A 144,179-nucleotide genomic window follows, 5' to 3' on the forward strand; every position below is an offset into this window, starting at 1 on the left:
GAAGGAGCCATCAGAAGATGGGGACACTGTAGTCATAAAGGGATGGACATGGTCAGCAACAATAGTGGTGACCATGGTAGTGGTGTCCTGCCCAGGTGAAATTTCAGCTTCCGGCACTGCGTCGCTTTAACTGACAATTACGCGGTCGTGCAACGTGGCCCCCAAACAAAATTGACGTCCTTTTTTCCCCACAAGTAGAGCTTTCTTTTGGTGGTTTTTGATCACCTCTGCGGTTTTTATTTTTTGCGCTATGAACAAAAAAGCACGACAATTTTGAAAAAAAATACAATATTTTTTACTTATTGCTATAATAAATATCCCATTTTTTTCAGTCTAGGCCGATACGTATTCTTCTACATATTTTTGGTAAAAAAAAAAAAAAAAAAAATCGCAATAAGCGACTGGTTTGCGAAAAATTATAGCGCCTACAAAATAGGGGACAGAATTTTTTTTTATTTTTTTTTACTAGTAATGGCGGCGATCTGCGATTTTTATTGGGACGGCGACATTATGGCGGACACATCGGACACTTCTGACACATTTTTGGCACCATTCACATTTATACTGCGATCAGTGCTATAAATATGCACTAATTACTGTATAAATGTGACTGGCATTGAAGGGGTTAACACTAGGGGGGTGAGGAAGGGGTTAAATGTGTATACTGCTTAGTGTTCTAACTGTGGGGGGAAGGGGGTGACTGGGGGAGGTGACCGATCTGTGTCCCTATGTACAAGAGACACAGATTGGTCTCCTCTCTCCCTGACAGCACCGCTGTCTGTGAGAGCTGGCAATGAGAAATGATCTCATAGGTTTACATATGAGATCATCTCTCATTGGCCGCACAGATCGCCTACCGAACGGCCACTCCGATTGGCCGTTCACGGTGATCTGTGCTTGGCTGTGTCCAAGGGACACGGCCAGCACAGAGTTTCCCCGCTGCGTGCTCGGGAGCGAGCAAAGGGGCGGACGTCAATTGACGTCCACTTGGATTTTCTGGTCCGCGCTGTAGCCGTCATTCGGCTATAGCGCGGACCTCAGGAGGTTAAATGATGCTCAGTTGGTACTAAGGGGCCCAAAGTGTGCCAAGAAATATCTCCCACACCATTACACCACCACCAGCCTGAACCGGTGATACAAGGCAGGATGGATCCATGCTTTCATGATGTTTACACCAAATTCTGACCCTCCACCTTAATGTCACAGCTAAAATCGAGACTCATCAGACCGGGCAACATTTTTCCAATCTTCTATGGTCCAATTTTGGTGATCCTGTGCAAATTGTAGAATCCTTTTCCTGTTCTTACCTGACAGGAGTGGCACCCGGTGTGGTCTTCTGCTGCTGTAGCCGATCTGCTTCAAAGTTACATAGTTACATACTGTAGTTAGTCAGGTTGAAAAAAGACACAAGTCCATCCAGTTCAACCACAAAAAATAAAAAAACAAAATAAAAAACACAGTACAATCCTATACACCCAACTCCATACCCACAGTTGATCCAGAGGAAGGCAAAAAACCCCAGCAGAGCATGATCCAATTTGCTACAGCAGGGGAAAAAATTCCATCCCGATCCCCCGAGAGGCAATCGGATTTACCCTGGATCAACTTTACCTACAAATCTTAGTACTCAGTTATATTATGTACATTTAGGAAAGAATCCAGGCCTTTCTTAAAGCAATCTACTGAGCTGGCCAGAACCACCTCTGGAGGGAGTCTGTTCCACATTTTCACAGCTCTTACTGTGAAAAAACCTTTCCGTATTTGGAGGTGAAATCTCTTTTCCTCTAGACGTAAAGAGTGCCCCCTTCGATGTTCGATGTCTTGTGTGTTCAAAGATGGTATTCTGCATATCTTTGTTGTAGTGAGTCTGCCCATTCTCCTCTGACCTCTGACATCAACAAGGCATTTTCCTCCACACAACTTCCGCTCACTGGATATTTTCTCTTTTCTGACCATTCTCTTTAAACCCGAGAGATGGTTGTGCATGAAAATCCCAGTAGATCAGCAGTTTTTGAAATACTCAGACCAGCCCTTCTGGCACCTACAACCATGCCACGGTCAAAGTCACTTAAAAGTGATACTAGAGTCGGTTCACACTACTAGGGCGACACGACTTCCAGCGCGACTTTCAAAGGCGACTCCGACACGACTTGAACATGAACCACAGGGCGATCTGGGGCGATTTACAACACAACTTGAAGTCGTCTCCAGGACAGGAGACTTTCCAGTGGCCAATAAAACAACAATCAGCTCTAATGGAGTGAGGGAGAGGTTTGCCTGAGAAATGTATGTTATCTTCCTGGAAAGTCGCTTCAGTTAAGACAGTGATCCGACTTGGAGGCGACTTCCATTGAAATCAATGGGTACAAATCGCCTACAAGTCGGATTGAAGTAGTACAGGAACCTTTTCTGAAGTCGGAGCGACTCGAGTCGCTCCCATTCACTTCCATTGTTTTTCTCTACAGCGCGACTTGGGACGACTTGAGGCGACATGAAGTCGGATCGCAAGTCGCCCCAGTGTGAACCGGCTCAAGGTTCACGTTTAAAAAAAAAAAAAAAAATATGTCATACGTACCTCCACTGAGCAGTTCGTTTTGCACAGAGTGGCCCCGATCGTCGTCTTCTGGGGTTCCACGGTGGCTCTCTCGGCTCCTCCGCACAATAGATAACCCCTTCTAAAAAGCTCTTTCACGGGAGGTTACCTTGCGGGCACGCTCCCGCGTCATACACTCGGCAAACATAGCCGCAAGTGTATGACTCGGCCCCGCCCCCCAGCGGCCACGTCATTGGATTTGATTGACAGCAGCAGGAGCCAATGGCTGCGCTGCTATAAATCTATCCGATGACTAGCCGAGAAGCCGTGGAGAGAGCGATGCGGGATCGCGCCCACGGAAGTTCGGAGCTCGGGTAAGTAAACCGGGGGACTCCGGGGGGGCCGGACAGTGCAAGGTGTTTTTTCACCTTAAGGCATAGGATGCATTAAGATAACAAAACACAAGGCTTTACAACCCCCTTAAACCTCTTTCTTCCCCATTCCAATGTTCGGTTTAACCACTTAAGGACCCCTTCATGCCGATATACGTCGGCAGAAGGGCACGGCCGTGGGTCGCGCTCGTGACCTAGTCCTGAGCTCCGTGACCGCACCCACGGGACCCGCGGACCCGATCACCACCGGTGTCCCGCAATGGGGTTACAAGAGCTGAAGAACGGAGAGAGGTGAGTGTAAACACACCTTCCACGTTCTTCTCTGTGGCAGTGTCACTGATTGTCTGTTCCCTGTCATAGGGAACGACGATCAGTGGCGTCACACGTCCAGCCACGCCCCCTACAGTAAGAAACACACAATAGGACACACTTAACCCCTTTAGCGCCCCCTAGTTGCTAACCCCTTTACTGCCAGTGTAATTTTCTCAGTAATCAGTGCAATTTTATAGCACTTTTCGCTGTGAAAATGACAATGGCCCCAAAATGTGTCCGGCATAATGTCGCAGTCACGAAAAAAATCACTGATCGCCGCCATTACTAGTAAAAAAAAATATTAATAAAAATGCCATAAAACAATCTCCTATTTTGTAAACGCTATAACTTTTGCGCAAACCAATCAATAAACGCTTATTGCGATTTTTTTTTTTTACCAAAATTTGGTAGAAGAATACATATCGGCCTAAACTGAGGAAAAAAATGTTTTATATATTTTTGGGGAATATTTATTATAGGAAAAATGAAAAAAAAAAAATATATATATATATATATATATATATATATATATATATATATATATATATATATATTTTAAATTGTCGCTCTATTTTTGTTTATAGTGCAAAAAATAAAAACCGCAGAGGTGATCAAATACCACCAAAAGAAAGCTTTATTTGTGGGGAAAAAAGAACGCCAATTTTATTTGGGAGCCACGTCGCACGGCCGCGCAATTGTAAGTTAAAGCGACGCAGTGACGAATCGCAAAAAGGGGCCGGGGCCTTTACCTGCATAATGGTCCGGGGCTTAAGCGGTTAAACTTCAGCAAGTCGTCTTCACCGCTTCTAGATGCCTAAATGTATTGAGTTGCTGTCATGTGATTGGCTGATTAGCAATTTGTATTACCAAGCAATTGTACAGGTGTACCTAATAAAGTAGCTGGAGACTGTATTTGACATGTGAATCCACTGCTGTTGAATGCAGCAGGAAGATCCTTTGGGTTAGCACTGCAGCCTCTTGTCAGATGACACTGGTTCATACAGCCTCCCTTAGGCCCCTTTCACACTGATGAGTTTTTCAGGTGGTACAGCGCTAAAAATAGCACCTAAATACTGCCTGAAAAATTCCTGCCCATCCTTCTCAATGTGAAAGCCTGAGGGCTTCCATACTGAGGCGATGCGCTGGCAGGAGAGAAACAAATCTCCTGCAAGCAGCATCTTTGAAGCGGCTTCCTATTTAAAACAATGGGATACCGCGGTAATACCGCCGGCAATGCGCCTCTGCAGAGGCGCATTGAGGGCGGTATTAACCCTTTTACGGCCGCTAGGGGCAATTCCGACGGTATTTTTAGCTGCGCTCTACCGCCACCGCGCCTCCCGCCCCAGTGTGAAAGGGGCCTTAGTGAAACCAACAAAATGCAGAGTGGAACAAACACATTCCAATGATGCATATGAGATATGTGTTCTGCCAGCTTTAGTTCTTGCTTGTGTTCTCCTTTAACCACTTAAGGACCCCTTCACGCCGATATACGTTGGCAGAATGGCACGGCTGGGCACATCCACGTACATGTACGTGGCTCTTTAAGCCCAGCCGCGGGGTCGCACGCGACCCGGTCCGAAGCTCCGTGGCCGCGGGACTCGCGGACCCGATCGCCGCTGGAGTCCCGCGATCGGTCCCCGGAGCTGAAGAACGGGGAGAGCTGTGTGTAAACACGGCTTCCCCGTTCTTCACTGTGGCGCTGTCATCGATCGTGTGTTCCCTTTTATAGGAAACCACGACGTCACACCTACAGCCACACCCCCCTACAGTTAGAAACACAAATGAGGTCATACATAACCCCACCAGCGCCCCCTGTGGTTAACTCCCAAACTGCAACTGTCATTTTCACAGTAAACAATGCATTTTAAATGCATTTTTTGCTGTGAAAATGACAATGGTCCCAAAAATGTGTCAAAATTGTCCGAAGTGTCTGCCGTAATGTCGCAGTCACGAAAAAAATCGCTGATCGCCGCCATTAGTAGTAAAACAATTTTTTTTTATAAAAATGCACTAAAACTATCCCCTTTTTTGTAAGCGCTATAAATTTTGCGCAAGCCAATCGATAAACGCTTATTGTGATTTTTTTACCAAAAATAGGTAGAAGAATACGTATCGGCCTAAACTGAGGAAAAAAAATAACGTTTTATATATTTTTGGGGGATATTTATTATAGAAAAAAGTAAAAAATATTGTTTTTTTTTCAAAATTGTCGCTCTATTTTTGTTTATAGCGCTACAAATAAAAACCGCAGAGGTGATCAAATACCACCAAAAGAAAGCTCTATTTGTGGGAAAAAAAGGACATCAATTTTGTTTGGGAGCCACGTCGCACGACCGCGCAATTGTCAGTTAAAGCGATGCAGTGCCGAATCGCAAAAACTGTCCGAGTCCTTTAGCTGCCTAAAGGTCCGGGTCTTAAGTGGTTAAGGAAATTGAGGGCTTTGCTGTGAGGTCTTTGAGTAAAAACAAGGGAAACATTGAAGCTGGAGCTTACAAAACACGAGAAGCACGTGCAGTGAGTTCCTAAAATGCTGGCCGGTTTAACCAGCACCTTCTGCATGTGACTGACCGTATGTGTAAATGTATGGATTACAACACATGTCAGCGCAAGTGACTGATCCCTCTGATGGGCTATTTTTATCCAAGTGTCGTCAAAGAAACTTGCGCTTTCACAACAGGCAGGAAAGTAAGTGTTACGTATACAGTGGCAAGAAAAAGTATGTGAACCCCGTGGAATTAACCACTTCAGCCTCGGAGGATTTGCCTACAAAATCACCAGACAACTTTTTGCGATTTAGCACTGCGTCGCTTTAACTGACAATTGCGTAGTCGTGCGACGTGGCTCCCAAACAAAATGTACATCCTTTTTTTCCCACATATAGAGCTTTATTTTGGTGATATTTGATCAACTCTGCGGTTTTTATTTTTTGTGCTATGAACAAAAATAAAGCGACAAATTTAAAAACAATGGCCCAGATTCAGTAAGCAATTGCGCCTGCGTAACCATAGTTACGCAGCGCAATTGCTGACTTGCGCCGGCGTAACGAGTTCTCCTGATTCAGAGAACTCGTTACGCCGACTGCAGCCTAAAATCTGCGTGGCATAAGGCTCTTATGCCACGCAGATTTTAGGCTGCATTCTTGCGTTGACCGCTAGGGGGCGCTCCCATTGTGGTCAGCGTATAGTATGCAAATTGCATACTTACGCCGATTCACAATGTTGCGCGCCCCCTGCGTACGCAAGTTACGTCGGTTGCGTACGGCGTCTTTAGCGTAAGGCTGCCCATGCTAAAAGCAGGGGCAGCCAATGCTAAAGGATACCCGGCGTTCCCGCGTCGCGACGTTCGAATTTTACGCCGTTTGCGTAAGTGAATCGTGAATGGCGCTGGATCCCATTCACGTTCACTTTGAAGCAAATGACGTCCTTGCGACGTCATTTGCCGAAATGCACGTCGGGAAAGTTTCCCGACGGAGCATGCGCTGTACGCTCGGCGCGGGAGCGCGCCTAATTTAAATGATTCCCTCCCCCGGCGGGATCATTTACATTGCGCGCGCTTACGCCGGGCAATTTTGCCGGCGCGCCCTCGCAATTTACGGAGCTACTGCTCCGTGAATCGAGGGCAGCGCAAATTATTTGCGGGGGCGTAGGGCAAAATCGTTGCCCTGTGCCTCCGCAAATAATGCGCAAGTCGTACCTGAATCCGGGCCACTATTTATATTTGCCGGGCATGACTTACATATGTGTTTTCTTTGGTGAGAGAGCACGTGGGGACGGGAGCACTTTAACCACTTAACCCCCAGGCCATATTGCTGCCCAAAGACCAGAGGACTTTTTGCGATTCGGGACTGCGCCGCTTTAACTGACAATTGCGCGGTCGTGCGACGTGGCTCCCAAACAAAATTGGTGTCCTTTTTTTCCCACAAATAGAGCTTTCTTTTGGTGGTATTTGATCACCTCTGCGGTTTTTATTTTTTGCGCTATAAACAAAAATAGAGCGACAATTTTTAAAAAAATTAATATTTTTTACTTTTTGCTATAATAAATATCCCCCAATAATATATAAAAAAACATTTTTTTTCCTCAGTTTAGGCCGATATGTATTCTTCTACATATTTTTCGTAAAAAAAAAAATCGCAATAAGCGTTTATTGATTGGTTTGCGCAAAAGTTATAGTGTTTACAAAATAGGGGGTATTTTTATGATATTTTTATTAATATATTTTTTACTAGTAATAGCGGCGATCAGCGATTTTTTTCGGTACTGCGACATTATGGCGGACACTTCGGACACTTTTGACACATTTTTGGGACCATTGGCATTTTTATAGCGATCAGTGCTATAAAAATGCATTGGATTACTATAAAAATGCCACTGGCAGTGAAGGGGTTAACACTAGGGGGCGGGGAAGGGGTTAAGTATGCCTGGGTGTGTTCTTACTGTGGGGGGGGGGGTGGCCTCACTAGGGGAAACACTGATCCTCTGTTCATACATTGTATGAACAGAAGATCAGCATTTCCCCTGCTGACAGGACCGAGAGCTGTGTGTTTACACACACAGCTCCCGGTCCCCGCTCTGTAACGAGCGATCGCGTGTGCCCGGCGGCGATCGCGCCCGCCGGGCACACGCACGCAGAGCCGACCTGCCGCCGTATAATGACGGTGCGCGGTCGGCTAGTGGTTAAAAAATATATATATATTATTAAGTAGCACTACCTCCGTAGGAGCTGCTGGTTTAGATTTGGGCCTGGCGCATTACCTCGCTCTTCGTTGTCTAGTTGTCTAAGAAACTTCAATATCCACACAAGTTTTAAATCCCTTTTCTGTTTTAATTTCCACACAAACTTGTATAGGTAGAGGGACAGAGGGTCAGGGGAAGGTTCAGGCACACGATGCACATCACTGGGGAACTTCTATGGTTTCAAAAGTCAACTGACCACTTCCCTCAGAGTGGGTATTGCTCACCCGGATAGGCCTCTTTCACTGGCCTAGCAGCCGGAAAAAAAAAAAAAGAATACAGTCTCTGCCTTTCCTTGCAAGTAGAAATAAAGTGTTCCAGAATCCTCTGCCACAGGATTTAGTACCCGGATCTCTAGCCCTACAGTTTAGAGCCTTTAAGCCGACCCTGTAAGGCATCATAGAATACGGTGCATCCTCCAATAAAGTTACCAGGCCTCTCCCGAGATACCAACCTTCCGCTCGGTCCTTTCCGGGACAGGTCCTCCCCTGCGGCTTCCTCCATTGAGTGGCTTCCTCCCGCAGGACAGACAGCACAGGATCACCTTCAAAGTGCAGGCCCCAGTCAAGACGACTGGGTCTACCTGGCGGAATTGCAGCCTCGGGCCATCGTGGTCCGGGGCTAAAAATAGACCATCACATACCTCGAGTCAGGAGGGCCGTGAGGCAAAAAGGACCCAAGAAAATGGCATCTGCCCCTTAAGTATCCTTCCCCAGCATGCCCAGCGGGGAGACCACTCCCACTGGGCTGTGCCGGGGAAAGACACCCAATACACTCTGGCTTGCCTGTGTTCCAACATTGGCCTGTGGTGGTAACGCCACCTACAGGCAAACAATGGGAAAACCCTCCAAGCACAGCCATAGCCGGAACAGAGGCTGATTCAGCCTTAATCATAAGAGTCTGAGCTAACTACCAGCGCAGACACCCACTAAATTTAAACATAGCACCTGGTCATCAGGAGCAGGGCGCTACAATTATTTTTCCATGTTCCTTTTAAAATAAACATTTTTTGATCACTTTTTTCGCTTTACAAGGAATGTAAACATCCCTTGTGACAGTAATAGGCAGTGACATGTACTCTTTATGGAAGGATCTGTGGTCTAATGCCTCGTTTCCACTGAGCGGATCGTTTCGGTACGTTATTTTGGGTGTTTCCATTATGAAAGTGTGCCATAAAACCGAACTGTACCGCACCATTCTGGGTCCTGCTTCAGATGTGGGGCCATAGAAAATAGAACGGTTCGGTTAGGGTGGAGCTACAATACATTTCACTGATTGGTGGACACACTAGGCATTTTTTCTAAATTCTGTATGGCCCCTGACGGTCCGACTTGCAGTGGAAATGCTCACCAGAATAGAACGGACCATTCTAAGCGTTCCAAACTGTACCGACCCGAACCGTTCCTGCTCAGTGGAAACGAGGCATATAAGACTCCAAATCCCTCCTCTGCATTTCAAAGTATTCAAAACGCCAAAAATGGCGTTTTTAAAATACCTTTGGATTTTTTAGAATTGGCGCCGTTGGCTCCCAAGTAAACCGGAAGTGACATTGTGATGTCGTTTTCGGGTTACTACATCGCAGACCCGTACACAGCCGATTCCTGCTTTGTTCGGGACTCTGCATATGCCGACTGGTCGCTCGGATCTCCCACAGTGGCCAGCGGAGGGGGGGGGGACTGCTTGTGATAACGGCTGAGCAGCTGCAGCTTAGCCACGTTGGTTGTTATTACATGAAAGCCGACCGTCAGCTCTAAAAACGGTACCGGAGTGATGCCTCTGGCTGCAGCCAACGCCCCATTATAACCCCTTCAACAAAATGACGTACAGGTATGTGATTTTGCGTGAAGTGTTTAAAGCGGAGGTTCACCCTAATAACATGTATATCTGACCAACTCCCTTATAGTCGTAACAAGTACTGTCCGCAATTAGTTTTTTTTTTAATGCTTTACGTACCTTGAAATCCATTTTTTCAATCTACATTTCCCCGCGGGAGTAGGCGTTTCTATGCCTAGGGGGATTGTCATCCGGGAGGTCACCAAGATGATTGACGTCTGTTCGCCCCTGCAGATAAGGCCCCGCCCCCCGTATTGCGTAGGCGCGCACGAGTTACGGGGCTTTCCGAAAAAAGCCGAACATGCGGAGATGTGAGTCGGCTCTATACGGCGCCTGCGCCCTGCATGTTCGGCTTTTTTCGGAAGCCCCGTAACCTCTCGGATGACAATCCCCCTAGGCATAGAAACACCTACTCCCGCGGGGAGAAGTAGATTGAAAAAATGGATTACAAGGTACGTAAAGCATAAAAAAAAAAACTAATTTCAAACAGTAGGAGGAAAAATTTATTTTTGAAATGACAATTTTTGGGGTATTCTTACCAAATTTGTTGAGTCCATAATGGCACTATTAGGTACGATCGTGCCATTATGGACTCGAACAACGACGAACGATGTTTCGAGAATTTCCGCATGAAGATCGAATGGAATTATACTGGTGTATGGCCAGCTTTACTTTAAGGCCTCGTACAGACGACCGGATCTATCCGCTGGGATTGATCCGCGGATCAGTTCCAGCAGACAGATCCGGTCATGTGTACGTCCGAGCGGACATTTCCCGGCGGATAAAAATCCAGCCGACGGATTCCCAGCGGATAAAAATTTCTTAGCATGCTACAAAATCTATCCGCTGGAATCCAGTCCCTCGGACTTATCCTGTCGTCTGTACAGACTCACCAATCAGTCCGTCCGCTCCCCTCCCTCGCATGCGTCATAATGATTCGATGCATGCATGGAAGTATTTACCTTCCAGAGTCGCTCACGTCGCCGCGTCATCGTCGCGGCGACGGCGCGACACGTCACCGTGGATGTATTCCGCGCGGATTTAGATCTGATGGTGTGTACAGCCATCAGATCCAAATCCGCCAGAGGATTTATCCGCTGGAAACGGTCCGGCGGACAAGCTCCTCTCTGCTCACTGAGCGGGGAGGGGCTTGTCGGGCACCGCTGTGTCCTATGGAGCGATCCTATGGACAGATCTTACCCGATCCGATCCGCATGGACGGATGGGGATGTGGCCCCCATACGTCTGTTTTTAGCGGATCGGATCGGGTCGGATGTCAGCGGACATGTCTCCGCTGACATCCGACGCTCCATAGCGATGCATGGAGCGGCCGTTCAGGTCCGTGACAGGCGGACCTGAACGGCCCGTCGTGTGAATGAGGCCTAACTGAGCGAATTTTCAGACGGTTCCTCATCTTTTAAAGAACTAGTACATTTTTCGGCTGGAGTTCTGCTTTAACCGCTTCAGCCCCAGGAGATTTTACCCCCTTCCTGACCAGCACTTTTTACAATTTGGCACTGCGTCACTTTAACTGACAATTGCGCTGTCGTGTGACGTTGTACCCAAACAATATTTGCGTCCTTTTTTCCCCACAAATAGAGCTTTCTTTTGGTGGTATTTGAAATCCCAGTCTTAGGGGCAGATCCACATACATACGCTGCGCCCGGTGCAGATGTGAGATACGCTACACCGCTGTTGGCTTTGGTTTGAATCCTCAACGAATTTGCGCCGTAAGTTACGGCGGCGTAGTGTATCTCTCGCGGCGTAAGGGCGCGGAATTCAAATTGGGCGGGTAGGAGGCGTGTTTCATTTAAATGAAGCGCGTCCCCGCGCCGAACGAACTGCGCATGCGCCGTCCCTAAAATTTCCCGCCGTGCATTGCGCTAAATGACGTTGCAAGGACGTCATTGGTTTTGACGTGAACATAAATGGCGTCCAGCCCCATTCACGGACGACTTACGCAAACGACGTAAAATTTTCAAAATTATCCGCGGTAACGACGGCCATGCTTAACATTGAGTACGCCACCATATAGCAGCTTTAACTATACGCCGGAAAAAGCCAAACGGAAACGACGTAAAAAAATGCGACGGCCGCTCGTACGTTCGTGGATCGTCGGAAATAGCTAATTTGCATACTCGACGAGGATTACGACGGGAACGCCACCTAGAGGACGCCGCAAAAATTGCATCTAAGATCCGACGGCGTACGCCTGTCGGATCTAACACAGATGCCGTCGTATCTTGTTTTGGGATACCAAAACAAAGATACGACGCGCAAAATTTTAAATTACGCGGCCTATCAAGTGATACGCCGCGTAATTTCTTTGAGGATCTGCCCCTTAGTCTGTAGGGTTCAATATTGGGTTGGTCCACCCTTTGCAGATATAACGGCTTCAACTCTTCTGGGAAGGCTGTCCACAAGGTTTAGGAGTGTGTCTATGGGAATGTTTGATCATTCTTCCAGAAGTGCATTTGTGAGGTCAGGCACTGATGTTGGATGAGAAGGCCTGGCTCGCAGTCTGCACTCTAATTTATCCCAACGGTGTTCTATCGAGGGAGGTGCAAAGGGTGGGCCAACTCAAAATTGAACCCTACGGACGCATTCACACCTGAGCGTATCGTTTTCGGTAGTTTTTTTCGGCGTTTTGTCACGCGTATGCACGCGTTTGCATACAACGTTGTCCGACGTTTTTGAACTTCGTCGTTTTTTATTTTAGCCAATAGGAAAAATGATCATCTCTTTCATCACTTGTTGCTATGTTTGTAGACTTTTTTTATCTTCTTCCTGGGTGAATGTTCTATTTCACAGAACAGATTAAAGCGACAAAACGCCTGTTTCTATGGGAATACAAACGTTCAAAAACGCCAAAATCAGCCTGATTCGCGCAACAAAAAAGGGTCCAGAACTTGTTTGAGCTTCAGGCGTTCGCTTCAGACGTTTTGGAGTGGAGATGTGAACCATCTCCATAGAGAATAATGTATTTTTTCCCCTCTAGCGTTTTATAGCTTCAGGCTTCAGGCTACAAAACGCTCAGGTGTGAATGCAGCCTTTGACTGGGATGCTATTAAAGTTAATGTGTGTGTGTAAAGGCAGGCGTCCCAAAATTTTTGGTAATGTAGTGTATAACAGTGGGAGAGGGGCCTCCCGCCGCTCTCCCGCTCCCTCTGTCGCTTACCGGAGCCGTCGGTAGCGGCGGAGGCAATCGGGTCCTCTACCTAGCTGGGTATGGATACGAGTGAGGGCAATATGGCCCCTACCCGTCTCCATACCATAGCAGGGCAGAAGCATCAAAATGTCACTTCCCCCCATAGCTCTTAAAGGGACATTTTATAAAAAAAAATCATTTTTTCAATTTTGACCCCAGATGTTTACATTCATTGTAATAGGAATAACTGTGGCCCAATAAGAAAAAAAAAAGAAGAAAGTGTAAAAATGTATAAAATACATCCACACACAGAAGCGAACGCATACGTGAGCAGCGCCCGCATATGAAAATGGTGTTAAAACCACACATGTTAGGTATCGCTGCGATAGAGCGAGAACAATAATTCTAGCCCTAGACCTCCTCAGTAACTCAAAACATGCAACCTGTAGAATTTTTTAAACGTCGCCTATGGAGATTTTTAAGGGTAAAAGTTTGAAGCCATTCTACGAGCGTGCGCAATTTTGAAGCGTGACATGTTGGGTATCAATTTACTCAGTGTAACATTTTCTTTCATAATATAAAAAAAATTGGGCTAACTCTACTGTTGTCTTATTTTTTTTATAAAAAAAAGTGAATTTTTTCCAAAAAAAAGTGCGCTTATAAGACCGCTGCGCAAATACGGTGTGACAAAGTATTGCAATGACCGTCATTTTATTCTCTAGGGTGTTAGAAAAATAAGTAATTTTCTAGCAAAAAAACTTGTTTTTAACTTGTAAACACTGGGCCAGATTCACGTAGAATCGCCCTACGCTGCGGCGGCGTAACGTATTACATTTACGTTACACCGCCGCAAGTTTTCAGCGTAAGTGCTTGATTCACAAAACACTTGCCTGTAAACTTGCGGCGGCGTAGCGTAAATCCGCCCGGCGCAAGCCCGCCTAATTCAAATGGGGCGGGGACCATTTAAATTAGGCGCGTTCCCGCGCCGAATGTACTGCGCATGCTCCGTCCCTAAAATTTCCCGACGTGCATTGCGCTAAATGACGTCGCAAGGACGTCATTGGTTTCGACGTTAACGTAAATGGCGTCCAGCGCCATTCACGGACGACTTACGCAAACGACGTGAAATTTCAAATTTCGAAGCGGGAACGACGGCCATACTTAACATTGGCTAGACCACCTAGAGGGCAGCTTTAGTTTTACGCGGCGTATCTCTACGGAAACTACGTAAATTTACAGTGGCAAAGCGGACGTTCGTGAATCGGCGTAACTAGTCATTTGCATATTCTACGCCGACCGCAATGGAATCGCCACCTAGCGGCTGGCCTAGAATTGCAGCCTAAGATCCGACGGTGTAAGTCACTTACACCTGTCGGATCTTAGGGCTATCTATGCGTAACCTGATTCTATGAATCAGGCGCATAGATACGACAATCGTATCTCAGAGATACAACGGCGTATCAGGAGATACGCCGTCGTATCTCTTTTGTGAATCTGGCCCACTGAGTCTGGTTAATATCACTTTAAGAAATGTCAAAATGCTACATCAGCGCCATCTGCAGGCTATCATTTAAAACTGCAGCCAAGCTTTTCTGTTGTAGAATTCATTAAAACGTTTCTTCAGTCATGTTTAACAAAAATTTAAAGTTAGCACCTACAAATACTGTAGCTGCCGAGTTTTAATTAAAGGACAATTATGTGTCCAGGGATCCAGTGCCATCCTCAGCCGTGTCTTCGGGTCCCTGGTGCCGGCATGTTAAGTGTGGGAAGCCAGCTGTGGCTCCATGTGACCTCACAACTGGCTTCCCACTGCGCATGCATGAGCCGCGCTGCACTGTGTGAATGGTCTTGCAGCCTCCTGGGATCTGTGAGGCGTCCCAGAAAGTTGCATGCAGGAGAGAAACTTTCAGCAGAATCACCTAGACGTAGGGTTGCCACCTTTTCTTCAAGCCAAACCTGAACACTTTAGCGGCGCACAGCAATTTTTTTTGTAGTACATGCTATAGCAGGGGTCTCAAACTCAAATTACCTGAGGGCCACAAGACAAGTTTTCATATGCCATGGGGGGCCGCATGCAAACTTTCAAACTTAAAAAACAACAGTACTGGTGTCAGCGAGCGCATTATTACCACCAGCACTGGTGTAAGTCAGGGTTTGACAAATTCGCTTGGAATCTAGGAGCCAGCTAAAAAAGTTAGGAGCCAGAAAACGCACCCCGTCCCGACGAGCTTGCGCGCAGAAGCAAACACATACGTGAGCAGCGCCCGCATATGTAAACGGTGTTCAAACCACACACGTGAGGTATCGCCGCGATTGGTAGAGTGAGAGCAATAATTCTAGCTCCTCTGTAACTTAAAACATGCAACCTGTAGATTTTTTTAAACGTCGCCTATGAAGATTTTAAAGGGTAAAAAAGTTTGTCGGCATTCCACGAGCGGACGCAATTTTGAAGCGTGACATGTTGGGTATGAATTTACTCGGCGTAACATTATCTTTCATGATATTAAAAAAAATGGGGATAACTTTACTGTTGTCTTATTTTTTAATTAAAAAAAGTGTAATTTTTTCCCAAAAAAGTGCGCTTGTAAGACCGCTGCGCAAATACGGCGTAACAGAAAGTATTGCAACGATCGCTATTTTATTCTCTAGGGTGTTAGGATAAAAAATATATATAATGTTTGGGGGTTCTAATTAGAGGTAAGAATATGGCAATGAAAATATTGTAAAATGACATTAGAATTGCTGTTTAACTTGTAATGCTTAACTTGTAATACCAACGGCCACCACCAGATGGCGCCAGCTCACATCTGGTGGTAATAACTTGTAATACCAACGGCTCACCACCAGATGGCGCCAGCTAAAAAAAAATAAAAAAAAAATATTTTTTTTTTTTTTTTTTTTTTATTCAATTTAATGTTTTATTTTATTGATGAAGAAATAAAGTAATACAATGTACAACATGAAGCTCTCAGTACATTCCATTGCAAAAAGTCAGCGACAAATAAATAATGAAGATACAATCCAAACTTCAATTTTCATTTTAGGTTAATCTAGCACCATAAAGGGAGGGCAATTAAAATATAAACCGATATCCCTGTAGGAGAACCCCTACTCAACTATATGTAGGCTGGGCTGAAGATGGGCGGGGGACCCAATCAACGCTATCCGTACAGAGTCTCATCCGACACCCCGTAAAGGGAGCAAACTGTGTCGGATAAAGGGATAGCACAACTTAATATTGATAAGAGACTTCTGTGACCCCATATGACCTAGGACCCCGCCCAAACTGTGGAACAGAGCGCTAGACAACCCGTCCCTTCCCAAGGGGCGTGTGAAGAGAAAGACCTCCCACTCCCCACCAAACTCTCCCCCTCCCCCAGGGCTCTCCCATGAAAGTATTGCCTATTAACAGACTGGTATAATAACTAAATCAAAAATCTCGAAGAGGAGATTGTACCCAAGTTAGCCTAAAAGAAGGAGAGAAAAAGAAAGAGAGGAAAAAAGAAAGATAGAACAAATGAGAAAAATTGATTGCCAGTAGGCCAGTTAAGTACCCGAAGGGGACGGTGCATGACCCGGCGATAGGGATACGCCAACATGTCTGGCCCAAGGCTCCCATATGGCCTCAAATATATCACTTGTATTAGAGATAGAGCTGGCCATTTTTTCCTGTGTCATGATCCATGAAATCTTCCCCTTAGCTGCCAAGAAAGAGACCCTAGGTTGCTTCCAGGCCGCCGCCAAAGTGGTTTTAGCTCCTATGAGCATGAAAGCTATCAGTTTTTGTATGAGTTTGGAGACCTGAGGAATTTCGGAGCCCAGCAGAGCTATCTGCGGAGACTTCACCACCGGTACCCCCGTGACTTTTCTGATAAGGCAAAAGATTCTGTTCCAAAACCCCCTGATTCTGGGGCACTCCCACCAAACATGAAGCATCGTGCCTTGGGCTTGGCAGTTGCGAAAGCATAACGGGGAAGACGTAGGAAACATCGCAGCCAACCTACTGGGGACCAGGTACCACCGCATCAGAACCTTTGTGTTAGCTTCAGCTAATGAAGTGTTTACTAAACCTTTGAAAGATTTCAAACCTACCTTGTGCCATCTGCTCAGGTCCCAGGTCATCCGCAGGTCTCTCTCCCATGCCTCCATGTATGAAAATTTTGTGGAAACCTCAGACAAAGCTATATATATTATAGATATTCCCCCCTTGTGTTCCATCATTTGTTTACACCAGCTTTCGTAACTAGTAAGAGTTGCGTACCTGAAATTGTCAGTCCAGAAGGATGACACGAAGTTAAAAATTTGGGTGTACCGGGCTCTTTCCGATAGAGGCAAGTCAAGTGTCCTCACACAATGTTCCAGTGAAAGCGGGCCCGTGGCTGTCAAAAAGTCGCCTATTCTATAGATCCCTTTGTCCAGCCACCATTGGAAAGCTGAAATGTCCATCCCTATAGGAAACTGAGGGTTGAGAAAGATCCTTGTCAAAGGCTTAGTCTCCGAGATCAAAGAAGGAAGGTGTCTCAGACCATCCCAGAGTCTGAAAGATTGCGACAATGTGGGGGATAGTATTGAAGGTCTAGATTTTTGGGGAGACCAGAAAAGGCTCTCTATCGAAAGATTAGGGATCGCCGAACCCTCCATGTCTATCCACTCTGGCTTTTCACATTCCGCAAAAATAGTAGAAAATTGTGCTAGTCTGGCAGCTTGGTAGTATTTAAACAGGTTTGGTAGTCCAAGACCTCCTTGTGTTCTGAGCCCGTATAGGACATTTTGTGCCACTCTATAACCCTTGCCCTCCCAAACGAATTTCAGGATTTTACTCTGTAGTGGTCTGAGTTGGTCTTTTTTAACAGCTATTGGTAGAGATCTGAACAAGTAGAGTAACCTAGGTAGGAGGGTCATTTTGACAGCGTTAACTCTACCTGTCCAAGAAAGTTTGTGTCGAGCCCACGTCTGTAGATCTAATTCTAGTTTACGAAATATAGGGGGATAATTAGCCTGGTAGAGATGTTCAATTTTAGATGTGAGGTTTATACCTAAGTAACGAATGGATGATTCGGCCCACTGGAATTCAAAATAGGGTTTCAAGTGATTGATCACTGAGGGGGGGGGGGGTGGAGATGTTTAAGGCTTGGGATTTATTCCAATTAACCCGCAAACCCGAAATCTTCCCGAAAGACTCCAGTAAGTTGCAAAGAATTGGAAGAGAGGTGATCGGGGAGGAGATATACAGAAGAAGGTCGTCTGCAAAGAGGGCGCATTTATGGATTTGGGAGCCACATGATACCCCCCTAATATCCGGATCCGACCTGATCGCAATAGCAAGTGTCTCAATCGCTATTGCGAAAATCAAGGGGGACAAGGGGCAACCTTGTCTAGTACCCCTAGCAATTCTAATGGAGCCCGAAAAAAATCCCTGTAGTTTGACCCGTGCACTGGGTTCAGAGTAGAGAGATTTCAACAATCCCCGAAATTGTTCACCAAAGCCCCAACGCCGCAAAATCTCGAAGAGGTAATACCACGATACAGAGTCGAACGCCTTTCGTAGGTCTAAAGAAAGGAGGAGTCCTTCCTGCCGTGGGTTCCCGTCCCAGCCCGACTGAAGCAGAGAGATAATATCGATTGCTCGCCTCACCTGGTCAGGGCCCTGCCTACCAGGGACGAATCCAACCTGGTCCCTATGGATATAAATTTTTATAAAAGAATTTAACCTGTTGGCTAGTATCTTGGTCAATATTTTTAAATCGTTATTGATTAGGGAGATAGGTCTGTAATTTTCAACGAGCTCTGAATCCTTATCTGGTTTGGGGATGACTGAGATAAACGCCTCATTCAAATTCGGGTGCATGGATCCGCCCTCCCTCCCCCGTTTTGAATTAAAAAATTTAGTGAGGTGAGGGGCCAAGGTTTCACAGAAAGTCTTGTAATATGGGACTGAGAAACCATCCGGTCCAGGGGCCGAACCATCCTTAAGTCCCCTAATTACCTCTATAGTTTCTTCTGTGGAGATCGGTGCCTCCATCAAATCTACATGACTCTCCTGTAGGTTCGGGATCGCTAACCGGTCCAAAAAGGAATTGACCTCGGAGTGTCTGGCCATCCCCGACCCCCGATATAGGTTTCAAATTCTTGCAGTATGCGTTTAGGGTTAAGGGTTGTTGTCCCGTCCCTGGTCTTAATCTTAGGCAGAGCAAACGTTCGGAACCTCGGCGAGAGCTTGGTGGCTAGCATCGTGTTCATCTTGTTCCTGTATAAATAAAATCTAGCGCTGGACCAATTTAACGATCGTTCCGCCCTAACCGTCAAAGCTAAATTTAAAGCTAGTCGAGCGGCATCAAGCTGCGGGGCCTGAACCGTCGTCTGGTCCTTCTTATGTTGTCTGCGCAGGGTTAAGAAATCTTTCTCAAGCCTCATCACCTCCGCAGACTTTTCCTTCTTTCTTTTAGAGGCTATCTGGATGATCCTGCCGCGAATGGTAGCTTTATGAGCTGCCCACAATATCTCGGCCGAGGTCCCTTCAACGCTGTTAAGCCCAAAATATTCCTTGATGGCCCCTTCAATCTCTAAGACCACATTAGGGTCGTGTAGTAAAGTTTAGTTTAATTTCCAGTGTGATTTGTGAGGATCTGAGTTTTGAGTTTGTAGCGAGCAAACCACCATGGAGTGGTCCGATAGGGCTGTGTCCGTTATGTTAGCTTTCGTAATCAGGGGAATATGTCTAGCAGACATAAATATATGGTCAATCCTAGAGTACGATCGATGCGGATGGGAATAGTGGGAGTAGTCCTTTTTGTTTGGATTGAGTTCCCTCCAGATGTCTACCAGGTTATGTTGATATATCAGTTTTGCTATGTGTGAGCTGGCTCTAGATGGGCGTGTCAATGCTGTAGCTATAGGTTTGGATTTGTCCAAGCTTAGGTCGAATGCAATGTTGGAGTCTCCTCCGCACACTATCATTCCCTCCAGGAGAGGTTCTAAGGTATCAAACATAGTTTTAAAAAATTCGGTCTGTCCTCTGTTGGGAGCGTAGTATGAGATAAATGACACTAGAAGTTCATCCAATTCCCCCTTAACCAACAGGAACCTACCATTAGGATCTCTATGAGTCAGGAGCGGGTTAAATTTGCAGGATTTCGCGAAAAGGATAGCCACCCCTCTCGTTTTATCCTCTGCGTTAGCCAGGAAAAATTGTGGGTATTGCGCATGAAGAAAGGAGGGCGTGTAAGTGGCCGGAAAATGTGTCTCTTGTAATAAAACAACTGACATCCTCCGGGAATGGTAAGAATGAAACACCTTCCTTCTCTTGACGGGTGAATTCAAGCCCTGAACATTGTGTGAGGCAACTCTAACCAAGTTCGGCAAAGTCAAGTTATGTGGTGAAGTCATTGGGAGAACAAAGTGGGTGCAATTTGGAACTTACCCCATCAACATGGAGGCATGGGAGACAGCAGAGCGGAGCAGGAACGGAGCCGAGGCCTGGAATACTATAGGCAGGATGACATAAGCACTGACTGGCAATCAAGAAAAAAAGGTTAGTGGGAAGAGAGATAAGAAAGCAGACAAAAGAAGAGATAATACATTTTAAAATATAAAGAATGTCCTCACAACGAACGTGGAAGGGATGGAGATCCGTTCCACCTTCGTCAGTCGAACCAATAACGTAGCCCTTAACTCGGGCTACAGGACCAAACCCCGACAGCGACATAGTCCCTGTCCAGGGATGATCTGAGGCGCAAGGCAACTGCCTCAGCCCCTATCAACCCTTTAGAGTCTACAAGGAGATGATAGCTTATCATATAACACTCTAAATGTATACTATCACGATACATGAAAAAAAATATACGGATCACGGTCAGTGCGGAGAACATAAAACTAGGAAACAAAACAATCTCAGAAAAAACTGTATGGGGATTTCATGGGTCCCCAGCCACGGATAGGGTACCCATAACCATTATACCTAACAGGTATAATATCCTCCGTTAGAAACACCAAGTGGAGGCAAACTCTAGAACAGTGAACAGGACCGCTATGATGATTATTTCAGGTCTTTGCGGTATCTTTGGTGCGTCTGCTTTTGCTCGTGTGCCAGGTAGGGGATAAAGGACTGGCCGGGGTGGGCCGTTTGGATGAACTTGGTGGAAAATTTGACGTGTCCATTGCTGAGTCCAGCGAGATCAGTTTCAAGGCTAGCAAAATTTTTTCTCCTTCAGATAGCGTGGTGAAGGCGTGGGTTTTGCCCTTGAAGGCGAATTTTAAGGCAAACGGAAATCCCCACCAATATTTGATGTCCTTTTGGGACAAAATCAGCAATAAAGGTTTCAGCGATCTGCGTCTTTGTATGGTAGCTGCAGAAATGTCAGCAAAAATTTGAATATCCTGACCCATGAAGGATATGCGGGGTTGCTGACGGGAAGCCCTCATGACCTCTTCCTTCACTGAGAAGTAATGGGGTTTTACTATGATATCCCTGGGAGATCCGTCCTTTCTTAGGGGGCCCAGGGACCTATGGGCCCTGTCCAGCTCCAGCTTGTGGGGTGCAATAGAGGGGATCATGCTTTTGATGAGGTCCTGGATAGCTTTGGGGATATCTGTAACGGATTCAGGGAGACCCCTCACCCTAAAGTTGTCCCTTCTGGAACAATTCTCGAGGTCGTCAATTCTAGTAAGGGCCACGTCTAGTTGCTCCTGAAGTGATTGTATTTGGTCAGTGTTCTGGTTAGTTCTGGATATAGTGATGTCCAATTTATTTTCTATGATCTCCATCCTAGAGCCCAGATTCTGGAAGTCAGCATGTATTTCCTTAGTAATATTAACTGCTGTTTGGGCTAGCCCTCGTTCAAGTAGTTCAGAGAACTTCAAAAAGAGCTCCCCCGCATTCTGAGGTATTTCTGATTCTGAGTGACCAGCAGCCATGGAGACTGGTGAGGCCTGTGCTGCACCTTGTGCCTGGCCAGTGTAGTGGACCAGTGTGGAGTCTGACTGGGGACCTGAGGTGGCTGCTGAAGGTGCCAGGGAGCCTGGAGAGCCTTGGGCCAGCAAAGGAGGGAAGTTTAAAGTAGCAGGGGCGATCACTTGCCTCAAGTCAGCATTTCCTCCTGTGTGAGGTATTTGTAGCTGAGGCGCGGCCGCCATCTTGGAATCGGCCTGAGTTTCTAGCGCCGTGTAACTCGCCCCCAGGCCCCTCCGGACCGCTCCGCTGTACATGGGGGGCTCGACCGAGCGTTCCCCAATCGAATCCGACCCTCCGGGATCTTAGCACCGCCGTGAAACCGGTGCTAGGGCTGACGTGGAGCTGAGGCAGAGCGGAGCTCCTAGCTTACGCGGCCATCTTGGACGCTTCCGCGCATGCGCCTTTTTTTTTTTTTTTGCTCCCCTCACTTCCACCCTGCCTGCGGGCCATTTATAACTGGTCCGCGGGCCGCAAATGGCCCGCGGGCCGGTACTTTGAGACCACTGTGCTATAGGATTGTAAGACACCTTTGAGCTACCCTAGGAAAATAGTAAGTAGGTGCACATAGCGCGCTGCACATCCATATCACCCAAAAGTAAAAGACTAAAGCGCTGCCCCCGTAGGAGCCGCTTAATATTTGTTTGGTTCTGCCGCTCAACCCCAAGAACTGTCTCAACCCCTCTGACACACTGGCTTAACAATGTTAATGTAGAACCCAGCAATAGAAAGTGACACATTAACTGCTTGCCGACCTGCTGCCGTCGTTTTACGGCAGCAGGTCGGCTCCCCTGCGCGAGAGCCCGTAGCTCTACGTCGGCTCTCTCGCAGGCCACTAGGGGCGCGCCCACGACTCCCGCGTGTGTGCCCGGCAGGCACGATCGCCGCCGGGCACACGCGATCGCTCGTTACAGAGCGGGGACCGGGAGCTGTGTGTGTAAACACACAGCTCCCGGTCCTGTCAGGGGGGGAAATGCTGATCCTCTGTTCATACAATGTATGAACAGAAGATCGGTGATTTACCCTAGTGAGGCCACCCCCCCCCCTACAGTTAGAACACACCCAGTGAACATTCTTAACCCCTTCCCCGCCCCCTAGTGTTAACCCCTTCCCTGCCAGTTGCATTTTTATAGTAATCCAATGCATTTTTATAGCACTGATCGCTATAAAAATGCCAATGGTCCCAAAAATGTGTCAAAAGTGTCCGAAGTGTCCGCCATAATGTCGCAGTACCAAAAAAAATCGCTGATCGCCGCCATTACTAGTAAAAAAAAAAATATTAATAAAAATGCCATAAAAATACCCCCTATTTTGTAAACGCTATAACTTTTGCGCAAACCAATCAATAAATGCTTATTGCGATTTTTTTTACGAAAAATATGTAGAAGAATACGTATCGGCCTAAACTGAGGAAAACATTTTTTTTATATATTTTTGGGGGATATTTATTACAGCAAAAAGTAAAAAATATTTTTTTTTTCAAAATTGTCGCTCTATTTTTGTTTATAGCGCAAAAACTAAAAACCGCAGAGGTGATCAAATACCACCAAAAGAAAGCTCTATTTGTGGGGAAAAAAGGACGCCAATTTTGTTTTGGAGCCAAGTCGTATGACCGTGCAATTGTCAGTTAAAGCGACGCAGTGCCGAAATCGCAAAAAGTGCTCTGGTCTTTGACCAGCAATATGGTCCGGGGGTTAAGTGGTTAATGAAAGAGCATATAGTATATTTACAGAGACCCTGGGTTCCGTCACTTCATCAGTTGTGGCAGTGAATAGAGACTCACACAAGATATCAATGAACAACTTGTAAATGTTTACTATGATGAAAAATGGTGAAGAATAACAAAGAAATGGTCTAAATAACAGATGAATGACACAAGTATTGATTGGCAGAGATATTTTTTCAAAACAATAACATCACAACGCTGTATCCAATAGCAACCTGATAAGGCTATATGTGAACAGGTGCACAGTGGAATAGTATTGAAGCACTTTTCCACTGAGGGCTCTGCACGCAGAATAAACAACAGTGAACACAGTAATAAAAGTACAAGTTCCAACTGTATGTTGCTAAATGGCTCCCCCTAGAGTGCAGTTCAGAGTGATACACAATTGTATAGCAGTAAAGCCCTGTGAAAGAATAAAGTATTGAAAGTTCCTCCAGTTCCAGTTTTCTTGTCTTCAGCTAGCTTAGTTGTGAGGTGGTGCATGTATTTGTAATGCAAAATTACAAGGGAAACAGTAACTGTAGAATATGGTGAGATTGATTACTTAGCTGCAAACTATCCCCACTTGTAATTCTTTCTGTGAGTGAACAGTACAGTACTGACCTTGCAGCATGGGGGAAAAGGAAACAGAAAACCCCAGGATCCAGCTATAGAATACTATGCAATAGATCCACAGCTGTGGAACTACAGGCCTCAGTGGCAGTCTGTATAGCAGGCAATCACTTAACAATAGTACAGTCACTGCATGGATAGGCAAATGCCTTCTCACCACTCTGGATCCCAGCTGGCTGTGGACTCTGTCTGTGTAGATGGCACCTCCGCGCCGTGCTGCTCCTCCCGGTGTGCTGGAAGGCAGGTGGCTTCAAAAACTCTGAAGCGCTGGCTGGTTCTCCTGCTCGATCAGCAGGGCTGCTCACAGGGATCCTTCTGGGGCAGGCGATCCGCTTTCTGCTATAGGCTCTCCCAGCCCTAGGCACACACAGGCCTCTTGCTGGTTGTTGAATGGTGTCCAGAGAGAGAGAAAGCAGGCCACACCTGTCCTTTTATCTGCTTACCCAGCAGGCTGTGCTGTGACTTGGCATTGTGGGTTTGTAGTTCCCAGCCTGATTTAACAACATAAGTACTTCCTCATTGTCCTATATATCCCACAATGCATAACTGTTTTTCTTAACCAGAAAGAAATATCCTGATAAATTTTCAATGGCCACTGGAGGGAGACAAACCCTTTTCTAAAGAACAAAAATGTCTTGAATGATAACTTTTTTTTTTTTTAACAATAGATTTTTATTGAAAGTATTAACTTAACAGTACAGATTAAAATTGTCACATTAATCCTAAGTAACCAACCGAGTTACCTTGGTTCATAAGATTGTTCTTATAACAATACATTATTTGGTAGCCTGTACCAGCCTACCCCTATTGGGTTCAATCTGTAGGCATGGCTAGGCTCCCAATTGTGTTAACTATTTGTATATAGAAAATCATAAAGAAACAGCTAATGTATGCACATACATACATACACACACACATACACATATATATATATATATATATATACATACACATATACATACATATATACATATATATATACATACATACACACACACACACATACATACACACATACACACACATACAGAAATTAAATGAACTTAACAAAACTTGCTACACAGATCAATAAAGTAGGTCCAGGATAATACATTACAGCTGGGGCAAGCATATATCTGACTTTGACGTAATTCAAACTTGACAATAGATTAAATATTACACTCTTTTAAGTATTTGGATGCTCTAGGATGGGTGATCCAAGCTAACCATTTCTTTCTGAACGTAGTAATGGAATAGTTTTTATAAGCCAGCATTAATTCGTATTGGGCCTGTATATTGATTCTAGCTATAACTGTCGATAAGTTGTTGAATGATAACTTTGGTAGTAGACCTGTGCTACAACTACAAGTCCCAGCATGAACCCCTGATATCTTAGAATGTGACTCCCCCCAAAGGTGATGGACTACAAGTCTCAGCATGAACCCTGATATCTTAGGATGTGACTCCCCCCCAAAGGTGATGAGCTCAGCATGAACCCCTGAGATCATAGAATGTGATTTCCCCCCCTAAAATTGACCGCTGCATGTACCGGGGGGGGGGGGGGGGTCCCGATCGGACCCCCGAACCACGTCTAGGCAGCGACGTGCGGGCACGTCGTTCTGCCTGTCCGTGCCATTCTGCCGACGTATAAGTACATGCGGCGGTCTTTAAGCGGTTAACACTGCAATTTTGTTTTTTTACTGGGAAGCCTGAGATCTGTTTTTTTTTTCCTATCTCTGACTTTCCAACATAGGAGGAGAGATGTGGGAATTTATAGACCCCGGATCTCTCTGTAAAGGGGACCTGCCATGCCCTATAACAAGGGATGCTTTTAGGAATAAAAGTGATAAAAAAAATGTATATATACAACGTTTGGGGGTTCTGAGTAATTTTCTATCAAAAAAAAAAAAAAAAAAAAGAAGATATTTACATATATGAGAAAAATTTCAGAATTGGCCTGGTATGGATGCGGTTTAATCTACTTACAGGAACAATAACTAGGGATTCGGCGGCCATTTTGTTGTAGTCTAAAGTAAGTGTGGAGGGCGATTGGATCTCAAAGCCGGTGTTTCGTCAGATATGGTGACCCGTCAGAATTGGTAATGGAAGTGACGTTCTGTCGCCTCCATCTTGCCACACCCCGCACTCCTCCATAGTAAGGCTACATTGAGCAGAGGAAAGCGGACATCTTGTTACACCCACCGGAGTTTTGCATATTACACACATTTTTAACAGTAAAGTGAGTTTATATAGTGAAATCCAGTACTTAGAACTCCATCTGACTGGTTTGATGTTGAATTTTAAAAGCAGCGGCAAGCCTGCTCATCTCACAGGTTTGCTAATCTGACAGAACGCTGCTGCTTTTAAAATTCAACATGTAGCCTAGGTTCACACTGCTGCGAATTCAAAATTGCGGTAAAATGCGCGATTTTACCGCGATTTCGCGGCCGCGATTTTGCCGCGATTTCGGCCGCAATTTAATGTAAATCGCGGCCCGAAATCGCAAAAAGTAGTACAGGAACTACTTTTTGAAATCGCAGATGCGGCGTCGCACTGATTAGGACAGTGCCATTGCCGACAATTGCCGCCGATTTGAGATGCGATTTCACATGTCAAATCGCATCTCAAATCGTTCCAAATCGGACCCAGTGTGAACCAGGGCGTAAACATTTATACGGAGTTCTAAGTTTTGTATTTCACTATGATAAACTCACTTTACTGTTAAAAATAAGTGTAAACTGCAAAACTCCGGTGGGTGTAAAAAGATGTCCGCTTTCCCCCTTCTCAGTGTATCTCTACTATGGAGGAGTGTGGGGTGTAGCAAGATGGCAGCAACGGAATGTCACTTCCGTTACACATTCTGATGGATCGCCATATCTGACGAAACAGCGTGCTGATAGCGTGCAGTACCAACTCTGCACAAAAGATATCGCTGCGGTCCCCCTAAAGAATCTCAGGAACCGAATGATAGTGTAACATTGCATCTCTTCAGTCGTCTTTCATGGATAAGCCACGCCCTCCATGCAATGGAATAGATCGGTGGCATGGAGGGGCTTGACTCCGCGCTTCCCTAATCTCACACCGCCCATTACCAAACTCGCTGCAAGTGCTGAAGGACAAGACTCTGCCCATGTACTGGAAACCTACCACAGGGGCAGAGCTTTGGAGGCTGGGTTCAGCTGCTATATACCACCTATATACTAGCTGGATCAGGATTATGAGGGCTCCAAAGCGTTCTCTGTCAAATAGCAGGATTGATCTGCATATGTTCAGATTGAGTGGTGGAAGTTTGCTGTAAGAGTGTATTACTTCCAAGACTGGCAGACTGCCATTAGTAAAGATGGCCGACACATACCCTTTAAATACAGTGGCCCAGATTCAGGTAGAATCGCGCAATATTTGCGTGGGCAAAGAGCAAAAAATTTTCTCTGCGCCCACGCAAATATTGCGCTTTGCCCGCGATTCACGGAGCAATTGCTCCGTAAATTGCGCGGGCGATATGTTAATCAGCCGTGCGTAAGGCTGCCTAATGTAAATGATCCCGCCGGGGGCGGGAATCATTTAAATTAGGCGCGCTCCCAGCGCCGAGCGAACAGCGCATGCTCCGTCTGGAAACTTTCCCGACGTGCATTGCGGCAAATGACGTCGCAAGGACGTCATTTGCTTCTAAGTGAACGTGAATGCCGTCCAGCGCCATTCACGGTTCACTTACGTAAACGACGTAAAATTTGAACGTCGCGAGCGGGAAGCGCAGCTATACTTTAGCATTGGTTGCGCCTGCTATTAGCAGGAGCAGCCTTATGCTAAAGTGGCCGTACGGAAACTCCGTACCTTGCGTGCGCAGGGCCCGCGCAACTTTTGTGAATCGGTGGTAGTATGCAATTTGCATACTATACGCCGATCACAAAGGCCGCGCCCCCTAGCGGCCAACGCAAGAATGCAACCTGGGATGTGAAGGCATAAGGAGGCTTATGTCTGTCACATCCTAGGCTGCAGTCGGTGTAACGAGGTTCCTGAATCAGGAGCACTCGTTACACCGGAGCAAGTAAGCCCTTGCGCCGCGCAACCTATGGTTGCGCGGGCGCAAGTGCTTCTTGAATCTGGGCCAGTGTTTCTAAATCCGACGGACTGTTTACATGTTAAATGTGAAACTCAGAGGTGTTCTGTCACATTAGCAACCATGTAAGGTCAGCAGGTTTGCTGCTGCTTTAAAAATGTAATATGTAAACAGTCCGTCGGATTTAGAAACACTGGCCCGGATTCAGAAACGAGACACGACGGCGTATCTCCAGATACGCCGTCGTATCTCTGAGTGTGGGCCGTCGTATCTATGCGCCTGATTCAGAGAATCAGTTACTCATAGATTTCCCTAAGATCCGACCGGCGTAAGTGTCTTACACCGTCGTATCTTAGGCTGCATATTTACGCTGGCCGCTAGGTGGCGCTTCCGTATAGTTACGCAATGAATATGCTAATTAGGTATTTACGCCGATTCAGAAACGTACGTCCGGCCGGCGCATTTTTTTACGTAGTTTACGTTGGGCTTTTTTTGGCGTAAAGTTACCCCTGCTATATGAGGCGTAGCTAATGTTAAGTATGTCGAGTTTTGAAAATGTTACGTTGTTTGCGTAAGTCGTTCGCGAATAGGGCTGTACGTAAGTTACGCTCACGTCTAAAGCAATGACGACTTGCGGCGTAATTTCGAGCATGCGCACTGGGATTTTTTCACGAACGGCGCAAAATACGTCAAATACGCAGGGTCACCATTCATTTAAATAAAACACGCCCACATGATCCCCATTTGAATTAGGCGGGCTTACGCCGCACAACATACGTTACGCTGCCGTAACTTAGGGCGCAAGTCCTTTCTGAATTCAGAACTTGCGCCCTAAATTACGGCGGCGTTACGCCCGCAGATAGATAGACGAATCTATCTGAATCCGGTGATCTGCCCTGCTGGTTCCAGGTATCCTGGAAGTTCCAGCGCATGCGCAAACTGATGCGCTGAGCTGGTTCCAGCTATCGGGAAAGTTCCTTCAAGCACTGCGCAGGTGCAAACTTGCTGACGGAAATCCCCGAACGGCGGCCGGCATCCAGGGCGACGTGGATTTTGAGGTAAGTGGCCAGTCGGCCTCACGTCCTCGCTGCGCTCGGACGGCTCGCTTCGCTCGCTCGGCCTCCTGGCTCTTTTTTTAACATCCTCCAATCCACGGGGATGTTAAAGAATGAGCCTGGATGCCGGGCGAGGTTCGGAGATTTCCGTCGGGAAGTTTGCGCCTGCGCAGTCAGTGAAGGAACTTCCCCCATAGGGGAACATTGAGGACAAGTCACCGGGCCACTGTATTTACGCATATAAGCTCCGTTTTGTGTTGAAAATAACTGTGAAATCTAAAACTCCGGTGGGTGTAACAAGATGTCCGCTTGCCCCCTTCTCACTCAATCATTACTGTGCAATGGTGTGGGGTGTAGCAAGATGGCGGCGACGAAACGTCACTTCCGGAGCAATCTGTGATGGGGGGGCGGCGAATATGACAAGACAGCGGTAATAAAAGTTTGCGCTCGGTCACAATCAATTCTACTACTGGCAAGCTCCCATCAGTAAAGATGGCTGACGCTAACATGTTTTCTCTGCCCTCAGCTAAACTTTGAGTGAAGTAAATATATAATTACATACTTTTTCGTTTTATGAGGCTAAATTTGCCCGCGCATGCTTTGCTGCATGGAGAAAAAAAAAAATATGATGAGCCGCTGCCTAGTTCTGGGTGACCGGACGGATGTCACCTGTGTGGGCGGGGCGGAGGGATAGGTCACATGTACGGGCGGGGCGGATGGATAGGTCACATGTGTGGGCGGGGCGGAGAGATACAGGGAAGTTTGAAGTTCCCGCTGTAGAGCGCGGCAGGCTCAGGTGTAGCGTGCGGTGGGCGGGGCTTGTGTAACTCCAAGCAACACACTTACACACACACACACACTGGGCAACACACAGCCTGGACTGAGGACTGCGGGCATTGCAATGCTGGACAGGGATATACACATTACAATACACAACTGCTTTATCCACACACACTTGCAGTGCAATGCAAAGGTAGAGTACACTTGCAGCATACACACAATTACTGATATATAGCACAGACCCACAACCTGTACCTGTTACCTACACATTGCTTTCTATATACAGGCAGAACACAACTTCTCCACAGCTACACACACAACCATTGTGTATAGACACACACAGACCCACAATAGTGGTATCTGGGGATATCTGCCTCATACACACTGCTAGAAACTTCTTTACAGCTGCTGCAAACATTAGACCTATTCCCAGGCCAGCGTACAACTAGAATACAGGCTCGCTGTCCTCCATTTAGCTTCCACACTCACATTTGCTGCATACTAGTACAACCTGTGTGTACAAAATCTGCTGTACTGCACATGCTGCCATCTGACACGTCCAGCACACTCTAAGTGTCTTCATTGATCAAGGCAGGTGTGCAACTGCTGCATACACAGTGCGGTGAGGACACACAGCTGTGTACTAGCTTGCAGCATTGCTATAGTCCTGTACAGCTCTATCGCACATCGCAGTATAGATATAGACCTGGTACTGTCACCCAATACACACCACGGGATGCAGCTATAACGCCGGGCACAGCAGGGTATCGGTTGCGCACACTCGGAGGTCATTGATACCAATATTTTTATATTTTCAAACACTCTTGCATAGTGGGAGAAGCTGAGTTTGTTTAGATTCCACTTCTGATTACCTTGGAGAAATCGTATCCACCGGGTACAGTGCGCCATCATGCAGGCAACAGATTTGGGCAGCAGAGAGACGGGCAAGATCTGGCACAGGAAGCCCACGCCGACCTCCAGTGATGGGTAAGGAGAAATACTTTTTTGATATATTGAAATCATTGTTTTTTTTATTTTTAACTGGAATGGAAAAGAAGTTAGAGCGGACCTTTACATCAGAGGTCATCAAACTTTCTAGACGATGGGCAAGTTTACTATCGTTTAGCCTTTAGGGGGGCCAGACTATGGCCAGTGGGAGTGGAAAATGCTTTGGCGTCAGTTGGAGGAATAGAGCCCCATCGTTGGTTTTAATGGGCGGAATAGTGCCCCATGATTAGTGTCGGTGGATGGGCTGATGCCCCATGATTGGTGTCAGCGGATGGGCTGATGCCCCCGTCATTGGTGTCAGCGGATGGGCTGATGCCCCCGTCATTGGTGTCAGCGGATGGGCTGATGCCCCCGTCATTGGTGTCAGCGGATGGGCTGATGCCCCCGTCATTGGTGTCAGCGGATGGGCTGATGCCCCTGTCAGCGGATGGGCTGATGTCCTCGTCATTGGTGTCAGCGGATGGGCTGATGCCCCGTCATTGGTGTCAGCGGATGGGCTGATGCCCCCGTCATTGGTGTCAGCGGATGGGCTGATGCCCCCGTCATTGGTGTCAGCGGATGGGCTGATGCCCCCGTCATTGGTGTCAGCGGATGGGCTGATGCTCCCGTCATTGGTGTCAGCGGGTGGGCTGATGCCCCCGTCATTGGTGTCAGCGGATGGGCTGATGCCCCCGTCAGCGGATGGGCTGATGCCCCCGTCAGCGGATGGGCTGATGCCCCCGTCAGCGGATGGGCTGATGCCCCCGTCAGCGGATGGGCTGATGCCCCCGTCATTGGTGTCAGCGGATGGGCTGATGCCCCTGTCAGCGGATGGGCGGATGTCCTCGTCATTGGTGTAAGCGGATGGGCTGATGCCCCCGTCATTGGTGTCAGCGGATGGGCTGATGCCCCCGTCATTGGTGTCAGCGGATGGGCTGATGCCCCCGTCATTGGTGTCAGCGGATGGGCTGATGCCCCTGTCAGCGGATGGGCTGATGCCCCCCGTCATTGGTGTCGGCGGGTGGGCTAGTGCCCCAAGGGTCTGATATAGGCAAGCAAAGGGCCTCAGCTTGGAGTCCACTGCTCTTATGCTCCATTCATTCTTGTGCGGCTTGTCATGCAATTTTGATACATCAAAGTTGCATGACAAGTCGTTTTCCAATGATCATAACCATTCATATATGTGCAACTTAAAGTTGCAGCAACTTCAAAGTAGTTCATGCATTACTTTGGTCCGCCTTTCATGCAACTTGAGGGCCCTAGACTTCAATGTTAACTCTCAAAGTTGTATGAAAGTCGTATCTGAATGTTATACAAATGCAACAGTTGTCAGTTATCACTGGTCAAAGTCAGCGCAACATTGAAGTCGTAGTGTGAATAGAGCCTTAGTCTTGAATGGCACATACATAATTTACATAATTTTGTTCTTCTCCTCGGTTATTTCTTTTTTCCATTTTTTTTTTTTGTAATACTTTTTTTTTTGTAGGACTCTGCCCCTCACTTCCTGCTTTCTTACCTAGGTGAGAAGAATGACAGACAGCTGCCCGCAGCCTCCAGGGATACTATAGTGCACAGGCACTGGGCAGAATTCATTACACATTGTATGCACCATATTGTGCCTTAGGCTACTTTGACACCGAAGGCCTTTTTCAGGCTTTTTAATGCTAGAAATAGCACCTGTAAAACGCCTGAAAACTGCCTCTCGTGTCTCCCCAGTATGAAAGCCTGAGTGCTTTCACACTGGGGGGTGCACTTGCGGGATGGGGAAAAAAAAGTCCTGCAAGCAGCATCTTTGGAGCAGGTTGGGAGCGCTATATACACCACTCCTAAACCTCCCCTGTCCATTGGAATGAATGGGCAGTGCTTCCAAAGTGCCGCAACACGGGTGCTTTTAACCCCCGCTAGCGGCCGAAGAAAGGGGTTAAAAGCACCCCTCTAGTGGCTGCAAAGTGCTGCTAAAGCGAGTGACGCTTTACCGCCGCCGCGGCTCAGTGTGAAAGTAGCCTTTATCGGGCAAGCTACACCTAGTCAGGCGAGCTATACCTCATTGTGCTTTCCCATGGCAAGCCACACCATAGTGCGCAGATGTTGGGCAATCTACACCACATTGTGCCTACATCAGACAAACTTCACCACCTTGGGGTTGATTTACTAAAACTGGAGAGTGCAAAATCTGGTGCAACTGCATATTAACCAATCGGCTTCCAGTTTTTTTTTTTTTTAAGTCAAAGCTTAACGAGCTGAAGTTAGAAGCTGATTGGCTACCATGCACAACTGCACCAGATTTTGCACTCTCCAGTTCTCGTAAATCAACCCCACTGTGTCTACGTTACGCAAGCTACACATCTCTGGGCATACGCTGGGCAATCTACCCCACATTGCGCAGTTGCCGGGCATTCTACACTATTGGGATACATTCACACCAGCCATTTAGGGCGGTGCGAATTGTAGCGGCAGGGATCTTCTGATTCCTGCTGCGGCTAGGTGCGGCCACCAGCCCTGTTCTGACAGGTCGCCAGCAGCTGCAGCTATTCGTGGCTCTCTGCACAGCCAGCAATCATCTGTAGTGATCGCCGCTGGGTGCACACAAACTGCGTCCAGCAGCAATCAATGCAGATAATTGCTGGTTGTGTGGAGAACTGCGAATAGCTGTGGCTGCCAGTGACCTTGCATTGTGAACGGAGCTGGAGGCTGCACCTAGCTGCTCACAGCCACAGGGATCTGAAGATCCCTGCCGCTACAATTCGCACCGGCCTAAATCGTGGGTGTTAATGTAGTCTAATGTAGGGTACAGGGTTCGATAAACCCTGGGCACCAGGTCGCATTTGCGACTCGAATTAGCGACCTCGGGCCGCACAGCTGGGGTATCCTGTCTCCGTCGTGCGCACAACCCTCCCCCTCTAGGTGATCGCATTGGGCTGCGCCGGCCAGTAATTGGGGCTGCGGCCTTTTGCAGTCCTATGCTTCCTCCTGGAATCTGGCGCCCTCTTGTGGTGACTGTTGGTATGACAAGACAACCAGCAATGCTAATAGAGCTTTCCCTGCCTGTTTTCACTGCCCGCCCATCTCCTTCCCTTTACTTGGAACCCCCAAACATTATATATATATATATATATATATATATATATATATATATATATATATATATATATATATATATACATATATACATACATACATACATACATACATACATACATACATACATACATACATACATACATACATACATACATACATACATACATACATACATATATATATATATATATATATATATATATATATATATATATATATATATATATATATATATATATATATACATATATATATATACATATATATTTATTCTAACACTCTAGAGCAGGGGTCTCCAAACTGCGGCCCGAGGGCTAGATGCGGCCCTTTGCTGGCCTTTATCCGGCCCTCAGGACTTTATTCCTCCCACTGATATGAGGCACTATTCTTCCCACTGACTTCAACAAGGGGGCACTTTTTCTTCCACTGATACCAATGATGAGATACAATTACTCCTACTAATAGGGGCATTACTCCTTATCCTACTGATCGCAAAATATGAGGCCATATTTATTCTCACCAATGCTGGGCCCGGGGCTTTTTCTGCACCCGCTGGCCACAATCCGGCCCTCCTAAAGGCTGAAGAACAATAAACTGGCCCTTTGTTTGAAAAGTTTGGAGACCCCTGCTCTAGAGAATAAAATCTTGGTCGTTGCAATACATTCTGTCACACCGTATTTGTGCAGCGGGCTTACAAGCGCACTTTTTGGGGGGGAAAACACACTTTTTTTAATAAAAAAAAATAAGACAACGGTAAAGTTAGCCCAATTTTTTTTTATATTGTGAAAGATAATGTTACGCCGAGTAAATTGATACCCAACATGTCACGCTTCAAAATTGCGTCCGCTCGTGGAATGGCAACAAACTTTTACCCTTTAATCTCCATAGGCGACTTTTAAAAAAAATCTACAGGTTGCATGTTTTGAGTTGCAGAGGAGGTCTAGGGCTAGAATTATTGCTCTCGCTCTACCAATACCTCACATGTGTGGTTTGAACACCGCTTTCATATGCAGGTGCTGCTCACGTATGCGTTCACTTCTGCACGCAAGCTTGGCGGGACAGGGCGCGTTCCTGGCTCCTAACTTTTGTAGCTGGCTTCTAGATTCCAAGCAAATTTGTCAATCCCTGGTGGGGTACACACTATAAGAAAATCGGGTGAACGTTCATTCAGTTTTTCTCGCTGTTTCACAACAAATCGGAACATTGTACGATTTTTCTTTTTTTTTCCGAATATTCTCTTATGGCAAAGGCTTTTTTGTTTGTGATCATGTGCAGTTTTTCTTTTCTGATTTTTTTTTTTTTTTTTTTTTTTTTTGTGCAAAATTGTACGAAAACGGTACAAATTAAACGAAAATCGTTTGTTCTGTTCCCGTACGAGAAACATTTCGGAGTTTGTCTCTTTGGGAATTTCCGTACGAAAATTCGTAATCGGCTGTGGCAAGTTGTGTACACACTGTACGAAAATCCTTTGGTCAAAAATGTTTGCCCGATATTCTTATAGTGTGTACAAGCCTTTAGGGGGCCAGCTGCAAGAACTAGGAGGAGACAGCCGGCCCCTGATGAAGTAAGGGCGTGGGGCCCAGCCAGCAGTGATAGTTTACACCAGACAATGTTGGATTCACTGGGCACGTGGATATGTTTTGATGACAACCCAGTGGATAAGAAAAACGTTCCAGGAATAAGAGAAATTCCTCTTCCAGGAGAGCTAGATGATGATCACTGCCGTGCTTTTTACCTCTGTGCCCCCTTCCAAGTCTATACATTCTATACTCTCTACTTTGTATTAGAGCTGCACGATTAATCGCGGAGAGAATCGCAATTCTCGATTCTCCCCGCGGGATGACCCGCGATTATTAACCAGACTGGAACGCAAATGGCGCCGATATCGGATGCGACGTCAGCAGCCTGCGCCGCTGGATGGATGCCTGGGCTTCTCTTGCAGATCTGTACAACTGTAGTGTGTATCCATGCGCCACCCAGTGGTTGCCGGCGGTACTGCTTCTGATGTATTAATCTTTCTCACAGTTCTGTACAACTGTGTGTATCCATGCGCCACCCAATGGTTGCTGGTGGTACTGCTTCTGATGTATAAAAAACAGACCAGTGATATGTCTATAATGTTAAAGACCATATAACTCCTATGAAAAAAGCAGAATCAAAGTTTAATTCTGCTTTTTTCATAGGAGTTATATGGTCTTTAACATTATAGACATATCACTGGTCTGTTTTTTATATATTCATATTTTCAGATAAATTACAGGTTTATTTATTTGGGGGGGGTTTCTGGCATTCAGTTTTTGACAATCGTGATCTTTAGTCTAAGCAAAAGAATCGTGATTCTCATTTTGACCAGAATCGTGCAGCTCTACTTTGTATCCAACTAATTGTTGGGTAAACTCTCCACAGACTTCTATGGGATTGATCACTAGTTCTAGATGTCTGTAGAGCAGAGTGGGGTGCATGTATGGTGGTATCACCCTTTCAGTACAAAGATTGGGGGTGGCTGGAGGTAAGCATAGAAGCCCGTACACACAATCGGATAAATGTGTGATGGAAGGGTTTTGTCGGATAATCCGACCGTTTGTATGCTCCATCGCACAATTGTTGTCGGAATTTCCGACAACAAATGTTGGATGGTCATGCTCTCAAATTGTCCGACAACAAATGTGTCTTGCCGGATTATTATACAAGTCCGTCAGACTAAAATCCAAAGTACAAACACGCATGCTAACCATAAGACAACAATAGCAGAAGTTGCCCAAAGGGTGGCACTAAAGAGCAGAAAAACCACGTAGTTTTGTGTATGTTGGCTGAATAAGTTCTGCCGTCTGTATGTGTTCACGGCCAACGCCCTTCAGACAAAAATCAACGGTTTTGTCTGATAGAATTCCGATCGTGTGTACGAGGCTTAGGACACATTGCGTTCTACAGTATATGTTTCCATAAAATAATATTTATATATTTGTGTGCTTACATTTTTTTTAAAGATTTTTTTCTTGCCTTTTTGTACCGCATACAAAGCATCTCTGTGTTGCCGCGTGTATTCATTTGAATTCTATACTGTGAATTAATCCGTGTATCTGGGTTTTTCTTTTCCTGTACAGGATTATAGTGAATCTAATGCATGGAGCTGCAGCTTCTCACACCCAGACAAAGCGGTTTCTGCAAGTAGCATTTGATGAAGTTGGCGATTGCTTCCTCGCCGGCGATCACTTAGGAAACATCTATCTGTTCAACCTAAACACAAACAGGTGGGAGGCTCTCAGACTGTCCTGCTACTGTGTAAATTATTAAATGTCCTGCCTAGGCAACAAGTGAAGCCAATGATTGATTGGTCAATGCCCTTTGTTAAGCACTTAGTAATGGCACAAATCACAAAGTTAAAGCCCAACTCTGAGCACAATAAAAAAAAATATCCTTGCAGTGAGTCCCCCCACACACTGCAAGGGATGAATGCTTAGTAAAGCAGAGCTCCACCTATAAAAACAAATGAAAAAATATTGATCTGTAGCGAGGAACATACCGTATATACTCGAGTATAAGCCGAGGCACCTAAAATGGGAAAACTTATTGACTCGAGTATAAGCCTAGGATGTCCATCTGCATGCCTCACTGTGCCCATGACTACACTGACATTTAACATGGGAGTCTATGGAACAGATGCCCGGCTTTGAAAAATCGCTGCTCCCGAGCCGTAGGTCCCCCAGACAACAAACTTTGCACACTTGTAGAGGAGAAATGGGGCTACATGTGTACCAAGTTCTGGGTCCAGGGGATCTACGACCGGCCAGTACCATGTCCCCAAATTCACTTGTACTCCTGCAAATGCTCTCTATGCTTAATCTGATACCTGGACACTCAGGGATGATCGGTGCGGCGACGGGGGAAGTTATAATCACCAATCTCCCTGTGTGGCTTTCAATAAAGCAGCTGACAGCCGCTTCTCCTCCTCTCCCTGTGTGGCTTTCAGCTGCTTTATTGAAAGCCACACAGGGAGATCGGTGATTATAATTCTCGCTCTGATCGTTCCTGAGTGTCCCCTGTGCTCCTCTGGTCCTTCTCGGCGTGCTCCTCCGGTGTAAAAATAACAATTTAAATAAAAACGCTGTCCGCTCCCCCCTCCCACCACAAAAAAAAAAGAAAGAGCATTGTAAAAAAAAAAGATAAAATATATAATATACATTAATAAAATGAACTACTGACAGTCCATGCCTCATCGGTGCCCATCAGTGCTGCATATTGGTGCCACTGTCACATGACATTAAAAAAAAGTATCGGTAATTGGTATCGGCGAGTACTGGGGGGGGGGGGGTTATTGGGACTTGTACTCGGTCTTAAAAAAGTGGTGTCGGGACAACCCTACTCTCTAGTATCATTATGACATGATTAACAGTTCTCTATAGTATTTTACTGACTAGTATTTAGGGGCTCACTGACTGGATCACAAAGTAAAAATAAAGGGGAAAAAAAGCTTTAAAATGTAAAACTTGTGCCGCCATCACATCTAAGAATTGGTAAGCTGCCGTATAACATTTTTGTTAGAGTACTGCTTTAAAACAAGACATCACTGACCTCTCTAGCTTCTTGTAAGATGAAGTAATTCATCCTCAAATATCTCTCTAAAGTAGGGATTATATCAGTTTCTAACAGCTTAGAAACATCTTCTGTGTGTTTACATGGGAGGGCTGGTAGGCTGCCATGATTCTGCTGCAATAAAAAGTAGTAAAACAAAAAAAAATGAAATTTTGAAACTGAATTTCTCCACTATGTTTGTAACTGCAGAGGTGAATGAGTGCTTGTTTTAAAGTGCTTTTTCTGCCTGTTCACAATGTGCATAGTCTGGGCACAGGATCTCTTTAATAATCTCTAAGGGAGCAAGGTGGGCAGGGTAGAGAGGGGTTTCAAAAATTGATCACCTGGTGTTACACCAATCACAGTATAAATATAAAAGACAAAAAGCCGCGCCAAGAATAGATTAATAAAGTCCACTATTAGTAGATTATAAACGATGGATAAAGTCTGTGGTTTTTAAAGCAGAGGCAGGGTTGCACTCAATGATACAAAGTCACTTGTTCCATATAGTGTGGCAAGACGATGTAATGATGGATGTAATTCCTCCAACACCCAGTGACATGCATGCAGTTTGTGAAATCCTCCACCTGAAAAACAAAGCCTCTTACCAGACGGTAAGAACTCAAAGCGGATGGCTTTAACCCAGCCTCGGCCTTTAATTTCTCCAGGGATCACAGATCAGGAGTCCGCAGTGTCACAATCAAAAGATCACAGTCGCTCCATAGGAGGAAATGTATAAAAGAAGACGCATATAGCGTAATACAGTACGGTACCAAAATTTATTAAAACAGTAGTCTACTTACATCAATGTTGTTTAAAACAGTCATGTGTTAAAAATTGAACAAGCCGGCCGGCAAAACAGGAGCCCTTCCTCCCGTAGCGAGGCTACGTCAGTGACGTCACCACGCTCGGGAGGAAGGGCTCCTGTTTTGCCGGCCGGCTTGTTCAATTTTTAACACATGACTGTTTTAAACAACATTGATGTAAGTAGACTACTGTTTTAATAAATTTTGGTACCGTACTGTATTACGCTATATGCGTCTTCTTTTATACATTTCCTCCTATGGAGCGACTGTGATCTTTTGATTGTGACACTGCGGACTCCTGATCTGTGATCCCTGGAGAAATTAAAGGCCGAGGCTGGGTTAAAGCCATCCGCTTTGAGTTCTTACCGTCTGGTAAGAGGCTTTGTTTTTCAGGTGGAGGATTTCACAAACTGCATGCATGTCACTGGGTGTTGGAGGAATTACATCCATCATTACATCGTCTTGCCACACTATATGGAACAAGTGTCTTTGTATCATTGAGTGCAACCCTGCCTCTGCTTTAAAAACCACAGACTTTATCCATCGTTTATAATCTACTAATAGTGGACTTTATTAATCTATTCTTGGCGTGGCGTTTTGTCTTTTATGTTTATTTGTGTACTTCACACGTTAGCTGCTGCCTTGGTGATCTTTTTGTGTTGTAGCGCAGTTTTTTTGTTTTTCTTGACACCAATCACAGTGCTTGCCATGTCCTGCTGCTGTTGATATAGAAACTGTAAAAAATTTATGGAATCACTTTGTATATTTTTTTCCTGTAAGGATTAGGCTTGACTTTCTTCCATTTCTCCCTGCTAGGTTTGATCTGGTCCAGAAAACGATGCAGGCTTGCACAGCTTTGGCATTTACCCTACACAGGAAATCTGAGTTTCTTGTGGCTCTTGCAGATTATTCCGTGAAGTGTTTCGATAAAGGTACTCATTGTGCCTTCTCTGACTCTGTCTATAAATGGTGTCAGTGAAGTACTTTGTGCTGTTTGCAGAACTTTAGCTGCATAGAGATTTTTACGCTTGGAGCTGCAACCCAATTTTTAGTCGCTTTTATTTGATACATCTGTGTAGATTTAATTGTGAGCTTTCATTTTTAACTACTTGCCAACCAGGCCAATTCTGACATCTCTCTCCTACATGTAAAAATCATATTTTTTTGGCTAGAAAATTATATATAGTTTTTTTAGCAGAGACCCTAGAGAACACACTGGCAGTCATTGCAACTTTTTATCTCGCACAGTATTCGCGCAGCAATTTTTCAAACACGTTTTTTTGGGGGGAAAAACTGTTTCATGCTTTAAAATAGAAAAACAGTAAAGTTAACCCAATTTTTTTGCATATTGTGAAAGATGAAGTTATGCCGAATAAATAGATACCTAACATGCCGCGCTTCAAAATTGCACACACTCGTGGAAAGGTGCCAAACTTGGAGTCTTAAAAATACCCATAGGCAACGCTTTTAATTTTTATTTATTTTTTTACTGGTTACATGTTTTGAGTTACAGAGGAGGTCTAGTGCCAGAATTATTGCTATCGCCCTAACGTTCGCAGTGTCACCTCAAATGTGTGGTTTGAACACCGTTTTCAAATGTGGGTGGGACTTGCGTATGCGTTCGCTTCTGCGTGCGAGCACACGGGGACAGGGGCACTTTAAATGAATTTATTTATTTTTGTTAATTTTACTTGAATTTTTTTTAGTTTGACACTTAAATTTTTTTTTCTTTTCTTTTTTTCTTTTTTGATCACTTTTATTCCTAATACAAGGAATGTAAACATCGCTTGTAATAGGAATATGGCATGACAGGACCTCTTTACAGTGAGATATGAGGTCAATAAGACCCCACATCTCGCCTCTAGGCTGGAAAGCCTGAAATCCTCTCCAAAAAAAAGGGGGATCTCGGCTTCCCAGTCGAGGCAGCGCTGTTTGTTTGAATGCAGAGGCTGGGCGTGACGTCATAACGTCGCACCCGGCCTCCGAACGATCGTAGAGACTCCAGCGACCATCTGGTCCACCTGAAATCTCTATGGTAAACATCCGGGGACGGCGGATCCGTTCTCCGACTCACCGATGGCAGCGGTGAGTCAGTAGAAGCACCGGTGGGTGGTGGGAGGGACGTCACCTCTCGCCGCCTGTAAGAACGATCAAGCGGCTGACCAGCCACTATGATCATTCTTACAGTGCACAGAATCACCGGCTGAAAAAGACAATATCTGAATGATGCCTGTAGCTGCACCCAACATTCAGATATCTGCGCTCATCCCCGGCGGTGGGGTAAGTGGTTAATGCCTTATCACAGTTGTTTATTTACATCACACTGCATTATGATTTAAATGGTTTTGTGGCTTTATTAGCCTAAAAATCGCTATGGGCTCGTTCACACTAGCTTAGCTCTTTGAAGAGCATTCTGCTTTTAGATCGCTCTTCAGAGAGCGGGGGGAAAGGGAGTAGCCGCTCCAGGTGGGAACCCAGATGAATATCCTCCGTTGCAGACAACTCAGGTGCAGGCAATGCACTTAGCAAAGCAGGAACAAAGATGGTCTCTGGACAGCCGCAGCTGTAGCCTTTTATTAAAAAAAGGACAACACTACAAGTCACAGCAAAATTATATAAAACCTTAACCCTGACGCGTTTCGCACTGAAACTAGTGCTTATTCATAGCTATGACTAAGCACTAGTTTCAGTGCGAAACGCGTCGGAAGTCAGGTTTTATTTTATTTTGCTGTGACTTGTAGTGCTGTCCTTCTTTTAATAGAAGGCTACAATTTGTTCAGAGTGCGGCTGTCCAGAGACCATCTTTGTTCCTGCTTTGCTCTTCAGAGAGCATTTGACAGGTGGTGAGGAGGCATTTTTGTCGCCTGCTTTAACTCCTTGAACCCCACACTACCACGCTGCAACCTTCACTTGAATGCATCATGACGGGGAATATAATTCCAGTTGCGGCATGTGTAAACCTCTGAATGTTGCCACTACAGTTAAAGGAGGTATAGGTTAGGGGGCAATAAAGGCACGGCTGGACCAGGGGGGGTTTATCGCTCTACGACCTCTAGTGTGAACGAGCCCTAACAAATATACAAATATGCTGCCACTATAGAAATAAACCACTGATGTTGTTTTAATAGATAGCAAAGAACTGGTAAGCTGGATGCGAGGACACGAGTCCACAGTCACATCGATCTCTGTACACGGTTCTGGCCGGTATGCCGTCACCACATCCAGTGACACTGCTCAGCTCTGGGACCTGGACACCTTCCAGAGGAAGAGAAAGCTGAATGTTCGCCAGTCTGTGGGAATACAGAAGGTAAGGATTATGTTTAGGAGCAAAAAAAAAAAAAAACTGATTTCAACTAAATTGTGTATTGTGGCATGGGAGATAAATATTTACCTCTTCCTGCTTGCTCTGTCAACCTTTCAACCTTTTAACCACTTGAGCACTGCATTACTTTAACTGACAATTGCGCGATCATGCAACATTGTACACAAACAAAATTGATGTCCTTCTCTCCCCCCCCCCCCCCCCCCCCCCGAATAGATTTATTTTGGTGGAATTTGCCCACCTCTACGTTTTATTTCTTTCCCTAAAAAAATACCAAACATGTCATACTTACCTCCACCATGCAGTTGATTTAAGCTCAGATTTGCCCCTGTTCCTCCTCTTCTGGGGTCCCTCAGTGGCGCTGGTAGCTCCTCCTCTTCTCGAGTGCCCCGTCGGAAAAGCACTCTCCTTCGGGACACCCGTGCGGGCGCGCTCCCTAGTCCTGCTTCTGCGTATATTGACGCAGACAGCAGGACTTGGCCCGACCCCCCCACGCCCGCGTCATTGGATTTGATTGACAGCAGAGGTAGCCAATGGCTGCACTGCTATCAATCTATCCAATCAGGACACCAGCTAGAGCTGGTGTGATCATCCCCAGGGAAAGAAATACGGGGCTCAGGTAAGTAAAACGGGGGAGGGATCTGCATCGGCACTGTCACGCTTTAAATGAAAATTGCGCGGTCGTGCGACGTGGCTCCCAAACAAAATTTACGTCCTTTTTTCCCCACAAATAGAGCTTTCTTTTGGTGGTATTTGATCACCTCTGCGCTTTTTTTTATTTTTTGCGCTATAAACAAAAAAAAACGACAATTTTGAAAAAAACACAACATTTTTGACTTTTTGCTATAATAAATATACCAATCTTTTAAAAAATATTTTTTTTTTCTCGGTTTAGGCCGATACGTATTCTTCCACATATTTTGGGGAAAGAAAATCGCAATAAGCGTATAGTGATTGATTTGCGCAAAAGTTATAGCGGCTACAAAATAGGGGCTAGAATTCTGACATTTTTTTTTCATTATTTCTTTTTTTTTTTTTTACTAGTAATGGCGGCAATATACGATTTTTGTCAGGACTGCAACATTATGACGGACACATCGGACACTTTTGACATTTTTGGGACCATTCACATTTATACAGCAAACCGTGCTATAAATATGCACTGTTACTGTTTTTATGTGACTGGCAGGGAAGGGGTTAACACTAGGGGGCGAGGAAGGGGTTAAATGTGCTCCCTACTAGTGATTCTAACTGTTGCAGGGGACTGACTGGGGGAGGTGACCGATCTGTGTCGCTATGTACAAGGAACACAGCATCTGTCTCCTCTCCCTGACAGGACGTGGATCCTTGTGTTTACACACAGAGATCCACGTCCCTGCTCTGTCACTGCCGATCGCGGGCACCTGGCACGCGCATCGGCATCTCAGTGACGCACGCCTTCCAGTGGCCGGAGGACCTGAGGCCGTAAAAAGACGGCCTCCTGGCATTTTAGAGCCACCTTGTGGCTGTCTTTTTACTATGGCCCGGGTCTGAAGAGGTTAAAATTTTTTTTTAAATCTTATTTCTTCATACATTTAGGTCAATATGTATTCTACTACATAGTTTTGGGGGGGGGGAATCCCAAAAAGCGTATATTGATCGATTTACATGAACGTTATAACGTCTACAAACTATTGGATATATTTATGGAATTATTATTATTTAAAAAATGTTATACTAGTAATGGCGTTTGGTGACTTATGGCGGGACTGCGATATTGCGGTAGACAATCGAACACTAACACTTTTGACTCTTTTGGAAGCGGTGACACTAATGCAGTGATCAGAACTAAAAATATGCACTGTCACTGTATTAATGACACTGGCTGGAAAGGGGTTAAACATCTAGGGCGATCAAAGGGTTAACTGTGTGCCTAGCCAGTGTTTTTGTGTACAAGGTGTGCTGCTTAAGAGATTAATTCTAGTCCCAGCTTGCAGAGACACAGAACTCAAAACTGAGATATGCATTGTTTACATAGGCACACATCAGTTCTCGGTTTCTTACTGATGATCAGTGGTTGCCGGAGGACATTAAGGCATCAGCACATCATCTTCTGCTGTGAATCATCATAGCAGAAGTGGTCTACCAGCGGCGCACATGCCCCCTGCAGGCGGAAGTGCAGGATCACGTGTATATACTTGATCCTGTGCACAGCTGCCGCCCTTTAGCAGTCAAAGTGCTATAGGGCGATCAGCAAGTGGTTAAAAGGTTCTGAACTGCTCAGTGTAATTGACCACTGTAATTGGCTGTCACAGTGATCACGTGATCATGAGCCGGTCCCACCGGCTACCACTCATTAGTGGGAACTGAGAGCTGTCTTTGATATCTTGGGCTCAGTGCTGGAAACATTGGCCACCAAGTCACGTTTGCAGCAGTGTGCCAACACTCAGACTCGACACATTGTTGGACTATTAGTTTCACTTTAATTTAGTATTTTGTTTACACCTTTTGGATATATATTGGATTTATATACAGCCTTCATATTGATATAGATGGCATATGAAGGCCTTTAATGATTGGCGAATCCAGCTACAGAGAGAGAGAGAGTTGGCATGTTTATTGTAGACCTAAACTTGTCCAATCCCAACAACATCATCAATGGGATTTGCTCCAAATAAATCAACAGGCGATTCTCCCCCCCCACTGGCACTAAAATGTAAGTGTCTTAACGGAGGTTGGCAATTTGAAAACAATTGTGGATCATTTCTTGTGTACATTTTTATTTCCATAGGTATTTTTTCTTCCGCTAAGTAATACAATCCTGAGCTGTTTTAAGGACAATTCCATCTTTGCTTGGGAAAGCGATACTCTTACCTGCAAATACCAGCTTCCGCCTCCCGAGGATGGGTCCATGGTGCGATACAAGGCCTTTGCTGTTACAAGGTATGATGGGGCCTGGGATTATATTATTGAACTGGTAAGAATAACATCCTTTAGTCTTCCCTACATACACTTTTCTGATGTTGCAGTAGGTCGCTCTGGGCATGATTTTCAGATTAGTGTCATTCTTGCAGGCATGTTTTAGGCATAGGTCACACGGAGCTTAAGAATCGCCACTGTTACAGGCTTTGAGCATTTTTTTTTTCAGCCTATAAAACTATGTTGGCCTATGTGTCCATGTACGCATAGTTATTTACCAGTGTATTAACCACTTAAGGACCCCTTCACGCCCATATACGTCGGCAGAATGGCACGGCTGGGCACAATCGCGTACCTGTACGTGTCTCTTTAAGCCCAGCCGCGGGGTCGCGAGAGCGCCGGCGGCGGCACGCTCGTGACCCGGTCCTAAGCTCCGTGACCACGCCCGTGTGACCTGCGGACCCGATCGCTGCAGGTGTCCCGCGATCGGTCACCGGAGCTGAAGAATAGGGAGAGGTGAGTGTAAACACAACTTCCCTGTTCTTCGTTGTTGCAGTGTCATTGATCGTCTGTTCCCTGATATAGGGAAAGACGATCAATGACGTCACACGTCCAGCCCTGCCCCCATACAGTTAGAAACACATATGAGGTCACACTTAACCCCTACAGCGCCCCCTAGTGGTTAACTCCACTGCAATTGTAATTTTCACAGTAACAGTGCATTTTTATAGCACTTTCCGCTGTGAAAATGACAATGGTCCCAAAAATGTGTCAAAATTGTCCGATGTGTCCGCCATAATGTCGCAGTCACGGAAAAAATCGCTAATCGCCGTCATTAGTAGTAAAAAAAAATTATTAATAAAAATGCAATAAAACTATCCCCTATTTTGTAAACGCTATAAATCGATAAACGCTTATTGCGTTTTTTTTGTTTTTTTTTACCAAAAATAGGTAGAATAATACATATCGGCCTAAACTGAGGAAATAAAATGTTTTTTTTATATATATTTTTGGGGGATATTTATTATAGCAAAAAGTAAAAAATATTGCATTTTTTTTTCATAATTGTCGCTCTATTTTTGTTTATAGTGCAGAAAATTAAAACCGCAGAGGTGATCAAATACCACCAAAAGCTCTATTTCCTGGCCGGAGGATGTCCATCATTTAGATCAGGGATATGCAATTAGCGGACCTCCAGCTGTTGCCAAACTACAAGTCCCATGAGGCATAGCGAAACTCTGACAGCATCAAGCATGACACCCAGAGGCAGAGGCATGATGGGACTTGTAGTTTGGCAACAGCTGGAGGTCCGCTAATTGCATATCCCTGATTTAGATCTTTCCTCCCCAGTCTGACTATCCCTGGCCTGTCTTCTTCATAAATGACATTTTCAGTCATGAAGGCTCAGCATCACATTTAGGTGTTACCTCGGGTGGTCTTCTGTTTGCACAAAGTACAACCCTTTCCACCAGCCATGATTTCCCTGCATTGCACAGAGGAGGAAAGTTTTGTCACTGGGTCTAAAATAAAATATGTAATACAAAATTATTCTAAACAATGACACAAAGGGGATGCCAAAACCAACAATTTTCTGCCGCTGTTGCTTTATTTGCTGGGTTCCCCCTGTGATCACCAGTTGTGTAAGCTGATCTATACTGGTAACATTATTTTGTTGTTTTCAGGGACGGAAGGATGTTGGCAGCTGGAGGAAAATCCAACAACGTGCATTTGTGGTGTCTGACCTCCAAGCAGCTATTCAGAGTCCTCCAGATGCCCGGTACGGTGCGGAGTGTGCGCCAGCTCCTGTTCCTTCCTGACAGCTTTGATGGAGGGTCCAGTCAGGTATGACCCCGGCCTCCTTAGATCGCTTGCATTGTCTATTTCCCAACATGGCCGTACACTGTATGAATTTCAGTTGATATGCTCCCAGTGTTAAGGATATTCCTGACAGTATGTGTCCGTACGCGGCATTAACCAATTGACCTCCGAAATATTTGCCCCCCCCCCTTCATAACCAGGCCATTTTTTGCGATACGGCACTGCATTACTTTAAAGTGATTGTAAACTCTTTACAACCACTTTAGGCTACAGGTAAGCCTAGATTAAGGCTTACCTGTACCCAGGATATCTCCTAAGCCTGCACGGTTTAGGAGATATCCCCTCATCAGCACATGCGCACTGGGTCAAACTGAATCAATGGCACCTATGTGCTGCTGTTTCAGTCCGTGTGCCGTTACCGGCACACAAACAGAGCTTTCTTTTGGTGGTGTTTGATCAGCACTGTGTTTATTTTTTTGCACTTTTAATAAAAAAAAAAAAGACAATAAAAAACTAAATATATATATATATATATAATATTAGAGCTGCACAATTAATCGTTAAAAAAATTGCGATCTCGATTCAACCCCCCTGACATCTCCAATGCAGAGTTCTTTCATATAACAAGTAGAGGACCTTATCTGCTCACTCGGCTGTCAAAATATCCGGGCAGTCTGCCAAGTTCTTAACAGAAAACATTGTAACTAATGCTTCCTTCTTAGATCAAAGGGATAAACTTCTGTGTGTAAAGAAAAAAATCTGGGCAGTCTGTTAAGTTTGTAACAACATGGAATGTAACTTCCTTCTTAGAGCAAACTTCTGTGTGTAAATGCAGGAGCTTTAACCACTTAGGGCTCTTTCACACGGAGCGGCCATTTCTGGGTCCGCTCCGTGTGTGTCCGCCAAAGCTCAGCGGGGATCCCCGCTGAGCTGTTGGCGGATAGGGCGGTCCCCGCACACAGTGCAGAGACCGCCCTGTCTCTGCTCCGCTCTCCCCTATGGGGGATCGGATGCAGACGGACCGTCTGTCCGTCTGCATCCGATCCGTTCCGCCGAACGGAAGAAAAATAGTGTTTCTTCCGTTCGCAAAAGCGGATCCCGACGGACGCAGACGCTAGCGGATGCTCCATCCGCTAACGGACGCGATCCCATAGGGATTCATTACAAGTCCGTTAACGGACTTGTAATGAACGGACGAACGGTCCGCTCGTGTGAAAGGACCCTTAAAGTCCAAATCTTTTTCTGACATTTGTTTCTTAAGTTAAAATCAATATTTTTTGCTTGAAAATTACTTGGAACCCCCAAACATTGTGTGTGTGTATATGTATGTGTATATATATATATATATATATATATATATATATATATATATATATATATATATATATATATATATATATATATACCCTAGGGAATAAAATGGCAATTGCTCCAATATTTTATGTCACACTGTATTTGCCCAGCGATCTTTCAAATGCAATTTTTTGGGGTAAAAATACACTTCAATGAATAAAAAAAAAAAGCGAAACAGTAAAGTTAGCCCAGTTTTTTTTTTTATGTGAAAGATGATGTTACGCCGCGAGAATCGTGATTTATCTTCTAAGCAAAAAATCGTAAATCTCATTTTAGCCAGAATCGTGCAGCTCTAATATATATATATATATATATATATATATATATATATATATATATATATATATATATATACGGAACCCCAAATGGGACAGGGGTTATTGCTGTTTAAGAAATTCCATTCCGAACCCAAGACAGCTTATCGACACTCCACAATCCGGCGACACGACCCATACGGATTTCCCCCCAGAAACGAGACACACAGCTCTGTTCTCTGGTTCAACAGGAATAGACACTTTAATGAGAAACTCAGGCTATTTATATACAGTCAGCAACCAAATATGAACAGTGACTCAACTCCACCCACAACATTACACAATGGTTCCTAACGAGCCTCTAATACAAATCTTTTAGGTAGACATCATGACTCCGGCTTTTCTCACCTGCTATACAATACACATTCCTTTAGTAGACATAATTTACAGGAGCTAATTAACTACAGCTGACAACTCAGATGTCTGACCTTTTAGACTGTGCTAACTCGCAACACACATCTATCATCAATAGAACTTTTACACAATACAGTGTCAATTAGCATAACACCATGAAAGGTTCTTGGGAGCCATACTAAGGTTAATTTACATTACAGTAGCATACGATATTAACACCTTAACAGTCTGTGTTCCCACATTGAATGAGTCACTCTTTCAATTGACCTGTTGGGTTCAGAATCAACAAACAGTAATATTTCAAGATATCCTGAAATACATTGTGAATTATCATTACTGCCCCATCTCATGTAGTCCAAGATTTCATTTCTCAGTCATCCTATGCCCCTAGTGGACATAGGATGACTTTCGACACAAGAGTCATCGGTGAAGCTGAAACAGGAGTACCCCACACCCTTCAAGAGCCTCTGGGACCCACGGGCCATTCCGTTTATATATATATATATATATATATATATATATATATATATATATATATATATATATATATATATATATATATATATATATATATATATATATATATATATATATATATATATATATATATATATATATATATATATATATATATATATATATATATATATATATATATAATTTTTGTTCCTGCTATAAAACATCAAATACATAAACAATTGGACAATCTGACATTAACTGACACTTTGTGGGAACCAGTTAAACGAATACAGTGATCAATGCTAAAAAATATGAACTGTCACTGTACTAATGACACTTGCTGGGAAGGGGTTAAACATCAAGGGCGATCAAAGTATTAAGTGTGTGCCTAGCAAGTGTTTTTGTATTCTTTGTGTGGTGCCTTTACTAAGGGATGTGATTGATTTTGTTTCCCTGCTTTACATCCATCTCTTCCCCACTGAGAGGACGAAGCTCTGCCTTTCTTACATCCAGCCTCTCTCCTCACTGATCAGTTGGTACCAGTGGACATCCATTGACCGGTAACCCGCTGATCGGCTTGTGCGAAAACCCCATACCCAGAAGTTAGAGCTGCTCTGCTGCTGTATAACCAAGTTAATGTTTTAGGGTTGTTTCAGGGTTTATCTTTTAAACCCTGAATGCAGCAAAGCATTTTCCTTCACTGTGTGTATTTGTAAAAAAAACCTGTAAGGCAAAAGGGATAATGAGCTAGTACCGTGTATACCACATATTGGCTCATTGTGAAATACTTACCTTAGAACGAAGCCTCTGTACCGCCTCCCGGTCACCGCTGAGGGAGCTGACATGTTCCCTCTGCGTTTCTTCCAGGTTCGTGGTTCCGACACTGTAAGCAGCAGATGACATCACTCCCGCGCATGCGCGAGAGTCCTCCGTTCCGGCAAGGAGCTCTGATTTTACAGCAGCACCCGGCGCTGACATCCGAGGCTGCATGCAAGGTGAATATCTCCTAAATCGTACAGGTTTAGGAGATATTCATTTTACCTACAGGTGCTGTGTCACTTAAAGCGGTTCTAAAGGCAGAATGCCTCCTGTCCATTACAGTAAAAAACCCTGTGTGCAGCTCTCTCCCAGCCCCTCCCCCTTCTACTTGCCAGAACCTTATGTCGATCCAGTGAACTATACGAGAGCAGCATTGCTGCTTTTTCTCTGTCCTCATTGGCTCAGAGACATAAGTAGGAGCCATTGGCTCATGCAGCTGTCAATCGCAGCCAGTGGAGTAGGGGTGGGGCCGAGCCGCCCTCTGTGTCAATGGACACAGAGAGGGTGGCTCGGGAGGGAACCTGCATGAGTGTCCCCATAGCAAGTGGCTTGCTTTCAGGGCACTCAGCAGGGGAGAGGGGCCAGGTGTGGCCGCAGGCGACCCCAGAAAAGGAGGATCAGGGCTGCTCTGTGCAAAACTATAACACAGAGCATGTAAGTATGACAGGTTTGTTATTTTGTTTATTTTGTTTTTATATTTTTGCCTTTACAATCGCTTTCAGTTTAGCATAGTCTGAGATCAGGTAGTTGGCTGAACAATCTGTTAGGAAGCCTGGATCACAAGACTTTTTCAACAGACTTTTAACAATTACATTTTGACAATTAAAAAAGTTTACTTCTATGTATTTCAGCTGGAGGTCGGTTTTCATTTTTCTATATAAATTTGTAATTTAGTTTCCTTTTCAATAAACCTTTCCTTTTTGCAGGTAAAGCAGGCCATATCTCTGAACATCTGGCAGAATACAGCAAGAGCTGTAACTGTGTTTTTGTATATCTCCTCCAGTGATGTTTATATCTGTTTGAACATTTTCCAGTATACAGGAAAGTTGTAACTTATTTTTCCCCCCCAGGTTTTAGGTGTGCTCAGTCAAGATGGGATAATGAAGTTCATCAGTATCCAAACATGCAAACTTGTGTTTGACATTGGAAGCCATGATGATGGCATTGTGACTTCTTCTGTTAGCCCAAATGGACGATACATAGCCAGTGTCATGGATAACGGCAGTGTGAATTTGTACAGCGTTCAGGCTCTGACTAAGGAAATCAATAAGGTGAGGGGATTAACTGTGATGGTTGGTTAACCACAAAGGGGTTAATTTGGATTCTACTGCTGTTCCGAATTTTGGAGTTCAGATAACTTTGCGTGCACGGCTAGGAATAACTCACTGACACATCCATCTCAGTTGAACTACACCGTTATCTCTGCTTTATTACAGGCAGTACTAAACTTTTTACACACAGCATGATACGTCACTATTATGTTAATGTAAAACAGGGATTTCTGACAGGGATTTCTGACAGGGATTTCTGACAGGGATTTCTGACAGGGATTTCTGACAGGGATTTCTGACAGGGGTACTAAAACTAAAAAAATTTAAAAATTATTTACAGAGGGATCGGCAATAAATGCGACCGTGGCTGCAAAATAGGATGGAACTCTGCTTTAACCACTTGGGATCCGCGCTATGGACGAAAGACGTCCACAGCGCGGCTCTCAAGTGCAGAGTGGACGTCTTTGGACGTCCTGTTGTTGTCATTCCCTGTGTGCGCAGCGGGGAAACAACGTGCCCGGCGCATCGCTCGAGAGCCTATGCGTGTGCCTGGCGGCCGCGATGTCCGCCAGGTGCCCGCGATCGGCGGTGGCAGCAGGGACGTGGAGCTCTGTGTGTAAACACATAGATCCACGTCCTGTCAGGGAGAGAGGAGACCGATCTGTGTCCCTTGTACATAGTGACACAGCATCGGTCACCTCCCCCAGTCAGTCCCCTCCTCCCACACAGTTAGAACACACCCAGGATACACATTTAACCCCTTCCTCACCCCCTAGTGTTAACCCCTTCACTGCCAGTCACATTTATACAGTAATTCGTGCATTTTTATAGCACTGATCGCTGTATAAATGCGAATGGTACCAAAATTGTGTCAAAAGTGTCCGATACGTCCGCCGCAATATCGCAGGCCTGACAAAAAAAATCGCAGATCGCCGCCATTACTAGTAAAAAAAAAAAAAAATCATAAATCTATCCCTTATTTTGTAGGCGCTATAACTTTTGCGCAAACCAATCAATATACGCTTATTGCGTTTTTTTTTTTTTTTTAACAAAAATATTTAGAAGAATACGTATCGGCCTATCGGCCTTTTTTTTTTTTAAATTGGGATATTATTATAACAAAATGTAAAAAGTCTTTTTATGTTTATAGCGCACAAAATAAAAAATCAGAGATGATCAAATACCACCAAAAGGAAGCTATCTTTGTGGGAAAAAAATTATAAAAATATAATTTGGGTACAGTGGTGTTTGACCGCGCAATTGTCATTCAAAATGCGTCAGCGCTGAAAGCTGCTGGTCTGGGCATGAAGGGGGTTTAAGTGCCCAATAATGAAGTGGTTAATGCCTTGAAAAGCCCACCGAAATCTTAGGCAATCATTAACCTCTATGATGCAACCCAAACGCTAAAAATCTTTTTTTTTTCTTTTTTTTTAACCCTTTAAAAAAAAAAAAGTTTTAAATCTTGTATGTTATTTTTGTACAGTGCTTAATCTAAGAAGTCTATTTCGAAGTAGTGAGCATAACCATTTTTTTTGCAGCCTCCGCCACCACTTGTAAAAGTGGTTGATTTAAGTAAAGACAAGGACTCCACAATGGAAAAGTCTAAAGCCAGCAGTAGGAAAGTTAAAGTGTCATCGAGCCGGATATGTCGCCCATGGAAGTCGAAGGAAGAAATAGTGAAGACCCGAATTTTGCGCCCAGATGGGGATGATAACGACAGTAATAAAGAGGTTTGTTATAAATTAAACCTTTTTATAAAATTTCCTTGTGCAGCGTTTTCCACAGTATTGGAGGTGCATGAGTGTTGGTACTGAATACCCGGGGCAAGGATGCAGAGCTATCCCCCCTCCCCTACTGGTAATGCATGCTGTAGAATGGGTTTACTGCCCTGTGCCCATACTCTGCCCCCTTCTCTATGCCCAGGGAAGCTGCCTCTCCTGCCCGCAGGAAGATAAGCCGCTCAGGTGTGGTCGTCTTCAAAGGTAATCACTTCTCACAGAAACCACGGGTGCAGGCAATGCACGTACAAGGCAAAAAAAGAGGAATTTCTTCTGGACAGCCGCACTCCAAGTGGTTAAGCCTGGCTAATTTTAGCAGTGCTTTACCGCTGTTATAGCAGAGTTTTCCCGCGCTTTTAACCTCCACTAGCGGGTGAAAAAAGGCTTTGCCAGTGCTTCGGCAGCGGTGCACATTGATTTCAATGGTAGGGGCGGTGGAGGAGTGCTCCTGCTCCGCCCGAAAGTTTATGCTTGCAGGACTTTTTCTACCTATTTTTAGCCCAAAAGAGCCTGAAAAACGTCCCAGTGTGAAAGGGGTCTTGGTGATACCGGTAAACAGGAGAACTAGAGATGGCGAAGCAAACCCCTGGCTGTCTCTAAAAAGTTTGGGAATAATCTAACATGGCAACTGTAAAACAATGTACGAAGGAAACGCAAAGCATTTTTTTGGACCAGACCATGCCACTAGCAGCTCTGTTATATGACGTTAAAATGATTTACTAGTCGTTGCTTTTGAATGTGATCATAGCGGTTCTTTAACCTCTTGGGACCCGCGCTATAGTCAAATGACGGCTACAGCGCGGATCCCAAAATCCAAGTGGACGTCAATTGACGTCCGCCCCTTTGCGCGTTCCCCGCGCGCGCTCCAGAGCGCGCAGCGGGGAACTGCTGTGCTGGCCGTGTCCCCTGGACACAGCCAATCACAGATCGCCGCGAACGGCCAATCAGAGTGGCCATTTGCGATGCGATCTGTGCGGCCAATGAGAGTTTATCTCATATGTAAACATATGAGATCATCTCTCATTGCCGTTTTACACAGAGACAACGGTGCTGTCTCTGGAGAGGAGACCGATCTGTGTCCCTTGTCCATAGGGACATAGATCGGTCACCCCCCTTCCCCCACAGTTAGAACACTAATATTTATAGCACTGATCGCAGTATAAATGTGAATGGCGCCAAAAATGTGTCAAAAGTGTCCAATGTGTCCGCCATAACGTCGCAGTCCCAATAAAAATCGCAGATCTAGTAAAAAAATAAATAATAAAAAATAATAATTCTGTCCCTTATTTTGTAGGCGCTATAACTTTTGCGCAAACCAGTCGCTTATTGCGATTTTTTTTTTTTTTACCAAAAATATGTAGAAGAATACGTATCGGCCTAGACTGAGAAAAAAAAATTGTTTTTGTTTTTTTAAATTGGGATATTTATTATAGCAACAAGTAAAAAATATTGTATTCTTTTCAAAATTGTCGCTTTTTTTTGTTTACAGCGCAAAAAATAAAAACCGCACAGGCGATCAAATACCACCAAAAGAAAGCCCTATTTGTGGGGAAAAAAGACGTCAATTTTGTTTGGGAGCCTTGTCGCACGACCGCGCAATTGTTAGTTAAAGCGACGCAGTGCCGAAAGCTGAAATTTCACCTGGGCAGGAGGGGGGTATATGTGCCCAGTAAGCAAGTGGTTAAATTTGAAACAAAATATTCTTATCCTTGCCATAAAGGCAGTGGTAAATTGATGGGTTTAGTTCCCCGTTTAGCTTCCAGTGAGCTGATTCTCTGAAATATCAGTTATTTAAACCAAGGGTCTCCAAACTTTCTAAACAAAGGGCCAGTTTATTGTCCTTCAGACTTTAGGGGGACTGTGGCCAGTGGGGGTAGAAAGTTTCCTGGCATCAATGGGAGTAAACATTGTCACATTTGGTATTGGAGGAGGAATAGTGCCGCATTGTTGGTATCAGTAGGAGAAATGGTGCCCCATAGTTGATGTCTGTTGGCAGAATAGTGTCTCGTATCAGTGGGAGGAATAGTGCCGGATATAGGCAAGCAAAGGGCCGCAGTTTGCACAATACTGATTTAAACCATTTGATCTTTGTGCTTATTGCAGAATTCATTGCCAACTGGACTGAACAAGCAGCGCCTTTTAGCGTTATTGAAGGGCTTTGGGGAGTATCCAACGAAATACAGGTAAAATTTAGCACATTCATTTGTTTTAATTGTAGTTTGTGAATAAAAAGGTGAACTTTTTTTTAGTCTACAAACAAGTGGTACCGTCCTAATCACTCTGTCAGCTATTTGAGATGCATGCCTCCCTTTCCTAGAATGTGTATCCTTAAAGCTGGCCACACCGTCTCCCCGCTGTCACAATACAATGACTTAGCGGGGAAGATTCCCCCATCCACATTGAGTGTGTGAATGGAGGAAATCGGGTCAGTTTTTTTCATTCAACTTGCTGGTTTAACAAAAATAAAACCTGACCCCATTTCCTTCCCGCTGAGTCATTGTTTTCTAAGAGCGCGGAGACTTTCCTGCATCAGAACACAGATCTGCGCAGTAGTCTATAGCCTGCAGCACTGATTGAGCGAAAAAATACCAACAGGAGGTGTGAACAGAAGATGATCAGTAGATTCAACCACAGTGGCCTTATGGATCGAAATTCGGCTGAACTGGCCAAATTTTGATTCATGTATGGCCGGCTTCACTGTCAATGATATGTACATTTTGGACCTCAAAACAAGCCCTTATCCTAATTTTTAACCTCTCCCCCTGGCTGTGTGCCTATGCAAAGGGCAGTAACAATAAAAGTGTGAGCAGTTGTGTTCATGTTCAGACATGTTTTTGACTTATGGGCTGTAATTGACTACCTGACTTAATCTTTTCTGTGCTATAAGCAAGATGGCAACACCGATGGAAAGGAATAACAGGATCGTGGAGACGGGCTGGAGCAGATCTATTGTTCAGCTCTGTTCATGCCTCAGCAATTTGAAGCGCAGTTTTGAAGTTTCACCAAAAGAACTTGCTCGACACGCGATTTTACATTAAAAAAGCACATCGTTCTCTTCGCTCTTCTCAAGACCTCCTACTCTCTAGCTCTCTCATCACCTGCTCCCATGCTCGTCTCCAGGACTTCTCCAGAGCCTCTCCAAGCCTATGGAACTCCTTATCCCAATCTATCCGCCTATCTCCTTCTCTATTAGCTTTTAGAGGATCCCTGAAAACCCTCCTTTTCAGAGAAGCCTACCCTTCCCACACCGAACAACTGTATTTTCATTTGAGTCCATCTGATCATCCCCCACAGCCAACTACCCTTTGTTTCACTTGACCCTCCCTTCTAGATTGTAAGCTCTAACGAGCAGGGCCCTCTGATCCCTCCTGTATTGAATTGTATTGTGACTGTACTGTCTTCCCTGATGTAAAGCGCTGCGCAAACTGTTGGCGCTATATAAATCCTGTATAATAATAATAATACATGAGATTCTTTTGATGCTTAGTCACAAGTTTTGGCCTTGTAGACTTCAATGGGGGTGTCTAGAAAATAGTTTTTCCTGTTTTTTTTTTTTGTGGGGGGGGTTGCATGTTTCTAGTGTTCCATTGGCTAAAAAAAAGAGTCCAAGCCTGAACTATGCACAGGGATGCCTGATCAAGGCACTCTAATACAAGATGATGACCAAATACGCTCAGCTCGCGTATAAATGGAACCTTCTATTGTGTACGATGATTGTGCATTAGTGAGTTATTTGTTTGCTGATCAGCTAAAGTGATTATAAGGCCCCTTTCACATGGGACGGAGTTCATCTGCTCAGTGATGAATCTGTCCACTGATCCCTGCTGAGCAGGCAGATGGCTTGTGTCTGTGTCTGCTCCACTTATGCAGAGCAGACAGCACGCTGTCCTCTATGGGCGCCCGCTGTCTGTTTACACCCAAGTGCCATTTGATCGGTCAGATGGATGTGGATCGGAGCCCTATCCATCCGTTTTTTGCAGATAGGATCAAAATCGGATTGGATGTTGGCTGCTTCATAGAGGAAAATGTTTGGTTCAATCAGGTCCGCCTAGAAAAACTGACAGGCGTACCCGATCGGTCAGCCTGTGATAAAAGGGGCCTTAGGGTTTCAATTTTTCTTTTCTAGACTAACAAACATGTCATACTTGCCTGCTCTGTGTAATGGTTTTGCACAGAGCAGCGCTGATCCTCCACCTGCTATGAGGGCACTTGTGTGGGCTCAACCCCGAGCCACACATGTCAGATTTGTATTGCTGTCTCTGACCCCAATAGGGAGATTTGTTCTTTTGTTTATCGAAAGTGAACGTTTTTTTTTTCTGTAGCCACAGGTCTATTTTATGGGTATATGGGCGGTTTTGGGGGACTTTAAATGAGACTCGTAACATAATATACTAGGGCCGTGGAAATTAACTATTAATTACATTTTTTTGATCGATCAAAATTATTTTGATTGGTACTCGCCTTTCCGACATCACGGACACCGGCGGGGCTTGCCGTGTCCATCTGAAGGGCTCCTTTGCTGTGCCTTCATATCTGCATGCCGGCGGGACCTTACTATCTGTCACACGCAAGGGCTGTTGCACTTCCCTCTATCACTTCCCTCTATCAACCTGGGATTCTACAACCATCCACTGGGAGTTGTGATAGTTCCCTTCATGGGACATCTACATGCCGACAGACTGATGTTAACCTCTCCTCATCTGGATTCAGCAGTGGCATCGTTGTACACATTTTTATACCAGTATCTTACTTAGCTACATGTTTTTATGACTGCTTTTGCTACTGTTTGGTATTACTCGCACCATTTTTACAGTTTATGTAGCTACATCGATTTTATCTCCAGTGCAATATTTATTTTTGTTACCTACTTGAAGACTATAAAAGTTTTAATGCTATTCCCATCGAGCGCTGCCTTTGTGTGTTTTTTGTATCCTGCTATCCATTTTTCCAGTGGTTGGTAGCTGCACTGGGAATCAGCCTGTCAGGAGATCAGCTAAAAGTAGTTTGATCTGTATGTGCGTTATAATTAATCGAAATTAGTCGATTAATCGATTTTAAAAAAAATCGATTAATCGAACACAAAAATTTTGATCAGTAACAGCCCTATAATATACACCTTCATCCCTAAATCTGGTAAAATGGTCAAATGCATGATGGCACATTTATTATTTTATTTAGATAGATAGATAGATATGGATATATCTCTATATATCGATATCATGATGACATATTATCATTATAATTAATTTATATATATATATATATATATATATATATATATATATATATATATATACACACTGATGTCATGAATAACTCTTTGCAGCATAAAGTATTATAGTTGTGAGCTGGCTTGTGATCCATATCATAAAATATATATTAAAATCATTATTGATTGCAGAAAGTTCATAATAATCTTACATAGGTTGAAAAAAGACACAAATCTGCTTTGTAAATGCATCATTATAATGCATCTAAAAAAGCTTGATGTGTGCATTTCATCTAATCCATGCCACGTCAGAAGCGGATTCAAGGTGCGTATCTATAAAAAAACATTTAGATACCAATGTAGTTTGGTGCTAACTCAAAGAAGAATAAATATCTATCCCTAGGTTTCTTACAAGTCAGCTCCCGATTTAGCATGTGGTGTTGCAAATTAAAGTGGATGTAAAGCCACTCTCATCTTTTCTAAACTACTGCCATAGTGCTGATCTATAAGGATACAGATGCCTCCTGCATGTATCCTTACCTGTCAAATATCTTCCCTCTGTCTGTTATGAGAACTTAACCACTTGACCACTGGGCACGAAAACCCCCTTAATCACCAGACCAATTTTCAGCTTTCGGTGCTCTCACAATTTGAATGACAATTACTCAGTCATACAACATTGTACCCATCTGAAATTTTTGTCCTTTTTTTCCCACAAATAGAGCTTTCTTTTGGTGGTATTTGATCACCTCTGCGGTTTTTATTTTTTGCGCTATAAAAGAAAAAAGACTGAAAATTCTGTAAAAAAAAAAAAAAAAAATCTAGTTTCTGTCATATTAGCAGGTTATTTCTCACACACAGCATATGCATACTACAAATTACACCCCAAAACACATTCTGCTATTCCTCCCGAGTATAGCGATACCACATGTTTGCGACTTTTACACAGCGTGGCCACATAGAGAGGCCCAACATGCAGGGAGCACCATCAGGCGTTCTGGAGCACCCAGGCCAATTCTGACATTTCTCTCCTACATGTAAAAATCATCATTTATTTGCTAAAAAAATTACATAGAAACCCAAAACATTATATATGCTTTTTTTTCAAAGACCCTAGAGAATACAATGGCGGTTGTTGCAACTTTTTATCTTGCACGGTATTTTCGCAGCAATTTTTTGAACGCGTGTTTTTAAAAAAAAAAACAGTTTTGTGCTTAAAAAAAAAAAAAAACAGTAAAGTTAGCCCAATGTTTTTGCATAATATGAAAGATGAAGTTACGCCGAGTAAATAGATACCCAACATGTCACCCTTCAAAATTGCACACGCTCGTGAAATTGCGCCAAACGTTGCTACTTAAAAATCCCCATAGGCGACGTATTGCAAGGTATTGGAGTATTGAGGGTATTGCGGAGTATTGGGGGGGTATTGCAGAGTATGGGGGGGTATTGCAGATTATGGGGGGGGGTATTGCAGAGTATGGGGGGGGGTATTGCAGAGTATGGGGGGGTATTGCAGAGTATGGGGGGGGTATTGCAGAGTATGGGGGGGGTATTGCAGAGTATGGGGGGGGTATTGCAGAGTATGGGGGGGGGTATTGCAGAGTATGGGGGGGGGTATTGCAGAGTATGGGGGGGGGGTATTGCAGAGTATGGGGGGGGGGGTATTGCAGAGTATGGGGGGGTGGGTATTGCAGAGTATGGGTGGGTGGGTATTGCAGAGTATGGGTGGGTGGGTATTGCAGAGTAAAATAAAAAAAATGATGAGTGCAATACTCTGCAATACCCCACCCCATACTCTGCAATACCCCACCCCATACTCTGCAATACCCCACCCCATACTCTGCAATACCCACCCCCCCAGGGTGGGTATTGCAGAGTATGGGGTGGGGTATTGCAGAGTATGGGGTGGGGTATTGCACTCATCATTATTTTTTTTTTACTGCAGAGTATTGCGCAGGGATGGCTGGATCTGTGACTGCAATTGTCACAGATCCAGCCCACAGTGCGGCGGCTGCTGCTGCCGCCCGATCCCCCCCCCTCCCTCTCCTCTCACACTGTACCGAACGGTACAGAGAGGAGAGGGAGGAACCGGCGTCATTACATGACGCCGGTTTGTTTACAAGTGATCGCGCCGTCATTGGACGGCGCGATCACGTGGTAAGGAGCCGCTTCCATTGGCTCCTTACCGCGAGTGCTGTTGCTGCGGGTCCCGTAGACCCGGCGAGCACCGGCGATCGCGTGTGCGCGCCCGCTCGGGCGCGCACAACGCAGTCTCTGGGAGGACGTACATTGACGCCCTCCTAGAGTACAGGAACCGCTCTGTAGCCGTATTTTGGCTATAGGGCGGTTACCAACTGGTTAAACTGCGGATTCTGTGGGTGGGTCTGTTGTCTGGAGTTTGGTGGGTGGAGTCGTGATGTCACTAACTGACTTCTGCTATGATCACTAACATCCAGTCAAAATCCAGAAATGTAACCGCATAACTTCAGAAAAGGAGTGGGGGTTGGAATTGAAAAATAATGCCTGTTTCCAGGCTAGTGAACAAGTGTAAATAACCTGTGACTCACGGCAAGGGGGCGGAACGGACTAAGGTTTTTCTCTGCAAGTCCGTTTTATTTCACTGAACAATAAAAGAGGATTGCTCAGAGCTGGATTAACTCTGTGTGGCACGACTGGGCACAGATGATAGGAAATCTTATAATGTACATTGTGACATCAAAAAAATAAATAAAAAAAATTGGGGTTTACATCCACTTTAAGGCCTGCCAAGGATGTCTGTATTTTATAGACTGTGTTGAAGAGGTGTGTTAGCTGTGTGTGTAGTGTGAGTGTTACTCCATCTAAGGTTAAACTATTTATTCTTCTTAGGATGTTTATCTGGCGCTCACTGCTCCAGCTACCAGAGAACCATGCAGCTTTCAGCAGCCTTACTGACAAAGGCACCCATCCCCAGTACCATCAACTTCACCAGGAATACCCCATTAAGAGCAGGAAGCTCCTGAGAGTGTTACAAAGGTAAGCGTCGCCTATGGAGATAAAGATTATTGTAGTTTGTCGCCATTCCACGAGTGTGTACAATTTTTAAGCGTGACATGTTTGGTATCTATTTACTTGGTGTAACATCATCTTTTATATTTGACCAAAAAGTGATTTGTGTTTTTTTTTTTTTTTTTGCATTAAAATTAACAACTTGCCGACCACCGCACGACTATTTACGTAGACAGAATGGCACGGGCAGGCAGATTTGCGTAGTTACGTCCCTTTAAATCTGCTGCCCAGCATGCAGGCGCGTGCCTCACGTGTACGGCCGCGGGTCCCGGGTACTCGATGTTCCCGGGAGTCCTGTGATTGCGGTCGGCAAGAGAAGAACAGGGGAATGCCTTTGTAAACAAGGCATTCCCATATTCTGCCTAGTGACACTGTCACTGATGACCGTTCCCCCGTGAACGGAACGGTCATCAGTGACTGTAGCCATGCCCCCTAACAGGAAGAATCACTTCCTAGGGAACACTTAACCCCTGCAGCGCCACCTAGTGGTTAACCCCCTTCACTGCCGGTGTGACTAATCTGCAGGCCTAAAATTTGTCATTTTAATGTGGAAAAATATGGAAAAAAGTGTTTTGGCAGTGAAAGGGGTTAAAGAACACACAGAGAAATATGCATGTGTGGCCGTGATGTATTTCATATTCCCAAACAAGTTTCTGTGATTTCATTTTGCTCCTCAGGACACTTTCAGCCTTGGCTCACTGGTCTGCCATATTTGGAGAGACCAAATACTTACCTCTGATGGCCTTCCCATTTGTCAAGCTTTTTCAGAACAATCAGCTCATCTGTTTTGAAGTTGTGGCTACTGTCATAAGTAAGTTGTTTTTGCGTTTTTGCGATGTTCTAGTGTGAAAGTGTGTAGCATTCAAACTTGTTCTTCTGATCATAAAGCAAACCGTGTTCTTCCAGTTGTCCGGAAGCTATGAGGTTTAGTATGTAGGGATTGTCTTCCCAGCATCTGGAGGAGGGTGGATTTGATATAAATCGTCGATTTAGATCACTAGTAAAATAGCTTGATTTAAATCATAATTTTTAAAGAGCAACTGTCATCTGTGTCCCGCTGTTGGCGCCTCCTCTGTCCCGCTGTTGGCGCCTCCTCTGTCCCGCTGTTGGCGCCTCCTCTGTCCCGCTGTTGGCGCCTCCTCTGTCCCGCTGTTGGCGCCTCCTCTGTCCCGCTGTTGGCGCCTCCTCTGTCCCGCTGTTGGCGCCTCCTCTGTGCCGCTGTTGGCGCCTCCTCTGTGCCGCTGTTGGCGCCTCCTCTGTGCCGCTGTTGGCGCCTCCTCTGTGCCGCTGTTGGCGCCGCCTCTGTGCCGCTGTTGGCGCCTCCTCTGTGCCGCTGTTGGCGCCTCCTCTGTGCCGCTGTTGGCGCCTCCTCTGTGCCGCTGTTGGCGCCTCCTCTGTGCCGCTGTTGGCGCCTCCTCTGTGCCGCTGTTGGCGCCTCCTCTGTGCCGCTGTTGGCGCCTCCTCTGTGCCGCTGTTGGCGCCTCCTCTGTGCCGCTGTTGGCGCCTCCTCTGTGCCGCTGTTGGCGCCTCCTCTGTGCCGCTGTTGGCGCCTCCTCTGTGCCGCTGTTGGCCCCTCCTCTGTGCCGCTGTTGGCCCCTCCTCTGTGCCGCTGTTGGCCCCTCCTCTGTGCCGCTGTTGGCTCCTCCTCTGTGCGCTCCTCCGCTGTTGGCCCCTCCTCTGTGGCGCTGTTGGCCCCTCCTCTGTGGCGCTGTTGGCTCCTCCTCTGTGGCGCTGTTGGCTCCTCCGCTGTGGCGCTGTTGGCTCACCGACAGTTCCATTCACTTTAATGGGACGGCTGGTGATGCGGCAGTGACTCAACAAGGTGAGGGACGTGGTGGCAGCAGCAGGTGATTGGATCCTGCTAACAGGCGCTGCCTTGATGGATCTGAAATTACAGGTGCTCTTTAAATGTAAAGACTTATTCTTGCTAGTAGTTGGAATCTTTAATATTTGCAAACAAAATGAAGGTTTCCATTTTAGAATAATAAGTTCTCAGTTAAGTAAAACGGCGATATTAGAACCGATTCAATCATACAGTTTGCAGTGTACATAGATTTTTAAAACAATGGGATAAAGGAATATTCAGGAACTTTGTTTTATCTCGTGGTTACTGTGACATTTGTGTGAATGCATCAATGCAGTGCATGTTATCTCAGCTTGCAGAGCTTGTATTTATTGAATGAGTTTACTAAAAATGTAAATATTGCAGAATATACAGCATCATGCTACATAACTAATCTCCATTTCATGCCCAATAAACTAAATTATTAATGTATCTTAAAGTGGAGTTCCACCCATAAATATAACATTACATCAGTAGTTTTAAAAAAATGTCATTAGTCCTTTACGATTTTTTTTTTTTTTTTTTTTTTTTTTTTTATATGCCTTCAAAGTGTTGTTGCTAGGCAGAATAGTTAATCTTCCCACTTCCTGCACCTAGGTGCTTAATGCTTCCTAACCTACACCGCACAGACTCCTGGGAATGTAGTGGGTGTAACTTTCCAGGAGTCTGTGCACTCCCCAGTCTCAAAGAATCATGTGACTTGGACAGTACAGGTGCTGTAACCTGATCTGACACTGCTTGTGCAGCACTGAGCATGTGCGAGATCTGCAAGGCTGAAATCCAGGAAGTCAGACAGTCTGGCTTCATGATGCCCACACTTAAGATGGCCCCAGTCAATTTCTATTTTATAAAGTGTCTAAATGCTGTAACAACCTAACAAAACGGACCTTAGTTTACAGACTAACTTTACTAGAATACATTAAGCTTAAGTATTACAGGGGTATTTATATTTAAAAAGTGAAATTGTGGCCGGAACTCCGCTTTAAGTAGAAAACTATCTTTAGATACATTTTTACTCCAAAAGCATTTTATTAAAATAAATTTGATCAAAATCTGATTTTGTTTTAAAAAAAATCATTGATTTATATCCACCCTGATCTGGAGGGACATGTATTGGCCTAGTCACCTAGCCTATGATAACCTTTAATGTTCCTTTTGCAGCTAACTGGTGTCAGCATTGGTTCGAATACTTTCCTAATCCACCAATCAACATCCTCGGCATGGTTGAGAATGTTTTGGCGCATCACGACAAGGAGGTTCTTCAGCATTTTGTGAATTTTGGCGTTACGTCCCAGGTATAACAGATCCATCCTGTGTATAGTGAGCTCTCAAAGTCAGCATTGTGTTTGTAGATTCACTAAAGTGATATTGAACCCTCAGCTTTTTGTAATTCAGGTATAGTCACACTGCGTGCGGTAAGGCTATTCCAGGACAAAATGCTTTGTCTCCTACCTGTCTGGTTCACACCACTGAACTGCAGTTGTGCGCACTGGAAAAAAGTGCTGAATTACACTGATTGTAAACCCATATACCCAGTGAAGTGACTGCCCTCAGGTGATATAGGAGATAATATCAATAACAAAAAGTGCAGCGCAAACAATTAATTAAGGTTGACACATATAAAATTAAGATAATAATAATCAAAAAAGAGTCCATAAAGTGCACTAGTGAAAAGAAGAAATTCTGATTGTGCTCCAATAAACTGGTGACTGTGTGCAAAATTTCCAAGATCAGTGACCCACAGGAAAGATCCTCCACCAGATATTATAGATGGCCTCTCACCTCAGCCATTCGACCCATGGCTAGGTCACAAAACATTTAAACACTTCCAGATCCCAAACAGGGCAAACAATCAGCAGGCAGCTCAGCAGTTCCCCAGATCCACGGAAAGGTATATGCAAATACAGAAGAAGGGAAAGACTAGTGCTCTCTGTATAGCAAATCGGTTTATTTAAAATGAAGATTAAAACGCTCACAATTGGAGACACTCATGGCCGAGTGTGGGGCGCAACAACATATCCCGGAGCTCCAGGCATCCGGATCCACATACAGCACACAGGTCAAATCGTGGGGCGGCGATCGCGGGTGACGTCACGTGACTTCTCCCCCTCGTACGCTCTACGTCCCAGTGGGCGGGACTTCATCAGCGTGGGGTGGAGAGATCAGCGTGAACGTCCCGCACTGGCCTAAATAATGTGCCGTTGCCATAACAACCAAGAGCACAATAAAAAACCTTCAAACTTGCGCCATCTAGTGTTTCCTTAATAGAAGACAGCAGGCAACACTTGGCGTTCAAACGCACAGTAAACAGGAATAGAGGTCTCACTTAAAAAGAAGACCAGCAGGTAAAAAGACCAATCACATATTTAACGTTAAAAAACAATAAAAAATCATTAACCACTTACCCCCCGGACCATATTGCTGCCCAAAGACCAGAGTACTTTTTGCGATTCGGGACTGCGTCGCTTTAACAGACAATTGCGCGGTCGTGCGACGTGGCTCCCAAACAAAATTGGCGTCCTTTTTTTCCCACAAATAGAGCTTTCTTTTGGTGGTATTTGATCACCTCTGCGGTTTTTATTTTTTGCGCTATAAACAAAAATAGAACGACAATTTTGAAAAAAATGAATATTTTTTACTTTTTGCTGTAATAAATATCCCCCAAAAATATATAAAAAAACTTTTTTTTTTCCTCAGTTTAGGCCGATACGTATTCTTCTACATATTTTTCGTAAAAAAAAATCGCAATAAGCGTTTATTGATTGGTTTGCGCAAAAGTTATAGCGTTTACAAAATAGGGGGTATTTTTATGGCATTTTTATTAATATTTTTTTTACTAGTAATGGCGGCGATCAGCGATTTTTTTTTTGGTATTGCGACAATATGGCGGACACTTCGGACATTTTTGACACATTTTTGGGACCATTGGCATTTTTATAGCGATCAGTGCTATAAAAATGCATTAGATTACTATAAAAATGCCACTGGCAGTGAAGGGGTTAACACTAGGGGGCGGGGAAGGGGTTAAGTATGCCTGGGTGTGTTCTTACTGTGGGGGGGGGGGTGGCCTCACTAGGGGAAACACTGATCCTCGGTTCATACAGTGTATGAACCGAAGAAAAGCATTTCCCCTGCTGACAGGAACGAGAGCTGTGTGTTTACACACACAGCTCCCGTTCCCCGCTCTGTACCGAGCGATCGCGTGTGCCCGGCGGCGATCGCGCCCGCCGGGCACACGCACGGGAGTCGGGGGCGAGCGGGGGGGCGCGTGCGCGCGCCTCCGGCGGCGCGCGTGCGCCCCTAGTGGCGGCTAAAAGGTAGGACGTCATAATACGTGATCTCGCCTAGGAGAGCCACCTTGTGGACGTATTATGACGGTGCGGCGACGGCAAGTAGTTAATACATGACGTCATCCGTAATCGCCTCCTCATTACAAAAAAATATTAACAAAAATTGGAACTCGCCAGATTGACGATAACCAATATAATTACATTAAATTACTACCATACATAGTATATATAATATTTCACTAAATGTGAAATAGTAAAGAATAATAATGCAAAAATAAATGGTAAAAATAATATTACATAATGCATAAATACAAAAATGCAAATTTTTCCCTTTTTTCGATATAGGAGATAAAACAAATTCTACATAAGTTGTTCCTGTTTATCTGCAGTTTTCTTTTCTCTACATCCATTCAAAGTCCAGAATTTTATAAAGCTTGTTTTAGCTGCCAGAAAAAAGGGGGCAGGGGAGGTGAAAACTTACACTGTGCAGAGCTCGTGAGGAAAGCTCTGGAGCTGATTTGAAGAAAGGGACGGCCCCCCCAATCCTATAATAAGGCTTACCTGTAGGTAAAATGAATTTCTCCTAAACCTGTACGGTTTAGGAGAAATTCACGCTGACGTCGGTGGCAGCCGGAAAATCGGAGCTCCTTACCGGAAAGAGGACTCCCGCGCATGCGTGAGAGTGACATAATCGCAGCTCCGGCCACTAGTGGCACCGGAGCCGTGAACCCGGAAGAGACGCAGAGGGGACACGTTGGCTGCCTCAGTGGTGACCAGAAAGACAATGTCGGCTCTTCGTTCTAAGGTAAGTATTTCATAATGAGCTAGTATGCGGTGCAGGACCCTTTTTCTTTTTTTGTCCGCACCGGAATCTGGTCCCATGGGTGTTCACACCCATGCGATCCGATTCTACAAATCGCGCTGCGTTTTGTGACTGCTTGAAGTAGCACGATTTCAAAGTAGCAAGGTCAGCGCAATTTCAGGTGCTACTTGATAGACATCTGTGTGGCTCAATACATAGATGTCTATTAAAGTTGCACCTGAAATCGGCAAAAGTAGTAAAGGAACTACTTTTGCAAATTGGTGCGACGGCGCAAAATCAGTGTCGCACCGATTGGAACAGTGCCATTGCCGGCAATAGGCTGCGACTTCTCATGCTATTTGATCTCTCAAATCGCATGACAAATATCTCCAATGTGAAACTAGGCTTAACGACCGCCGCATGTATATGTACGTCCACAGAATGGCACGTACAGACAGATGGGCGTACATGTACGTCCCTGCCTTTCCGCGGGACCGATCGGGACCCCCCCCCCCGATACATGCGGCGGTCGAAAATCGTGTGGGAGCGATCCGGGATGAGGGCGAGGGGGCGGTTTCTAGCCGCCCCCTCGCGATCGTTCCCGGAGCTGAAGAACGGGGAGAGCCGTATGTAAACACGGCTTCACCGTGCTTCACTGTGGCGGCTGCATCGATCGTGTGATCCCTTTTATAGGGAGACACAATCGATGACATCAAACCTACAGCCACACCCCCCTACAGTTGTAAACACACACTAGGTGAAACAAAACTCCTTCAGCGCCCCCTGTGGTTAACTCCCAAACTGCAACTGTCATTTTCACAATAAACAATGCAATTTAAATGCATTTTTTGCTGTGAAAATGACAATGGTCCCAAAAATGTGTCAAAATTGGCCAAAGTGTCCGCCATAATGTCGCAGTCACGGAAAAAATCGCTGTTTGCCGCCATTAGTAGTAAAACATTTTTTTTTATAAAAATGCAATAAAACTATCCCCTATTTTGTAAACGCTATACATTTTGCGCAAACCAATCGATAAACGCTTATTGCGATTTTTTTTTTTTACCAAAAATAGGTAGAAGAATACGTATCGGCCTAAACTGAGGAAAAAAAAATTATATATGTTTTTGGGGGATATTTATTATAACAAAAAGTAAAAAAGATTGCATTTTTTTTCAAAATTGTCGCTCTATTTTTGTTTATAGTGCAAAAAATAAAAACCGCAGAGGTGATCAATAACCACCAAAAGAAAGCTCTATTTGTGGGAAAAAGGACATTTATTTTGTTTGGGAGCCACGTCGCACGACCGCGCAATTGTCTGTTAAAGCGACGCAGTGCCGAATCGCAAAACCTGGCCTGGGCCTTTAGCTGCATTTTGGTCCGGGGCTTAAGTGGTTAATGTCCGTTTCTCCCGGAATCATTTTTTATTTTAATACTTTGTGTTGAGAGAACATATTGAAGAATACTCGTGGCGCATTGTCTGCATTGCCATGCATTACCTTTTTAAACTTCACAAACTTCTATGTTTTAAAAAAAGAAGTTCAAATTGCTTTTTGGTGACTTTCCCTATTTTGCAGATTTATGCCTGGCCACTCCTGGAAACTCTGTTCTCTGAGGTTTTAACCAGAGAAGAATGGCTGAAGTTGTTTGATAATGTGTTCTCCAACCATCCCTCCTTCCTGCTGATGGCGGTAGTGGCCTATGTCCTGTGCTCACGCTCTCCTTTACTGCACTGCAACCAGAAGGAAGACATAGAGGTAACCTCTCCACTTTGTATGCAGAACTTACTGTAATATATAAATCCTGTATAATAAAAATAATATACAAATTTACACAGCGCTTTACAATACAGTTTAAAGTAAAGTTCCACCCATAAATATAACATTACATCAGTAGTTTTAAAAAAATGTCATTAGTCCTTTACGAATTTTTTTTTTTTTTTCAGATGCCTTCAAAGTGTTGTTGCTAGGCAGAATAGTTATTCTTCCCACTTCCTGCACCTAGGTGCTTAATGCTTCCTAACCTACACCGCACAGACTCCTGGGAATGTAGTGGGTGTAACTTTCCAGGAGTCTGTGCACTCCCCAGTCTCAAAGAATAATGTGACTTGGACAGCACAGGTGCTGAAACCTGATCTGACACTGCTTGTGCAGCACTGAGCATGTGCTAGATCTGCAAGGCTGAAATCCAGGAAGTCATACAGTCTGGCTTCATGATGCCCACACTTAAGATGGCCCCAGTCCATTTCTATTTTATAAAGTGTCTAAATGCTGTAACAACCTAACAAAACGGACCTTAGTTTACAGACTAACTTTACTAGAATACATTAAGCTTGTGTATTACAGGGGTATTTATATTTAAAAAGTGAAATTGTGGCCGGAACTCCGCTTTAATACAGGAGGAATCGGAGGGCCCTGCTTGTTAGGCCCCTTTTGCACTGGGGCAGTATGTGCGGCGGTATACCATCAGAATTGTGGTGGATTTTCGGCCGCTAGCGGTGTGGTATTAACTCCCGCTAGCGGCCGAAAAAGGGTTAATACCGCCTGCAATGCGCATCTGCAAAGGCGCATTGCCTGCGGTATTACTGCGGTGTCCCATTGTTTTCAATGGGAAGGAGCGGCGGTATACACGCCGCTCCAAAGATGCTACTTGCAGGAGATTTTTTTTTTTCTCCTGCCCTCGGGCTTTCACATTGAGAATGTTGGGGCAGGAGTATTTCAGGCGTTATTTATGCACTATTTTTAGTGGGAAAGGGGCCTTAGAGCTTACAATCTAAGAGATACATGCAGAAGTTAGAAGCTACAATGCAAATGTCTTCTTTATACAAGAGAATTGAGGAGATTTCAGAAGAAAGGGTTTTAAGTAAAATAGAATTAAAGCGGAGGTTCACCCAAAAATCCACTTTTTGACATTAGCTGTAGCATACTGCTAACATCTGCAGTATGCTGTTTTTTTTTTTTTTTTTACTTGTACTTATCGTTATATGAGCCCTTGTTTTCCGGCTCCGAGCGGGGAATGGGCGTTTCTTTTTTTTTTTTCCATTTAAAGTTTTATTTTATTGATGAAGAAGTAAAAGCATACAAAGTATAGCATGAAGCACTCAGTACATACCATTTAAAAAGAAAAAAAAACAGCGATCAATAAATAATGAAGATACAGTCCAAATTTCAATGTACATCTTAAGTTAATCTAGCATCATGAAGAGAGAGTAATAAAAATATAAATTAATGTCCCCGTAGGAGATCTCCTACCCATCTATGTGTAGCCAGAGTTGAAGAGGGACGAGGATCCAAAACAACGCTTTTCATACAGAGTCTCAACCGACACCCCGTAAAGGGAGCATACTGTGTCGGATAAAGGGATAGCATAACTTAATAACGATGAGAGACTTCTGTGACCCTAGATAACCTCGGACCCCGCCCAAAATGTGGAAAAGAACTCTAGACCTCCTGTCGCATCCCAAGGGATGTGTGAGTAGGAAGACCTCCCACTCCCCAACCAAACTCTCCCCCTCCCCCAGGGTGCTCCCCTGAAAGTGTCGTCTATTAATAGACTAGTATAATAACTAAAACAAACATCTCGAAGAGGATATTGTACCAAATGTATCATGACAGAAGGAGAAGGAAAGGAAGAAAGGAAGAAAGAAAAGAAATAAAAAGAAAGATAGAACCAATAAGAAAAGAGTTGATTGCCAGTAGTCCAATTAAGTACCTGAGGGGGTCAGAGCCTGACCCGGCGTTAGGGATACACCAACATGTCTGGCCCAAGGTTCCCATATGGCCTCAAAACTATCCCTGGTATTAGAGATAGAGCTGACCATTTTTTCCTGCGTCATGATCCATGAAATCTTCCCCTTAGCTGCTAAGAACGAGACCCTAGGTTGCTTCCAGGCTGCCGCTAGAGTGGTTTTAGCTCCTATGAGCATGAAAGCTATCAGTTTTTGTATGGGTTTGGAGACTCGAGGAATTTCGGAACCTAGCAGAGCGATATGCGGGGATTTCTCCACCTGTACTCCCGTAACTTTTCTGATAAGGCAAAAGATTCTGTTCCAGAATCCCCTGATTCTGGGGCACTCCCACCAAACGTGAAGCATCGTGCCGTGCGTTTGACAGTTGCGAAAGCATAATGGGGAAGACGTAGGAAACATCGCAGCCAATCTACTGGGTACCAGGTACCACCGCATCAGAACCTTTATGTTAGCTTCAGCTAAGGAAGTATTCACTAGACCTTTGAAAGTTTTCAAACCTACCTTGTGCCATCTACTCAGGTCCCAGGTCATCCGCAGATCCCTCTCCCATGCCTCCATGTATGAGAATTTTGTGGAAACCTCGGATAGAGCTCTATATAATATAGATATTCCCCCCTTGTGTTCCGTCATTTGTTTACACCAACTTTCGTAACTAGTAAGAGTTGCGTGCCTGAAATTGTCAGACCAGTGGGATGACACAAAGTTAAAAATTTGGGTGTACCGGGCTCTTTCCGATAGCGGTAAATCAAGTGTCCTCACACAATGCTCCAGTGAAAGTGGGCCCGTGGCTGTCAAAAAGTCGCCTATTCTATAGATCCCTTTGTCCAGCCACCATTGGAAAGCTGAAATGTCCATCCCTATAGGAAACTGCGGGTTGAGAAAGATCCGTGTCAAAGGCTTAGTCTCCGAGACCAAAGAAGGAAGGTGTCTCAGGCCATCCCAGAGTCTAAAAGATTGCGACAATGTGGGGGACAGTATCGAAGGTCTAGATTTTTGGGATGACCAAAAAAGGCTCTCTATTGAAAGGCTAGGGATCGCCAAACCTTCCATATCTATCCACTCTGGTTTTTCACATTCCGCAAAAATAGCAGAAAATTGTGCTAGTCTGGCAGCTTGGTAGTATTTAAACAGATTTGGTAGTCCAAGACCTCCTTGTGTTCTGAGCCCATAAAGGACATTTTGTGCCACTCTATAACCTTTGCCCTCCCAAATGAATTTCAGAATTTTACTCTGTAATGAACGGAGTTGGTCTTTTTTGACCGCTATTGGTAGAGATCTGAACAAGTAGAGTAACCTTGGTAGGAGGGTCATTTTGACTGCATTAACCCTACCTGTCCACGAAAGTTTGTGTCGAGCCCACGTCTGTAAATCTAGCTCTAGTTTCCGAAATATAGGTGGATAATTAGCCTGGTAGAGATGTTCAATTTTGGTTGTGAGGTTTATGCCTAAGTAACGAATGGATGATTCGGCCCACTGGAATTCATAATAGGGTTTCAAGTGATTGATCACTGAGGGGTGGGTGGAGATGTTTAAGGCTTGAGATTTATTCCAATTCACCCGCAAACCCGAAATCTTCCCGAAGGACTCCAATAAGTTGCAAAGAATTGGAAGAGAGGTGGTCGGGGAAGAGATATACAGAAGAAGGTCGTCTGCAAAGAGAGCGCATTTATGGATTTGGGAGCCGCAAGATACCCCCCTAATATCCGGATCTGACCTGATCGCAATAGCAAGTGTCTCAATCGCTATTGCGAAAATCAAGGGGGACAATGGGCAGCCCTGTCTAGTACCTCTAGCAATACTAATGGAGCCCGAAAAAAATCCCTGTAATTTGACCCGTGCGCTGGGTTCAGAGTATAAAGATTTCAACAATCCCCGGAATTGTTCTCCAAAGCCCCAGCGCCGCAGAATCTCAAATAGGTAAACCCACGAAACAGAGTCGAACGCCTTCCGTAGGTCTAAAGAAAGGAGGAGTCCTTCCTGCCGCGGGTTCCCATCCCAGCCTGACTGAAGCAGAGAAATAATATCGATTGCTCGCCTCACCTGGTCAGGGCCCTGTCTACCAGGGACAAATCCAACCTGGTCCCTATGAATATATATTTTTATAAATGAATTTAACCTGTTGGCTAGTATCTTGGTCAATATTTTTAAGTCGTTATTGATTAGTGATATAGGTCTGTAATTTTCAACGGAGTCCTTATCCGGTTTGGGGATGACTGAGATAAACGCCTCATTTAAATTTGGGTGCATGGAACCGCCCTCCCTCCCCCGTTTTGAATTAAAAAATTTAGTGAGGTGAGGGGCCAAGGTTTCGCAGAAAGTCTTGTAATATGGGACTGAGAAACCATCTGGTCCAGGGGCCGAACCATCCTTAAGTCCCCTAATAACCTCCATAGTTTCTTCTGTGGAGATCGGTGCCTCCATCAAGTCTACATGACTCTCCTGTAGGTTCGGGATCACTAACCGGTCCAAAAAGGAATTGATCTCGGAATGTCCGGCCATCCCCGACCCCCGATAAAGGGAGGTATAGAAGGTTTCAAATTCTTGCAGTATGCGTTTAGGGTTAAGGGTTGTTGTCCCGTCCCTGGTCTTAATCTTGGGCAGAGCGAACGAACGGAACCTCGGCGAGAGCTTGGTGGCTAGCATCGTGTTCATTTTGTTCCTGTATAAATAAAATCTAGCACTGGACCAATTTAGCGATCGTTCCGCCCTAACTGTCAAAGCTAAATTTAAAGCTAGTCGAGCGGCATCAAGCTGCGGGGCCTGAACCGTCGTCTGATCCTTCTTATGTTGTCTGCGCAGGGTTAAAAAATCTTTCTCAAGCTTCATCACCTCCGCAGACTTTTCCTTCTTTTTTTTAGAGGCTATCTGTATGATCCTGCCACGAATGGTAGCTTTGTGAGCTGCCCACAATATCTCGGCCGAGGTCCCCTCGACGCTGTTAAGCACAAAATATTCCCTGATGGCCCCATCAATCTCTGAAACCACAATAGGGTCGTGTAGTAAAGTTCCGTTTAATTTCCAGTGTGATTTGTGAGAATCTGAGTTTTGAGTTTGTAGCGAGCAAACCACCATGGAGTGGTCCGATAGAGCTGTGTCCGTTATGTTAGCTTTCGTAATCATGGGAATATGTCTAGCAGATATGAATATATGGTCAATCCTAGAGTACGATCGATGCGGGTGAGAATAGTGGGAGTAGTCCTTTTTGTATGGATTGAGTTCCCTCCAAATGTCTACCAGGTTATGCTGATATATCAGTTTTGCTATGTGTGAGCTAGCTCTAGTTGGGCGTGTCAATGCTGTAGCTATAGGTCTGGATTTGTCCAAGCTTAGGTCAAATGCAATGTTGGAGTCTCCTCCACACACTATCATTCCCTCCAAGAGAGGAACTAAGGTATCAAACATAGTTTTAAAAAATTCGGTCTGTCCTCTGTTGGGGGCATAGTATGAAATAAATGACACTAGAAGTCCATCCAATTCCCCCTTAACCAACATAAATCTACCATTAGGATCTCTGTGAGTCAGGAGCGGGTTAAATTTGCAAGATTTCGCAAAAAGGATAGCCACCCCTCTCGTTTTATCCTCGGCATTAGCCAGAAAAAATTGTGGGTATTGCGCATGGAGAAAGGAGGGTGTGTAAGTGGACGGAAAATGTGTCTCTTGTAATAAGATAACTGACATCCTCCGGGAATGGTAAGACTGAAACACCTTCCTTCTCTTGACGGGCGAGTTCAAGCCCTGAACATTGTGTGAGGCAACTCTAACCAAGTTCGGCAAAGTCAAGTTATGTGGTGAGGTCATTGGGAGAATAAAGTGGGTGCAATTTGGAACTTACCCCATCGACATGGAGGCATGGGAGACAGCAGAGCGAAACAAGACCGGAGCCGAGGCCTGGAACACTATAGGTAAGATGACACATGCACGAACTGGCAATCAAGGAAAAAAGGTTAGTAAGAAGAAAAATAAGAGAACAAACAAAAGTAGAAGTAATACATTGTAAAATATGAAGTATGTCTTCACAACGAACATGGAGGGGATATAGATCCCATCCACCTTCGTCAGACAAAACAGTAACGTAGCCCTTAACTCGGGCTACAGGACCAAACCCCGACAGCGACATAGTCCCCGTCCAGGTATGATCTGAGGCGCAAGGCAACTGCCTCAGCCCCTATCAACCCTTTAGAGTCAACAAGAAAACAATAGCTTATCATATAACACTCTAAATGTATACTATCACGACTCAAGAGAAAAATGTACGGATCACGGTCAGTGCAAAGAACATGTAACTAGAAAACAAAACAGTCTCCAAAAAAGGAAAAAAAGAAAATTTTTCCCCTTTCCCTTCTTTCCTTTTCCGGGTATTTCATGGGTCCCCAGCCACGGATAGAGAACCCAGATACACTATACCTAACAGGTATAATATCCTCCGTTAAAAGCACCAAGCGGAGGAAAACTTCCAGAACAGCGGGCGGGACCGCTATGATGATTAGTTCAGGTCTTTGTGGTGTCTTTGGTGCGTCTGCTTTTGCTTGTGTGCCAAGTGGGGGATAAAGGACTTGCCGGGGTGGACCGTTTGGAAGGACCTGGTGGAAGATTTGACGTGTCCATTGCTGAGTCCAGTGAGATCAATTTTAAGGCTAGCAAAATTTTTTCTCCTTCAGATAGCGTGGTAAAGGCGTGAGTTTTACCCTTGAAGGCAAATTTTAAGGCAAACGGAAATCCCCACCAATATTTGATGTCCTTCTGGGACAAAATCAGCAATAAAGGTTTCAGCGATCTGCGTTTTTGTATAGTAGCTGCAGAAATGTCAGCAAAGATTTGAATATCCTGACCCAGAAAGGATATGCGGGGTTGCTGACGGGATGCCCTCATGACCTCCTCCTTCACTGAGAAGTAATGGGGTTTTACTATAATATCTCTGGGAGATCCATCCTTTCTCAGGGGGCCCAGAGACCTATGGGCCCTGTCCAGCTCCAGCTTGTGGGGTGCAATAGCGGGGATCATGCTTTTGATGAGGTCTTGGATAGCTTTGGGGATGTCTGTAACGGATTCAGGGAGACCCCTCACCCTAAAATTGTCCCTTCTGGAACGATTTTCGAGGTCGTCAATTCTAGTGAGGGCCACGTCTAGTTGTTCCTGAAGTGATTGTATTTGGTCAGTGTTCTGGTTAGTTCTGGATATAGTGATGTCCAATTTATTTTCTATGATCTCCATCCTGGAGCCCAGATTCTGGAAGTCAGCATGTATTTCCTTAGTAATGTTAACTGCTGTTTGGGCTAACCCACGTTCAAGTAGTTCAGAGAACTTCAAAAAGAGCTCCCCTGCATTCTGAGGTATTTCTGATTCTGAGTGACCAGCAGCCATGGAGACTGGTGAGGCCTGTATTACACCTTGTGCCTGGCCCTTGTAATGGAGCAGTGTGGAGTCTGACTGGGGACCCAAGGCGGCTGCTGAGGGTGCTAGGGAGCCTGGAGAGCCTTGGGCCAGCAAAGGAGGGAAATTTAAAGTGGCCGGAGCGATCACTTGCCTCAGGTCAGCGTTTCCCCCTGCGTGAGCTAGTTGTAGCTGAGGCGCGGCCGCCATCTTGGAATCGGCCTGTATCTCTAGCGCCGTGTAACTCGCCTCCAGGCCCCTCCGGACCGCTCCGCTATACATGGGGGGCTCGACCGAGCGTTCCCCAATCTAATCCGACCCTCCGGGGTCTTGGCACCGCCGTGAAACCGGTGCTAGGGCTGGCGTGGGGCTGAGGCAGAGCGGAGCTCCTAGCTTACGCGGCCATCTTGGACGCCTCCGCGCATGCGCCTCGGAATGGGCGTTTCTAAGTGAAGAGGAGTTGATTGACGGCTGCTAAGGCGCGTCTTGGCCTCTGTTTAATCTTCAACTGCCATGATGCTGCACATGTGATCAGTTATGACACCAGCCATTGGATGGTTTGACAGTTTGGTTGAGAGCACAACCAATGTGACAGTTAGCATCCCGGCATGCCAGGAATGTAACTGCTTTTTCAAACTGTTAAATTGATGGGTTTACTTCCACTTTAAGGATGCTGGAAAGTTCATTTTGAGGGTGAACTTCCGCTTTAAATGCCAAGTTTTCTGTTTATTTTCTCAGTGATGATCTGTAACATTGTATAAATGGCATATATATGATTTGATAAAGGTTAAAGCTAAATGGCAGCGATATGGCTAAATACACCTTTATCTACTTTTTTTTTTTGCTATACGGCACTGCGTTATTTTAACTGACCATTGCACGGTCATGCCATGCTGTAAATAAATTAAATACATTTTTTCCCCAAAAAGCTTTCTTTTGGTGGTATTAGATCACCACTGAGTTTTTTATTTTATTTTTTGTGCTATAAACAAAGAGACCAACCTTTTTGAGGAAAAAAAGGTTGGTGGAAGTGGGCGTGAACCCATGCAAATGATGGGCCGAGCGCCAGACAGGTACTTATCACGAACTGCGCCGTGACGTGGACGCACCCCTATGCGCCTGCTCACAACCACGCCGGCAAAACTGCCTAAGCTACGCCGGATCACTGCGTAAGCCGTGAACATAACGTACGCCCAGCCAGACACACGTCCAACGCACAATACGCCGGCTTGTGTTCCCTGGTGCAGACCTGAGCATGTCTGCTGCTGGGTTGCACCTCCTTTATGGGGAATAACTTTACGCCGGACGTACAACTTACGCGCATCTCGTGTAGCCTGCGCCGGGCACACGCACGTTCGTGAATCGCCGTATTTCTCTCATTTGCATGTTTGAATAGCTAATCAATGGGAGCGGCACCATGCTCCCAGCCTAAATGTGCGCCCACTCTACGCCGGCGTAAGCAAGGTACGTCGGCGGGGTGTAGCCTGTTTTTAGGCGCATATTAGTTTGTGGGTCTGGCACACAGATACGACGGCGCACATTTGCACTTACGTCGGCGTAACTTGTTATACGTCGGCGTAAGTGCTTTGTGAATCTGGGCCATAGTGTCTACAAACTATAGTGTGTGTGTACACATAGCGGGACTGCGATATTGTGGCGGACAATATAACACTTTTGGCTCTTTGTAGGGACCAGTGATACCAACACATTGATCAGTGCTAAGACATTGATATGTCCAAAGACATGCTGGTAGGTAAATTGGATCTCGTCCAAATTGGCCCAGTATATATGTATATATGTGTGTATGACTGTGTGTCCCTAGCGTGTCATGATCCTACGGGGTAAAAATGACCGCACCAGCCAAGTAGATACTGGCTGTAAAAAGCGCCCAGAGGCGATTCAGTTCGCATGCGTTGCGCTATACAAGTCATTCATTCATTCATTCATTCATTCAGTGCTAATAATATTCACTGTACTAATGACACTAGCTGGGAAGAGGTTAAACATCTAGGGTGGGTTAAATGTGTGCTTAACCAGTGTTTTTGTGTTTACTATGTGGTGCTTTTACTAAGGGATGTGCTGGATTTTATTCCCTGCTTTGCTAGGAAAACAAATCCAACATATACCCACTGAAAGGATAGAGCTCTACCCTGTTTACATAGGCATAGCTCTTTTCGGACTGTCTCCTTGCTGATCAGAGGGCACTGGCGGACATCCATTGGCCGATACCCGCTGATCGGCTTCTGCTGTGACTAATCGCAGCAGAAGTGGCACGTGTCCCCCAGCTGGAAGTGCCAGATCAAGTACTAGCTATGTGATCCAGGACAGGAGAGCCACCTTACCACTGTATAATGGCAAGTAGGTAAAATACATACACTGTACATTTTTTTTTTTGTTTACAAACTTTTATTGAAATGATAGATTCAAAAGCCAAAGTATGTTAAATATAATCCAAACAATTGCATCAGAAACAGCATGAAACAATAAGAGTCGGTTCACACTAGGTCGACGCGACTTCCAGCGCGACATTCAGAGGCGACTCCGACACGACTTGAGCATGAACCACAGGGTGATCTGGGGCGATTTACAACACAACTTGAAGTCGTCTCCAGGACAGGAGACTTTCCAGTGGCCAATCAAACAACAATCAGCTCTAGGGGAGGGAGGGGGAGGGAGAGGTTTGCCTGAGAAATGTATGTTATCTTCCTGGAAAGTCGCTTCAGTTAAGACAGTGATCAGACTTGGATCAGACTTGGATCAGACTTCCATTTAAATCAATGGGTACAAATCGCCTACAAGTCGGATTGAAGTAGTACATGAACTTCTTTTGAAGTCGGAGCGACTCGAGTCGTGTGTATTAACACCGCTCCCATTCACTTGCATTGTTTTTCTCGACAGCGCGACTTGGGACGACTTGAGGCGACTTCAAGTCGGATCCCAAGTCGCCCCAGTGTGAACCGGCTCTTAAATGCCATTGTATCTTAAAAATTATTTGCCAAAACTTTAGAAAAACAAAATACATCCTTAAAAATTAGGACATGGATGAACACTTTCAAATGGCAGTAGAAAAATAAAGTAAATGGAGTAGAATAGAGTAAAACTGGGTGCATCCAACACATAGTACATCCTATACAAGTATGTAGAATTTACATAGCATAAACTAAAGACCATAATAATGAAAAAAAAAAAAAACAACCACATTAAAAGTTGCAGGATAAGTCGATACACGAACCAAAGGTCCCACTTCGCATCGAAACGGGTTTATGATTTGTGAATCGTATGAAAAATTTGTTCCATTAGCATAATAGCATCCATCCTCGATCATCTGTGTAAATGGTACAGAGATTGTCTTCCATTGGTAAGCTATTGCCAGCATGGCTACATATAGGGCATGCATCAATCTTTTCGAATAGGGCGAGGGAGATCTGAAATATGTGAGAATAATAAACATTGGGATTGCATTAAAGTGATTGGTTTACCAGCATAGACACAAGGACAAAGCGCTCAGCCCAAACCGAAGATATGTTCTGAAAACTCCAAAAAGTATGCAAAAAGGATCCAACTTGAGAGCATCCACAGAAGCAGTGTATGACCAGCATTAGAAGCTGATGGGTTCCAATGAAGAGATGCACCAGTTTTAGTAAATCGATCGCATGATTTCCCCTTATTTCAGCTTCCTGTGTCACCTGCCTGCTCATTGAACATTTAACTTCCAATATGACTATGCTCTTTCATAATTTATAAATGGTGCAATAAATGTAACATGCGTTGGTCACTAGCAGGTCAACCCCAGCAGAGATACGACAATTTTGACTTGACTTTATCAAAGCAAAATAAAACCATATTTCAATTGTGTGTTTTAAAAAATATATATATTACATCCTACATGTTACCATTTAGGATGTGATGCCAGTCTATTCAATTTTGTCTATCTTCATATGGGCATGAATTCCTTTCTTGAGTTCACTTTTCTGATCGCATGAGGGAAGCTATGTGGCCATAGGGGGTACTGATAATAACTTCACCCACTGTGTGTGCTGGTCACCACACTCAAAACTACTAGAAAAATCCAATACTTTCCAAAGAAATTTCCAGGTAACGAAGACTTCCCCTCTCTTCCTATCAGGCTGTGTTTGCCAGGATCATATTTCCTCCCCAAAACCACATACTGGGCCAGATTCTCAGTCGGCAGCGTATCTTTGCCCGGGCGTAACGTATCCGATTTATGTTACGCCTCCGCAACTTAGACGGGCAAGTGCTGTATTCTCAAAGCACTTGCACCGTAAGTTGCGGCGGCGTAGCGTAAATCAGCCGGCGTAAGCCCGCCTAATTCAAATTTGGATCAGGGGGGCGTGTTTTATGTAAAACGACTGTGACCCAACGTGATTGACGTTTTTGCGGAACGGCACATGCGCCGTCCGTGGAATTTCCCAGTGTGCATTGCTCCAAAGTACGCCGCAAGGACGTCATTGGTTTCGACGTGAACGTAAATGACGTCCAGCCCCATTCACGAACAACGTAACTTTTTCAAATTTCGACGCGGGAACGACGGCCATACTTAACATTGGTACGCCGCACTTATGCCTCATATAGCAGGGGCAACTATACGCCGGGAAAAGCCTAACGTAAACGTTGTAACTTTACTGCGTCGGCCGCGCGTACGTTCGGGAATTCGCGTATCTAGCTAATTTGCATACTCAACGCGGAATTCGACGAAAGCGCCACCTAGCGGTCAACAAAAAAAAAATGCAGTTAAGATCCGACGGCGTAAGAGACTTACGCCTGTCAGATCTAATGGATATCTATGTGTAACTGATTCTAAGAATCGGGCGCATAGGTACGACGGGTCGGATTAGGACTTACGACGGCGTACATGGCGCTGCGCAGTCGTAAGTCCTTTCAGAATCTGGCCTGCCATGTATATCCCACTGTGGTTCCAAAGGTTCCCATAGGCTGTCCCTTTACCATTTACTATAAACTGGCATCGCCCTCCCAAATTGCACAAATCAAAGATAACCCCAAATAAGGCTGCGCTGCAAATAACAGCTTTCTCGGGGGTACAATATGTACAAGTATAAAGCGTTAAATGCTCAAGTGCAAAACAGACAACATCGGAAAGTTATTATATGACCAATATACAGTATATATGCTCTTTTATAGTCCAGTAGGACACAGGAAGGTGCAGTATTGAATAGCAGTGTCCCCCTCCTGGCTATGCATCATGGCAGTGTGTAAGAATTGCTTACATTCTCAAGAAACACAGCCCCTATTTCTCTCCTCTCTATCTTTCTCGCCCCCTCTCTCTCTCTCTCTCTCTCTCTCTCTCTCTCTCTCTCTCTCTCTCTCTCTCTCTCTCTCTCTCTCTCTCTCTCTCTCTCTCTCTCTCTCTCCCCCCTCTCTCTCTCTCCCCTCTCCCTTTCCCCCTCTCTCTCCCCCCTCTCCCTTTCCCCCTCTCTCTCCCCCCTCTCCCTTTCCCCCCCCCTCTCCCCCCTCTCCCTTTCCCCTTTTCTCCTCCCCCCTCTCCCTTTCCCCCTTTCTCCCCCCCCCCCTCTCCCTTTCCCCCTTTCTCTCCTGCCCTTTTTTTTCCTCTCTCTCTCTCGCTCTTTCTTGTTATCTTTACTTCTTGCTCTCTCTTTTGCTCTTTCTCCCCCACCCCTCTTTCTCTCTTTCTTTCTTGTTATCTTTACTTCTTGCTCTCTCTTTTGCTCTTTCTCTCCCCCTTCCCATGCTTTTGCCTGTTTATGTTGGATTTCGGTTTATTGTTTTTCTACCATTTAAAATGTAGCTTATTTTTACTGTACATGCTTATGGCGCTTTTTGTGTTTTTCTGCAGTATTTTTTCCATCACCGGAATAACCTGGATATCAATCTGATGATTAAAGAATCATACCATCTAATGGACGCCACCCCAGCCGAGATCCACCCTCAGCGTCTTCTCAGTGAATTTGTGCCCCTCACTAAGGGACAGTATCCCATATTCAATAAATACCCCAAATTCATTGTGGATTATCAGAGTCAGGAGAGAGAGAGGCTTCACCAGGAGGAACTGGAATATTTACGAGAGAAGTATGGGAGGCTCATTATTTAATGCTACAAATGTTAGCAGAAATCTTAAAACACCCCAAATTCATTATTTACTATGGCATTTAAATAGCTGGTTTTCCCATGTCTGGATTTGTTTTTGTTTTTTGGGTGCATCGTATGGCTATTTTTACCCTTGTGGTTTTTCACCTTGATGCATTCTATGCATTAAAGCGGAGGTTCACCCGCACATGACACTATTTCCCCCTAGATGGATGCTCGTTTTGTCTAGGGGAATCGGCTAGTTGTTTTAAAATATGATCCGTACTTACCGTTTACGAGATGCATCTTCTCCGCCGCTTCCGGCTGCGGGACTGGGCGTTCCTTCTTGATTGACAGTCTTCCGAGAGGCTTCCGACGGTCGCATCCATCGCGTCACGATTTTCCGAAAGAAGCCGAACGTCGGTGCGCAGGCGCAGTATAGAGCCGCACCGACGTTCGGCTTCTTTCGGCTACTAGTGACGCGATGGATGCGACCGTCGGAAGCCTCTCGGAAGACTGTCAATCAAGAAGGAACGCCCGCTCCCGAAGACCCATACCCGGAAGCGACGGAGAAGATGCAGCTCGAAAACGGGTAAGTACGGCTCATATTTTAAAACGACTAGCCAATTCCCCTAGACAAAACGAGCAGGAATCTAAGGGAAAAAGAAAAAAAATATATAATTGGGTGAACTCCCGCTTTAAGGTGAAAACCCTTCTCCCATGCTGCAGACCCCCTATTTTACTTGCCTGATCCCTGTCTTTCTCGCCCCGGGGACAAACATACCAGCTATGGCTTGTGTCTCATGTTCTCATTGGATTGTTTGATAGCAGCACAGCCATTGGCTCCCTCTGCTTTCAAACCCAATGATGTGGACTTTGGGGGGGGGGGGGGGGCGACTCATGCTTTTTGTGTCAATAGACGCAGCAGCAGGACACGGGAGCATGCCTGCACAAGTGTCCTGAAGGAGAGCGATTCTCCGAACGGGCACTCGAAAAGAGGAGGAGCCAGGAGCGCCGCTGAGGTACCCCAGAAGATGATACAGAAGAGGAGGATCGGGGCCACTCTGTGCAAAACCAACTGCACAGAGGAGGCAAGTATGACATGTTTGTTATTTAAATTCAAACAGGTTTTTATTGGTACGAAAAATACAGTTTACAAGTGATGCATTAGTACAGAAAATGTCAGGTATAGGTGACAATATGAGCAGCATAATACGGGTTGTAGACATCCCATGTGCATAAGAGTGTGGTTGGATACAAAACAAAGGAGCAAACAAGTGGTGGGAAAAATAAACAGTAAAAACATTTCACCCAAGGTGCAGGGTAATGCATTTGACATCAGAAACTATTTATTTTTTGCTAGAAAATTACTCAGAACCCCCAAACATTATATAATTTTTTAGTAGAGACCCTAGAGCAGCCATTCTCAACCAGGGTTCCGTGGAACCCTAGGGTTCCTCCAGAGGTGGCTAGGGGTTCCTCTAGCTGTGGCTGATTTACCTCCTGTTTGATGGTGCCTACATAGTTCTGAGCCAATTCCACTTGGAGGAGCCAGTGGTATTACACCAATGATCTTCATAGTTCTCTGTAAGGGGGGCATTCTCATCACTACTTTAAAAAAGGGCATTCTTCTTACTGACCACCAAAGTAAGGGGCATTGTTCCCACTGACCCCCCAATGAATGGGTTTTATCAGGGGTTCCCCGAGACCTGAAAATTATTTTTAGGGTTCCCCAGCGGTAAAAAGGTTGAGAAAGGCTGCCCTAGAGAATAAAATGGCGGTTGTTGCAATATTTTATGTTGCACTGTATTTGCGCTTTTTAAATGCAATTTTTTTGGAAAAAATTACTTTAATGAATTAAAAAAAAAACCTAGCCAGTAAAGTTAGCCCATTTTTTTTTTTTTTTTCGTATACATGTAAAAGATTTTACGCCGTGAGAGAATCGTGATCTTCATTCTAAGCAAAAAAATTGTGATTCTCATTTTGGCCAGAATCGTGCAGCTCTACTACTGTTCACTTCTATCAGCCACATGCCAAATTCAGGTGGAGTAGGCCTCATCCTCTGTTTTGCTATGACTTTCCTAGCAGAGAACAATGTTTCATTAAGAAATATTTTGGTGAACTTGTTAATAGCATCAGGCTCTGGATATATACCAAGTAGGCATGGCTTAGGGTGTAGAGTAACAGGAGAGCCCATGGTATCATGAAGGACCTGTTCAACCTGTGTCCAGAAGCCCTGGATCTTGGGGCAATCCCAAATCAGGTGGTAAAATGTACCAGACGCCTGGCAGCACATGGCACAGTAGGCTTGTTGGTCATGCCTATACCTCGACACCCTAAGCGGAGTAAGATACGCTCGATGTGAAATGTATAGGTAAGGCGGTCCGAGAGCCTGGGGGATTACATGTTTGTTTTTAAAAAAAAAGAGGGTTTAGTAACCCTTTAAGTCAGCTGCAAGCCAATCTTTGTCATTTATTTGCAGACAAATAACCCATGAAGTAGAGGCAGAAGCAATAAAACGCAGAGCTGAAGATGAAGCCTGGTATCAACAGCAAGAACTCCTCCGAGGAGCAGAGCAACAGAGACGCCAACTACTAATGGATGAGGAGAAAAGGCTGCTGTACCAGAGACAGAGGTAATGACCTTTTGCTATTGCCATGCTAAATGGGAACTATAACAAATAATAATCTTATAGGACCTGTCCAGACAAATCTAAGATTTCAGTTATTGTTAGATGCAGGTAAGTTGACCCACCTGCAGTGTTCTATCTCAATCTTCTTGTGAAAGGGGAAGATCTACCTCAAGAATTGAGTGCAAGAAAATCTAGATACCCAGCCCTAATATAGTAGTGTCATTAAGCACAGGTTAAAGCCTGAACTTTCTATATTTCTTTCTATTTTTATTACTGTAATGCATTACCCACTTCAGCTCCAGGCCATTTCTGCCACTTTTTGTTTACATGTAACAATCAGTATTTTTTGCTCGAAAAATGTCTTGGAACCCCCAATTATATATATATTTTTTTTAAGCAGAGGCCCTAGAGCAGTGATGGCGAACCTTGGCACCCCAGATGTTTTGGAACTACATTTCCCATGATGCTCATGCACTCTTCAGTGTAGTAGAGCATCATGGGAAATGTAGTTCCAAAACATCTAGGGTGCCAAGGTTCGCCATCACTGCCCTAGAGAATAAATTGGTAGGTTTTGCATTCTTTTTTTTTACGTCACACTATATTTGTGCAGCGGTTTTTAAAACACAATTTTTGAGAAATACTTTTTTGAATTTTAATGCAAAAAAACCCCACAATACATACCGTATTTTCCGGCGTATAAGACGACTTTCTAACCCCTTAAAATCTTCTTAAAAGTCCGGGGTCGTCTTATACGCCGGTAACCTAACATCCTTACCTTATCCTAAGACATGCAGAATCGCGGCCGTATGTTTTTTCAAAAGCCGCGCCTCCTACGTATTCTGTTCCGTGATAGGTGGAACACTCAGCTTCCCAGGGGGCACTGTGTTCAGTGTCCGCCTATCACGGAGGCCCTCTCGTCCTGTGTTTAGTGTCCGCCTATCACGGAGGCCCTCTCGTCCTCGGTCGAGAGGGCCTCTGTGATAGGCGAACACTGAACAAAGTGCCTCCTGGGAAGCTGAGTGTTCCGCCTATCACGGAACAGAAGACGTAGGAGGCGCGGCTTTTGAAAAAACGTACGGCCGCGATTCTGCATGTCTTAGGATAAGGTAAGGGCACAGCGAGTCTGGCATGCAATGGGGCACAGTCTGGCATGCAATGGGGCACAGTCTGGCATGTAATGGGGCACAGTCTGGCATGTAATGGGGCACAGTCTGGCATGTAATGGGGCACAGTCTGGCATGTAGTGGCACAGTCTGGCATGTAATGGTGGCACCGTGAGGCGAGGCATGACTAGTAGGAAGGGGGTAGGCGAGTATATCCCAAAACCAACATTTTGGCTGGGAAATTAGGGGGTCGTCTTATACGCCCAGTCGTCTTATACGCCAGCAAATACGGTAACTAATTTTTTTTTTGTAAAATGTAAAAGATGATGTAACAGAGTAAATGGACACCATATATCTAATGCTTTAAAATTGCGCGCAACGGCGACAAACTACGCAAATTTTACTATCCATAGGCGACGCTTTAAAAGCCTTTACAGGTTACCACTTTAGATTTACAGAGAAGATCTTGTGCTAGAATTACTGCCCATGATCTGATGTTTGCAGTGATATATCACGTGTGGGATGGTTGCTGTTTGCGTTCTTTTGTGCAAGAGCACGGGGGCACTTTAACCGTTTGCCGACCGCTGCACACCCATGTACGTCGGCAAAATGGCACATTGGCGTTACAGGTACGTCTCCTTTAAAATGCGCAGCCGTGGGTCGCGCGGCGCGCTCGCAACCCCGGTCGGGTACTCCGTGACAGCGCCCACGGGACCCGATCGCCGCCGGTGTCCCACAATCGATTCACAGGGCTGAAAAACGGGGAGAGGCAAGTGTAAACAAACCTCTCCATGTGCTTCCTGGTCAGACTGTCACTGATCATCTGTTCCCTGTCATAGGGAATGACGATCAGTGACGTCACACGCCAAGCCACGCCCCCCACACCGTAAGAATCACTCCCTTAGGGCACACTTAACCCCTTCAGCGCCCCCTACAGGTTAACCCCTTCCCTGCCCGTGTCATTTTCACAGCAATCAGTGCATTTTTATAGCACTGATCGCTGTAAAAATTACAATGGTCCCAAAATGGTGTCTGATGTGTCCGCCATAATGTTGCAGTCACGATAAAAATCGCTGATCGCCGCCATTACTAAAAATTAAAAATGCCATAAAACTATCCCCTATTTTGTAGACGCTATAACTTTTGCGCAAACCAATCAATAAACGCTTATTGAGATTTTATTTACCAAAAATATGTAGAAGAATACGTATCGGCCTAAACTGAGGAAAAAAAAGTTATATATATTTTTGGGGGATATTTATTAAAGTAAAAAATATTGAATTTTTTTCAAAATTGTCGCTATATTTTTGTTTATAGTGCAAAAAATAAAAACCGCAGAGGTGATCAAATACCACCAAAAAAAAGCTCTATTTGTGGTAAAAAAAATATGTCAATTTTGTTTGGGTGCCACGCCGCACGACCGCGCAATTGTCAGTTAAAGCGACGCAGTGCCGAATCGCAAAAAGGGGCCTGGTCATTTAGCAACAAAATGGTCCGGGGCTTAAGTGATTAACTTTAACCACTTCCATACCAGGCACTTACGCACCTTCCTGCCCAGGCCAATTTTCAGCTTTTAGCGCTGTCGCACTTTAAATGACAATTGCGTGGTCATGCTACACTGTACCCAAACATTTTTTTTTTGTGCAACAACTAAAAAAAGACCGAAAATATTGAAAAAAATAAAGTTTTTATTTTTTTCTGTTCATTTTTTTTGTAAATAAGTAAGTTTTCTTCTTCTATTACGGGCACCGATGAGGCGGCACTGATGGGCACCTATGAGGCGGCGCTGGTATGCGGCACTGATGGGCACTCATGGGCGGCACTCATGGGTGGCACTGATGGACACTGAGGGGTGGCACTGATGGACACTGAGGGGTGACACTGATGGACACTGAGGGGTGGCACTGATGGCATTGCTGGGCATCACTTTTTTAATCCCATATTATGGCCGGTCAGTGCCCATGTTGCCAGTCAGTGCCCATTTGTGGGCACTGATTGGCATCTATTCTCATTTTTTTTATTGCCCCCTTCCCTGGTGGTCCAGTGTGGGCTTCCCTGGTGGTCCAGTGTGGGCATCCGAGGGGGGGGGTTGCACTGATAAACAATCAGCGCGAACCCCCCCGTCAGGAGAGCCGCCGATTGGCTCTCCTCTACTCGCGTCTGTCAGACGCGAGTGAGGAAGAGCCGATCAATGGCTCTTCCTGTTTACATCGTGATCAGCCGTGATTGGACAAGGCTGATCACGTGGTAAAGAGCCTCCGCCGGAGGCTCTTTACCGAGATCGGAGATGCAGGGTGTCAGACTGACACCCTGCATCACCGATTGCTGCGCTCCGGCATGTAATCCTGCAGGACGTCAATAGACGTCCAGTCAGGATTACAGAACCACTTCCCGTCAATTGACTATTGACCGGGCGGGAAGTGGTTAAATTTGTTATTTTTAATTATTTTATATATATATTTTTTAATTTGTTTCTTTAAAAAAAAAAAAATATGTAATCACTTTTATTGCTTTTATAAAGGAATGTTGAACATCCCTTATGGCGGCAATAATAAAGATATTTGCCAGCACACCATGGAACGGAGTGAATAGCTTCCAAACAGATGATTTTACAGGGTATGACAAATTCCGGGCGCCAGGTCGCCGTTGTGCCTAGAATTATCTACCTGGCGCCCGGGGCAGCAGAGCTGGGGTATCCAGTAAGCGTCGGCCGTGCATGCCCCCCCCCCACGATCGCGGAATCTCGTCGTGCTGCGATGGCCGCTAATTGAGGCCGCAGCTTGTGACTTGAACCAGTATCTAGCTGGTTGTTGCTGCAGCACCCTATTTTAAGAGCGTATCCAGGAATGTGTGCGATGAGAATATGAAGTATGACTTATGGCAGCAATAGGTGCATGACAGGTACTCTTTATGGAGGGATATGGGGTCAAAGAGACCCCAAATCTCCTTTGCACTTTAAAGCATTTAAAACACCAAGATTGGCGTTTTTTTTTATGTTTTTTTTTTTAAATGGCGCCAATGACATGCGGGTAAACGGAAGTGATGACAGTTCATCGTTTCAAGGTTACTTGCTATCGAGACACGATCAAAGCCGATCCCTGGTTTTGTTTGGGTGTCTGGCCAGCTGGCAGAAGTATCGGCTGGTCGCTCGGGTCTCCCGGTGGGACAGGAGAGCTTGAGCAAGCTGGGGTGGGGGGGTAACATCCCCTCCCACTGCTTGTAACAACATTTGAGCGGCTTGTTAGCTGCTCCGATCGCTCCTACAAGTGAGCCGACGGGCAGCTGTAAAAAATGGTCCTGGGATGATACAATCACTTTAAGTCAAGCAACGTACTGTATCTGGCAGGACATTAGGGAATCGGACCGCTGCTCCCATACAAACTAACCAGCCTGGGTCAGCAGTCTTTGATTGATCAGTTCTCAGATCGATGCTGCATCCACCTAGTTGAGTATTGTTTTTTTTTTTTTTTTTTTTTTTAAACTGCACTTCTCTTTGAACTCCTTCCTGCGGCCACAAGCATATATGCGGCCTCACGGAAGTGGGCTTTTTTCGTTGGGGTTGTATATACGCGTATCTTCCTTTGTGCTAGAAGCACAGTGCACTGCGTGCTTCAAGCACAGAGACTGGGCTCTCTTACCAACGATCGGGACACGGGACGTTCGGTTCTGGGTCACCTGATCACTGTGATATCCTCTGATTGGCTATCACAGTAATCAGTCACTGTGAGTCTCCCTGTGTTTACTTCCTCTTCTGAATGAAAATAAATATACATTGTATCTTCCACTTCTTGCAGGAGAGGAAAATGTTAACAAACCAAAGTGTGTAAAAGAAAAAAAAAAAAATTGAATAAAAAACAAAGAAATAAAATGGGAAGATCAAGGTTTGCTAAAGTTAATGTTGGGGTCAAGGTCGGCATCAAAGGTCACGGTCATCATTATTTGGGAAGAATTAAACGTTTTTTTTATTTTTTTTTATTAGTTGTATTGTCTGGTAGTGTCAGTGTGTTTTTAGACAGGATAAAAAAAACTCAAAATGCGCACCATTTTTTTTGGGCTACGGATACAAATAACAACTAGCATATACATATGTGGCATCGCTGCAGTCGCCAGGAGCAAAAGTATTTATTTTGGGTGGTTGGTTGGTGGTAAATTATGATAACGGTAAGAAAAATACAGCTGAATTTAACATAAACATTTTTTTTTTTTACTATTTTGGGCCAGTTTTCCCTTGATAAAAAAATAAATAAAAAATCAGCAGATATTCGTTACCATTTACTACCAAAAGAAAGCTCAATTTGTAAAAAAAAAAAAAGGTATACCGTATTTATCTGGGTATAGCGCGCACCGGCGTATAGCGCGCACCCCAAGTCTAGAAGGGGAATTTCAGGAAAAAAATGAATTACCGTACTTACAGTTTGAATGCCCCTCGTCGGTGTCTTGCCCGGTGTTATTGACTGCGGGCAGATGGAGGTGTCAGGAGGTGAACTGGGATGACTGCTGCCACATCGCTTACCAGAGGCCCGCGTGTTCTGGCTGATTGATCCGTGTTGGAGATGAAGACAAGTTCTCTATAGACCAATGACGGAGTTGTAGCGCTCAGCCACGGCCATTACCGGCTCCTAAATTTGCCTTTTCTCGTGGCCTATCAACATTTTATAAAAGTACTGCACAGGACTTCCTCCCCTCGACTGAGCCGAATCCTCCTTCATTTGAATCTTGTGCGCTGTCTCTGAGCGCCGCCGCCGCCATATACCGAGCGCAGTACACTCGGGTACACTCAGCTAGGCTCGGCTCCTCTCGCATAAAGGCTAGGAGGCGGCACAGGGCGTGACCCCGAGCGTGGCCGAGTGTACCTGAGTGTACTGCGCACAGGATATGTCGGCGGCGGCGCTCAGACAGCGCGGATCGGCGTATAACGCGCACCCACGATTTTCCCCTGATTTTAAGGGGAAAAAAGTGCGCGTTTTATACGCCGATAAATACGGTAATTCACCTGGGTACATAAAGTAGTTGTCGCACTGTGCAGTTTTACGAACGCATGTCAAAGTTGCAAAATTGTGCTTGGGTATATACATTTGTTTTACCCTTAGATGTGAAAGAGTTAAGAACAGTTTATAGATTAGTCATTCATGAAAATGTATCTTTTAAATTTATTTAGAGTCATTAATTTTGTATACTGTATTTATTGGCGTATAACACTCACTTTTTTACCCTGAAAATAGAGGGTAAACTGTGCCTGCGTGTTATACGCAGGGGGCTGTGGAAATTTTTTTCCTGAAACTTCCCTCTCAAAGTTAGGGTGCGTGTTATACGCCGATAAATACGGTATATGGTTGCATTAATTTTCTGAATGTAACCCCGTCACATTATTAAATTACTACCATTTTCCTAGGTTGGCAACTGTCAAACGAGATCTCAAATTAAAGGAGCTCCAGGTTCTGGATGGTGCACGAAGGCGATTTTCAAGACACCAGCAGGATCAGCGCAAGATGGAGCTCAAACGCCTGGATGATGAGATTGAACGCAAAATGTGCATACGAGAAAGAGAAACTGCGACGGTCATGCAAGATGTGGAGCTCAAACAGATGGAACTGGAGGCCCAGAGACGCTTCTATGACCAAGTAGGTTCTAATCCTAGGTGTCTCTGGATGTTCTGTTATTGTGTATAAAGAGAACTACACAGGTACTCTGATGGAAATATGAACTTTGGGGTAATAAAAATGCTAACCATAAAAGTAATATGGATTGCTGCCACCCCTCTGTTTACCTGCTTCATTTTACTGAGCCTGTTTAACCACTTCAGCCCCGGAAGGATTTGCCCCCTTCCTGACCAAGCCATATTTTGCGATACGGCGCTGCGTCACTTTAACTGACAATTGCGCAGTCGTGCGAAGTTGTACCCAAATAAATTGATGTCCTTCTTTTCCCACAATTAGAGCTTTCTTTTGGTGGTATTTGATCACCTCTGCGGTTTAAATTTTTCGTGCTATTAACAAAAAAAGAGCGACAATTTTGAAAAAAACACAGTAATGACCCAATTAAAAAGAAAAAAAACGAATTTCTTCCTCAGTTTAGGCCGATATATATTCTACAGATTTTTGTTTAAAAAAATCGCAATAATCATATATTGATTGGTTTGCACAAAAGTTATAGCGTCTACAAAATAGGGGATAGATTTATGGCATTTTAATTTTTTTTACTAGTAAAGGCGGTGATCTGTGATTTTTATCAGGACTACGACATTGCGGCAGACAAATTGGACACTTTTGACACTATTTTGGGACCATTGACATTTATACAGCGACTAGTGGTTTAAATGGCTACTGATTACTGTATAAATGTCATTGGCAGGGAAGGGGTTAACACTAGGGGGTGATCAACTGGTTAAATATATTCCTTGTGTGTGTTCTAACTGTAGGGGGATGGGACTGACTAGGGAAGGAGACTGATCAGTGTTCCTATACAGTATACTCGAAACACACAATCTGTCTTCTCTCCCCTGACAGGACATGGATGTGTGTGTTTTTCACACACATCCCCGTTCCTGCTCTGTTGCTTATTGCGATTTACCAATAATATGTAGAAGAATACTAATCGGCCTAAACGGAGGAAGAAATGTGTTTTTTCAAAAAAAAATGGGGGGATATTCATTATAGCAAAAAGTGAAAACTATTATTTTTTTCAAAGTTTTGAAAATTGTAATATAAAAACCGCAGAGGTGATCAAATACCACCAAAAGAAAGCTCCGTTTGTGGGGGAAAAAGGGACGCAAATTTAATTTGGTACAGCGTCGCACGACCATGCAATTGTCAGTTAAAGCAACGCAGTGCCCAATTGTAAAAAGTGTTCTGGTCAGGAAGGGGGTAAAATCTTCCAGGCCTGAAGTGGTTAATAAGCATGTAGACCTGCCAATTTAATTATTATGAGCATTAATGCAGAGGCTCAAGGAAGGTTGCAGGACCCCTGGGTATAACCCCCACACAAACATCAATAGATGTAATACATTTTTATTAGTGCTGGAAAGCCCCTTTTTGTGTTCAAATAACCCCAGTGACTTTTCCAACTCTATTAAACGGAGTGTAGTCAAAAGCTTAAAGGGTCACTAAAGGATTTTTTTTTTTTTAGCTAAATAGCTTCCTTTACCTTACTGCAGTCCTGGTTTCATGTCCTCATTGTTCGTTTTTGCTTTGATGTTGCTGTAATTCCTCTCTGTTCTGGACACTTCCTGGTTGTCTGTTTCCTGATCACCACAGTACTGGGAGATTTCTCACTGTGGTGACTAATCAAGGAGGTGTGATTACTGTTTGTAAAATGAAACTGGATTGGTGCTGAGGAGTTTTAGACAAAGTATCACTGCCCTCTATTGGCTCTCTGCCCTCTATTGGCTCTCTGTACATCAGAGAACCAGGAAACAACAGCAAAAACGAAACTAAACTGCAGGCACATTATATGATTGATTTTTATCTATTTTTAATCGTTTTTAAAGGAATCGGTTAACTATTATGTCTCTATACCCTGTAAACAGTCATTTCAGCTAAAACAATTTTTTCCTTTAGTGACCCTTTAAGAGGGGATGGGTCAGTTTGGTAGGCTTGGAAAAGCCGCATGTATATTTTCCTTTGTAATTTTCTTTACGTGAATAGACAGTGACCATACACTCGTCAAACGAGATCTCAAATTAAAGGAGCTCCAGGTTCTGGATGGTGCACGAAGGCGATTTTCAAGACACCAGCAGGATCAGCGCAAGATTTGGTCCTCGGATTGGGGCAGGAGAGCACCGGGACATCAGCTGACTGATAGCGGCGCCGCAAAATAAGATAATGAGCCATATTTAAAAAAAGACAAAGGCACTGAACGAGTAACAACGAGGGAACAAGGAAGCGGGACTTTAAAGTGGAGTTCTACCCAAAATTGGAACTTGCGCTTAAACCACTCCTCACCCCGTTACCTGCCACATTTGGCATGTAATTTTTTGGGGGGGGGGGAGTGGGACTTCCTGTCCCACTTCCTTCTTCTACCCAGATACTGCTTAGGCGACTCGTCATATCGCCTAATGCGTCCCCTCCCTGTAGGCGTGTCACTGGACAGTGGAACAGGTAAGTGTCTGTCTATTAAAAGCCGGCAGCTACACTTTTTGCAGCTGCTGACTTTTAATAAACATAAAGGCTGGAACTCCCCTTTAAATAAAGTACGCCGAGGGTCAAGTGTTCCTTCACGCTTGTGATTATATTAGACCAACTAGAAATGCATAATATATAATTACAGAGATATCTTGCACGTGTACACGCTTGCTCCTGATGAGTGACATCAAGTCATGAAACGCGTTGAGCTTACAGCTGTTGTGTTTAAATCGTATACTACATCCTACCACGTCATCGTTGGCTTCTGTTCATGTATTATGTACTTGACTATATTCCAGTCATGTACTATTACATTTTGGGCTTTTCTATATGTATCATGTGCTATCCATTTTTTGGACTATTTATGAACTATGTACCGCTGTATGAAATAAAGTTTTTTATTTAATATCTTATTCTATGCAGGTATTTAATTACGTGTAGTATATTAATTTTCTATCAAATATGAATTATTATGAGACAACTTTCCTACTCTTTTACATATATTATAGATATGTTAATTATTAGGGTTGTCCTGATACCACTTTTTTAGGACCGAGTACAAGTACCGATACTTTTTTTCATGTACTCGCCAATACCGAATACCGATACTTTTTTTTAAATGTGTCCCCAAATGCAGCCATGTCCCCCCACATATTTCCAGCCATGTCCCCCCACATATATGCAGCCATGTCCCCCCACATATATGCAGCCATGTCCCCCCACATATATGCAGCCATGTCCCCCCACATATATGCAGCCATGTCCCCCCACATATATGCAGCCATGTCCCCCATACCTAGTAGATGATGATGCCGCCGCTGCCGCATTAATCAGCGTGCGGGGAACATTACAGGCAACTTTCGTTTGAATAGCTGTCCATTCCTTGCCGCGCCGTGTATAGATCTGTCCAATCCCGAGCAAGGGGGAGTGTCTATACACGGTGCGGCGGGGAATACAGCTATTCAAACGAAAGCTGCCTGTAATGTTCCCCGCACGCTGATTAACGCGGCAGCGGCGGCTTTGCGGTATGCGGCGGGGGGGGCAAGTATTCTATTCAGGCATCGGGGGCATTTGCGGGAGTACAAGTACTCCCGCAAATACTCGGTATCGGTCCCGATACCGATGCTGGTATCGGGACAACCCTATTAATTATAATGCCACACACAACACTTGTCCCTTTGCGTACTTCATTTAAAGTCCTGCTTCCTTGTTCTCTTTTGTATATTTTAATAGGGGTGGAGGCTGATGAAGACGTCACCTCCTCATATAAAGTCCCATAGACCCCCATTTTTTAGAAACTGTTATAACAGAGGTGATTCTAGTTCGTAGTGAAAGTGACTTTACAACCACATTTATTCTGTTACTTACGCTTATTTTTCTCCCACTTCTTGGTAATTGGAGCACTGTCAATGTAACCGGTGTATTTCACAGCTGCCCCGGTGGGAAGGCCAAGTCACAAGTGCCTTCCAGGGAGATCATGTCTATACAGTGTGAGATCTCACCAGATTTTGGAGGAAAAGTTTTTTTTTTCTCACATGACTGTTTATGTGCTGCAATATCCCTTCAGTTGCTGGAAGAGAGTTTGGCAAAAGCCGATCATCTGTGCTCGGGGACCGAGTGGAAAATGAAAGCTCTTCACAAACAACAGCAGGACGACCTAAAGCGCAGCAAACATTATGAAGAAATGTTGAAACTGACCGAAGGTATTAAAGAGCAGGAGAAGCAGCTGCATCAGGGCCGGATTACAATGGGGCTGATGGAGCTGCAGCTCCAGGCCCCTTTCTCAAGATAGGCCCATTTGCCCAAAAATTTTTTTAAGATTTTTTTTTTTCTAAGATCGAATTTGGGGGGTTGTAGCTCGATGACCAGAGGTCACAGAAACCCCACATTTGGGGGTAGGCATGGGAAGAGCTACCCCACAACTGGTTAAAATATGGGACGGCTATCATTTATGGTTCTGGAGATACGGGCCTGCTTGCACAGCCTGTCAGAAGCTACATTCAACGCGGCCAATATAAATACAAGCTGACACACTACAGCAGACTGATAGGATCACAGTGCTTATAATAATTATTTGTATATTACTCATGGTAATTAACCCCTTGCCACCCAGGCCAATTCTGACACTTCTCTACTACATGTAAAAATCATCATTTGTTTTTTGCTAGAAAATTACTCTATGGTGGTCTTTGCACTTTTTATGTTGCACGGTACAGAGCTGCACGATTCTGGCTAAAATGAGAATTGCAATTATTTTGCTTAGAAGATAGATCACGATTCTCTCACGATTGTTGCGGCGTAACATCATCTTTCACATTAAAACAAAAACAAAAAATGGGCTAACTTCACTGTTTTGTTTTTATGGTTTTTATTATTCATTGAAGTGGGCAAATGCAGTGTGACATAACATATTGCAGCAATAGCCTTTGTATTCCCTAGAGTCTCTGCTAAAATATATATAATGTTTGGCAGTTCCAAGTAATTTTCTAGCAAATAATATTGCTTTCTAACTTAAGAAACAAGTGTTGGACTTTAAGTGGTTAAATTTAGTTACAATGTTAGTTAGTTACAATGTCTCATTTTGTTTACAAACTTTGCAGACTGCCCAGATGTTTTCTTTACACACAGAAGTGTATCCCTTTGATCTAAGAAGGAAGTGTCAGTTACAATGTTTCCTGTTAAAAACTTGGCAGACTGCCCAGATATTTTCTTTTGACAGCTGAAAGTCTCTCCACTTGTTATATGAAAGAATCGTCAAACTCTGCATTGAAGATCGTCAGGGGGGTTGAATCGAGATCACGATTTTTTTAACGATTAATTGTGCAGCTCTAGCACGGTATTTGCGCAGCAATTTTTCAAACATGTTTTTTTGGAAAAAAATGTTTCATTCATTAAAAAAACAGTTAGTTAGTTAAGTTAGCACAATTTCTTTTGGTATCCTAAGCGATGCTTTACATTTTTTTAGGTTACATGTTTAGAGTTACAGAGGAGGTCTAGTACTAGAATTATTGTTCTCGCTCTAACGATTGTGGCGTATGTAACCTGTGTGTATCTGGCTCTGATACTACCAGTGCCTACCCAGCCACTGACTAGTATCTCTCCCCAGCCTGTCCCCACACACCCTCTCACCTGCTGACCTGTGGATGGGGGAATCACTCCTGCAGTGTTATTGTGTTCTGCCAGTGCGTACAATGATCAGTGTTGCTAACTTTAGCTGGCAGCACTGATTGTTTTAAGAAAAAAAAAACAGGCTGGTTGTACTCAAGTTGATTAATAGATTGACTTGTGTAAAACCAGCTAGCCCATACATAGATTGACTATGGCTAGTCTCTGCATAATTGGCGTAATTTCAATCCATGTATGACCCGCTTAACCACTACTCAGTCCCTAAATATCCTTCCACTCCTGTACATAGTGCTCACTGTCATACTCTCCACACTCCTCTCCTGTACATAGTGCCCACTGTCATACTCTCCACACTTCTCTCCTATACATAGTACCCACTGTCATACCCTACACACTCCTCTCCTGTACATAGTGCCCACTGTCATACCCTCCACACTCCTCTCCTATACATAGCACCCACTGTCATACCCTTCACACCCCTCTCCTGTACATAGTGCCTGCTGTCATACACTTCTCTCCTGTACTTAGTGCCCACTGTCGCACCCTCCACACTCCTCTCCTGTACATACTGCTCACTGTCATACCCTCCACACTCCTCTCCTATACATAGTGCCCACTGTCATACCCTCCACACTCCTCTCCTATACATAGTGTTCACTGTCATACCCTCCACACTCCTCTCCTATACATAGAGCCCACTATCATACCGTCTACATTCCTCTCCTGTACATACTGCCCACTGTCATACCCTCCACACTCCTCTCCTGTACATACTGCCCACTGTCATACCCTCCACACTTCTCTCTGGTACGTACTACCCTCTGTCATACCCCCTCACTCTTCCTGTACATACTGCCCATTGTCATACCCTTCACACTCTCCTGTACATAGTGCTTTTTTCCGTACCCTTTGTACTCCTCTCCTGTACATAGTGCACACTGTTAGACCCTCCACATTCCTCTCCCTCACCTGCACATACTTCCCACTTATATACCGTCCATACTCCTCCCCTATGTCGCTTACCCACAAAAACAGTTCTTTAAAATTATACTGAATATCCTCAATGTTACCAGCTCTAGAATGGACACACTTTTGTTAGTTCAACTAAAGGAAATATCAGTTCTCATATTTGTTTTGCCCCATTATGCCCCATTATTAGTACTCATTTAATTTTGTGATTACTACTATGATGTATAGAGGAACATCGGGGATCTCAGCTACTCTAAATATAGCACTTATATAAAAAAGTGGCCCTGAAAATATTTTTTAAATGTTGGCAACTGTGCACTTAGGCACTGCCCAAGGGCCACCGTCCACCGGGTCAGTAGGGGGCCCCATAAGAGGCTCCTGGGATCCTGTGATAATAAAGCGGTAGTAAACTTTCCTGACATTACTACTTTTTAGAGGCCCTGGGGTAGGTTATGCCACATTGTACAAGTATGCACAGCATATTAGCACATTAGTGTACACTTCAATTTTCAGACTGAGCCCTCCAGTGCTGCGATGAATCAGGCGGGGCCTGGACGCTTCCATCTTCACCCGGTCTTCCTTCTGTGTTCTGTGCCTTTGGTCCCTCGCCTTGGCTGGGCTGCGTTCATGTCATTCCCACGCATTTATTTATTATTTATTACACCCCATTCACACCTCCACGACAAAACGCCAGACGCCGGCCGCTCGTGCCGCTGGAGGGGAGAATTCCCATTGCTGTCTATGAGATGGTTCACATCTCATAGACGCCGTACACCTGCGGCATGAAAAAAAGTCCCGGACACTTTTTTTCAGGCGGCATTGGCGTTCGGCCATACAAAGCAATAGGAAGGATTTGTAAAAAAAAAGTTACACTATTCGCGGCAAAATACGCCGCGTACGCGGCGTTACTTGTCGCGGAGGTGTGAATGCAGCCTAAAAGGCCCCACCAAAATCCTCAGCACCAGGCCCATGATGTTCTTAATCTGGCCCTGAGCTGCATGATGTCGTCAAAGAGCTGGAAACCCAAAAGGCAAGTGGCCGCCATCTTATCTTTTCATAACTGATATAAAAGGAAAAAAATCTGTGCTGAAACCCTTATTAAATAAATAATAATGAAAAAAAATTACACCAACGTGCAAACAAGAAAAATTGCAAAAATAAATTAATAAATACAGTGGTGCTGCAATCAAAAAACCTTAAATCTTCAGTCTATATATAAATATATATATAAATATATATATATATATATATAGATAGATATATATATATATATATATATATATATATATATATATATATATATATATATATATATATATATATATATATATTTATTGCGCTCCCACCTAAAAAATGCAAAATTTATCATACGAACTCAAGTGACCTTCAACAATAGTGTTCATAGAAATAACAATAACGGGTAAGTTCATAAATACTAAAGGGTTAACACTGAAGATTCATTCCAATAGATAAATATGAACAGACTCATGAATGGCAAAGTCCATGTAAATTAAATGGGATAAGGAAAACTTGACAGCAGGTGAATCTACTCTGCTGTTCTGTTCATCTAGTAAGTCATTCACAGCCGCTTACCAGATAGAAGATCATATAGCGCTCATCAGAATATACTCCGGCCAGGCCAGGATAATCATCCGGGGATTCCTCCTCCAGGACACACCGTTCGCGTTGGCGTTCCGGCGAGTAGAGAAGAGTCGATCTGCGGCTCTCCTGACAGGGGGGGTTCGCGCTGATTGTTTATCAGCGCAGCCCCCCCTCGGATCGCCACATGGACCACCAGGGAAGCCCACCCTGGACCACCAGGGTAGGGGAAACCCAAAAAAAGGGGGCAAAAAAAAAGTAAAAAAAAAAAAAGTCTGGAAAAAAAAAAAAGATGCCAATCAGTGCCCACAAATGGGCACTGACTGGCAACATAAGTAAATCAGTGCCGCCCCACAGTGTCCATCGGTGCCACCCCAGTGTCCATCAGTGCCACCCCTCAGTGCCGCCCATGAGTGCCCATCAGTGCCGCCCATGAGTGCCCATCAGTGCCGCCAATCAGTGCCACCTCATCTGTGCCCGTCATTCAAAGTGCGACAGTGCTGAAAGCTGAAAATTGGCTTGTGCGGAAAGGTGCGTAAGTGCCCTGTATGGAAGTGGTTAAGAACCCACAGTGATTCTTAGTGAACTAAACATGTAGTGATAACACCCACCACCAGAGGGGGAGGCTTACCAGATATAGTGAACCCAAGTGAGCATAGGCTCAAAGGGTCAATAAGGCTGTAGATATGTAGATGAGAAGATGTACCAGCAAACACCAAAATGTGCGATCAACAGGAAACAATGAAGTCTTCACTTGATAACAGATGAGGGAGGTATCAACAGCTCAGAGATGACTCATGGAAGATTGAAAACATACCCAGGGAACATGGAGGAAATGAAAAGGCACATAGTGTGATTCTATACAAACATGGAAAGTTTAATGCCGGTTAAAAACACTTACAGTTGGTAGAATAAAAAAGGACATCAATGTTGAAATGTGCATGGCAGTAGTAGAGTCCCATGCACAGCTCTCTGCTCACAGCTCCGTGAGCAGAGAGCTGCCAGTCACAGCTCTGCTCCCTCCTTGCTCACTGGAGCGCGGAGTTGTGGGAGGGCAGGAGTGGGAGGATCCCGACTCTATGGACGTGATGATGCCCGAACCTGGGTCGACACTGTGACATCAGCAGAGAGCGGACTTCAGCTCGCTCTTTGCTAAAGATGGGTCACAGAAGTGCAAAGCAAACTACACTCCTGTGATCCACAGGAGAAGTTTAGCCAAACTAGCATTGGCTGTACTTCTCCTTTTAATAATCTGCTATACCATTTTGTTTACTTTTCTGCATAAATCTTTGATGCGTTTTGCTTGTTTGCTCCTGTGTGAATAGTGGGCTGAGGCGTCTAACAGACTTGGGCAGCTAGAAACAGAACAATTTGCAAAATCCACACAAGATGCTGAAAGGAGGACGTTTTTGCGCACAGGAACAGTACAGGAGGTGGCAGCAGAGGACATCTTACTACAGACTGACAAGGAATATTATGGTTAGTTTGAAAGTTTGTTTGAACAGCATTAATGCAAAAGTACACCATTGCGACCTTTATACCTGTAATCAGCATGAACATTTTCAATGAAATTGCTAGCACATTTCTAGAGCCATAGCTTTTTTTTTCAGCACATTTTTTTTGTGTTGAAAATGCCCTCCTCAGCTTATACTCCAGTCACCTTTTTGCGCCTGATCTCCCCGACTTTGGGGACCCGGTACCGGCCAGCCGTAGGTCCCCTGGACCCTAAACTTGGCACACATGTAGCCCCACTCTTCCTCTGCAAGTTTGTTGTCCGAGGGAACAACGGCCTGGGAAACACAGATTTTTCAAAGCCAGGCACCCCTTCCATAGACTCCCATGTTAAACGGTAATTTCTCCGGTGACTTTGGGGACCCGGTACCGGCCAGTCGTAGGTCCCCTGGACCTGGAACTTGGCACACATGTAGCCCCATTTTTGCTTTACAAGTGTGCAAAGTTCGTTGTCTGGGGAGCAGCAATTTTTCAAGCCAGGCACCCCTTCCTTAGACTCCCATGTTAAATGTCAGTCTAGTCATGGGCACAGTGAGGCATGGACACCCTAGGCTTATACTCGAGTCAATACGTTTTCCCAGTTTTTTTGTGGTAAAATTAGGTGCCTCGACTTATATTCGGGTCGGCTTATACTCGAGAATATACGGTAAGTTATCTTTTGGTATCAAAATAGTTGTAGGCAACCACATAATGACTGCTGCCTCTTCATCGATCGTTCCTGGAGGGGGACTGTCATCCTGCTCTCTGTATGATTGGTAAACACACTCGGTAGTGTTTCTATAGTGTTTTATTGAGACTATACAGATTTTGGTGATAAAGGACTAAAGCTTTCAAAAAGCCCTAGACCTGAATTAGTGCATAAAGCTCTCCTGGAACAGATATTTAAGCGGAGATCCGCCCACCACTTTTAAAAATTAAAAGCCAGCAGCTACACATACTGCAGCTACAAAGTATTGACTCCGGGGGCTGAATACAAATGCCCCCCACACTTTTCACATATTTATTTGTAAAACAATTTGAAAACCATTTATCATGTTCCTTCCACTTCACAATTATGTTCCACTTTGTGTTGGTCATTTAACATGGGAGTCTAAGGAAGGGGTGCCTGGCTTGAAAAATTGCTGCTCCCCAGACAACGAACTTTGCACACTTGTAAAGCAAAAATGGGGCTACATGTGTGCCAAGTTCCAGGTCCAGGGGACCTACGACTGGCCGGTACCGGGTCCCCAAAGTCACCGGAGAAATTACCGTTTAACATGGGAGTCTATGGAAGGGGTGCCTGGCTTTGAAAAATCTGTGTTTCCCAGGCCGTTGTTCCCTCGGACAACAAACCAACCGATAAACGCTTATTGCGATTATTTTTTTTTTATTTACCAAAAATAGGTAGAATACGTATCGGCCTAAACTGATATTATATATTTTTTTTTATATATTTTTGGGGGATATTTATTATAGCAAAAAGCACTATTTTTGTTTATAGTGCAAAAAATAAAAACCGCAGAGGTGATCAAATACCACCAAAAGTAAGCTCTATTTGTGGGGAAAAAAGGACGCCAATTTTGTTTGGGAGCCACGTCGCACGACCGCGTAATTGTCAAAGCGAAGCAGTGCCGAATCGCAAAACCTGACCGGGTCCTTTAGCTGCCTAAATGTCCGGGTCTTAAGTGGTTAAAGAAGGTGGCGCTACATCACTTCGTAGTGATGTAGCCATTGGCTTTAAAAGTATCAATGTCATTACTCCTAGCATTTGTGCAATTCTCTGGGAGGGTCGATGAGCCGATGAGATGTAAAAAAAATTAAAAGTTTTTTAAAATATTAATGTATTCATAAAAAACCTTTAAATGCAGACTTTTGTCATTGGTGGGATATCAATATGGTTACCTTGGAAAGAGTAAAGCATTGCCAAAGTGTGTGCAGCTTTGGTATCTCTTGTTGGTAACTGGCCAAATTACACATCAGATGAATTGAAATCCCACAGAGACTCTTGATCATCAGGAACAAGTCTTGATAACCAGTGTGACTTTTCAGCGCTTCTCAGACCAGTGCAGTACTCTTACAGCGTGGTGAAGATTGCTCTAATTAGTGTGGATTGACCAGTATTCATGTACAAACACATACACCCATTTACTGCCCCTAATAATGTGGTTTTCCAGGGTAAACGCCAAAGTATCATCTGCTAGACTTATGTTTTCCCTCCAGGAACCTTGTCCTTACCTTATTTCCCATTTTTTACAGACCGAGTTCTGAATCATGGAGTGCCCACAAGGAATTCTTTACGGGAAGAGGCAGATGGTCAGAAGAAGACAGGAAATGTGTGTTTAAATGATGTGTCCTCCTCTGACTCCTCCACCCACTGTAAGTTCTTTGCACTATGAAGGGTATATAAGGTTGTTTGGAGAAGTTACCAACAGTAAGGCTACGTTAACGGTAAAGTGCTTTACCGCCGTTTTAGCTGCGCTTTTCAGCCACTAGCAGGTAGGGTTGCCACCTCATCCCTTTAAAACAGAACACATATGAATTACACAGGTTCTGGGGCTAATTGAATGCAGATAAGGCAACAAGTGAGTTTAATTACCACATTAATCAGCCACAGAACATGTGTAATTAATATGTGTTCTGTTTTAAAGGGATGAGGTGGCAAACCTACTAACAGGGCACTTTTAGCCCCCGCTAGTGGACGAAGAAAGCGTTAAAAGCTCCCGCGTTGCGGCGCTGCCAAAGCACTTTGCATTTCAATGGGCAGGGCGTTTTGGGAGAGGTGTGTACACCACTCCCAAACTCCCCCGAAGATGCTGCTTGCAGGCCTTTTTTTTTCCATCCCGCAAGTGCACCGCCCCAGTGTGAAAGCACTCAGGCTTTCACACTGGGAAGACATAAGAGGCACTTTTTTTTAGTGCTAAAATACCTGAAAAGAGCATCAGTGTGAAAGGGGTCTAACTTTAAAAATAGCAAAAATATGAGATGGGATTGGCTCGGGAGTATCTTCCTCCAGGGCCTTGAGTTGCACCCCCTTCACTACCCTCTATGCTTCTCTCTGATATCCGTTTTTCTCCTTCTTTCCTCTTTCCATCTGAATTTGCCTTTCAATGGGCGTTTGGACCAATTATGGTCCCTGTGACCACGTGGAAGTTCAGCTATTGGTTCGCTTCTAATAGTGGTAGCGGGGGTGGGATCTGGTCCCCTATGCTACACATTGGAGTAGGGCTGCAACTAACGATTATTTTCATAATCGATTAGTTGGCAGATTATTGTTTCGATTAATCGGATAATGGCCTTAAAAATTGGGCCAATTTGTTGTTGGGCAGATTATAAAACACAAATTGCCGCAAAAACACATTACATGCTTTTCTGCAGCTTCTCAATTGAAGTATATTGAACCAAAAAAAAACAAAATGGCACCGTTTTGCGTTAAAAAGTCCTTGCCCCCTTTCCAAATACGCAGCAGCTGAAAAAAAATCATGGATGTGAACATGTCCCATAGGAAAACATGTAAATGAACTGTAGTGTGTTTCTGCAAAAAGCACCAAAAAACAGAGCTGTGACCCTCGGCCTGAGATGTTTAGTAACATAATGGGGTTAAAAAAACAAAAATAAGTACAAAAAGAGCAAATAATCGCTACTGTAAGGGGTTCATTTTTCTACTGTGGGACAGTGAAAGTAATATTTACAGGAGCCATTTGCTTTTTTTGTACTATGAAGGGCTAATTTTAGTTTTTTTTAACCCCATTATGTTACTGGCCGATTAATTGATTATGAAACTTGTAATTGATTAATTTCATAATCGATTAGTTGTCGATTAATCGATTAGTTGTTTCGGCCCTACATTGGAGTACACCTATGTACTACTTGAGGCAAGAGGAGGGGCTCCAGAATTATAACTGCACTATATATGCATTTCCCCTCTACAAACGCAGTACACCTCCAGTGAGATAAGTGGGGATGACAAGGGCCATTTTTTTAAACCTAGCCATTTGAGGTTGTTCATACATCTCATAAGTTCTTCAGTATATATTTACATTTCTTCCTTTTCTTTATGTTTGGTTTAGGTTTGACTTTTTCATATAAACCTAATAGGTGGATGATGCTATATTAAGTCACGCGTGCATAAAAGGTTTATCAGTAATGCATCCGAATCTTCAACGGTTTGTTAATGTACAATTACTTCCGATTACAATGGCAAATGCTGATCTTGTACTTGTTAAAATTACCTGAATAAAAATAGCAAAAATGCTCGATTTGCTTCTTCTTAAAGGGCTTGTAAAGGTAAATGCTCACTTCCTGTTCTTCTGTTTGTAACTCAACACCGTAATGCAAGGCTTTCTCCCTGGTGTGGAGTGTCATGCTCGCCCCCTCCCTTGGACTACAGGAGAGTCAGGACGCTCTCTAAGTTGCAGATTGAGAAAGGAGCTGTGTGTTAGTGGGCTTCCTGACTCTCCTGTAGTCCAAGGGAGGGGGCGAGCACGACACTCCACACCAGGGAGAAAGCCTCGCATCACTGTGTGGAGTTCTAAATAGCTTCCTTTACCTTAGTGCAGTCCTCCTTCACTTACCTCATCCTTCCATTTTGCTTTTAAATGTCCCTATTTCTTCCGAGAAATCCTCACTTCCTGTTCTTCTGTCTGTAACTCCACACAGTAATGTGAGGCTTTCTCCCTGGTGTGGAGTGTCGTGTTCGCCCCCTCCCTTGAGGGGGGAGGGGGCGAACAGGAGAGTCAGGATGCTCTCTACATTGCAGATAGAGAAAGGAGCTGTGTGTTAGTGGGCGTCCTGACGCTCCTGCTCGCCCCCTCCCCCCTCAAGGGAGGGGGGCGAGCACAACACTCCTCACCAGGGAGAAAGCCTTGCATTACTGTGTGGAAGCAATTTAGGAAAACATTTTTTTACCTTTACAACACCTTTAACCATTTAAAAAAAAAAGTTACATTCCCGGCATGCTGGAAATCTTATTTGTCAAATTTGCTTGTGTTCCCAACCAAACTGTCAAACCATCAAATGGCTGGTTCCATAGCAGATCACATGTGGAGCACCATGGCAGTTGCCGATCAAAGCCTAGTACACACTATTTTTTATTTTTTATTTAAAGTGGTTGTATACCCCGCGATTAATTTTTTATTTATTTTTTTCACCTGAAAGGCAAAAGCCATAATGAGCTAGTATGCACCGCATATTAGCTCATTATGAAATACTTACCTCAGAACGAGGTGAAGAGAACTTACCTGGTCCACGCCGAGCGAGATGTCATCTTGACTCGGCGTGTCTTCCGGGTATCGCCGCTCCAGCGCTGTGATTGGCTGGAGCGGCGATGTCGTCACTCCCGCGCATGCGTGCAGGAGACTTCAAGCCGGCAAGGTCCGGCGACTGCTGACCCTTTAGCCAAAGATTCCCTGCTGCGCAGCGGCGCATTGCGGGGGGAATATCTCCTAAACCGTACAGGTTTAGGAGATATTCTTTATACCTACAGGTAAGCCTTATTATAGGCTTACCTGTAGATAAAAGTTACAAAAACCCCTATACAACAACTTTAAAGCAGAGTTCCAGTCATTTTTGTGTTTAGTAATGGCCCATAAACATGATCCGAAAATTGGATTAAAAAAAAATACCTCTTTCAAAGCGAGAGGCAAGTGGATAACGACGTTGGGCCATCAGTTTTACTTTTTTCTTTTCTTTTTTTTTAGAAGTGACAAGGGTTTTCTGCTATATTATATGTGTCTATTTTTTGTGCTTTTGTAGTTTCTTTGGATCGAGGAAGGGGAGATTTGGAGACTAAAGAGCGTGTTCTCCTGTCAGAAGTACGAGAGCTCAGACAGAAGTTGGCTTCCCAGGCTCGCAATAAGTATCCGACCTCTCTTCACTCAGACACACTATGGACTTGATACTGATCTTGTTACAAAGTTCTTTCAATGCGATTTGTATTTATTTTATTTTTCACAGTTTGACTGTGTTTTGTACAGTTTTGTTTTATTAAACTCAGTTAATAAAATCAGTCTTTGAATAAAAAATAAAAAAACACAATCTGTGTGTGTGTGTGTGTGATAGTTTTTCTTTCTCATCTACTGAGAGACAGAGGAAATCGCAAAAAGTGGATGCTATGACAGCAGTCCTAGAGGCATTTGTTGCCAGGATTGAAGCAGCGCGTGGCCAGAGGGGGGGGGGGGTGAAAAGCACCTTCTGGGGATGCCATTGACACGGAATCGGGCCCAGCTACTGCTCCCCGGCCCTGGTTCCAAGGTGTCAGAGGATGCAGGCCTAGTCCACACGGACAGTGAGGATGACTCTGCTTCAGGGTAAGCGCATGATAGGGCGCTAGTTGGAGCTCTTATCACTGCGGTGTGGGATACTCAAAAAATTGAGGATTCAACGAAGACATCAGAGATGTGGGTCCCTTTTGGTTCCGCAAGCCAGCCCGCACTGCAAAAGTGTTTCCTTGTGTTTCTTATCTGGAAAGGTTTTTGTACAAGGAATGGGATCGGCTGCAAAAGTTTTTTTCTGTTCCAAAATGCTTTGCCGTCCATTATCCTTTTGAGGAGGATTTCCTGAAAAAATGGACCTCTCATCCGTCAGTGGACCCCCCTGTGTCCAGACTGAACTAGGCTACCACGTTACCTGTGGAAGGGGCTCCCGCTTTCAAGGACCCCGCAGATAGGAGAGCTGAGGCTGTGGCCCGCTCCATGTTCACGGTGGTGGGGTCGGCGGGGAGACCGGTCTTGGCCGGGGCTCTAGTGTCGCAGACACTTACTTAACGGGCAAAGTTGTTGCTTCAGGAGTTGGGGGAGCATCATGCCCCTCCGGACTGTGTGGCACTGGCCGACCAGTTGGTGCAGGGCCTAAAATGTGTATGTGAGTAAGCCCTTGATACGCTTCCCTTGCTCTCCAGGGCCTCTGCCTATGCGGTGGTGTTGCGTCGCCTTGTCTGGCTGAAGAGTCTTCTTTGAAGGCCTTGGTGGACTTACCCTTTAAGGGAGAATGGCTTTTTGGGGCTTCTCTCAATGACATCATCAAAGATGCCACGAGAGGTAAGAGCACTCTGCTCCCACAATCTGGTAAAGGGTAAGGAGCCTCGCCGTAGGCAGGGACCCTCCTTTACCGCCCCCAAGCATTTTTTTGGGCCGCCCGGTGCGGCAGGTAAACGTTCCCAGGGCGCTAAGGCGCCCGCTGAAGGGCAGAAGCGCCCCTGGTTCCGCAAGCCTGCGGAAAAAACTGCTTCCGCATGAAGGTCTGCCCCCGCCCGTCTCTCGGGTGGGGGGGCGGCTTCGTGACTTTGCGGCTCGGTGGAGGTCTTTTTTCCGACTGGTGGGTTTGCGAAGTAGTTTCCTCAGGGTACAAGATAGAGTTTCTCTCTTGTCCGCCAAACATATTTTTTCCTTCTAACCTCCAGCTTCCTCCTGGTCGTCGGGAGGCTCTGTTTGGGGCCGGTCAGGGGGGTGATCGTGCCGGTTCCTTTACTGGAACGGTTTCAGGGGTTTTACTCCAATCTGTTTGTAGTCCCCAAGAAGGAAGGGGCCCGTCCAATCCTGTATCTCAAGGCCCTCAACTGTTTTGTCAAAGTGCAAAAGTTCAGGATGGAGTCGGTTCGCTCTGTAGTGGCGGCACTCCATCAAGGGGATTTCCTGGCGTCCTTGGATATCGAGGACGTGTACTTTCATATCCCCATATGCGCAAAGCACCAGAGATTTCTGCGCTTTGCGGTCGGGGAGGACCACCTTCAATTTGTGGCCCTCCCTTTCGGGCCTGGCTTAGGCGCCAAGGGTTTTCACCAAGGTGTTCGCTCCGATTCTGGCCCTGCTGAGGCAGCGCGGGATCGCTATTGTAGGATACCTGGACGACCTTCTTCTGAGAGCTTCTTCAAGCTCAGAATTAGAGGAAGTTGTGTCTATCACCTGCCAGACCCTCCGGGAATTCGGTTGGCTGCTAAATACTCAGAAGTCGGTGTTGGTACCGTCTCAGCTCCTGGAATACCTGGGGTTGGTCCTGGATTCCTGGGAGACGAGCGTTTTTCTTCCCACAGAGAAACTACGGACACTGCAAACTGCAGTGAGGCGGTTGGCGACCCAGAAGTGGTCGTCGCTTCGCTTTTGCGTGCGAGTTCTGGGTCTGATGGTGTCCTCCTTTGAGGCGGTTCCGTATGCTCATTTTCATACTCGAGTGTTACAGAGAGAAATTCTGTTGCGTTGGGACAAGCTCCCTTTGTCTCTGGATTACCAAGTCCGGGTGAGTCGCCTGGTCAGGTCCTCCCTAGTGTGGTGGCTGACATCTCCAGTACTTCGGGCCGGGAAGTCGTTCCTGCCCTACCACTGGACGGTGGTCACAACGGATGCCATTCTCTCCGGCTGGGGGGGAGTCTGGGGTGTTCAGTCAGCCCAGGGGCGCTGGACTCGGGAAGAGTCCTGCCTGCCAATCAATGTCCTGGAACTCCGGGCGATCAGGCTGTGCCTCTCCAAGTGGTCTCTGAGACTGCAGGGTCGCCCGGTCAGGATTCAGTCGGACAACGCTACGGCTGTGGCGTATGTCAATCATCAAGGGGGCACACGGAGCTCGGCTGCAGCGGCGTAAGTTGCTCAAATCCTCCGGTGGGCCGAAAAGAACGTTCCGGCTCTTTTTCGGCCGTTTACATTCCCGGGCGTACAGAACTGGCAGGCGGACTACCTAAGTCGCCAAACGCTAGACCAAGGAGAATGGTCGCTTCACCCGGATGTGTTTCAGAATCTGTGTCTGAAATGGGGCACTCCAGACGTGGATCTTCTGGCGTCCCGACTCAATCGGAAGGTGTCACGGTTCGTGGCCAGGTCAAGAGACCCGTGGGCAGACGCGTTGGTGGCTCCATAGGGTCATTATCGCCTAATCGACGCCTTCCCTCCTCTGAAGCTTCTTCCTTGCCTGCTGCACAGAGTGGAAGCCGAGGGGATACCAACAATCCTAATTGCTCTGGATTGGCCTCGCCGTCCCTGGTACGCAGATCTGGTGCGTCTGGTGGCAGATTTTCCCGTAGCGCCTGCCACTGCGAGAGGATCTTCTGTCGCAGGGTCCTATCTTGCATCCTGCTTTACAGTCGTTGGCTTTAACGGCGTGGCTATTGAGAGCCAGGTGCTGAGGGAACGGGGTCTGTCGGATTAGGTAATCTCGACCATGCTGCGAGCGTGGAAGTCCACTTCCCGGAAGATTTACCATTGTACATGGAAGGCTTACATCTCTGTGAGAAGAGATGAATTGGCACCCCCGTACATACGTGATGTCCTGGATTCTTCTGTTCTTACACTGTGGAGTGGATCAGGCTCTCGCCTTAAGTACGATTAAGGGGCAGATTTAAAAATATGTGCCCCATTGGCGTGGGAGTAATGGCAAAAGGACTATATCCAGGTCTGAAACCAGCTGGATTCATAGACTTCGTTGCCATGTCCCAGGAGGCCTTAATGTCGAATAGGACATCAACTGCTTTATCAATAATGGGTGATGTCCTTCTTCATTAATGCTTTCCCCCTTTTTAAAATAAAACAAAAATGATCTTTTAGAGAATAAAAAGATCTTTTAAATTGGGATAAGTAATTTTCTGTCTAATGAATCTTTTATGTTTGTCCTTTTGATTAGTCACTTTTGACTAACATTAACAATTTCTAGTTACTTTCAGGATCACCCTTTGTAATAATTTGTGTATTCTTTTGGGCTAAACTATATCTGATGTTATATAATATATAATTTAAAATGTTTTGTGCCAATATAATGTTGAATATTTGATATGTTGAGCATTATCTTTTTATCCACTAGATGGCACTCTCTCATTTTTAATAATGTTAATGGGAGAGGGAAGTGTTCTTTTCATTAATGAATATTCCTTGCTCTCTGTTTTTATTTGGCAGCATTTTGCCATTCATCCACAAGATGTCACATGTGCTGATGATCATTGACCAGCGCTATGTGCACACCTTTTTTCCTAGCTCTGTGGTTGGTTCGCTGTAGAACCAATGGACTCGCTCCATTGGTGTCTTGGATTGTATATTAGGCGCGTGCGCCCCTGATGACGTCAGTGTGACGAAATGATCGTCAGGCGACACGCACCGCGAATGCGCGAAGTCCCCAGGCTGACTGACGCCAAACAGAGCTGCTGCTTTTTTTCCTTGCAAGGATTATTTTATCTCTCACTGACAGAGTGTTTGTATTTTAACTTTATTTGCTAAATAAACCTCCATCCTCTTTTCAAATGCCTGCACTATGGGATTTTTTTCTCTTTATTTCCATTGCGGCATACTTACCATGACACTTCTGAGTGTGCGCCTCACATTCAATCACACACCTGTGACACCCCTGGAAGGATAACCTTGGAGAAGGATCTGCTAGCTGTGGATCGGAGCTGATCGGTGTGTGAGAGACCGAGGAACGATTCCGCAGGATTCATCCATCTATTAGCCTGTTTTGACCCCCCTGCAAAGGGCGGTCACTGGCTTTCTGGTAAGCTTTTCATTTACCTCCAGGTGACGGGCTGGCTGCACTCAGTGGAATCACTTTTTGCACATTGGATGTTCACAACTTTTCTTTGAACTCACTGAAGCTTTCTTACTTTGGATTTTCACCTGTGGATCTATCAGCAGCAGTCTTCTCTTATTTACATCCGTTTAAATTCCAGAATTTATAAAGCTTGTCTGAGCTTTCAGAAAAAGGTGGATGGATACAGTGCTCAGTAAGGAGAGCTCTAAGAGCTGTTTGGAGGGAAGAAACACCCCTTCCTGCACACAGGAACAGATCTGAGGTTCTCGAACAGCTGGAGATCCCTCCCCGTCACTTTTTTTGGTGTCAGGAAAACTTGTCAGAAGTGATTCATGCTGATAGCAGATTTACTAAAACTGGAGAGTGCAAAATCTGGTGTAGCTCTGCAAAGAAACCAATCAGATTCTAACTTCAGCTTGTTTGCCTAAAGCGGTTCTCCACCCTAAAGTGAAGTCGCGCTGATCGGCACCCTCCCCCCCCTCCGGTGTCACATTTGACACCTTTCGGGGGGGGGGAAGGGGGTGCAGATACCTGTCTAAAGACAGGTATTTGCACCCACTTCCGGCCCGGCATTCACGGGCAAAAGACAGGCATTGCGTCACATCCCGTGGCCCCCCCGTTGTGTGCTGGGAACACTCGGCTCCCAGCACACATCGGGAGCCAATCGGCGGGCGCAGCGCGAGTAGGGAACCGGGCAGTGAAGCCGGAGCGCTTCACTTCCTGGTTCCCTCAGCGTGGATGGAGGGGGGAGCAGCAGGGTGACGAGCGATCGCTCGTCCTCTGCTGCGGACCATGCTGAACTCCAGGACAGGTAAGTGTCCTAATATTAAAAGTCAGCAGCTGCAGTATTTGTAGCTGCTGGCTTTTAATATTTTTTTTTGGTGGAACATCCGCTTTAAGCTTTGACAATAAAACCTGGAAGCTGATTGGTTTCTATGCAGAGCTGCACCAGATTTGACACTCCAGCTTATCAGCCCCATGGTCTCAGGGCAACCATGGGATGTTTTCTTTTACCTTGTCACGGTCAATGCACAGCAAAAGGCATTACATGATGCCTGGACCACTGCATGCCATGCAGCCTGAGTGTGCGTGTCGCCTTACTGGCTTATGGAAGAATGGAGTGGTGTAAACTTCTTATGAACTCTGTTGATCAGTCTCAACTTGCCATGAATCCAAATTTGAGAGAGTATTTTTTTATTGTCATATTTGAACGTGTGGTGACTTGGGGTAAACATAAGAAGGTATTGTTTTGCTAGAGACGGAAAAGGAAACAGCATTTGGAGCCAATTGCTAGGGTGGAAGAATCTATACATTACCATTCCTGGGGTGGTGACATGCTCAGTAATAGATTATATTCCACGGGTCGGTGCTGATATGCGATGCTGTATGCAATCATTTTTGTACGTACACAGCAACTGTAAACCACATGCCGACCAGCCGCCGTCGTTATACGGCAGCAGGTCAGCACGATCCCGCCAACCGTCGTAGCTGTACGTCGGTCCCTTTAAGTGGGGTAGCAGGCCCTTTCCCTGCCAGTGACATTTTTTTTACAGTAATCGGTGCATTTCAATAGCACTGATCGCTGTATAAATGCCAATGGTCCCAATGTTTCAAAAGTGTCTGATGTGTCCACCATAATGTCGCAGTCCTAATAAAAATGGCAGATCGCCGCCATTACTAGTAAAATAAATATTAATAATAAAAAAATGCTATAAATCTATCCCCTATTTCAGGAATATGCAATTAGTGGGCCTCTAGCTGTTGCAGAACTACAAGTCCCATGAGGCATAGCAAGACTCTGACAGACACAAGCATGACATCCAGAGGCAGAGGCATGATGGGACTTGAAGTTTTGCAACAGCTGGAGGTCCGCTTATTGCATATCCCTGCCCTATTTTGTAGACGCCATAACTTTTGTGCAAACCAAGCAATATATGCTTATTGCGATTTTTATTACCAAACATATGTAGAAAAATACGTATCTGCTTAAACTGAGAAAATAGCTTTTTAAAAAAAAAAATGAGATATTTATTATAGCAAAAAGTACAAGCAATCCTCCCGAGGTGACATCATCCGCTCGTGGCCACATTGTACTACACGCTGTTATTACAGCTCTGTCTGTAAGTGTTTTTACTCGTTTTTATTTAATAAATTGTGAATGGTCTTACACTATGGAAGCCTTCCTGTTCTCTTTTTGAGTGCCATCGCTGGGATCAAGTCTTTGTTTATGCACTAAGGAATGGCAGGCTGGCTGTGGGACACGCTTTCTTTTAATATTATATAAGGCTTTTATACAAGCTTCTTCAAGGTAAGGGGCTTGCAGAAATAATTTCAATTTTTTCACCACTGCACTGTGGAAAGGTTTGGAGTCTGTCATTTTGGAAGCACGTATGCACATCTACTATCATGCACTAAAGCAATCATCATGGAATCTCAATAGAAGTGAAGCACTTTTGCACTATATATCTTTTTGCTTGATATTGCCTTTTTGAGTATTGGATTGTTTTCATCTGCACATATTGCACTGGACACGTTTCTTTTATATATTTATTAATATATATTTTTTGATATTTTTTTATATATATATTTTTTTTGATGATTTAAATTCCTTGGTGAATTATATGGGACACTATTTCACTGCAGTCATTAATGGATTGAGTTTTCTTTTTTTTCACTTATGCATGGATTGGAATTTTTATATTTTTATATATATTTATATTTTTCCACTTTTGATGTATTTCACTTTTATGGATATTATTCATTAATTATTTAATTCATTGCACTATGCACTTTGGATTAGCTGGAGCTCATTTGCATATTTGCACTTTATATGGTTTTTGAAGAAAATATTGCTGGTATTATTATCTGAACAATTCCAGATTATTATTTATATGTATTAACACTGTGCTTGTCATTGGCAGATTTGTTTTTTCTTATTTATTATTATTTCTTCACTCTCATTACTCTCCACATTACCTGGTTAATGTCGGGTGGGTATTTGATTTCATCTGGAGTGGAACACATTTTACACAGGAATCAGTGGAGCATACTTACTTGATAATTTATTCGTATTCTGGAAACTATTGGAAATTGTTATTATTGGTTATTTAGTTTTTTAAAAAAGATATTTTTGCAAGCGCCACTACACCCCCCCTTGTTTAGGAGATAGGGGGTGGCGCTCCTGCGCCCTTTATGGACGCACCACTACTGGTACTAACAAAGTAGAGCTGTAATTAGGTTAATTGGCAACAGGTTAGTAACATGATTGAATATAAAAAGAGCATCTTAGACTTGTACCGCATGCTCATAAGTCTACCAGAAGACTAATATTATTTATCCTCATAGGAGCCAGGATTTCTATAGCAGCTGCTTGGAAAAAAAACGACAGTTTCGATATTATATATGAAAAGGAAGGTGACTTGGATTATGGAACAAGAGAAAAGGATGGGCTTATTATTAGATTCAGATAATCAGTTTAATGAGATTTGGGAACAATGGTTAAAATACTTGGGTAAAGAATTAGTGAAAGAATATTTTGATTTCATAAAATATCATCAAACAATTAATTTAAGAATTTATTCGAGGAATTGACTCAACCTCTAATATTCTCTCCACAGATTCCATGAGTCAAAAAATATCGTTTTCAGAAATTTCAGTATATCCAAATTGACTAAAGAATGTATTCAAATGGATAAAATAAAATTATATATGAGAAAGAAAAGAACCAAGCCATAAATAACACATTCATGTAGAGAAAGTTCCTTGTGTTATTTATATAATATAAAAAATTAAAGAAACTGAAAAAGAGGAAGAAAAAGGAAAAGTAGGAGAGGATGAAGGAGTAAAGAGAAAGAAGGGTAGATAGCCTACCTGCCAAATGTATACAACAGTAAGTACTGAATTGCCTTATTAAATTCACATGGTATTTAAGAAAATAAGTACTGAATTGCCTTATTAAATTCACATGGTATTTAAGAAATACCCTTCTTTCTCTTTACTCCTTCATCCTCTCCTACTTTTCCTTTTTCTTCCTCTTTTTCAGTTTCTTTAATTTTTTATATTATATAAATAACACAAGGAACTTTCTCTACATGAATGTGTTATTTATGGCTTGGTTCTTTTCTTTCTCATATATAATTTTATTTTATCCATTTGGATACATTCTTTAGTCAATTTGGGTATACTGAAATTTCTGAAAACGATATTTTTTGACTCATGGAATCTGTGGAGAGAATATTAGAGGTGGAGTCAATTCCTCTAATAAATTCTTAAATTAATTGTTTGATGATATTTTATGATATCAAAATATTCTTTCACTAAATCGGAAATATAAGTATACCTAAGTTTCTGTTTATTTTCTTAATCTTTATTTCTTCATCTTATCCCTTCTAATTCGCCACAGGAGAATGTTTTGGAAATGGGGGGTAGAATAGATGGAGGAGATGCTATACATCCCTTGAAACAACTCAACCCAGATATGTTATAGGGGATGTAGGTAGGTTGTTTAGGAATTAATCATATTCATGAAATCGAATGATATAACTTATGGTGTGACACATACTAATAGTTACACTGAATTTGAATAGTACTTAGAGGAGGATTGGAGATGGGCAAGTACGGGTATTTACTCGATTTCAGTTGGGTTGGTTTACAGAAACATGTGATTTTTTGTTGTTTTCTTTATCTCTGACTATTGAGTGATTCTTTGATTTGAACCACGGTATTGTTAGAAAGAATATACTACTAAATATGTCATTCTGTAATGCAATATAATGATTTTTTTTTTGTATAATATCTAATGTACCATCTATATTTTGAAAATACAATTAAACTTGATTGAAAAAAAAAGAGCATCTTAGAGTCAGAGTGTCTCAGAAGTAAAGATGGGCAGAGGTTCACTAATCTGTGAAAAGCTGCATCTAAAAACTGTTGAACAATTTCAGAATAATGTTCCTCAATGTAAAATTGCACTCTATATAATTATCCACAGTACATAATATCATCAATAGATTCTGAGTATCTGGAGAAATCTCAGTGTCTGATCTTTTGGCCTTCAGACGGCGCTGCATTTATAACAAGCATGATTCTGTAATGGACATCAGGGCCGGTGGTAGCGCAAGGCAACTTTGGCACTTGCCTTACGGCGCCAGCCAAGGAACAGGGCGGAATAATCAGTCGCGGCCGAGACTGAGTGCGCCGCACGGGGTGCAGTTCACCCAGGCGCCACAGAGGTGGAGGCGCTCAAGCGCCAGAGTGCGCCTCTCCCTCCTCCTCTCCTTGTCTGAGGCCGCGCTCCCCACCGCCGCGGTGTTTCCTAGTCCTCCCTCCTGTGTCACGATCTTCATCTTCTCCACCCCGGCGGCGCAGCTTCACACTGTACTCTCCAGCTACCGCCCGGGTGGGGTTTGTCCCGAGAGGTTGGCTGTACTAATGGAGGGGGCAGTTTGTGGGGGGGTCTGTACTAATGGGGGTGGTTTGTAGGGGGGTTCTGTACTAATTGTGGGGGATGGCTTGTGGGGGGGTTTGTACTAATTATGGGTGGCTCTGTACTAATTGTGGGGGATGGCTTGTGGGGGGCTCTGTACTAATTGTGGGGGGGGCTCTGTACTAATTGTGGGGGGGGCTCTGTACTAATTGTGGGGGATGGCTTGTGGGGGGCTCTGTACTAATTGTGGGGGATGGTTTGTGGGGGGCTCTGTACTAATTGTGGAGGATGGCTTGTGGGGGGCTCTGTACTAATTGTGGAGGATGGCTTGTGGGGGGCTCTGTACTAATTGTGGGGGATTACTTGTGGGGGGCTCTGTACTAATTGTTGGGGATGGCTTGTGGGGGTTCTGTACTAATTGTGGGGGATGGCTTGTGGTGGGGGTCTGTACAAATGGAGGGGGTGGTTTGTCCGGGAGTTTCTACTAATGGGGGGTGGTTTATGGGGGGGTCTGTACTAATTGAAGCGGGAGGTTTGTCCTGAGGGGGGTCTGTACTAATCGAGGGGGGGTGGTTTGTCCTGGGGGGCAGCAGTGTGTGTGGGCTGCCGCTGCGGGCAGCATCTGAAGGACGAGTCCAGACCACGTCCGCTCACCACACAGGCGGGACACACGCCCGCCAGTGCCGCCGCCGCGACTTACAAGGTAAGGGGGACCTGTTTTAAAGTTTCCTGTTTAACCACTTAAGGACTCCTGCACATTTACGTCTGCAGAATGGCACGGCTGGGCACGTACAGGTACGTGCTGTGCTATTTTCCAGCCGTGGGTCGCGACCCGGTCCGAAGCTCCGGGACCGCAGGAGTCCCGCGATTGGTCCCCGGAGCTGAAGAACGGGGAGAGCCGTGTTCAAACACGGCTTCCCCGTTTTTCACTGTGTCGGCGTCATCGATCGTGTGATCCCTTTTATAAGGATACATAATCGATGACATCACACCTACAGCCACACCCCCCTACAGTTGTAAACACACATGAGGTCACACATAACCCCATCAGCGCCCCCTGTGGTTAACTCCCAAACTGCAACTGTCATTTTCACAATAAACAATGCTTTTTTAAATGCATTTTTTACTGTGTAAATGACAATGGTCCCAAAAATGTGTCAAAATTGTCTGAAGTGTCCGCTATAATGTCGCAGTCACGAAAAAAAAAAAACGCTGATCGCCGCCATAAGTAGTAAAAAAAAAATATTTTATAAAAATGCAATAAAACTATCCCCTATTTTGTAAACGCTATAAATCTTGCGCAAACCAACCGATAAACGCTTATTGCAATTTTTTTTTAACAAAAATAGGTAGAAGAATACGTATCGGCCTAAACTGAGGAATTTTTTTTTTTTTTTTATATATTTTTGGGGGATATTTATTATAGCAAAAAGGAAAAAATATTGAATTTTTTTCAATATTGTCGCTCTATTTTTGTTTATAGCGCAAAAAATAAAAACCGCAGAGGTGATCAAATACCACCAAAAGAAAGAGAAAAAAAGGACAATCATTTTGTTTGGGAGCCACGTTGCACGATCGCGCAATTGTCTGTTAAAGCGACGCAGTGCCGAATCGCAAAACCTGTCCGGGTCCTTTAGCTGCATTTTGGTACGGGTCTTAAGTGGTTAAAAAAAAAACACCAAATCCCTGCAATAATATATTAAGCAGCCTGTATAATGTATTATTGCTGGGATTTGTAGTCCTCTGTAACTGCTGGTATTCTGCATTGCGTTTTATATAATGTATTACTGCTGTGATTTGTAGGCCTCTGTAACTGCTGGTATTCTGCATTGCGTTTTATATAATGTACTATTGCTGGGATTTGTAGTCCTCTGTTACTGCTGGTATTCGGCATTGCATTTTATATAATGTATTGCTGGCATTTGTAGGCCTCTGTAACTGCTGGTATTCTGCATTGCGTTTTATATAATGTATTATTGCTGGGATTTGTAGTCCTCTGTAACTGCTGGTATTCTGCATTGCGTTTTATATAATGTATTGTTGGGATTTGTTGTTCCTCTATAGCTGCTGGTATTCTCCATTGCGCTGTATAATGTACTATTGCTGGGATTTGTAGTTCCTCTATAACTGGTCAGTGGTAATCTGCATTGCGCAGTATAATCATTATACAATGCAATGGAGAATACCACCAGCTATAGAGGACTACAAATCCCAACAATAGTACATTATACAGCGCAATGCAGAATAACGCCATCTATGCTATCTTTCTCTGTAAAAGATAAATAAGTTAAACGATCACTTTAAGCATCATAATCATTAAAGATTAATGGAGCACAGATATAATCTATGGTGTGCGTGTGTGCCGGGGGGGGGGGGGGTCAAAATGCACCTTCGCCTTAGTTGGAAAAAATCCTTGCACCGGCCCTGATGGACATCACAGCATAAGCTCGGGAATACTTCCATATTGTCTGTGAACACAGTTGGCCATGCCACCCAGAAATGCAAGTTAAAGCTCTATCATGCAAAGAAGAAGCCCTATCTGAACATGATCCTGAAATGCCACCGACTTCTCTATGTCAACGCTCATTTAAAATGGTCCTTTGCAAAATTGAAAACTGTTCTGTTGTCAGACTGATCGAAATTTGACATTATTTTTGGGAACCAATTCTCTGGGTTTAGAAAAGCTAAACACAGGAGTGCCGGTGTGAACGTAGCTTAAGGGCTCATGCACACGTCAGTTTTTATCAGTAAGGCTTCATGCGCACAACCATAGGAAAGTATGCAAAAAAATGCTGGATCTTGGCAGAAACTGGCAGCCAGATCCTGTGTAAATAGTGCTCCCTATGAGTTTGAAACTCTTACAGAACGTTAACATGCTTACAACTTAAATGGTCCTGTTGCTCAGATGCAGGCGGCTTCTCAAGAAATCTGGCTAGTGCCCAGTGGCGGTGCGTCTATAGAGGGCGCCGGAGTGCCGCCCCTTCTGGCTCTCGCACCGCCACTGATTACAATAATATAGATTCATGCATTGCATGAATCTATGTTGTTGTTGCCTCTGTCGCCGACTATTCATAGTCGATGGTGAGCGCCGGCCACCTGAATGACGGCAGCTGGTTGGCTGTGTGGAAGTGGCTGTGTGGAAGTGCCTATCAGAGCCAGCGGCTTTCCGAGTACAGCCCTCGGGCTGTTTTCGGCTTCCGGAAACGTATCTAAGGGACGTACGGGGGGTGCGTTCCTTAGATAATACTGACAGGCGTCTCAGCCAATCAGGTTCACCGGGAAACCTGATTGGCTGAAGCGCCATCGAGGGCGGGAGAAGACATCGAGGGACGTGGAAGGAGGATGGCTGACCCCCAGAAAGGTAAGTGCCGGGCGGGGGAGGGGCATTTTACAGGGCACAGCGGCGACAATGGGCACAGTGGCATCAATGGGCACAGTGGCATCAATGGGCACAGTGGCATCAATGGGCACAGTGGCAACAATGGGCACAGTGGCGACAATGGGCACAGTGGCATCAATGGGCACAGTGGCGACAACCGGCACAGTGGCATCAATTGGCACAGTGGCGACAATTAAAGGGCACAGTGGTGACAATTGGCACAGTGGCATGGCACAGTGGCTGCATTTGATGGCATGGCACAGTGGTGACAATTGATGGCACAGTGGCTGCATTTTATGGCATGGCACAGTGGTGACAATTGATGGCACAGTGGCTGTGTTTGATGGTATGGCACAGTGGTGACAATTGATGGCACAGTGGCTGCATTTTATGGCATGGCACAGTGGTGAAAATTGATAGGACAGTGGCTGGGTTTGATGGCATGGCACAGTGACTGCGTTTTATGGCATGGCACAGTGGTGACAATTGATGGCACAGTGGCTGCATTTTATGGGCACATTTTGAGCACCAGCCGCCACTGCTAGTGCCCCTTTGTTGCCAGAATGCAGTTGGCTTCTCAAATGTTCCACCTTGCAGCCTCCATTGTAAGGATGCGTGTGGCTTCTTAAGTATTCTACCTGCTCTTTGTTGCCAGGGGTCCTCCATTGCTAGGGTGCAGGTGGCTTCTCAAGGAAGGATCTACCATTGCTAGGATGCAGGTGGCTTCTCAATGATGCCACTTTGTGACATCAATTGCTAGGATGTGGGTGGTTTCTCAAAGAAGCTGCCTTGTGCCCTCTGTTGCTACGATGCAGGTAGCTCCTCATGGATGCATCCCGTACCCTCCATTGCAACGCTGCAGGTGGATTCTCAAGGAAGCCACCAAGGATCCTCCATTTCTAGGATGCAGATGGCTTCCCAACTATACCACCTGATGCAATCCATTGCCAGGATGCAGACGGCTTCTCAAAGAAGCTACCTTGCACCATCCATTGCTAGGACGAAGGTGTTTTCTCATGGATGCAATGTAGCACCCTTCATTGCAAAGGTGTAGGTGACTTCTCAAAGAAAAACTACCAGGTGCCAATGCTAAAAAGCAGGCAACTACTGCGGCCTAATTCCCTCCATTGCTAAAAAGCAGATGACTATTTCAGCCTAGTATACTCCGTTGCTAGAACACAGGCAGGTTTTGCCACCTAGCATCTTACAGTTTCTAGGAGGAAGCTGCCTAGCATCCTTCTGTTGCTAGGGTGCATACTGCTCTTGTACTCCAATAGAGTACGTTTGTAAGCATGTAAACTTTAGCACTGATGTTTTCAGCCTAAAAGACCTCAGGTGTAGACTTATTATTATTTTTGTAATGGATCTGAACAAGGCAAATTTACTGTTCTTTAACCACTTCCCATCCGGGCCTATTATGGCACTCCTCTCCTACATGTAAAAATCATAATTTTTTTGCTAGAAAATTACATAGAACCCCCAAACATTATATATATATTTTTTTTTTAGCAAAGACCATAAAAAAATACAATGGCGGTCGTTGCAACTTTTTATCTCGCACAGTATTTGCGCAGCAATTTTTCAAACACTTTTTTTGGAAAAAAGTTTCATGCTTTAAAAAAAAAAAAAACATTAAAGTTAACCCAATTTTTTGTATAATGTGAAAGATGATGTTATGCAGAGTGTAACAGGATGACCCGTGACACCCAGAGACTTTTGAGGGATGGGGGATACTCCTGTGCCAGCGGCCCTAAGAACTCTTGGGTCTAAGTTCACCCTGTGCCCCTTTTGGGCATAGGGTGGCTAATAAATCATAATTCATGTATTACATGAGATGGGACATTAATAATAATTCATGTTTGCAGGATGTCTTGAGATATCACAAGTTGTTGGCTATTCAATGTGGGGACACATTCTTTTGAAAGGTGTTAATTGCATCTACTCCTAGACATTTCATTGTCCATTGTGTAAAGGTGTTAATCCAGGTCTGCTCCCAGACCTCTAATTATGTATGCTAAATACTGTTTTGTGTGTGGAATGGAACTGTCAAGCTGTATGCGGAGACAGAACGTCTGTCTAGGGATGTGGATTGAGAAGAGATCATTGTGTGATGGTGTTTTGTTTGAGTTCTGTTAATGAAGGAATGTGCAGTGATTAGATCATGATAATTATAGGACGGCGCCGACATGTCTAGAATGTTTAGTAATTCGCTCAAAGAATGTGATTGAAGCCCCCCAAGGTGTGATGTGTGGGTGTGGACAGTCTGATTGTTCCTGTACTTTCTGTCACATGCTTGTACTGCAAAAAAACCTGAGAAGAAACCATTAAAGCTTTCATTATTTTGGAACGAGTACAGAGCTGCGTGTCTCGTCTTGATTCTGGGGAAATGGGATGGATCGGGTCCTGTTGGTTGGAGTGTCGATAAGCTGTCATAGTTGATGGAAGGTCGTAAACGGTGGTGACCGTTACACAGAGTAAATAGAAACCTAACATGTCACCCTTCAAAATTACACACGCTCCTGGAATGGCGCCAAACTTCGGTACTTAAAAAACCTCATGGGCAACGATACATTTTTTTTTTACTGGTTACATGTTATGAGTTAGAGAGGAGGTCTAGGGCTAGAATTATTGCTATTGCTCTAACGTTCACAGCGATACCTCACATGTGTGGTCTGAACACTGTTTTCATACGTGGGTGGGACTTACGTATGTGTTTGCTTCTGCGTGCGAGCTCACAGGGACAGGGGCACTTTAAGACCCCTTTCACATTGGGGCGTTTTTCAGGCGCTTTAGCGTTAAAAAAGCGCATGTAATGCGCCTTCAAAGAAGCTGCATCTGCAATCCCAATGTGAAAGCCTGAAAAATCGCCTGAAAAATGCCCCAGTGAGAAAGGGATCTTAGCGGAGCTTTACCAGTGTTTTCCAGGCGCTGGCAGCGTTAAAGGGCTCTGAAAGCACTTGGGCTTTCACATTGGGATTGCAGATGAGGCTTCTTTCAGGCTCTTTACATGCACTTTTTTTAACGCCAAAGCAGCATTAAAATAAACATTATTGTTAATTCTGCTTTTAACTTTCTACTTAAAAAAACATTTTTTGATCCCTTGTAATAGGAATATGGCATGATCAGTCCTCTTTACAGTGATATATGGGGTCAATAAGACCCCACATCTCACCTCTAGGCCTGGAAACCCCCCAAAAAAAGCCATCTCAGCTTCCCAGCCGAGGCGGCGCTGTTTTTTTGAATGCAGAGGCCGGGCGTGATGTCATAACATCGCGCCCAGCCTCCGAACAATCATAGAGACTCCGGCGACCATCTGGTCCACCGGAAATCACTATGGCAAGTATCCGGGGCCCGTCCAATCCTTTCTATGACTTACCGATCACAGCGCTGAGTCAGTAGAAGCACCGGAGGGCGGCGGGAGGGACGTTCCCCTCTCGCCGTCCGTAAGAACGATCAAGCAGCGGAACAGCCACTATGATCATTCTTATGGTGCAGAGAATTGCCGGCTCGAAAAGAAGATATCTCAATAATACCTGTAACTGCAACCATCATTCAGATATCCCCGCTCAAAGTCAAGGACGTCCATATACGTACCTTGGGCGGGTACATGCATGTGCCCACAGGAAACCATGAAGAACACAGCCATTTTTACAGTCATGAGAATGAAGACTGAAGCCTCGTACACATGCTCGGTTTACTCGGCAAGAACCATTAAGAAAACTGGCAGAGCTTTCTTGCGGAGTAAACCGATCGTGTGTACAAGGCTTTCAGGTTTCTCGTCAAGAAAACTGCCTAAAATCTCGCCGAGAAAAATAGAGAACCTGCTCTCTATTTTCTCGTCGTGATTCTCGGCAGTGTTTTCCTGCCGAGAAACCCGAGAGTGTGTATACTTACCTGTCGCCGTGGAAACCCGCGCATGCTCGAAATGACTTTGACACATGCGCGGTAGCTTCCTAGGCATAGGTAGGGTGCAGCAAGATGGCGGTGGCGGCATCACAAGTGACGAGCGCATGCTCGGCGTACGCGATGACGTCACCGCATTCTTGCCATTCAAAAGAACCATGGTTCTTTTGAATGGAGTGTCTGTACACTCGGGCGGCAAGAGATTCTCGCCAAGAATCTCATCAGGAAAAACAAAGTTTTTTCCTGACGAGATTCTGGCCCGTGTGTACAGGGTTTTAGTCTGCTAGGGCTGACGTGAAGTATGTTTGAAGCAGATGATAGAACTGATTACAGAGGTACCACTGTGTTTATTTACTTGGGGAAATAGATGGCTTCACTGTACCCTACCCCCAATCACACACATCGTCTTATTCAGGCAGTTTCGACATTAACCCCGGTCACATCGATTCATTATGTTCTGGAATTTCTCACTTTTGGAACAAGGTCTGATGTATATAGATAATAGAAAATATTTAGTTTGAAGCTATATAACCTTGACAACGACAATGTTTTTTTCTCTGTTTACTTAAGATTAATCCAGACGAGTGACAGGTAAACCTAATGTAGTATCGCTGAACTTTTGCAGAACCTCGTGGATTGCTGTATGCACCAGTGTCATGTCCTTAGAACAGAGGAGGATCTGTATTGTCAGGAGTTTGACAAAGGATTTCTCTTGCCAAACATGCTGAACTAACAGAGATCATAATTAAACAGAGAACACGTGTCCTTTTTTCTGGTATTTTGTGGTATGACGCAACAAAAATTAACAAAGAAGATGAACTAAAACAAAACACTTTGACATAGGCAAAGAAGTGACACTCAACAATATTCTTATTCTCAAAAAAGAATCCATGCACATTTACTAAAGGCCCATACACACGATTTTTAACAACAAATGTCCAACAATCCGACCCTGTGTATGCTCCATCGGACAATTGTTTTCGCCTTTTCATCGGACAATATTCGGTGTGCATCAGAGGCGTATCCAGTGAAAATAGCGCCTATGGCAAGCACTGAAACTGCGCCCCTGTCGAAACATTTGAAACGTATCTTTCAGATAACCTTAACAAAAAAAAACAGCTAACAAAACTAGTGATATTTATTATCCCTTGTGATACCTTGGGTAGTGACATATGCTCTTTATGGAGAAATCTGGGGTTTATTAGACCCCTGATCCCTCCTCTGTCCTCCAAGGCATATTGGCTAGACATGTGCACACTGAAATATTTTGTTTCGTAATTTTGTTTTCTTCCGAAAAATAAATGTATTTAGTTACTCCCGAAATTAGTTTTTATTTATTTTGTTTTTCGTTAAAAAAATGCATTCGTCCGAAAATCCAAATTAAGGTCGAATCTGTCATTGAAGGCTTATGGTGTCTGTCGAATGTACTAAGAAAAAAGAAAAAAGAAGATTCGACAGAATCTTTAAAAAAAAAAAAAAAAAATTTGACTCTTCATGTCTCTCTATGTCGAATCTTCATGTCTCTCTATGTCGAATCTTCATGTCTCTCTATGTCGAATCTTCATGTCTCTCTATGTCAAATCTTTTCTCTCTATGTCGAATCTCCATGTCTCTCTATCTCGAATATTCATGTCTCTCTATGTCGAATAATATTGGACTAATAGAGTTAAGGTTAGGCACATTCGACCGCAACGAAAATGAAAATAAAGCATTTGTTTATGTTGGATCTTTCGGTTTTCGTTTTCTGTGCTTTCGTTATCGTTTGTTAAAACGATAACGAAAATATCTGAAATTCGGACGGAAACCAATGCACATGTCTAATATTGGCTGCTTTCTTAGCTGATACCAGCCAGGTAAATTCAAAACCGATACTGGAAGTATCACTTAAAGGGGTTGTAAAGGTAAAAAAAAAATCCCTAAATATCTTCCTTTACCTTAGTGCAGTCCTCCTTCACTTACCTCATCCTTCCATTTTGCTTTTAAATGTCCTTATTTCTTCTGAGAAATCCTCACTTCCTGTTCTTCTGTCTGTAACTACACACAGTAATGCAAGGCTTTCTCCCTGGTGTGTAGTGTCGTGCTCGCCCCCTCCCTTGGACTACAGGAGAGTCAGGACGCCCACTAACACACAGCTCCTTTCTCTATCTACCATGTAGAGAGCGCCCTGACTCTCCTGTAGTCCAAGGGAGGGGGCGAGCATGACACTCCACACTAGGGAGAAAGCCTCGCATTACTGTGTGGAGTTACAGACAGAAGAACAGGAAGTGAGGATTTCTCAGAAGAAATAAGGACATTTAAAAGCAAAATGGAAGGATGAGGTAAGAGAAGGAGGACTGCGCTAAGGTAAAGGAAGCTATGTAGGGATTTTTTTTTTTACCTTTACAACCCCTTTAAGGCCTCAGTTTTCACAGAGGAGAGGGAGAAACTGATGATCCTCCTTTTGTGTGCGCTGCCAATCCAACCAGATGGAATGGGAGAGCCTGGGAGAACAGGGGAGGGCTGTGGCTGAACGCAGCAGGGATAGCGCTGCCATTGTCCATTAGCAACGGTGCTGAAAGGGAGATCCTGCCTATGCTCAGGAGGAGGGAAGAAGTGACCACTTGCCATCGCTGCCATACCCTAGATACGCCACTGGTGGGCATGCTCTCAAACTTTTCGGCAACTGGAGGCTAATCCGATCGTGTGTACACAAGTCCATCGGACTAAAGTCCAAAGTACAAACACGCATGCTCAATAGCAGAACTTGCCCAAAGGGTAAAAAAACACGTAGTACGTCAATTACATCACTACGTTCGTGTTTGTTGGCTGAAAATGTTTTGCCATGTGTATGCATACCACGTTCACAACCAACGCCCCTTCGGACCAAAATCCACGTAAAAGTCCGATGGAAGTCTGATCGTGTGTATGAGGCTTAAAGCGGAGTTCCACCCAAAAGTGGAACTTCCTCTTAAACCACCCCTCGCCCCCTTACATGCCACATTTGGCATGTCATTTTTTTTGGGGGGGGGAGTGGGGGCTTCGTTAGGAGTGGGATTTCCTGTCCCACTTCCTCCTTCCGCCCAGGGACCGCTTAGGCGACTCGTTATATCGCCTCAGGCGGCCCCTCCCTGTAGGCAATTGCCTGGGACACATGACAGGTCCACTTCTAGAGCACAGTGCGGCTCGTGCTTGCGCAGTGAGTGCCTGGCCGTGAAGCCGAAAGCTGTCATGGCCGGGTGCCCACAGTCTGAATGGAGGCGCCCGCGGAGAGAGGGGGAAAGGAGCGACGCTCTCGTCGGCCGCGTCGCTGGACAGTGGAGCAGGTAAGTGTCTGTTTATTAAAAGCCGGCAGCTACACTTTTTGTAGCTGCTGACTTTTAATAAACATAAAAAAGGCTGGAATTCCACTTTATGTGTAAACCCACAACAGTAAAATCAGTCTGTATATGCAGTAAAGCATGCTTGTTATACTCACTGTGGAACCTAGGGGAATAATAGTCTATATTGTGTAAAAAGTCTGTTTGACCCTGTCTCTCTGATCCTCCCCTTCTTCCACTGTCTACAAAAAATAATCTGATATTTACAGATCCAGGGGACGGGTTGCACATGCTCAGTTTAGTGTGTATTGCTAGAGATGCATTTCCATATTCTGTGTACTGTATAGTGAATGCAGGTTCTGGGTTTAGTCACACTTTAATGGCTCTGTAATCTACTTTTTTTAAATTCTATTTTAATACCCTTCCTTTCTGTTTGGTTAGAACAAGCAGAGCACATTAATTGTGGTAATGTGCACTGCTCTACGAATACTACACAACATAGGCGTGTGTCAGGACACACCCTAATCATGCTGCGCTGTGCTGCGCAGATTCTCCCTGCTGCTTGGTTGCAGAGAAAGGGACTGGGGAATCTCAAAATTGTGACATCAGGGGTCTGTTTAACCCCCTGATATTTCACCAAAACCTCCCAATGGGGCTCCAAAAAATGTGTATAATAATAATAAATTTGGCTGGTTTCTGATGAACCTGCTAAAATTTGCTCCATCGATGACCCTATCGGCCCCTCATCCACCCAACATCCTTTGATTGAAAAACCTGTCAGAAATTGTTGGCTGCGCAATATCTTCATCCAGTCGGATGCAGTCGCTGTTCAGGTATTTTGACAGGGGGCAGTGCCAGCTATCAAAATACAATATCTGCAGTGGGAGACTCATCCATTCCCGCTGCTCAGCATGGATAGAGTAATCTTTTAGATTTTTGTTTTTTTTTCAGCCTGTTTTTCTATGCAGCTGATCCTTGTTCTGTCAATGATCCCATTAAACCAGGGGTGCCAAACTCAGTTGTATTGTGGGCCGCATGGGCATTATGGTTGCTCTCAAAGGGCCGGTTGTATCCGTAAGACTATAAAAATGTATCTATTCTTTATCATAATAAAAAAATGCCTCTGCATTCAATTATTGGTTTTAGTAATAACTTAAGACTAAAGCGATCAAGGGCATTTGTAGACTGACGCTGTGCCCAGTTCCACTCCTGTAGCAGATGAAGTCTGAAAAGGAGGGTTGCACGCCGCTGGTATCATCATGGTTCTGCCATGGTGTTCTGGCTAGTCTCCAATAAAGTTTTTTGTGGATGATAGCAGAGGTGTGCAACTTTCCTTTTCAACTGGCATAGAACTGTATTATTCTTATAATAATTATATGTAGAGCACCCCGCCACCTTACCTGTCAAGAGCCCCCCCCCCCCCCACCATCAGAAGTTAGAGTCCTCCACCCCCCCCCCCCCTCTTTACATCACAGGGCACCTTCTTTGTTCTGCTGCCAGGAAAAAGGTGGGGCCTTAGCTTGAAAGAAGAAAGTGCAGGGTCTGGAGGAGGACCAGGGGAGGGCTGCAGTCAGCTGCCAGAATCTGATAAATTCTGAGACCAGGGAGGCAAAGATGAGGGGATGCGGAGATGGCCCAGGATCTGTAGGGGAGTTCTGTCCTCCTCTCTGCTGCCAACTGCTGAGACAAGGTGAGGGCGGAGATGAGGGGGGGGGGGGGGGGCCGCAGCTGCAGGAGAGGTCCCAAGAAATGGCCTGGAGTGCTGAATTTGGCCCATGGGCCTTGTGTTTGACCCATGTGCATTAAACAGTACATACACTGTACTATACTCGCCTCCACTTTAGCATTGCAGTGCCTAGGTGCAGCTGACATATTCAACCACTCTTCTTCTAGGTTCAGATCTTCAGCCATTTTGATTGGCCAGGGCAAGATGGTGCCACTCCCACACATGCATGGAAGTTCATTCATCTTGGTAGATGCCGAAATTGCTCACCAGGCTGCGGTGGACAGGTAAGAACCTTTAATGCAGAAGAGACGCAATGGGGATTATTTACGATAGGGAAAACCACTTTGCACTACAAGTGTAAACTACAAGTACAAAGTGCACATGAAATTGCACTGAAAGTGCACTTGTAAGTGCAGTCGCTGTAAATCTGAGGGGTAGATCTGAAATGAGGGGAAGCTCTGCTGATTTTATTATCCAATCATGTGCAAGCTAAAATGCTGTTTTTTATTTTCCTTGCATGTCCCCCTCAGATCTACAGCGACTGCACTTCCAAGTGCAATTTCATGTGCACTTTGTACTTGTAGTGCAAAGTGGATTTGCCTCTTGCCTACTTTTTTAATTTAGTGACAGAAGGAAGATTTATTCTCTGCATACAGAAAGAGTTCTTTAGCTGTGAATATGTTTATTAAAGTGATTGTAAACCCTTACAGACCACTTTTCACTACTGGTAAGCCTATAACAAAGCTTACCTTTATCTACCTTGGATATCTCCTAAACTTGCACGGATTTGGAGATATCCCCTGTATCAGCATGTGCCGACGTCATCGGCACATGTGCACTGAAGCAACAACTTGTTCGTGCCGTTGCTGCAGCTGATGTGCCGTTACCGGCGGTTCCCACGCGCATGCGCGGGAGTGACGTCATCGCGGCTCCGGCCAATCACAGCGCCAGAGCCTACAATGCCCAGAAAAAAATCCGGGAGACATGTCGACGGGCAGAGCAGTGTGCCTGGACTACTGCGGGGGCTTCGATCTAAGGTGAGGATTTCATAATGAGCTAGTATGCATAGCATACTAGCTCATTATGCCTTTGTCTTGCAGGTTTTTTTTTTTTTTTGGTGGTTTACAACCATTTAGGCTGGCCATACACCATACAATTTTCTTATTCAATTTTCTTTAGATTTACTTTCAGCTATATAGTACAAGGGCCTTCCTGATTGCATACAAATTGAAAGTGTTTAGGTTTGACCTCATATTATATGTTTTTGGTAAATCTAAAGGAAAGTTGTACAAGAAAATGATATGGCCAGCCTTATGCCTTGTACACGCGATCGGAATTTCTGTCGGGATAAACGCCGACAAATTTTTCAGATGGAATTCCGTTCAGGCTGTCTTGCATACACACTGTCACGCCAAATTCCGATTGTCAAGAACGCGGTAAAGGACAACACTACAACGAGCAGAGAAAAACAAAGTTAATGCTTTTGAGCATGCGTCGACTTGATTCTGAGCATGCTTCGACATTTCTCTGTTGGAGTTCCATACAAAGTGAGTGAGTGAGTGAGTGAGTGAGAAACTTATATAGCGCAACAAATGCGAACTTAATCGCCTCAAGGCGCTTGGCATCCAGAGTTGTACAGGTCTTTCAGAAGAGGTGTGTCTTCAGTTTTTTCCTAAAAACCCGATGGTTTTCTTCCAAGCGGATGGTCGTGGGTAGGGCATTCCAGAGCCGTGGTCCTTGGACCGAGAATCTACGTTCTCCCTTAGATTTGTAGTGAGATTTGGGGATTTGGAGAAGGTTTTGGTTGGTTGATCAGAGCATGCGCTTGGTGACGTAGGGTTTTATTTTCTCGCTTAAATATTGAGGAGCTTTACCCTGTGTACATTTGTGGGTGAGGCAGAGTGTCTTGAATGTCACCCGGTCCTGTACGGGCAGCCAGTGGAGGGACCTCAAGGCCGGGGAGATTGGTTCCCACGGCTTTTTACCAGTTACCAGTCTGGCTGCCGTGTTCTGGACTACTTGTAGACGTGTAATCTGGTATTTCGGTAGTCCTAAATAGAGTGAATTTGCATAGTCGAGTCGTGAGTTGATGATTGTTCCAACCACTACTGCTGTGTCCTGTTCCGGGATGAAGGGGATGAGTCTACGTAGCATGCGGAGCAGATGATGAGAACCGCTGACGACTGATCCTATTTGTGCATCCATCGTCATGTCTGAGTCGAAGATGACTCCGAGACTTTTGATTTTTTTGCTTGGTGCGATGGTTTGTCCGAGGATGGTGGGTGGTGTCCATGTGGTCCTGGAGATGGATTTCCTATTTGCGTGAAGGGTGAGTAGCTCTGTTTTGGATCCGTTGAGTTTGAGGGAGCTTTCCGTCATCCAATTGTCGATCAGTGTAAGGCATTTTCCTAGTTCATGAAATTGGTCTTTTTTGTTGGTGATTCGAAGGTACAGCTGCGTGTCGTCCGCATAGGAGTGGTAGCACAGGTCCTGTTTGCTGATGATTTTATGGAGCGGGCGGATGTAGATGTTGAAGAGTACGGGTGAGAGGGGTGATCCTTGCGGGACTCCGCATGTGATGGTCCGTGTTTCTGATGTGAAATCTCCAAGTTTCACAGTCTAAGTGCGATTTTCTAGGAAAGATGCGAACCATGGTAGGGCCACGTCAGAGACTCCTGCTACTTCCTTGAGTCGCGTGAGCAATATGTTGTGGTCTACCGTGTCGAAGGCTGCACTAAGGTCCAGTAGCACTAGGAGACAGGATTCTCCGTCATCTGCTGCTTCAAGAGCGTCATCCCATATTTTGAGGAGAGCCGTTTCTGTGCCGTGGCCTGGGCGAAAACCTGATTGTAGGGCATCTAGGAGTTTGTGGTCGTCAAGATGGGGCTGTTGTACTACTGCTTTCTCCATGATCTTGGAGATGGTGGTCAGGCTTGTTACCGGTCTGCGATGGTTTGGGTCTTTAGGGTCGAGGTTGGGTTTCTTTAGGAGGGGTTTTATTATGCCTTGCTTGAGGGTGCTCGGAACCATCCCTTCCCTGAACGATTGGTTTATGATGTGCGTTATGATGGGTGCCAAGATGTCCGTGCATTCTTTTAGGAGTTTTGTAGGGATGATGTCATTTGGTGATGTGTTGTCTCGGAGGCTTCCGATGATGTTTTTTGTGGTGTCGATGGTAATTGGGACCAGTTTGAAAATCGTTGATCGTGGACTATTTATGTTGATTGCTTCTTCTTGCTGTATCTGAGTGGGGTTAATGGTTTTTTTCTGTTGCACTGTTAGCCGAATCTTTTCTATTTTGTCGATGAAAAAGTCAGATAATTCATTACAGAATTCTTGTGTCTCACTTGCAGGGGGCTCCAAGCATGAGGAGTTCATAGTCTTAGCGACTAGTTTGAAAAGTTCCCGTGGACGGAATTTCCAATAGAATTTTTTTCCGTCTTTCTAAGTCCGTCGGAATTTCCGAAGGAGAAACTCAGATGGGGAACACACACATGGTCGAAATATGAGATAAAAAAAATTCCATCTGACTTTTTTAATCGGAAATTCCGATCGTGCGTACGAGGCATACGTTTTCCTCAGAAGCTTGGGCTAAGCTGGTTTCACATGGGCGTTGTCTGTAGTCCATATCCACCTGCTCAGCAGGGGATCTCATCATTGAGCAGGTGGGTGACAGGTCCATGTCCGCTCCCCTATGCAGAGTGGACACAGCACTGCTGTTCTCTATGGGGCTCTCCGATGGAAAAGGATCAGATCTGATGCCCGCGGGTGTCAGCAGAAAAGCAAAAAATATTAACACCCGCTGATATTTTTAAGGGACAAGAGAATGTTTGTTCAACGAGTTATGCAATTGCCTTTGGAATCAGGAAGGAATTTTTCCCAATTGAGACACGTTTTATAACGGGTTTCTCAACTTCCTCTAGATCAATTTTGGTTTTAGGATTCTCATGTGTTACATACAGGGGTCAAGTCCTGGGGAAAAAAGTGTGGGAACTCCCACCCAAGATCCACTCCCCCACAAAAAAAAAATGATACGCTCATATGCATATATATTTCACAGAAAATACTGGTGCTGGCCTGGCTGGTCTCGGTACTGGCCTGACTGGTCACGGTGCTGGCCTGGCTGGTCTCAGGGTGCTGGCTGGCCTCAGGGTTACTCGGTGCTGGCCTGGCTGGTCTCAATGCTGGCCTGGCTGGTCTCAGTGCTGGCCTGGGTGGTCTCAGTGCTGGCCTGGCTGGTCTCAGTGCTGGCCTGGCTGGTCTCAGGGTGCTGACTGGCTGGCTGGCCTCAGGGTGCTGGCTGGCTGGCTGGCCTCAGGGTGCTGGCTGGCTGGCTAGCCTCAGGGTGCTGGCTGGCCTCAGGGTGCTGGTTGGCTGGCTAGCCTCAGGGTGCTGGCTGGCCTCAGGGTGCTGGCTGGCTGGCTAGCCTCAGGGTGCTGGCTGGCTGGCTAGCCTCAGGGTGCTGGCTGGCTAGCCTCAGGGTGCTGGCTGGCTGGCCTCAGGGTGCTGGCTGGCTGGCCTCAGGGTGCTGGCTGGCTGGCTGGCCTCAGGGTGCTGGCTGGCTGGTCAATCTATATATATAAATATATATTATAGCAGGGTACAAAAAGGGCTTTTTTACAGCTTACTGCACACACAGTGTCAGTGTGTCAGTGTCAGGACAGAGTGCATGTGACGGTGTGAGAAGAGGAGACGTAGGCTCACCCTAGCATTGCTGTGTAAATCCGCTTCCGCGTGATGTCACACGCAACCGGCTGCGTACTGAAAGACATGTGGTCGGCGAGGTCGGAGCCTGGAGGAGGAGCTCCGAGTCTGCTCGGCTCAGTTTGCCTGCCGCTGGCAGTGACTCGAGTCGAGTCCTTCACTATGTGAAGGATTGGCTTGGGCGGCTCGGCTGCTCTAGTCCTGCAAAGGGAACTGCGTTCCTGCTGTGAAAAAAGTGCAGGGACGCCGTTCCCACGCGTTCCCGCAGGACTCAAGCCCTGGTTACATTTCACCTGAGCTGACCAATAATGAAACTACAGCTATGGAAGAAAATACAAACTCTGTTTTTCTAGTATTCTTGTAGGCATTTAAATTCAAAACCATTTAGCCACCACTGCGTGTGATCATGTATTTCCATGTGTGTGTAGCCATGGGGTTACTATAAAGGTACTAGAAAACACAATTTGTCCTTTTATCTAAAATTCTGCGTACAGTTGTACACCGCCATAAATTTCTCAGAACGTCTCTGCATTATTCTTCAACAGATGTAATTATGTTTTAATCAATACTAATTAAACTGCCTTGTGATGAAATCCACTTCTCATTAATGCTCATTTAAACAAATACTGCTAATTAGATGTATTTCCTGGCTTGGCTTATATCACATCCTTACGTGCAGTCATGCAGGTGTGCCGAGGCAGAACATCTATTATATTAATTTATTGCTATTTTATGCATTGCTCCACCTTGTTCATGTAGCTGCAGGTGTCACAGTTTACAAATGTTTACCACCAAAGGAAAGCTCTCATACATAAGGATGATGGAAGTGAGTTAGTTACATAGGGCCAGATTCACAGAACAGATACAACGGCGTTTCTCCTGATACGCCGTCGTATCTGTTGTTCTATCTATGCGGCTGATTCATAGAATCAGTTCCGCATAGATAGCCCTAAGATCCGACAGGTGTAATTGACTTACACCGTCGGATCTTAGGATGCAGTACCTCGGCCGCCGCTGGGTGGAGTTCGCGTCGTATTCCAGCGTCGGGTATGCAAATTAGCAGTTAGGGCGTTCCACAAAGGTTTTTCCCGTCGTTATGTCGGCACAAGTCTTAGTTTCCCGTCGCAAAGTTAGGGCTGCTATTAACATGGTGTAAAATTACTCCACCATGTTAAAGTATGCCCGTCGTTCCCGCGTCGCTTTTGAATTATTTTTTTTCCCGACGTAAGTACGTTACGCACGTCGCGATTCACAAACACGTTGCGCCGCCGTAATTTCGCGCAAAGCACGTCGGGAAAATTGCGAACGGAGCATGCGCAGTACGTCCGGTGCGGGAGCGCGCCTAATTTAAATGGTACCCGCCCCATTTCAATTGGGCGGGCTTGCGCTGGACGTGTTTACGATACACCGCCGCAAGTTTCCAGGTAAGTGCTTTGTGGATCGGGCACTAACACTGAAAACTTGCGGCGGTGTAACGTAAACCGGTTACGTTACACGGCCGCAATTCTACGTGAATCTGGCCCATAGTTACATAGTTAGTCAGGTTGAAAAAAGACACAAGTCCATCTAGTTTAACCATAAAAATAAATAAATAAAAAATAATAATATCATACAATCCCATATACCAAATCCTATACCCAAAGTTGATCCAGAGGAAGGCGAAAAAATGCCAGCAAAGCACGATCCAATGTACTAGAGCAGGGGAAAAATTTCCTTCCAGATATTCTTATCGGGCCAGATTCTCAGTGGAGATACGACGATGTATCTCCAGATACGCCGTCGTATCTCTGCGTTGTGCCGTCGTATCAATGCGCCTGATTCTTAGAATCTAGAAGATATCTATTAGATCCGACAGGCGTAAGTCTCTTACGCCGTCGGATCGTAACTGCATATTTACGCTGGCCGCTAGGGGCGTGTACGCTGATTTACGCGTCAAAATATGTAAATCAGCTAGATACGCAAATTCACGAACGTACGCCCGGCCGATGCAGTAAAGTTACGCCGTTTACGTTAGGCTTTTTCCGGCGTATAGTTACCCCTGCTATATGGTGGCGTAAGTGCGGCGTACCAATGTTAAGTATGGCCGTCATTCCCGCGCCGAAATTTGAAAAAGTTAAGTCGTTTGCGTAAGTCGTCCGTGACGTTCACATCGAAACCAATGACGTCCTTGCGGCATACTTTGGAGCAATGCACACTGGGAAATTCCACAGACGGCGCATGCGGCGTTCGTGAAAAACGTCAATCACGTCGGGTCACAGAACATTTACATAAGACACGCCCCCTGATCCAAATTTGAATTAGGCGGGCTTTAGCCGGCTGATTTACGCTACGCCGCCGCAACTTACGGAGCAAGTGCTTTGACAATACAGCCCTTGCCCGTCTAAGTTGCGGAGGCGTAACGTAAATCGGATACGTTACGCCGCCGCAAAGATATGCCGCTGGACGAGAATCTGGCCCATTAGGATAGAATCCAGGCCTTTTTTAAAGCAATCTACTGAGCTGGCCAGAACCACCTCTGAAGGGAGTCTAATCCACAGTTTCACAGCTCTAAAGCCTCGTACACACGATCGGATTTTCATCGGACAAAGCATAGGACTTTTGTCCGAAGGGCGTTGGGCGTGAACTTGTATTGAATACAAACGGCAAAGAATTGTCGGCCAAGAAACATGAAACAACGTGTTTTTTCAGCTCTTTAGCACCACCCTTTGGGCAACTTCTGCTAATGTTGTGTTATGGTGAGCATTGCTTCTGAGCAATGCGTGTTTGTACTTTGGATTTTTGTCCGAAGGACTTGTGTACACACGATCGGAAAATCGTACAAGACAAAATTGTTGGCAGACAATTTTAAAGCATGCTATCCCACATTTGTTGGCGGAAAATCCAACAACAATTGTCCAATGGAGCATACAAACGGTCGGATTTTTCAACAACAGTCTGCCATCACACAATTCCCGTCGGAAAATCTGAAAATCTTTACCCACCATAAACAAGACCCCAACCCCCTTATACCTTACCCCACAAAAACCCCAATGATACAAGGGACCACGTTGTGGAGTAAATTGGCCTTCCGGCCTTTTTATTTAACCATTTCAAAATTTAACATAAATAACCGTTTAAATAACTTTAAATAACTATATACACATTTCCAATACCTGGTGGTCTAGAAGACCACCCCTCTCAACTTGGACACTGGAACAACAATTATTACCTAGGCCTCAGTCGCAAGTCACCGACTCAGAGGCAGTATAACCGTCCTCAGTGACCTAACACTTTAACCCCTTCCTGGTTAACCCACGTCAACCGAAAGGTACCCAATAACCCCATACCACCTATGGGTACAACCTTTTCCTACCCCAACTTCCAGCCTTTTCTCGTCTTACATAGACCCAAAACCGCCCCCAGAAAGCCTAAAACCAGGGAGGGCGGGTGGAAGGCTTCTCACTCTGTGAAAAATGGAGGAGTGACGAGATGTCACTTCCTCCGCGCCAGCCACCTCTGCCGCCTCCGCCCACTCACAGCCTACCCCTCCCCTACCCCACAAAAGGAGCCTATCACCTACGACCAGTCCCACCCTGTTATGCCGTCCCTCCCCCAAACGTTGTTTGCTCCGTGCCTCACTGGAGGGCTGGTAGTTTCTGCAGGCAGTAGAGCTGGGGGCTGTTCTACATAGAAGAGATTCTCCTGTATGCAGCTTACAACATATTGTGCTATTTTCTAAAGGGTCTGAGAAATCCTAGTCCTCAAGTGACCTTTGTTTTTGATCACTAAAGACTGTTAGAGGCCAGGAGGGAGAACGTTCCACGATTCTGTACATTGAAAGGAAGTTGTCCTCATCCATTGTTCAGTCAAGTTGGGCATCCGATAACCCCTCTACCCATTGTGAGGGGTTAGCTCGGTAGCGGGGTGTGTGACCCCTTGGATGAGTTTACCACACACTGAATTTCTACAGACTGGCAGTCGAAGACGGTTGAAAACAAAGCTTCTGGTTTATTTTTCCATCTTGCTGGAAAACAATTGCAAGCATCCAAACGGCATAAACAAAATCAAACATAAAATAAATTCTAGCCACTCTGGGCGTCTACCTTCCACACAGGAACCTATCTATGAAGTCTAACACAGCCTACTGCTGGGTAGACAGTGCTGGTCATACAGCACAAAACAATAGTCTTTTGATATTGATAACACAGGAAAAAGTCAATGGTCTCCTCACCTCATCAGGAGACTTTCTGGCACTGCTCTCCTACTCACACAGCCTTAGGAGTGATGCAGCCAATTAGTGGTTATCCTCTGGGCTACTTTATAGAGGCCTTTAATTGCCTCACTCTGAACAGCTGGAGTCTTCCAACGGCCCTTAGCCTTCCTGGCTATTTCTGGCAGCCGACGCCTAATAATGATTGGTGTATTGTCTAACAAGGCAGAAATGTATGTCCCGACTGTGACAACGCCCACAGATTTACCTGACTTCCTGTCACACCATCCAAGTTATTACCCCTTATAAAACAACATATCCCAAGCTCAAAGACTGTTTCTTATGTCCGGATGTTAGTAAAACAATGTTTCTTTTCTGGCTGTGCAGGAATAGGGGAACCATTTACCAGCAGCTCTTGCGAGGGCAGTGATACACCTACATAACCTGCTTACAACTCTTGGGCCATGTATGCATATTGCTCCTCATCTTATGATATAATGTAGGTTGGGGCTTGGGGTTTCAATGCAGAAGGCGTGTCAGCAGTTGCCTGTATATGCCATATATATTGTGATTATCATGTCCATTCCTTTCATTGAAATGACAGATTGCTTGTCAGATATGTGAAGACGTAGAACGGTGACAAGTTGGACCCATTACGACATGGTGACATCTGCACAATATTGCTTTGTGTTGGTGCTCTGCAGTAACCTGTACACATAGCTTCACTTTCATCTACTATGCAATGTGGAAGATCAGGTTCTCTCAAGGCATAGGTCACTGTATGGATGATGAACATGGCACTCCTTGTAAGGTGACAATGGGACCCCATTATAGTATCATTACCATCATAGTCTGACAATGACCTTTTCAACTGCCAGCAACCTTTGTGAACATGTACTGGAGCTCAGAACTTGTTGTACCTGAACCTTAGTTTTTTGTCTCTTCTTTAAAGCTGTACACTGTTTTGTACTGTAAACCAAATAAATGGTAAATGGAGGTAACATTTAGAACAAAGACTCTTAGTTCTCTTCCAAGTACTATTCCCACCCTGTGCAGGTGGCTGTCACTTGTAATGTGTCCACAGTGAAAAACACATCTTTTCCCACATAATAGAAATTCAAAGTGGAGTTCCACCCTAAAAATGTATTTTCTATTAACAGCTTGACTTTAATGTAAAAAAATAAAAATTACTCACTTCTATCTGGCTGTTACTAAGCAGATTTTGTAATCTACCTAGTTCCTGGTCCTAGGTGGTTCAACTTCCTGTCCTAAGACCCCATTGCCTCCTGGGAAATGATGACACTCATTTCCCAGGAGTCTCTGGGCATTACTGTGCCTAAAAATCACCCAGCATGCATCTCTCCCTGAAAACAAGGAAGAAAAAGGAACTGGGCTTCACATGATGGATACGGCCACAACATGAGCTGGAGGATATAAGGCAAGTGTTTGCAATGATTTCTGGAATGATTGGGGAGCTATTAATATGTTTTAGGGACATTTTTTTTAGGGATTAATTTTAGCCTCCAAAAAAAAAAAAAAAAAAAATGTATGCCCGGAACCCCGCTTTAACCACTTCAGCCCCGGCCCATTTTGATGGTCAATGACCGGGCCACTTTTTGCGATTTGGCACTGCGTAGCTTTAACTGACAATTGCACGGTCGTGCGACGTGGCTCTCAAACAAAATTGGCGTCCTTTTTTCCCCACAAAAATAGCTTTCTTTTGGTGGTATTTGATTACCTCTGCGTTTTTTATTTTTTGCGTTATAAACAAAAATAGAGCGACAATTTTTAAAAAAATTCAATATTTTTTACTTTTTGCTGTAATAAATATCCCCCAAAAATATATAAAAAAAATATTTTTTTTCCTCAGTTTAGGCCGATACGTATTCTTCTACATATTTTTCGTAAAAAAAAAAAAGCAATAAGCGTTTATTGATTGGTTAGCGCAAAAGTTAGAGCGTCTACAAAATAGGGGATAGTTTTATGGCATTTTTATTAATATTTTTTTTTTACTAGTAATGGCGACGATCAGCGATTTTTATCGGTACTGTGACCTTATGGCGGACACATCGGACACTTTTGACACATTTTTGGGACCATTGGCATTTTTATAGCGATCAGTGCTATAAACATGCATTGATTACTGTAAAAATGTCACTGGCAGGGAATGGGGTTAACACTAGGGGGTGAGGAAGGGGTTAATTATGTTCCCTAGGTGTGTTCTAACTGAAGGGGGGGTGGGACTGACTAGGAGAAATGACAGATCGCTGTTCATACATTGTATGAACAGACAAACAGTAATTTCTCCCCCTGACAGGACCGGGAGCTGTGTGTTTACACACACAGCTCCCAGTTCTCGCTCTATAACGAGCGATCGCAGGTGCCCGTCGGTGATCGCGCCTGCCGGGCACACGCGTTGGCACCAGGGGCGAGCAGGGGGCGCACGCGCCCCTAATGGCTGAGATGCGAAATCACGTATAATATATAAATGTGATTTTGCGCAGCCGAGCCGACCTGCCGCCGTATAACTGCGGCGGCAGGTCGGCTAGTGGTTAAAGCAGAACTGAAGACAATTTCTTAATTTTTATCTGTCCAGGGATCCAGCGCTATCCTCACCCGGGCTAGTTCTTCTAGTCGGCATCCAAACTGTTGGCAGCCGGTTATGCTGCTTTTGGCTTCACAGCCAATTTACCCACACTGCGGTGGAGGAGCTTCCAAGGGAACAGAGGATCCGGTAAGTAAAAGTGGATGTAAAGCCCAATTTTTTTTTTTTTTAATTAAGGCTTGCACCTTATACAGTATATGATTTCATGTCATCTGTGCCCAGTCTTGCCATGAAGAGTTAATCCAGCTGTGGCTCCCATTGCTGTCAATGGCTCCTGCTGCTTTCTCAGCCAATGAGGAGGAAAAAGACTTGGGAGAGTCGATGCTCTTGTGCACATCACTAGATCGAGATGGAGCTCAGGTAAGTATTGGGGGGGTTCTGTTTTTTTTACCTTCATGCATGGTATAAGTCCCCACTCACGCCCATCAGCAGGCCTTCCTAGATTGTGATCCTCGGATGGTCTTCCCAGCTTGAGATGCTTGTGCAGTGGATGGGAGGGGTGACATGCGCGGATGTAATGTCACTCCTCATTGGCTTGCTGACGGGCGGCGCTCCAGCAAATCAGCTGTTTGGCCACCACGATGCCCGCTTTTGTGAGACAGGGCTCTTAACATCTCAGCAGTGGTAGAAGTGATAGGGGGCTTCACAGTCGCTTGTACAGCACTGTATGAATCCAAATACCCAGCAAGTGTTTGAGGATTCGGATTTTACCACCTCCCTATTCTTGCACTCGCCTATGCTTAATGGATAATCGTTGGCGCATTATGCGGCCATGATTAGTACCTGCAGGCAGTATTAGGGCCAAAGAATAACAGTGGACAGTTCCTAATGGCTCGGTTCCAAATGGATAGCAGTAAGGAGCCGCTTCTGCTCCTTTGTGCTGCTAGAAGTGGAACTTCTGCTTTAAAGCGGGGGTTCACCCTAAAAACGATTTTCTAACACTACATCCAGCTCACTCTCTACATTGACAGTATGCCGTTTGTTTTTTTGTTTTTGCTGTACATACCTCGTACAGCTATTTTCTTCCCCGGCTTCTGGGTCGGGACTCCCACGGGAGTGGGTGTTCCTATCCAGCAGGTGATTGACGTGATGACGAAAACGACCTCACCCCGTCGCATAAGGAGCGTCACGAGTTGCCGAAAGAAGCCGAACGTCGATGCGCAGGCGCCGACTTGCCGTTTGGCTTCTTTTGGCAACTCGTGACGCTCCTTATGCGACGGGGTGAGGTCGTTTTCGTCATCACGTCAATCACCTGCTGGATAGGAACATCCACTCCCGCGGGAGTTTCGACCCGGAAGCCGGGAAGAAAATAGCTGTACGAGGTATGTACAGCAAAAACAAAAAAACAAACAACATACTGTCAAAGTAGAGAGTGAGCTGGATGTAGTGTTAGAAAATAGTTTTTAGGGTGAACCCCCGCTTTAAGTACTCCTTTCCCCCTGACATGCCACAATTGGCTTGTAATTTTTTGTTGGGGGGGGTACCTGGTTTGGAGTGGGACTTACTCCTTCCAACTTCTGGTTGCCTAGGGGGAGAGAAGGAGTCGCCTAGGCGGCCCCTCCCTTCCAGCAATGTTCTGGGACACGTCACAGGTCCCAGAACATTGCCTGGCCATTGATGGAGCTCAGCCCGGCTTGCGCACGTGCAGTGTGCGTCTGGCTGTGAAGCCGCAAACTGTCACAGCCGGGCGTCCACACTTACAATGTCGGCGCCACAAAGAGGAGGGGGAGAGGAAGGAGGCTTCGGGCAGCCGCATCGCTGGACCGTGGGACAGGTGGGTGTCGTTTTATAAAAAGTTAGCAGATACAATTTTTGCAGCTGCTGACTTAATCAACTCGAAAAACAGTGGAACTCCGCTTTAAGGTAACCATATTCGCTAAATACATATGCAGGCTCTACATTCTAATTAGTAACTCTGCAGAGTAAGGCTGGCCATAGACGGTTCGAATTTTGGCCAGTTCAGCAGGAACTGGCCAGGACTGGAATCGTGTATTGGCAGGCTACCAGACAGGTTTTCTCTGACTTAAAAAATAGGGCCCTTTGATTATGAAGTTTATGTAATTCCAAGTAAGGTGATCTAAGCTATCTAGGTCTTATGGTTATATT

General features: G+C 44.8%; 1 protein-coding gene across 1 annotated transcript; it reads left to right on the plus strand.

Annotated features, from left to right (window-relative positions):
* The first annotated feature begins 30,077 nt into the window (after nt 1–30,077).
* Nucleotides 30,078–108,382, plus strand: TBC1D31 (TBC1 domain family member 31). Its single transcript, XM_040354663.1, has 22 exons — nt 30,078–31,094; nt 37,280–37,426; nt 40,370–40,485; nt 42,682–42,860; nt 45,646–45,797; nt 47,456–47,615; nt 51,961–52,161; nt 53,700–53,891; nt 56,043–56,122; nt 62,017–62,163; nt 62,874–63,007; nt 65,201–65,334; nt 69,706–69,885; nt 83,080–83,312; nt 85,792–85,944; nt 92,437–92,707; nt 95,588–95,604; nt 96,437–96,888; nt 100,252–100,289; nt 102,184–102,337; nt 104,606–104,725; nt 108,101–108,382. The coding sequence occupies exons 1-22, from the start codon at nt 31,018–31,020 to the stop codon at nt 108,241–108,243; spliced, it is 3,480 nt and encodes a 1,159-aa protein (XP_040210597.1). The 5' UTR covers nt 30,078–31,017; the 3' UTR covers nt 108,244–108,382.
* Nucleotides 108,383–144,179: the final 35,797 nt, after the last annotated feature.

This window comes from Rana temporaria, chromosome 5 (genome assembly GCF_905171775.1).
Source record: "Rana temporaria chromosome 5, aRanTem1.1, whole genome shotgun sequence".
Taxonomy (NCBI): Eukaryota; Metazoa; Chordata; class Amphibia; order Anura; family Ranidae; genus Rana; species Rana temporaria.

Bases quoted from the DNA above. Each gene is read 5' to 3' on its own strand.
- TBC1D31 (XM_040354663.1), top strand. From the start codon at position 31,018: ATGCAGGCAACAGATTTGGGCAGCAGAGAGACGGGCAAGATCTGGCAC. The intron at 42,861-45,645 runs GTAAGGATTATG...TTATTTCCATAG, and splicing joins AGTCTGTGGGAATACAGAAG to GTATTTTTTCTTCCGCTAAG. The intron at 100,290-102,183 runs GCAAGTGGCCGC...CTGTGTGAATAG, and splicing joins AAGAGCTGGAAACCCAAAAG to TGGGCTGAGGCGTCTAACAG.